General features: G+C 36.5%; 1 protein-coding gene across 1 annotated transcript; it reads left to right on the top strand.

Annotated features, from left to right (window-relative positions):
* The first annotated feature begins 66,451 nt into the window (after positions 1–66,451).
* Positions 66,452–139,884, top strand: TMPRSS2 (transmembrane serine protease 2). The gene is made up of 13 exons (XM_036744151.1): positions 66,452–66,466; positions 75,334–75,553; positions 79,518–79,604; positions 95,888–96,007; positions 98,186–98,315; positions 105,474–105,584; positions 108,092–108,135; positions 110,946–111,117; positions 116,537–116,712; positions 117,980–118,075; positions 122,070–122,212; positions 128,721–128,873; positions 139,798–139,884. The coding sequence occupies exons 1-13, from the start codon at positions 66,452–66,454 to the stop codon at positions 139,882–139,884; spliced, it is 1,554 nt and encodes a 517-aa protein (XP_036600046.1).
* The last annotated feature ends 4,295 nt before the right edge of the window (positions 139,885–144,179 follow it).

Here is a 144,179-nt window from a genome sequence, read left to right as displayed (position 1 = left end):
GCCCTGGCTGGCCAGGAGATTTGGACCTTATAATTTCTCAGACAGTGCAGGTCTGAGACGAAAGTGAATTTTTAGCATTACCACAAAGTTGTCTTTATTTTGAGGGGGAGAAGAATGTGTGTGTTGGGATATGATTTTATGTTTTGGTATTGCTAATGCCCACTTAATGAGTCTTTTGTGTTTTAAATATTATTTACGGTGGAGGTATAGATCATTGTCTTTTAACTGAAAAAAAAAAGTTCCTTTTGATTTGTCACTTGTATTTACTTTTTAATTTTTCTCCTGAGTCCCATATTTTCATTTCAAATTTCATTTATCTCTAGTTTGGTTTTTTTAAGTTAGGGATGTTTAAAAGTCCTCTATTTCTGTGAAGGTTGATTTTTTTCCTTTTGGATTATATTGGATTTTGGTTGGTAAGATACCCTTTGTTGTAGAATTTTATCTTTTGCCATTTTGAATATCTCATTCCATTTTCTTTGCTTCTTTGTAGTGATTACTGCTAAATCTTGTGTGAGTCCTGGATTTAGACAATGACATTCCTGTGGGTTTTCATTTTGAGATTTCTTTCAGGAGGCCATCAATGGATTCTGTTTTCATATGACCTCTTGTTCTAATATTTCTCAGTAACTTTCTTTCATCATATCTTGAAAAATTCTATCAAGGTTCTTTTTTTTTTTTTGGTTAAAGATTTCAGGTAACCGAATGATTCTTCTTTCCTTTATATATTTTCCAGGTCAATTTAAAAAAATATGCAATGTCTTTTAAAAAAAATCTTTTAACTTTAAAAAAAAACTGCTGCTGCTTCCTGGGGTCATTAATTTCTATTTGGTCTATTATGATTTTTAGAGAGTTTGTTATTAGAGTGAGGTAATCTTTTTTTCCCAAGCCTCTCCTCCATGGCTGTAATTTCTTTGCTAATATTTTTCTAAGTCTTGTATCATTTATTTGAGGAATTCTTATTGTTCTTAAGGGCAAGCTGTTGTTTTTTTATTGTTGTTGTTGTTCGAAGTTTTGAATAGAGGTTTCTTTGATTTATTCTTTTCTGGGTTATGTGTGTTGGTCATCCCTGAAATAACAAAAGGCCTTTATTTGTTATTGTAGTTATTGCTTACTAATTTTTGTTGCTGAGACCTCAGGAGCTGAATTGTAAGTTTTTCCTACTTGAAGATTATGATAAGTTTAGGATATTTCCTTTGCCCCAAGAGTTTTTCTCTAAACTAGACTCCCCCTTTCCTTTGGTATCAGATTTCAGTTAGAGAAACTTCTTTTAACCTGTGCCTTTTCTTTCATCATGGGCACTATGATTCCCTCCTTCTTCTCTGATAAGTCTTAGTCAAAACCCTTTCCTTGGAAACAGAACAGAAAGGAGGGAAAGGCTTTCTTGTTTAATTCTCAGTTAAGTTCTGGGTTGCCTCTCTGATGGAACAGACCCATTTGAGACCTTTTCCTTGAGAAAGGAGGATAAGGAGTAATGACTTTTTACATCCATCACTATGTTGAGGTCCTTTTATGCTACAATCACTTATAGCCTACCCTTTTTACTATCTCCCTCCTTCTTTTCTTAATCTAAAAACAACCTGTGCTGACTTTTTTTTTTACATTGAGGTGGCTTCCCACCCTCCCCAGATGAACATGGAAGTTTTTCACTTTATCTTTTGTTCAAAGTGAGATTTCTTCACACTTAGGCTTTTTTTCTTACAACTCAGGGGTGTTTTTTTTAACCTTAAGTCTTTCACCTTTTCTTTCATCCTTCAGGGCATTTTTAAATTTGTCTTGAGATTTATTTCTTTAGGAAGCCTTTCACTTGCACAGTCTTGCTTTAAACATCTAGGTTGTATTTATTGCTTATCTGGGGTGGGGGAGGGTGAGTTGTGGGCTAACTGTGTTGTTTAGTAGTGGGAGGAGAGAGCTGAACTCTACTATTTCCTTCTACTTATACATCTTGGACCTTCACTTTAATATAGTAAATAATATCTATCTAAATCCAAGAGCATATAATATGTATAACAGAGAAAATTAGTTAGCATTCTCATAAGATCAAGGTTAAAGCAAAAATACCCACCACATCACCCATTATTTCTAGCACCCTAATAATGCTAGAAATGTTAGCTACAGAATAATAAAAGAAATTCAACAGTGACCACTGGATTAGAAAAGATCACTTTATATCCAAATCCTAAAGATAGATAATGCCAAAAGATGTTCAAATTGCTGAACAACTGTGATCATTTCATATGCCATTAAGGTTATGCTTAAGATTCTGCAAGTTAGGCTTCCAGTGTGTGAACTGAGAATCACCAGAAGAGTAGCCTGTTTTTCAAAGAGGGAGAGGAACTACAGACAAAATTGCCAATGTTTGCGAGATTGTGGAGAAAGCAAAGGAATTTCAGAAAAACACCGACTTTTGCTTCATTGACTACACTAAAGCCTTTGACTGTGTGGAGCACAACAAAATATGACAAGTCCTCAAAGAGATGGGAGTACCAGATCATCTTACTTGTCTCCTAAGGAACCTATTTGCAGGTCAAGAAGCAAGTTAGAATCAAACATGGAACAACTAATTGATTTGATTGGAAAAGAAGCACAACAAGGCTGTATATTGTCACCTTGTTTATTTAACTTAGAGTACATCATATCAAATGCCAGACTAGATGAATCAAAAGCCAGTATTAAGGCTACCAGGAGAAATATCAACAATGTCAGATATGCAGATGATACCACTGTAATGGAAGAAAGTAAAGAGGAATGAAGAAGCCTCTTGATGGGGGTGAAATAGGACAGTGTAAAAGCTGTCTTGAAGCTTAAAACAAAAAAAAATATACAACAAACTAAGATCAGGCAATTGATCCCATCACCTCCTGGCAAATAGAGGGAGAAGAAATGGAAGCAGTGTCTGATTTTATATTCTTGGGCTTAAAGATCACTGTAGATAGGTACTGCGGCCATGAAATTAAAAGATGCTTGCTCCTTGGAAGGAAAGCTATTGCAAAGCTGGACAGTATGCTAAAAAGCAGAGATGTCTCCTTGCCAATAAAGGTCCATATAGTCAAAGCCATGGTTTTTCCAGTAGTATTACATGACTATGAGAGGTGGACTATAAGGAAATCTGAGTGCTGCAAAGTCAATGTTTCCTAGCTGTGAGGCTAGAGAAGACTTTTGAGAGTTCTTTGGACAGCAAAGAGATCAAATAAGTCAATACTTAAATTAATTCAGACTATTTACTGGCAGGTCAAACATTGAAGCTGAAGCTTAAATACTTTGGCCACATAATGAGAAGATGGCTCTGGAAAGGACTCTAGTGTTGGTAAAGATTGAAGGCCAAAGGAGAAAGGGATGGCACAGGATGAGATGGATACATAATGTCTTGGAAACAACAAACATGAACTTGGGCAGACTTCAGGAGATAGTAAAGGATAAAAGGGCCTAGTGTGCTATAGTCGATGGGGTCATGAAAAGTTGACTGAACAACTGAATAACAACAAATAAAAGGAAAAGAAATTGAGGCAATAAGCACAGACACTTTTTGCAGATGATATGATGGTGTAATTAAAGAACCCTAGAGAGTCAACTCTTAATTGAAACAATAACTCTAGCAAATTTTCAAGATATAAAACAGATCCACATAAATCATCAGCATTCCTATGTATTACCGACAAAATGCAGCAAGAAGAGTTGGGAAAAAAATTCCATTCAAATTAACTGCAAAAGCTCCAAAATATTTGGGAGTGTATGTCTATCAAGATTCACCCAGAAAATATGAGAATCCAAATATAAAACACATTTTTTGGGCCAAAATAAAGATAATCTTAATTTTAGAAATATTAATTGCACTGATTCATAGGACAAGTCAATATAATAAAAGTGACAATATTATCTAATTTACTTATTTAGTATGATAGCAATCAAACTTCAAAAGGAATATTTCAGAGAATTAAAAATAACAAAATATATGTAGAACAGAAGTTTAATTATCTCAAGGGATTACCCTTGGAGAAAACAAAAAAAAGAAGAGGGAATTCTAACAGTAACAGATCCCAAAATCGTTATTTCAAAGTAGTAATCATTAAAACAATTTCATAGTGGTTAAAAAAGGAAGTCAGATAATTGAATATATTAGGAATACAGCATACACAAACACACAAACTTTGTAGAGTATTCCAAAAAATCCAAAGACTCTAAAGTGAGCGAGGAAGAACTCACTATTTGAAAAAAGGTACATAGCAGTTTGTCAGAAATTAGGTTTAAACCAACAATACCTTACACCATATTCCAAAATAAGTTCCAAATGGATACATGACTTTAAGAGCCACATCATAACCAAATTATGGAAACAAGGGAGGTATTATCTATCAGATCTATGGAGAGGAGCAGAGTTCATGACTCAACAAGTGATAGAGAGGATCACACAGGATTAAATGGACAATTTTGTTTATATAAAATTTAAAAGTTTTTTGCAAAGGCAAAACTAATATAGTTAAAATTAGAGAAACAGGTAATGGGAGGGGCCCTTTACAGAAAGTTTCTCTGATAAAGGTCTCAATCGAAGATATACAAGGAACTGATTCAAATTTATTATACTAAGTGCTATTCCCCAATAGACAAATAATCAAAGGATATGTAGAGCCAGTTTTCAAAAGAAGAAATCCAAGTGATCAGAAGCTTCATGAAAAATAATTTAAATAAATAGTAATTAAAGAGATGTAAATTAAAGCAACTTTGAGGTTCCAACTTATATCCATCAGACTGATAACAATGCCAAAACAGAAAAATGGTGAATGTTGGAAGGCTAGTAAGAAAGGATACACATGGGTTAGGCTCTGAATTGGTCCAGCCACTCTGGAAAATAATTGGGAATTATGTCCAAAAAGTTGCAAAACTGTTTTTCCTCTTTTCCCCCTCACTATACCACCATTACCGTATTTCCCCATGTATAAGACAAACCTTAATTTTGCGGCCTGAAATGTTTTTAAAAAATGTATTACATGAAGTTATTGACCTCAAGTTTTATTTGTCTGCTCATAGCTTTCAGGCATCTTTTGGGCAAGTCTGGTGCTTGTACGCATGCTTAGTCCATTCCGTTTCATGAACCTGAAGCACCAATTGTGTCCTCCTTTGAAATCAGTAACTTCTTTTTCATCAGCAATTCTTCTCGCTGCATGCTGAACCATCTTTGTGGACACAGGAATTCCAATTGCCCTTTGCTCTTCAATCCATATCTTCAATTTGCTCTTTAAATCAGGCCATTTTGCTGACTTGTCCCTCATGGCCTTCTTCTGCCTTGGCATTTTCAGTAGGGTTTCTTCTTCCCATAGCCAGTCTTGGATTGTTTTCTCAGTTGGAGGAGGACCAAACTTACATTCAGCATCATGATTTCCATTCACTCTTGCAAGCTGGATCACTTTTAATTTGAATTCAGCTCTGTACGAAAATCTTTTCTGAGCCATTTCTGGGCAGAATGTGGCAAAACGTAACTTAATGTACCAGTAACAAATGTGAAACAATGAGCACAAAGACAACAAGTGCAAAAAAGCGGGAAATGCAAGTAAAAAAAATCTACAACCACTGCATAAGATGCACCCAGGTGCGTCTTATACATGGGAAAATGTGGTAAGTCTATACCCTCCAAAGAAATCAAAGATAGAGGAAAAGGGGGCAGCTAGGTGGTGCAGTGCACTGGCCCTGAAGTCCGGAGGACCTGAGTTCAACTATGACTTCAGACACTTGACATACTTACTAGCTGTATGACTTTGGGCAAGTCACTTAATCCCAGTTGCCCTGCCTTCCCCCTTCCAAAAAAAAAAGATCACAACTCCAGGTCATCTCAGCAGGGGCTTTCCAAAGGTCATAAGACCCTTTCAGCAACATCTCAGGATCCTAGTGTTTGACCAACAGTATTCTAGGGTCCGAGGAAGTTGTGAGCTTGAAGCAAATGTCACAAGGGAGTGGATGGTAGTGATTCATGGGAATGAGGGGGTATTACACCAGCAAATGAACCTTATTACTGCATGTTTCAGAGTGACAGGAGAGAGTAGTGCAGCAGTTACATTCTTATTACATTTCTAACTAAGAATATCAATCTAGCTGATAAATATAAATAATATAATCATCAATGGCAGCTTAATCATTCCTAACTCGTATCCTAACAGCATTAACATATTAATTTAAACTTAATCCTATTCTGCTTAATTCATTAATACAAGTACTGATACCCATCAAATCACAATGAAGTGAGTAAATTCTGATTCATTTAAGTAGGGATATCAAAATTATCATTACGAAAGAAAATAAAAGATAAATGTTAAAAAAAGAATTACGATTGGCTAACATGAAAAAACAGGAAAATGATAAATGTTGGAGAAAATGTGGGAAAATTGGAACACTAACACATTGTTAATGGAGTTGTGAATTGATCCAACCATTCTGGAGAATGCCCACAAAGCTATAAAACTGTGGCAAAGAATTGGAAATTGAAGGGATGTCTATCAATTGGGGAATGGCTGAACAAGTTGTGGTATATGAATGTAATGGAATACTATTGTTCCCTAAGAAAAGAGGAGCACTCAGATTTCAGTAAAACCTGAAAAGACTTACGTGAACATCTGATGCTAAGTGAAGCGAGCAAAACCAGGAGAACATGGTACACGGTGACAGCAACCCTATGCGATGACCACCTTTGTTAGACTTAGCTCTTCTGTGCAATGCAATGATCTAAGTCAATTACCAAAGGCTCATGATGGAAAATGTTATCCACATCCAGAGAAAGAATTACGGAGTCTGAATGCAGGTCAAAGTATACTATTTTCTCTTTTCTTGTTTTTTTTTTGTTTCTCGTGATTTTTCCCTTTTGTTCTGACGCTTCTTTCACATGACTAATGTGCAAATATGTTTAAGAAGATCATACATATAAAACCTATATTGTATTGCATGCTGTCTTAGGGAGGGGGGAATGGAGGGAGAGGGAAATCTAGAACTCAAAATTTTATAAAAGTGACTGTTGAAAACTAAAAAGAAATTAATTAAAAAAAAGAATTATGAGTAGTAGCGTCATCAAGGTCACCACAGTCTGAGGTACTTGTACTAGATGACTAAACCTATCCAATATATTACTATTACTACTATGCTTATTTTATAACCATAAATAACTTTTAGACTATTTTTACCACATGTTTAAGAATGCCTTGTATATTAATAAACTCGTAATGAAAACTTACTTCAATAAGTTTAAAGTCAGAAAAGTAACTCATTTCTGTTTTTTAAATTGATAAATTAAAACATTTTATATTAAAAAAGGAATTTATTGAAAGTAGATATTAACAAGAGCAAAAAAACCAATTAACATAAATAATAGAAACTCAATATCAGGCAACAAATAGATTACAAATGTACCTAGAGCCATATAAAGTACAAACCATAATGAGACAACAATTGCACCAAAACTATAGGGAAAAAGTCAAAAGCTTAGTCCATTAAACCTTTTCCCTCTTCCATTATGTACATGGGTTTATTTTACACTATGCAATTTTGAATCTTTTAAACTAACACATCATACTAAATGCTAAATTATGAGTGTTCAGTATGACAATTAGATTAAAAGCCCCCCCCCAGAAGATTTATAATAAGAGATAATGAATTCCCCATTTGCCTTTATGTACAATTAAATGTAAACTATTTTTGCTATTGTAAATATTTTTTAAATAGGGAGGAATTATTTCCATGTTAACTCTTTGCATTTTTTGTACCACTCCCAGAGAAGTGAATTTTCTTTGGAGAAATATTCTCTGTTTCTCTATCTGGTGTAGTTTCATAGGCCTCTAAGGGATGAGGAGTTTTAAAATCTCTGTCTTTATCAAAATCACTTTTCCAGCTCATGTGACAAATTTACTTGAGGATGTCTAAGTGCTTTCTGGCAAGAAGACTTCTTGGTAAGGGACAGAACATAAATGGAGGGGAGTAGGGAGCTTCTTGAGAACACTGGTATTGCATTTAAGCAATTTATGAAGCAAAGTGTCTAAATACAATTTAAAAGGCTTACAGAACAAGTTACCATCTAAGTATAAAGCATAGTATTTCAGAAATACAAACAAATGCTCATATTAACTTCAGGAAAAAATGGGGCCCAGTTCTACAGAAATCTCTGAGGAAAGAACCTCCACTCAAAGGATGACATTTCCTTCCTCTTATCTCACCTATGTGTTTTTCATGTATATGACTGTATTCTTATATATGTAAAAATATTATCATATACTTTTATACAGATTATCAATCTACAAGTGCAGAAACTGCACTTAAATATTTATCTCTCCCAGCATTTATCAAAACTGCTCTTCTCCCTGTTGCATTTAATAAATATTTTTGGAATTAGATTTATAGTACAGTGCTTGGAATATAGTAGGCACTTAATAAAAAATGTTATTATCAATATAGAGGACTTGCTGTCTTCAAGCATTAGAAAAGTTTTTGGTGGGAGATAGGATCATTTTGATCTGTTTTGTCCCAAAGGGTAGAAGAAGCAGAATATTAGATTTTAAAATACTTTTAAAAATTGTACATGATGGTCATAGTTTCACATATAACCTTTTTTGTGTTCTTTATATAAGGAAATATTTATATTTGTTGATGCATGTCAAGTTCATAAAAATAAACAAGGATTTTTTTTAAAGAAGTTATACCTAGAATGGGACTAAGAGGCTCTATTCATATTGCTAATTACCTTACCCTGTTATATTCTTTTTCTGGTAAATAAATTGTATAAAGAACAACAAAGAAAAGGCCTATTGATTACCTGATTGGGGGTTATCTAACTTGCTCCATTGAGATTCAGTGTAAGCTCCCTTCATTCATACTTTGCCCCTTATTTCTCTTAAGATCTTTGACATTTTGTTTATCCAGTTTAATTTTTAAAATTATTTTTCTAGTCCTATTACATAATAAGGCCATTTGATTGGTATTGGAATAAATCTAAAAACTGATTTATACAATATTTTTAAAACAATTTGGAACAGTCCAGCCATGAGTAATTAATATCTCTCTGATGATTTAAATATCTCTTTTTCCACTTTCCAAACCCCAGATGGCAGGCTAGATCCCTAGAGCTATATCTCCACTCAAGATTTTAGTGGTTCTCCATGGGCTGTGGAGTTCATTGAATACTTTTCTCTCCCCTTCCCTCTTGTAATACATTCCCCCCATATCAATTGCCAGTGATTACCGCTCCAATAACATTTGCCGGTGCCAGTCAATTTTTCATGATCATTTAACCAGTTAATATCTTCTTGACATAGCCGATAAGCAATTAACATCAATTAGTTTTTACAAAAGGATGTTTACTAAAATGTATAGGAAGAACCATAATACAAAAATATTACCCCTAGGAGGCATACTCTTACTTCTACCACCTTTGTCCCTGGAGAGAGTGCACTCAAACTTAAAGTGATGGCTACAAATATTACGTCTGTGAAGTTCAATTCTGAATGTGGCATAGCACCCTTGCTTCCAGGACACAGAGTCTTGGCTTCCAATTTTATTTAGTGCTGGCTAGGTCATGCATATTGCTTCTTGATTGGTTCCTTGCCTGACTCAGCTATAGCAATTATCGTGGTATCTACCATGGACTCCCACCATTGGATCTTTGTTTCTTCCAACCTTTCAAAGCTTACAAGGTTTCTGTCTTCATTACTCTCCCCAAGACCAGGAAAAAATAAACACAATGGAAATAAGAAATAGCAGGTCCACGTGGCCCCCAGGGTGGGGAGTTAATCTAAGCAACTGCCCCTCTCCTTATCCAGATACTTCGAACAGCTCTTTCTCACTTGGAAACTGCCAGGGAGAGAAAGTTCTTCCATTGGAGTTTTTTGTATGCATTGTGGACAAATAAAAGAATTTCTCTTCCCCTACCACATAGTAAGCAGGAAATAGTGAACGAATACCTGGGCATGCTCTGACATCGAAGGAAGGGCCCTCCATTCTACTTTCCTAGTAACAGGCTCATGAAGTATTCTACTATCCCCCAAACCCACTCCATTTATAACTTGGGAACAGACAGAAGACACTGAATCCTTGGTCAAAGCCCCCATTGCCTAGTCCCTCATAACACTTTATTTCTATAAAGAGAACTTTGCAGTTGTGTTTATGTCATTTCTTTGTGAATAAAAAGATTCCTAGATGTTTTATCGATTCTATAGTAAATTTTCTTTCTGCTGGGTTTTCATGATGATATAGGAAGAGTGATCTTTTTGGGGGTATATTTTATATTCTGCTACTTTACTGAACTTATTAATTTGTTCAATGACTTTTTAATTGAATCCCTAGGATTCTGTAAGTAAACAATCATATCAGCTGCAAAAAAGCAAATGCTTTTTGTTTCTACTTTGCTTTTGCTTACTTCCTTCACTTTCTTTCTAGAGGCAGATAGTTGGCATGGATGATAGAGCACTGGCCCAGAGTCAGGTAGACTTGAGTTCAAATCAGGCCTCAGGTACTTAATAACTATGTGACTCTGGGCAAGTCATATAACTTCTATCTCCTTCAGTGCCCTCATTTGTAAGATGGGGAAATGATAGTGCCTGTCTCCCAGGATTGTTGTGAGGATAAGATGACATGATATTCTTAAATTGTTTTACAAACCTTAAAATAGCATTATTTTTCTTATTGCTATAGCATTTCTAGCATTATATAAAATATAATATAAATTATATATAATATAAAAATAATGATATTCTTGCTTTAACTCTGATCTTATTGGATAAGCCTATAACATTTATCCTTTAGAGATAATATTAGCTCTTGGTTTTAGATAGGAACTATTTTTTATGTTAAGGGAATGTACATTTACTCCCATTAAAATTTTTTTAACATAAATGAGTATTCATAGGATCATGGAATCATATAAAGAGAGTGGAAAGGGACCTCAGAGTTCATCTACTTTAACACCTTCACTTTTCAGATGAGGAAACTTTGGCCAGGGAAGCTACACAATTTAACCAAGGTTATAGAGACAATAAGCATAGGAAGACTTTACCCTATAAGCAATCCTTTAAAAATGTAAATAGTATTTTTTCCAACTACATGCGAAGATAGTTTTCAATATTCATTTTTATAAGATTTTGAGTTCCAAATTTTTCTTCTTCGCTCCTCCCTCTTCCCCTTCCTCAAGAAAGCAAGCAATCAGACATAGAGTATATATTGCAATCATATTAAATATAGTTCCACATTGGTCATGTTGTAAAAGAAGAAAGAGATCAAAAGGAAAAAAAACATGAAAAAAACAAAGAAAGCAAAAATAGTATGCTTCAATCAGCATTCTGACTACATCATTTATTTCTCTGGATTTGGATAGCATTTTCCTTAATGAGTCTTTTTTCTTTTTTGAATTTTATTTATTTTTAAAATTTTTATTCATTTATTTGTTTTTAATTTTCAACATTCACTTCTATAAGATTTTGAGTTATAAATTTTCTCCCCCTCCCTTCGCACCCCGTTCTCCAAGAGGGCATGCAATCTGATATAGGCTATACATGTATTATCATATTAAACATATTTCCACATTAGTTATGTTGTAAAGAAGAGTTAGAACCAAAGGAAAAAATCATGAGAAAGAAGAAACAAAAAAAGAGAGAAAATAGTATGCTTCGACCTGCATTCAGACTCCATAACTCTTTCTCTTGATGTGGATAGCATTTTCCGTCATTTTGGAATTGTCTTGGATCATTGCTGTGCAGAGCTAAGTCTATCATAGTTGATTATTACACAATGTTGCTGTTACTGTGTACAATGTTCTCCTGCTTCTTTTCACTTTACTCAGCATCATTTCTCTAATCAATAATGATTTAGAGCATTTTCTTATGACTATAGATAGCTTTAATTTCTTCCTATTCATATCTGTTCATATATGTTTCTGGAAACTGCCTGCATATCCTTTGACCATTTATCAGTTGGGGAATGACTTTTATTCTTGTAAATTTGACTCGGTTCACTATGATTTTGAGAAAATTATCAGAAAGACTGGCTGTAAAAATTATTTCCCATATACCTATCTCTATTCAACCTCTCTTTGTTCCTGATCACAGGAGCCAGAGAGACTTGGAGGAGAAGACTAGTCTATAATTATCCAAATTCTCAAGTTTTAAGGTCTCCTCTGACCTTGAAAGGGCTTGTGGAAAAAGAAGTGGTCAAAGATATCCATAGAGGAATCAGCGATGGTTGTTGGGAGGAGCTCTTACAAGCTGCCAGGGGCCAAGCCAGCACAAGCAGAATAATGATACTGACTCAAGCAACAGGGATGCTCTAGAGAGTGCTCTGGGAGAGATCTATATTGCTGAATCATGCTTGAACTGGGGGACAGGTGGGTGGGAAGAGATACTGTTACCCTATACTCATCGCTTTCCCCCGCCCTCTCTGTAGAGGGAGTGTTGAATGTCCCTAGGGTTATTGACTCATATTAACTTCCTACCAGGATGTTTGAAAGGCAGTAGGTTGGAGAGGAGTTGAAAACTCAGTCTTTTCCTAAATATTCACTTTCACTAAATATGACAAAATTTTTTGGCTAGCAAAACCTTAAGCTCTATGTTGTATTTTACTTAATATGGAAGTTGTCTTTTAGAGATGAGAGATATTTTGTCCATCAGAGCTGCACTTGGGACTGGAGCTGATATAAGCAAAGTGGAGAGATTGGTATGGGACTCTCATAAGTCTCATAGAAATATCTAGGACCAATGATAGCAGACATCCCTATGCCTGTTCTGTCCCTTTTGTGAAAGAAATGATAAACTCTGAAAGTCACCAAGCTAGGATTAAATAGCAGTTTTTAATCTGAGAGGCTGAGATGGCTTGTCATAGAGTTTTCATGCAACTTCAAAAGAAACTAATTTCCAAAGGAGAAGTGGGTGGACACTATGTATGACTAGTGGCTTAGCAGAGAGATCTTCAGTTGAACACATGTAGTTAGCAAAGGCAAACTATCCTAGTAACCTAGCAATGCTACCATGATCTCCCTTTTGTGGTTAGATTGATTAAATATTCACAGCTGCCCTATTTACAAAAGCTAAACATTAGAAACAATCTCATGTCCCACAGGTAGAAAATAGGGAAATGAATTATTATATAAAAGCCATCAGTACTGGAGCCAGATATGAGGAACAGGGAGTAGGAAAGTATGGCATGTAGTAGGTACATAATAAATGCTTTTTGAGGGATTGACTGTGAACCAAGGTAGTAAAATATCAGGCAGCTATGGAAAAAGACACTCAATAAAAGTATTTTTTATTTATTTGTTGTTTGTTAATTCACTTGATCCCACCCTGTTACATGATAAATAGAAGATTTTAATTTTTATTGTGTATGTTTGATTGTTTATGTTTGTTGCTGATTACTAAGTTCATAATAAATTCTTTTTAAAAGATCATTGTTAGTAGTCCAGCATATCCACTAGCTCTTCCTGTTCTTTAGGTTGTGGTAGCTTAAAAACATACAGGTATTCTCTTTTTACCTTTTTTAATAATCATATTATATAATATCATCATAATAATAATCATATTAGGTATTCTCTTTTTACCTTTTTACTTATTTTGGATTGCAACACCCTAGTAATCATTTTGTTCTGTTCCTGCTGATCCAAAGATAACTCTCCATGGCAAAGTAAACAGAAATATGAGTTGAATAATTCTGCCATCTTTATGTTTTCCATTTTCATCTTCCCATCTACCCCAAGCAGAATCACAGAATCACAGAAATTGAGATAGATATATAGATAATAGATAAATAAAGCATTTTAAAAGCTTTTATTATGTTTCAGACTCTGCTGAGTGCTGAGCATACAAATACAAGCAACTAAGACAGTACCTGCCCTCAAGGAACTTACATTCTAATGAAAGACAACATATAAATGGGAACCGGAAAGGGATGGGAGTAATGTGCCAGGTGGCTTGATAGCATGGCATGGAAAACACAGAAAGCAATATGGAGACCCGAGCCCCAGAAAAATAAGGCTAAATCTGGTCTTCAGATCCAAGGGATTTAGGAGGAAAGTCTGGATTACTTGTGGAAAGGAAATAGAGGTAGGAGTCCAAGTAGAGACCATCAACTCAATCTCTGGAAAGGGCCAAGAGCTTGAAGGAATCACAGCGGCCATCTAGTCTAATACATATAACAAAAGAATCCCCAATACAAGACATCTAGCACATAATTGTCCAGCCTCTACTTGAAAATTTCTACCACCTCTCTAGGCAGCACATTCAACTTTTGAATTGCTCTAATTATTAGGAAGTTTTTCCTGACATTGAAAATAAATTTGTCTATGTGTAACCACCACCCATTGCTCTTGGTCCATCAAAACCAGTCACTCATCCACATGATAGTTCTCCAAATACTTGGAAAGAAACCTTCCTGCCTTTCCAAGTCTTTAGGCTAAAATTTCTAAGTCCCTTCAATTGATAGAGACTTGAGGACCTTCACTGCCCTGGTTGGTGTGCTCTAGATTTTGTCCAATTTATTAATGTCCTTCTTAAATCGTGGTACTCAGAATTTCAGTACACTGGGGAAATCTAAAGTGGGAAGAACATAAGACTATTGCCTCCCTATTGGAAGTTATACCCCTCTTAATGTAGTCCCAGATTTGAGCCCTAACCTTTCTATTGACACTTAGTCTCACATTTCTACCTGCCTATTGGACATCTTGAACTGAATGTTCAGTAGATACATTAAATTCAACATGCCCAGAGCTGAGCTCTTTATCTTTCTCTCCAAACCTTCTCCTCTTGCAAATTTCCCCATTACTGTTTGTATCTACAAGGCAAGATTCATGATTTCGATGGTGACCATGAATATGCTTGTAGAGTTTGGAATCACAAAATATGAGACTCTCTATATAGAAGTCAGAAGAAGTAAAATATTTATTCAGACACCGGGGGATCAAATCCCAAAACCAATAATTCCAATTTGACATAGCAACAATTGTATCCCAAAACCAGTAAGTCCACTTCAATGTAACAGCAGGGAAATTAAAAGACAATATTGCAGCAAGGAGCCAAGCCATCCTGTAACCTTCTTCTCTGCTAGGGCCTTCCCATAAGCACTCACTCATGAATCCTAACTGTCTGCTTGCCTGCATCCTCTCCTCCTGCAGTTCTGGGAACTTGAAGTTCTGAAAGCTCTTGCAGTTCTCAGAGCCCTCGAAGTTCTCTCTCTCTCCATCTCTGCACCTCTCCCTCTCTTCCAGTTCTCTGTCTGATTCTCTGCAGTCCTCTCCCTCAACCCATCTAGTTCTCTTTCAGCTTAATGGCTACTCTCAGGAATATATACATATATATATGCATGCATATATATGTATATACATATATGTATATATACATATACATGTACATACATATATATGTATATACATATATAGATACACACATATATACACATATACACATATATACACACACACATATACATACACATACACACACACACACACATATATATATATATATGTACACCTTTCTTAGGGCTGGAAGGCTTCACACTTAATCAGCAAAAGGGTGTGGGCCTGCCTACAAAGAAGCCTCCCCTGATCAAGCTTCCTTTAACTAGCTCCACCTGAGGCCTATTAAATGGGCAGGGAAGATCTTTAATCACATTAACACCACACTGTTAAGAACATCATCATTTTTCTATTCATCCAGGCTCTCAAATAGGTGTCATCCTTGATTTCCTCTCATCCAATAATATTCAATCTTTGCCAAGGTCCGTCATTTCTACCTTTACAACATCTCAGAATATTCTTCCTTCTTTCCTCTGACGCTGCCACCAGAGGTGCAGGCCCTCATCATCTCATACCTCGACTACTGAAATAGCCTGCTTGTTGCTCTACCTATTTCAAGTCTGTCTCCAGACTAGTCCATTCTCCACTCAGGTGTCAAAGTGATCTTCCTAAGGTGAAGGCTTGATCATGTCACCTCCACCCCTATTCAATAAACTCTGGTAGCTCCCTATTACTTCCAGGATCAAATATAAAATCCTTTGTTGTTCAAAGCCCTTCATAACCTACTTACTTCCCCATATTATTAGCCTTCCACCTCATACCCCATGATATATTTTATGATCCAGTGACACCTTCCACCTACTCCCATTAAGGGGAAAAAGAAATTCAAAACCATTGTAATATATAAACAAAAAAGCAAAAAAAAAATCCTATATAGGCCACATCCCAAAACATCCGTCACCTCTTTGTCACGAGGGGAGTAGCATTCATCATGTACCTTAAATCAAGAGGAAAAAAGTTGCATATGTGAAAAAAAATTATAGCAGCACTTTTTGAGGTGGCAAAAAACTGTAAATTAAGGGGTATATGCATAGATAGGAGAATAGCTAAAAAATTATGGTATATAAATATAATGGAATAATTTTGACTGTAAGAAATAAAGTAAAAAGATAAATTTAGATAAACATGGGAAAGTTTATGTGAACCGATACAGAGTGAGATGAGGGGAACCAGGAGAACAATTTATACTATAATGTTAATACTGTAAAAAAAAAAAACTATTCTAAAAGACATAAGAACTCTGATCAACACAATGTAAATTTCTTTCAAAAATCTAAATTGGTTGGTGGTTGGTTGGCTTATAAATTGGTCTTTTCGTACAAATCCTTTTTTCTTCCTCATTGGAACTACTTCCCTTTGTTTCTTCAGAATTTCATTATTGAGGATCATCTATCTGATCTTTCTTTCCTCTGAACTCTGCTTCCTCAAAATCTAGGTTGAATGTTAGACCATGCTCGCATTTCCTCTTCTTTCTTCCCCATCTTCCACAAATTCTATGATGGAATGTTGCTAACCTCTGATTTTCCCATCATTTCTACCTCAATAACCCATTTACTCCTGTTAGTGGGAATTAGGTACAGAAAAGAATTTCTCCTTATTATTCCCTTCATCTTATGACCCATGAAATTATGAAGGCAATGTGATAAATTATGATAATATGATAAATGTGATAAAATGTGACAAAAATGTGATAAAAATTAAGGAAGTGTGGTAAGATAGCAACATGTTAGGAATTAGAGGAGTCCAGATTCCATACAAACACCCCAATAAAACTCTAACGATGCATCAAAAAGAACAATGATAAAAGAAACAAAAGAGAAACAGCTATGAGCTCCTCCAACCAATCCAGGATTACATAAAAAGACTGCCACTTTTCTGTAGAAACTCTGAATGCAACAAACCAGGATAGGCAGCTGTAAACAATGTGGGATCTATGCAGGAGTCAGGGCCCATCCATAGACAGGGTTAGAGCATCACTCAGGCAGCCCAGCATTAGCCACAGCAAAAGATAGGGACAGAGTAGTTTCCAGGCAGCACATTTCCCAGAAGCACTCCTTCCTGAGGCACTACAGGGAGACAGGGTCATACCATTGCCCTGATGTCTTAATACCAAGGCCCAGGCAGCATCCCCCAGACCCAGGCAAGACAGGACCCAGGCAGCCTGGTGCCCAGACAACACATGCCCATGACATAACCAGAGCCACAGCAGGAGAAAGGGCTAGGAAAACGCCTGGAAATCAAAGTGTTTGGATTCTTGTGGGAGGCCTGCATAAACAGCAGTATCTGCTGGGGGTCTGTCCGGATTACAGAAAGCAGAGTAGCTATCTCTGGATTAAAAATTGTGCAAGAAGAAACAGAGGAATAGTCAAAGCTAAAGTCTAATTTAAGCCATTGGTATATGAAGCCAAAAAACTCAAGGATTATATTAGGAGAGGCCTCATCTCACACATCATTCAAGAGTTTAAGGAGCAGACTCTAACCCAAGTACAGACTGTTATCCAGAAAGTATGACTGGAGATATCAGTAAGTCAAAGAAAATGACATGAAGAAATGAAAGAAAATGAAGAAATACCAGGGTCTGAGAAAAGTCCAAGAGGTAAACTCAGAAGAATATAGTAATTCCGTAAGAAATCTAAATAGAGCTTCAGAGAAAAGAATCTACTGGCCACAGGGATTAGAATAGAACTTGGAAAAAACCAAGTAAGATATAATAGCTGGCACTTATATGGTACTTTAAGATTTGCAAAACACTTTATTCATGTAAGAAATGTAATGTTAAAGGAAATGACAACCAAGGAGGAAAGAATGGTGAGGAAAATTATAGACAATGATAAACCTTATCCTAGAATTGAACTTCCTAAAAATAAAGGGCCAAAGGCAATTACTCTCCAACACAAGAAATGTGAAAATGAAATCCAAAGATTGAAAAAATAGAAGCCTATACTATATTAAAAAACCTATTTACTTGGAAAATAGGACAAAAAGAGAGGAAATATAAAAATCATGAAAAACATGACAAAACCCCCCATATACCATATTTCAATAAATCATGAAAGAAAGCCACCCAAACCTATTAGAATCAGAAGGCAAGGTGAAAATTGAAAGAATCCAATTGTCATCTCCTGAAAGAATTCCTAAAATAAATACTCTTAGGAATATCATAGCCAAAATCCAGAGCTTTTAGATAAAAGAAAAAAATTGCTGAAAGCAGACCAAAAAAGGGGGGGGCAAAATACCAAGGAACCCCAGTTTGGATCACACAAGACTTGGCAGCTGGCACTGTAATGAAGCGGAAATCTTGAAATATAGTATTCTAAAAGGTAAATATTAAAGGCTCATAACCAAGAATAACTTACATGTTAAAACCTAGCATAATTCTACAGGGCAGTAAATGCACTATTAATGACATAGAGGATTCCTGAACATTCTTACTTGAAAAGTAAGAACTGAGTAGAGACTTTGAAATGCAAATGCAGAAGTCAAAAGAAATATAGAAATGCAAACACATTCTATCAATATAAAGAGACTATACAGTGCTGAATTTCAGGGGGAGAAGAAACAATTGTTATCTCAGAATTCTAATGTGTTTATCAGCCATGGAGAAAATTAAATAAGATCTGGAGAGCATGCATTGGTGATTTTGTCCTGTTTGAATGGTCTTATGAAAATAAAAAGTCAAAGAAAGGGTAATATGTTAGTGAGGTAAGGAGGAAGTTGGAGAGGGATTTCATTATCTCATAAATAGAAGTGTATGTAACGAAGATTATATAAACGTGAAAGAAAGATTGCAAAATGACCTTCATCATTAATGATACTGATCATGGACATGAGTGGGGGAATTCACCCATAAAATGGAAGGGGATAGAAGAGTCAAAATAAGGGACTAGAACAAAAATTTTTAAAATGCTTCAGGTGGACTAAAAAGAAGCAGAGATAATGTCAGATAAAGCTACAGTAAAAATAGACATATTAAAAAGAAATATGCAGGGAAACTAAGCTTAAAAGCATCATAGACAACAAACCAACATAACTACTGAAAATGTATGCATATACATGCATACATATACATATATACATATATATGCACAAATGGCACATCATCTAAATAGTTAAAGGAAATTTTAACAGTATTGCATGGAGAAATAGACAGTAAAACAATCATAATAGGATATTTTGCTGTAGTCCTTTCAGATCTAGACAAATGTAACAAAAAGATAAACAAGAAAGAAGTAGAGGATCTTATATAAAACTTTAGACAAACTAAGAGATGATAACTTTGTGGCAATTAGTGAATAGGAGTAGAAAGGAGTATACATATTTGTCAGCCTTGAATGGCAACTTTAGAAAAATTTAGCATATCTTCATCCAGAGAAAGAACTGTGAAGTTTGAATACAGATCGAGGCGCACTACATGATCGCCTTTTTTTTGCTTCTCTTTTGTTTTTTTGGGTTGGTTTTTTTTTTTTTGGTTCTGTTTCTTCTTTCTCATGATTCATTCCGTTGGTCAAAATTCTTCTCCACGACTTGACTAGTGCATAAATTAATTCAATGCGAAGTTATACATGACAGTTATATGAGATTCCATGCCGTCTTGGGGAGGGAGGGGGGAGGGAGGGGAGAAAATCTGGAACTCAAAACTATGTAGAACCGTGTGTGGTAAACTAAAAATAAATAAAGAAATTTAATAAAAAAAAAGAAAAATTTAGCATGTTTTAGGGAATAAAAATTTCACAAACAAATGTTGAAAATCATGTTTGTTACTAACGTAATAAAATTATATTTAATAAAGGACCTTTGTGAAAAAGGCTAAAAATTAATTAGAGAATAAATAATTTAATCCTAAATAATTACAGGGTCAAGAACATTTTTTAATCAAAGAAATGATGAAAGCATCACAGATTGAGACAACATACCCAAACTTATGGGGTAATGCTAAAGAAGACCTTAGAGGGAAAACTACATCTCTAGGGACTGTAATCAGCAAAAGAGAGCAATAAAAATTAAGCATGCAATTAAAAAAAGACTAGAAAAGCAGCAAATTAAAAAAATTCAACCAAATATCACAGCATAAATTCTGTGAGTTAAAGAAGAGATTAACAAAATTAGAAGTTAAAAAAGCCAAACACATTGAATTGATGAATAAAAGTGTAACTGGTTTTTAAATAACAAAATTAAGTAGCTAATCTGATGTTAAAAAGGAGGGCAACTAAATTGCATCAAATATTAAAGAGTAAGTTTCACAGAATATAAAGGATTACCTAAATAAGCCCACAAGAAGGCATGATGAAGTTCTTTAATTAAACTGTTAGAATTGTACTGGCTGTTGGATGAAAGTAACTGATAAGCATAGAGAACTTCCAGTGATTGACTAAGATCATTATCTATTCCCCTTAGTGGTCTAGAAAAAAACCAACCTGGACTCACTTTAAATCTTTCATCTCCAGAGGAAGGACCCGGCCGTTAACTTTATTCTTCACATTTTGTCTTGGGCCTCTTTGAGAGTACATCAAAAGAAATGGGTGGAGTCAAGGTGGCAGAGTACCAGGAAGTAGTACAGAAAAGGGTTTCCCCTACCCTCACAAGATGAAATCCTGACAAGCAAATCCAAGGAAAGTCACAGTGCATCATTTTTTCCAGCCCAGGTTAGCATAAGGACATTGAAAAGTCTTGAGATATTATGGACAGGACCTGGTGTGTAGTATATCAGCACCTAGGGAGAGGTTGTAAACTGGGACTAGAAGGGATCCCAGATTCATATCAGGGCACCCCTAGACCAACATGAGGACACTAAAACAAGGACATATGTGTAGTGAAAGTTTTATTACCCACAACTCAGTTCCAGATCACAGATCTACACTATGAAAGGAATAACTAGCTGTCAGTGGCTGAGTCCAGCAGCAATTTACTGTTCAAATCCAGGTTCAGTACTTGCTCAGACCAAGGAGTCAACAATTACACTTTGTCCTAGATTGAACCATTCTGGAGGTCCTGGAAGTGTGCAAGTCCCAAGGCTAAGCTATTCTTGAGATCCTGGAACAACACAATACTCAATATTCCAAGAAAGCAGCAACAGAAAAAGTCCAGACCTTTCCTGCAGAAGTACACAGAGCCCATCCCTACAACATCAAGTGCTAAGCCAGAAAAGTGGGCTGGAAGAATGAGTAAGTTAAAAAAAACTATTATAGTGACAGGGATGCTCAAGACACAAACTCAGAAGAAGAAGAAGATTTGAAAACATCTATAAGCAAGGAATTTAACTAGAATTCTTGGACAAGATGAAGCAGGAATTTAATTAAAAAGAACTTTAAAAGTTTTCATCAATGAAATTGAAAGTCATAGAGGGAAAAAAAGTGGAAAAGAAATGAGTGATGTGAGAAAGAATTGGAAAGCTTGGCATGAGAGGCACAAAACCTTTCCCAAGCAATGAACTACCTGACTGAACCAAATAAGGGTCAATGACAGTGAAACAGCAAGAAATGTTAAAACAAAGTCAAAAGATTCAAAAAAGTAGAAAATATGTTACAGTAAAAACAACTGACATAGAAAATAGATCTAGGGGAAAAAATTAAAGAATCACTAGCCTACGTGCATGCCATGACTAAAACATGAGCCTAGATATCATAATTTAAGAAACTTTAAAAGGAAACTGTCCAGATCTCTTAGAACCAGAGGGCAAAGTAGAAACAGAAAGAACCCATTGATCAACTCCTTAAAGAAATCCCCAAATGATAGTCCCACGAAATATTATAGCCAAAATCCAGAACTTCTAGGTGAAAGGGTGTGTTTATAGTCCTTTAAATAGCCCTCTATTTAGTCTATATAGTTCTCCACAGTGTACACACATACCTACACATGTCCAAAACTGGCATTACTGCCAGCTTCTACTGGACTGGAGTATGAAACTGTGCTCCTCAGGACATTACTGGGCTGGCTGCAATAAGCTGAGATTCTTGCAATCAAATCCCCAGGCTTTGGTTACCAGTGCCAGATTAGATACTCTACTCCTTCAGATGCAAATGCAGTAAAGAACCATGATCACTGCTTAATTAGGGGCAGCTAGGTGGGCACAGTGGATAGAGCTCTAGCCCTGGAACTGGGAGGACCTGAGTTCAAATCCAGCCCTAGACACTTAGTAGCTGTGTGACCCTGGGCAAATCACTTAACCCTGTTTGCCTCAGTTCCTTATCTATAACATGAGTTGGAGAAAGAAATGGCAAACCACTCCAGTATTTTTCACAAGGAAACTCCAAATGGGTAAACAGAGTTGGACAGATGGAAATTACTCAACAACAAGCCTTTATTTGCCTCAGTCTCTTCAACTATAAAATGGGGATAATTATATCACCTCCCTTGCAGGGTTGTTGTGAGGACCAAATGAGATAAATTTATAAAGCCCTTAGCACAGTGCCTGGCAAACAGTTGGTCCTTAATAAATGCTTATTCCTTTTCCTCCCTCCTTGGCAACCTCATGGTAGTTCACAGAATGTCCAATCATGCTTCAAGTCCTCCAGTCTGTCTAAGGCAGTCCCCTAGAATCTTCCACATGGTGATTCCATCTTAGGTGGTCTATTCATCAGTTTGCTTCTTCTGTGGAAATGAGGCTAGTGTGATGCAGTTGAGTGAGCATTTGGTTAGGACTCTACAATTAAATCTTGGCTTAGCTATTTATTACTTGTGTGACCTTGGACAAGCCACCTCATTTCTCTGGGTCTCATTTTCCTCATCTGTAATATGAGGGGTTGGGCCAGATGACCTCAGGAGTTCCTTCTGGTTCTAAATCTAAGTCCCTCAAAAAGATGCTGCAACAGACAGTGACAAAACTGCTTTACTATGTAGGTACTCATTCCAAAAAAAAAAAGTTGAAAATGTTGTCTTTGATAATGATTGGAATGCTTTTTAAGACTTTGTCAAAACTTCATGATCCTAAATGTTTAGAAAAACATTTGGTTGCAAAATATACTGGAATTTCTTTTTAATGTTTAACTTCACCTGTAACAGGGGCAGAGAAATATTCTACAAAAGGTATGCACCATATAAGACTTTCTTGATGCTATCAAAGGGAAAATGCTATTGAGTTTACATCTCTATTTTTAGATAATATACAAAGGGTAATTTTTGTGTCTGTCTGTGTGACCATTTCTTTTTTGTCCAAATGGAGGTAGAAATATTCTAGGTGTTTAGGTGATCCTGAGTGAATCACTGGGCACTGAGTATGCCTTTTTTGGGGGAGAATCATGTGGTCATATGACCAACAAGGTAACGGACTAGATATTTTCTCTACAAACTCTCAAACCTCTTCAAAATAAGAATTATGCATAAGAAGTAAAGCAATTTCAGGTATCTCAATGATCTAAGATGCCAAGGACCTTAACAATACAACCTGATAAATAGAGAAAGTTAATCCCTGATTCTTAAAGTGTTCATCATCACCACTTCCATCCCCAACATTCCATCTCCTGGAACCAGTTCCCCTGACAGTGCTATACAATGGCCCCAAATCTGTGCTCTGGGATTCATTCAAAAATTCACTTACTATAACTGCAATCTCTGCAAGCTACCTCTTCCCACCTCTACACCCTCCCCAATACATCATTCTGAGACAACTTGCAACCTCAACTCTGCCAACTAACCCATCAAGCTTTTGTGTAGGAGGTGAAGATGCAGGAAAATGGAAGTTCGCCCAGCCTAGAATGGTGCTGTGAAGCAATTATCAAATACAGAATTACAGAGGAAACTGGGGCAGGGCATTGGCTTTTGTGGGGGGCTTCAGGAGGCCTGAAATAAAGGACTGGTACACAGTTGAGGCCAATTGTGCCACACTCTCCCAAAACTCACTTGAGCAGAAACCGAGGGCAATGAAAAGTGAATTCTCCAGCAGTAGATGAATTTGAGATGACTTTGTTGTCATCAAAGGAAGAGCCAGAAAATGACCAATAGAGGAATACAAGAAACATAAGTAAACAAGTTTCAATTTCCCATTGATCTCAGAGGGAAGGAAATTGAATTTAAAACATTGAGAACAAACAGATAAACCCATGAAAAACATACTAATAAGATCAAGTAAGATTTTCTCTTGAGTACAAACATCTCTGAAAAAATTTTGTAAGACAAAAGAAAATCAACTATGTGATAAGGTAGAGAACTCTGGATTCCCAAGAAAGTATGAAACCAATGACAGCAGAATGTTCCCAAATGTTTGAAGAGAGAAATAAGAATTGTAAAAGCAAATTGTATTGCTTGCACAGCAAGACAGAAAAAAAAAACTGGAATCCATAGTGACAAATCTCACTCAAGAAACAAAAGACAGAACAACGGACTGGGAATGAAAATACAAAGAAGTTAAGTACAATCTAGAAGAAGTAGGGAAAAAAGAACCCAATAACTTTAAAAGAAAACTTGATCTCTATAAAAGCCAAATATAATCTCAAAGATAGGGTGTGTAGAAACAACTCAAGGATCATAGGTCTTATAGAACAGCTCAAGAAGTCATAAAACGTGAACACCAAAATGTAAGAAATGATATTAGAAAACTGCCCAGAAAGTCTAAACATAGAAAAGAAAGTTTCAGTGGAGATTACCTCCAGAAAAAAAGACTAGTGTTGCAAACTACTCTGAGACACATACGGTTTAAATTGAATAATTCCAGTGATAAACAATAAATTCTGCAAGTGACCAAGACAGACATTCAAATATAAAGGAAAGAAAATGGGATTGCACAAATCTATTCTGCACCAACCAGAAACCATAGAAGGTAATAAAATAATAAATAAATAATATAAGGTACGTAATATCTAATATAATACATAAAAATGCTAAAAATTAAATAAATAATTAAAACAATGTTTCGAAGAACATAGGAGCTCACAATACAATCCAAGATGACATACATTGGAAAACTGAACTTCAACATCACTGGAAAAGATGAATATTCAATAAAAGAGAGGCATTTAGAGAGGCAAAAAGAGAGGCAAAGAAATCCAGGCACAAAAAGATCATTTGCCTTCCAAACACCCCAGACAACAGCAATACAACATCCAAGTAACAAAGTGACAAAATAAATTACCCTAGAAAAATATTTTTAAAAGTTAAAAAGAGAAAGACATCTATGGGATTGTCAATATCAATGATAACAACAATAGCAACATAGGTACAGTAAGATTTATTTCTAAAGGCACACAAAGAGACAAGGTTGAAAGCAGAACTTAAAATGAAGAAGAGATGGTAGAGGGGTAGGACTGAAATAACACGAAATAAACTTTACAACACTGCCTATAGATAAATTAATATTTATTGATGGGATTGAACAGCTAAAAGGAAAGCCATGACATTACTAGAGTTTTAGCAAAGGGAAATGGAGAGAAAGGAGGCAATTTGTAAGGCCCAAATAATCTTAAAGATGGACAAAACCTTAGAAATAACCCATTGTGAGAATGATAAAGGTGATATCTGGTACAGAGTGCTGGACCAATCATAGACTTATCCTCTTCAAGCTAAACATTCTCATTCAATAAAAACTGTGACCCCCAAGGCAAGATGACTACCAGAAGACTCAGCGTCAACAGATCAGAGCACTTCTCTGAACATGAACAGTTCATTGCTAATTTGTAGGGAAAGTTGAACCAACACATAGTTGGCAATAATAGAGCAGAAAAGGAGTAGACAGCTTTCAGAGATTTGGTGTACAGCATTGCATTTGTTTATCTGGGCCAGAACACTGAGAAACCAAGACTGATTTCATGAAAATGATGGGGGAAATTCAAAAGCTACTAAACAAAAAATGAGAACTCCACAGGGTTTATCAACAGGACAGCACACCTGTCTCTGAGATGGCAGTGTTTAAGTCCATTAAAAGTAAAGTGCAAGCAAAGCTTAGAGAGACGCCAGATTCTTGGCTCAGTAAGAAGTCAGATGACATTCAGTTATATACTCATATTAACAATCTATAGTGCTTTTATGATGCCCTGAAGGCTATTTATGGGGCAAAGACCTACGGTGCATCTCAACAGAGCTCTTGGAGCCACATTGATTAGTGATAAGGACATGATCCTGGAGAGATGGGCTGAATATTTCCATAGTGTTCTTAACAGACTGTCATTAATTAATGTGAAACCATTATTCATATACCTCAGGTTGAATTAAATCCCTCTCTAGCTGAATTTCCAACTGAAGAAGAGGTTTTTTAATGCCATTAAGGCTCTTCTCATATGGCAAAGTTGCTGGTGCTGATTCTATTACAGCTGAGACTTATATAGCAGAGGGTTCACTGCTCATACAAAAGCTGACTGAAATTTTCCAGCTTATATGGGAAAAGGAGGTTATTCCCCAGGAGCTCAAAGATGCCTTGCTTGTCCATCTCTATAAAATAAAAGGAAATAGATTGTCCTATGACAATTACAAGAGGTTTTCTCTCCTAGTCATTGTTGGCAAGATTCTTGCCAGGGTCCTCCTTAATTGGCTGATCCTTCACCTGGAAGATGGTCACTTACCCAAACGTCAGTGTGGCTTCAGAAAGGGCCAAGGAATGGGTTTTTGCTGCCCAACAACTCCAGAAGAAATGCCAGGAGCAGAACAGAGGTCTGTACACAATATTTATTGATCTGACCAAGGCCTCTGATATTGTCAGTTGTGAGGGCTTATGGAAAATCATGTCAAAATTTGGTTGCCTAGAGAAGTTCATCAGTATTGTATGTCAGTTTCATGATGGCATGCTTGCCTGGATTCTGGATAATGGATGATGCTCTTGCACTTTTCCAGTCACTGATGAAGTGAAGCAGAGCTGTGTGCTTGCTCCCATGCTTTTTAAAAGCATGACGTTTTCAACAAAGTTGTCAGATGCCTTCAATGAGGAAAAAAATGGCATCAAAGTCAGCTATTGCACTTATGGTGAATTATTTAACTTGAAAAGACAACAAGCCAAGACTAAGATGGAGGAAAAGTTAGTGCATGACTTTTTGTTTGTAGGCGATTGTGTGTTCAATGCAGCCTTTAAGGCTGACATGCAGTGAAATATGGATCAATGCTCTGCTGCTTTTTCTAGCTTTGATTTAACAATTAATACCAAGAAAACAAGTTCTTCACCAGCCAGCATCACACCATCCATATGTTGAACCATTGGTTGCAGCAAATGGAGAAATTTCGAATGCTGTGGATAAGTTCACTTACTTGGCAATATACTTTCCAGGGATGTACACATAGATGATGAGATTGATGCACACATTGCCAGAGCTCGCTCAGTGTTTTTGAGGCTCTGAAGGAAAATGTGGGAAAGAAAAGGTATTAGACTGCCTACCAAAGTGAAGGTGTACAGAGTTGTTGTGCTGATCTCATTGCTGTATGCCTGTGAAACCTGGACAGTCCACCAGTGCCCTGCCAGGAAAATGAATACCTTCCATTCGAATTGTCTTACCAAGATTCTGAAGACCATCTGGCAAGATAAATTACTAGACACTGAGGTTCTTTCTCAAGCTGAACTGCCAAGCATTCAAACTCCACTGCAGAGAACACAACTCTGATGGGCTGGCCACATTGTTTGATGTCAAATGTACATTTGCCTAAAAGACTGTTTTATGGAGTACTCACACAAGGTAGGTGCTCACATAGAGATCAGAAGAAGTGATACAAGGACACTCTCCAAATCTCTCTGAAGAATTATGGAATCAATGGTGAGACATGGGAGACATTGGTACAGGGCTGTCCATAGTGGCATGCCTGCATCAAGGAAGGCACCATGCTCTGTGGGTAAAGCAGAATTGTAGTAGCTCAAAATAAAAATGGGATAGATATACAAATTTAGAGCCATCTTCACCCCAAATGTTCATATGGACTATCTGTGCCAGGCCTGTGGTAGAGCCTTCTGACTTGCATCGATCTGATCAGCCATGGTCAGACACACTGTACCTTGACTACAACATAGTGATGTCATTTTGGTCCTCTTTTTGGTCCTCTTTGAGAATGAAGGACAACAACCAACCAAAACCAAGTCCAGGCCCTCATTGTAATTTTCCAGTCTTACTGTAAGAGCCTCCTAATTGGCCTCCCTGCATCTAATTCTTCACTTGTCCAATCCATCCTCCATACAGATGCTAAATTGATATACTCAAAGTGCAAGCTTGACTATGTCATTCCTTTCCTCAAGTAGCTTCAGTGGCTCTCCACTGACTATAAGATCAAATACAAAGTCATCTGTTTGGAATTTAAAGTCCTTTACATTTTCATAACAGCTTATTTTTCCTGGCTGATTACATATTATTGTTTTTTCTCCTCTTGCATTAAATGCTGCAGTAACACTTGCTGTTCTCTATTCATGACACCCATCTCCTTTTTCTATCCTTGCATAGGTTTTTGCCTCCTTTGCCTGGGACTCTCTCCTGACTTCCTTACTTGAATGTTTAGTATCCTTCAAGCCTCATCTCAAGTGCTGCTTCCTTCAAGAAGCCTTCCCTGATTTCCTTAGAAGTTAGCTCCACTTGAAGTCACTATGTATTCATTTTTTATATAATTTCAATTTACTCATCTAGGCTCCCCTAGTAAGATATAAGCTCCCTGATGTCAGGTTCTTCTCACTTTTGTTTTAGTATCTCCAGCACCCTTCATAGTACTTGACACATGTTGTTGTTCAGTTGTTCAGTCATGTCCAGCTCTTCATGACCCCATAGACCAGGCATGCCAGGCCTTTCTATCTTCCACTATCTCTTGAAGTCTGTCCAAGTTCATGTTTGTTGTTTCCATGACACCATCTGTCCATGTCATCCTCTGCCACATCTTTTTCCTTTTGCCTTCAGTCTTTCCCAACATCAGGGTCTTTTCCAGTGAGTTCCATCTTTTCATTATGTGACCAAAGTATTCAAGCTTCAGCTTCAGTATTTGACCTTCCAGGAAATAGCCTGAATTAATTTCTTTAAATATTGACTGATTTGACCTCCTTGGTGCCGAATGTATTTCTCCAGCACTAGAATTCAGAAGTGTCAGTTCTGCAGTGCACAGCTTTTCTTATAGTCCAACTCTCACAGCCATATATTGCTACTGGAAAACTACAGCTTCGACTATACAGACCTTTATTGCAAAGTGATGTCTCTGCTTTTCAGTATGCTGTCCAGAGTGGCCATAGCTTTCCTTCTGAGGAGCAAAAGTCTTTTAATTTCATGGCTGTAGTCACTGTCTGCAGTGATCTTTGAGCCCAAGAATGTAAAATCTGACACTGCTTCCATTTCTTCTCCCTCTATTTGCTAGGAGGTGATGGGACCAGTTGCCAAGATCTTCGTTTTTTTGATGTTAAGCTTCAAGTCGGCTTTTACACTCTCCTGTTTCACCCTCATCAAGAGGCTTCTCAATTTCTCCTCACTCTCTTCTGCATATCTGAAATTGTTGATAGTTCTCCTGGCAACCTTAATTCCAGCTTTCAATTCATCCAGCCTGGCATTTCTCATGGTATATTCTGCATATAAGTTAAATAAATAAGGTGACAATATACAGCCTTGTCAAACTCCTTTTCCAATCTTAAACCAATCAGTTGTTCCATGTTTGGTTCTAACTGTTGCTTCTTGACCCACAAAAGGGTCTTAATACATGTTTATTGATTAGACATTGACACTACAAAGATAAAGATATAATCTTTCCCCTCATAGAGCTCACACATTATAACACATAGACAAATAACTGTAATGCAGAGTAGGTTGTGATGAGTGCAAGGTTGGGATACCAAGAGCTCAAGAGTAACTTAGGTGGGAGATAAAGCTAGGATCAAGGAAGAGGTGGCCCCTGATCTGAATCTTAAGGAAAAATAGGTTTGAGACAAAGAGAAAGTGCATCCTAAGCTTGGAGGACAGACTACACAAATGCAGAGAGGCAGAACCAAAAAGATAAGAATTTGGAGAATAAGTCCTAGTCCTATCTGGCTGGAACATAATTGTATAAAATTAGTCATGCAAACAAAATGCAGTAGTAGCAATATACAATTTCAAGTAAAGTATGAGATGAAATAATTCTACAAAGATATCATTCAAAGACCAGTAAAAAATTATGAGAGGCACTGTGATATAACAAATGGAGAGCTGGCCTTGGAGCCTGGAAAACCTGGCTTCCAAGTCCTGCCTGTGATATATCCTGAGGCTAAGTGACCCTGAGCAAGTCAAAACTTCTCAGTGCTCTAGGTAACTTTGAATTCCATAAATTGCGGGGAAGATGCAAGTTTACATTGTTAACAAAGAATTTTCTTGCTATACTGCAAGGACATGCAATAAATATACAGGAACATTTAGCTTCTCTGGATGTGGCCCCCCCTTATCTCCAACTTATCTAGTTAGAAGGGTAAGGTTTTGTGACTCATGGAGTTTTTAGAAATCCACCAAATCAGAGGTATCTCCTCTGGGTGAAACTTTTTATGCCTTTAGCTGACCAGAACTAGTCAAGTTCCAATAGAGTCAAATTTTGTTGCCTTTTAGGGGAAACGAATGCTAGTTGTGGGGAATTGGGGATACTCTCAGTCTCATACTATTACTCTATCTCCCCTTTTTTTGAAGGGAGGAAGGCAGGGCAATTGGGGTTAAGTGACTTGCCCAAGGTCACACAGCTAGTAAATGTGTCAAGTGTCTGAGGCGGAATTTGAACTCAGGTCCTCCTGACTCCAGGGCTGGTGCTCTTCTCACTGTGCCACCTAGCTGCCTCTTTATCTCTTTTTTAATGATTTTTTCTTTGTTTTTACTTTCTGTGCAGATTTAATTATATTTTCTGCTGTTAGGTTTACAGTCATTTATTACAGGAAAGTTCTGATTGTTTCCAATTTAATTTTCTGTTTTGATGGGGGTTATCTCTGAGCCTTACGAGAATATAAGCCTTTTTCCTATAATCTTTCTGCTGCTAACATGAAAATACCAAATACAAAATATCATACTGATTATTAACTGATGAGGCATTAGGCTTATCTGGCAATTAACTGGTTTTTATTCAGTGATTTTTTTGCATTATTATCTGTTATATATGTGTTTGAAAACAATTATTCATACTACTTTTCATAATCTTTAGTTAATTTCTATTACATTGCTGTCACTTTGCATATTTTCTTATTGTCCATGTTCTGCATAAAAATTGCATACAATCTAACTTGCTGTGCAATTATGGTACAATCCTGAATGCTTATTACTTATTTTAATATTACTAATTTTGTTGCATATCATGGAGCAATGTCCTAAGAAGATAGGTGCTGAATTGGTTGAAGAGTATTATAGTGTTATAAATATAGAAGTCTGTGGAAGGAAATGGTAAACCACTTTAGTATTTTTGCCAAGAAAATCCTAAATGGTGTCACAAAGAGTTGGACATGACTGAAATGACTGAACAACTGCAAGGTAGAGAAATACATAGGAATTTCCTGATATTAGGAATAAATGCAGATTATAAGTCTGATGACATCATAAACCATTGAAAAGAAGTGCAAAAAGCTTAGAGTTGCCAAGTAATGCTTATTAAAGTCTTGGAGGGTGACAACTCAATGTTCTGTGAATTATTAGACCCATTTGATGATTCAGAGGACCACAGATTTATAGCTGGAGGGGACCTCAGAGGCCATGTAGTCCAACCACTCCATTTTATAGATGAGAAAGCTGAGGCTCTGAGAGGTTAAGTGACTTGAGCAGGGGCATGCAGCTAATAAATATTGGAAGTGAGATTTGAACCCAGATCTTCCTAACTCTAAGTCCACTGTACAACATGCACTCTTTATTACAAATTTTTAGAGCTGAAAAGGTTCTTAGAAGTCACCAAATACAGCCCCTCATTTTATAGATAAGAAAACTGAGACCCAGAGAAGTTATGTTATTTGTCCAGGGTCACACAGCTAGTAAGTATCTGAGGCAGAATTTGAACCTAGGTCTTTTCTCTTTCTATATCCAGTGCCCTATCCACTACACCATATCACCTCAAACATTCTTGCTGTCTTGACAGTAGGAAATACTACCTTGGAATTAGTTTGCAAGCTGTCCTCTAGAGAGAAGAAGGTGCTTTAAAAAATAGAAACTTTCATGAGAAAAGATGGTTTGCCGATAGAGACATTTGGAACCATACTTAAATTAAAACTTTCCCTTTATATAAAGTTGAGGCAAGTCCTCTCATGTCAGAGAAATTTTATGAACTCAAGTTAGAATCATCTCAGAACTACGTCTCCAAGGAGAACAACAATGGATTAACCATGTGCCAAATATGCTATGCATTTGTACACACCACTCTTAGAAAAGAAGGTTAGATTTGGCTCTGATCACAGAACCAAAAGATATACATATAGACAGACAGAAGGACAGATACAGTGTACTTTTATTAAGAGCTTATTTTGTGCTAGGCACTGTGCTTGGCTTTGTGAGTCCTAAAGGTCACAAAGCATGGAATGACATGACAAGCATATCTGTAAAATCTAGATATGCAATATGGTGGTGCTGAGATTCCATAGGAAGCATTACATTAATCACTTCTACAATACACACTGGGGCTGCTAGATGGCTCATTGAACAGAATGCTGGACTTGGAGTCAGGAAGACCAGAGTTAAAATCCAGCCTCAGACACTCACTAGCTGTGTGATCCTGGGCAAGTCACTTAGTCTCTGTTTGCCTTAATCCACTGGAGAAGGAAATAATAAACCACTCCATTCTTTGCCAAGAAAACTCCATGGCCAATATTGACTTGATATGGTCCCCTCGGTCACGAAGAGTCAGATGTGATTGAATAACAATACACATCAATCAGTTCTAGTGTTGGCAGCAAAGGAGAATAAAGCCAACTGACTGTTTAGTTAAAGCAGATATTTGATTACAGAGACACCTAGAGGTGAATTAGCAATTGAGAAAGCAGGTAAGGTTAGAATGGAAAAAAAAAAACAACCTTGAGAGGTCTAATATACACCCTCAAGCTGCACCTGCCCATCATTAATCTTGAGTCCAAATATCTGTCACCAGTTAGCCAAGGTAAGGCAAATACTGAAGAGATGGCATTTAAAAGTATGTCTGCAAAGAAGGGCTCAACCCCCACTGGCCCAAAAATATCTTTTCAAGTATGGACACTGAGAGCAAAACAAGGAGCCACACTGAAGACACAAATTCAAAGGCAGAGATCCAAGAGGATCAAATGAGGAATAGAACAACGTACAAAACCATTTACTCTCAGAAAGGTAAGAGACCAAGGGAATGGAAGTCACAGATTTCTTATATAGCTGCCATTGGGACATAACCAGAGGAACAGATCCATCTTCTATTAAAGTTGTATATTAGATGACTGTATGGATGCTGGAATATATTAATATAAAAAAATTCAGCCTTAGTCCTGTAAAACCTAAGGTCTCTTAAACCATCATTAGGTAAAAAATAAGGGGTTTGGGAAATAGTTTTTTTCAAATTCAGGAATGGATCCTGATGTATTTGACTTTGGTGACTTCTCAGTACTAGAAGAGTAGAAATATTGCTTGAGGTAGAAGCTCAAAAAGAATACACACATGTTCTTGCTGTATGAAAATAGGAGGTACTTGAGGAGCAAGCCACAAAATCCAACTCAGTGATTCATGATTGTTCTAAGATATGGGGAAACCATCTAAAAGAGTTTTTTCTTTAAGGGAAATAGATCCCCTGATCGCTACAAATGGGCACCAACCTTTCTGGCTATTTCTTATGTACTAAATTTAACTCCTGCTAGGGCCAAGAAGTGCTAAGCTCTTTTCCTCTCCTCTAAGAGACCTCTTTCACTCCTCTGAGAGACTCTTTCACTTTCATGCTGGAGCATAGTGACTGGGTTCAGTCCTAGAGGAGCCTAGCCGCTACTGAAAGGTGTTAGGTCCTTTTAAAAAATACTTTTTACATTTTTCATGCTCTCATTTCTTCGGCTCTTTACATCTGTGGTGTCTTGGGAGAAAATTACTTCATTTAGGTTTGTTTCGTGTCTGGGGTCTTTCCAAAAGGGGAGAGTAGAAAGGCACCCAATGTACAATATAAATCTGGCACGGCATACCTATTTATTTCCTTTACAAGAGCTTGCAAAAGGACAAATTGACAAGCCTTAAGTAATCACTAATTTATAACTTAAACATCAGAACATGAAGCTGTGGGACTCCTGAATAGGTATTTTATATTTCACCTTGCTCTGTACTCTCCCCCTTAAGGTAAATGTTTTCTGGCAAGCCAGGTCAGGGCTTGGGTCTTGTAGGTCTTTTCTGATTCATAAATTCCCTTTAGTACCAGTCAGTTCCAACTCTTGGACTTAAGATCTCCATCCTTTGGAACTCAGCAATTTGCCTCCAAGACTAGACAAATCCATTTTAAGATTTCTGTTTGCGTACCAGTGATTTGGCAAAGAAACACAAAGCAGTAAAAGCAGTCAGAGGCTTAGGCTCACCCAACTTAGTTGAGTCCCCCTGCTCTCACTGCCACATGGAAGCCATAGGCACATGGCTGGGATAGCTTGAAGTGTGTCAGCCGAGATAGAACCCAATAGAATTGACAGTATCTGCTTCTGGAATATGAGATAGTTAATGTCAGGTAACTCACTCCCTTTTAAATATCCACTGAATGGGGGTTCTTTTTGAGATCAGCTGCCAAAAAGGAGGTTGTTTCATTATCCTCAAAGTGCCAGAATCCTTCAGAGCTTAGTCATACATGGCCAGAGGGAAGCATCCAAGGACTTTTTCATCCTGGAAACATGCAAGCTATCTCTGATTGCAGATGTAGTTATCCACAAGAAAGGGCAGCTCTGCTTGTGCCCAATTGTAGTTATACAAGACAATGTTATATGACTCACTAAATTACTGGATCTGTTTTCTCATTTGTAAAATAAGGGGGCTCAATTAGATGATCATGCTCAAATTGAGACTCACATTAACCTAAGGCTTACAAGTCTGGAACCTAAACTAACTTGAAGGCACTAGGTCCTAGATTGGCTATTTAACCCTAGCAATTTTCCTTCAAATGGTTAAGGTGAAATTACCAGGCTGCTCATCAGCACTTCCAAAAGTACATTTAGGAGAACTGAGGTAGAAGGTGGTGAGCGGTGTCCTTTGGCCACAGACAGGTAGCCCTAATACAGGAGTAGTGTTTGTCCTCAGGTAAGGAAAGCCTACAAAGTCACAAGACTTTCATTCGGGAAAGAGCTCCACCATCTCCTTTCTTGGTGTTCCCCTTTGCAACTTACTGGCCTGTCCCAAGACTAGTGAAACAGCTGTCCCGGGCTCCAGTGCCCAGGCTCTGGGATCTTCTCAGGTCATTCCAGGGTGTGTGAAGCTATGTGAGGCTGGGCGCCACCTATCAGGTAAAAGAACCAGTGGGCTGGGAGCCTAGGAAGGAGGAAGAAAGGCTGGGGAAGAGGCGGAGGAGGAAGTAGCCTGAGGGCTCCCGGAGCTCCGGTGGCTGTGCGAGTTCACCTGTGCTTTGTTGGGGAGGAGTCGGCATAGCGTTCTGTCCCCACAGCAGGTAAGCGATACCTGGTGAGGAAAGTAGAAAGAGAAATAAACCTATCTGTTCTGGCAGTGGGGATCGAGGGCACAATCTGAGAGCTGGTTTGTCTGTTTATTTGGGTGTCCTATGTCTAGGTTGGGCTGGGGGCTATTACTTCGAGGCAAGTGTGGTTGGATCGAGGGGTACTGTTTCCCATACAACAAACCCAATGCTCCTTCTCAAGCACGTACATACGGAATAGGAGTTACTTAAAAATCCAAAATAATTATGGATTTTAGACGAATAGGTGAGAAGGGGAAGGAGCGGGTGGATCGCTTCTGATCAAACGCAAGTAGTTACTAGTTAAACTTAACTAGCCTAGGACCCGGGGTGCTTAAGCTCTGGCGCTCCCGGTTTTTCGCACCTACGGGAAGCATTTCTACACAAATAGTTCTTCTGGGGAGGGAGTGGTTGAATTAACTTGGTTGAATTTAAATGCTAAATTGGTAGATGGAGGAACCCCGAATAAAAATATTTCTTGTAGTCGGTGTCTTTTGGCTGTGGAAAGACTTTGGCTCTGGCTGCTTAGTCAATTTGCAAGAGAAAGAGACTTTCTTCCTGATGGTTGTGTACTCTGGTGGGTATGTTTACTCTTTTTTTCCCCCCAGATACCTCTGGATTAACACCGAGTGTGAGAACTAGATTTTCTGGCTGAGCTGGTTATTTCTTTGTGGAAAATCACAGTAGGCAAAGATGCCATGGACGTTAGGTGAGTAACTTCTGCTTTTTAGTTAATACCAAGTTTATAGGTCATTTAGCAACCTGTTTGATGCTATCAGAGCTTTGGTTCTGTGAATGGGGGTGGGGAGGGGTCTCGTGAAATGTGTGGCCTCATGGTTTGGATGGACCACTTTTGGCTCTCTAATTCTATGACAAAATAGAAATAGTCTGTGTAACTGTCCTTTGTGGGATATCTTTTGAGACTAAGTATGAAGATGATTGTGGATAGTGGTGGAAATAACTCAAAGGATATGCTCTTGGCTTTACAGAACAGTTTGAGTCTCTTGGTTCATTTAAATTCTAAGGGAGTCTTTTAGAGGTGTTTAGTTACTTGATCAAATCAGAGAAAAGGATAGACTGCCAATAAACTAATCTCTGGGAAGAGGAATGCCATTTATTTCAAAATGTGTTTTGTCTGATTTTTTTTTTAACCTTTGAAACCTAGTCCCTTGAAAGGGGGTCAGGTTGTCTCTCTAAGGCAGGGGGAGAAGATTGTTGGTGTAGCAGCATTTTGTGGATTGTAAACCTCTCTCCTTTGGAGAGGAACCTTGATAGCTATACTTCTGCTCTAGTGTGACTGCAGACCCTTAAATTTGATTTTCCACAGGAACAATGTAGCCATACTGGAATTATCACTAAACATAAGACATGGACACCCTACTCAAAAAGTGCTCCTGAAGATTATTTTTCTAAACATCAAAGTTTTGAAACTATATAAATCTGTCAGGAACATTGCAAACTCTATTGGTAAAATGCTTCTGCTAGTGTTTGTTTCCATGGCTGACATCAGTTACTCTCTGCACTGGGACAGAGACAAAGCTTTAGGGAGGCCAGAGGATGCATGTCCATGTGTATTTGTCCCTCCCGCCCTCTACTCAAAACAATGAAACACACCACTGCCCCCTATTCTGGCCTTCCCTGGGACTATTTCTCATCCTTCTAGACCCCTGGGGTCTAGAAAACGAAATTCCTACAATGGTTTCACAGCCTCATTTGAAGAGGAATGAAAGGAGTAAGGAAATGAGTATTTAATCACCTACTTACTATATGCCAGGCTTTATTCCAAGGGCTTTACAAATACTATCTCATTTCATCCTGTGAGTTCAGCACTTTTACCCTCATTTTACAGTTGAGAAATTTGAGGCAGACTTGCCCAGGGTCACAACTGCTAAATGTCTGAGGCTAGATTTGAATTCCAGTCTTTCCTGCTTAGTGCAGTGGCACCACAGGCTACTTTTAAGCCTGACAGGAATCCAAGTGAATTGTTTTGAACAGAAATGATGAAATGGCCCTTGAGTGAAATGACAGACCTATGATTTCAGTGTCATTTGGACCTTTAGGTAAGGAACTTCTTGTACCTAGGCAGATCTATTACTTCTTTAACTTGTAATCTTAGAGTTGCCTAAGGGTACTGGGAAGTTAAGTGTATTACGCCAGGTCACATAGCTAGCCTGAGGTGGAATTTGAACCTTGTATACTTTACCATTTCTTTCTTGAAGGTTGTGGTGCTGGGGATAATCTTGAATTCTCCTTCAGCCTTTCATTTCCAAAGACACTATTCCTATTGCACTTCAGGAAGTATTTTTTTTAGTAGGTAAGATCATGTTAAAATGAACAGTTATGGCAGCCTGGGGCGGCAGTGGGGGGAAGGAGGGGTGGGGCATGGGGGGAGGGCAGGGAGGGACATTGACAAAAGACCTGGGCTATGTCTGTGTGGGGTTGGCAGAAGAAGGGACCCTCTAACAGATGTTCAAAAGCACTCTATGCTCGGTAAGTAACAATATATAAGATTAAGGCTCTGTGGTTGGAAGGCACCACAGAATCCATCTGGTCCAACCCTCTTCCTTTAACATATAAGGGAACTAAGGCCAAGGAGATTAAGGGACTTGTCTAAGATCATCAGGATGGTAAGCATTAGAGTAAGTGTATTAGAATCCAGAGCCTTCAACTTCACAGTAAGTGGTCTTTTCACAGTACCACAGGTTTGAGTTAAGTAGCATTTTAACTTATGGTATATGGGCCTAATTGTATTTGAACCTCAAGGATTTTCTTGATTCTCAGCTTCTGTGGAGCCTTTTCTGCTAAGAAAGAGATATGCAAAGTGGTTCTTTGTGGGGCACTATAATGTAAATCTGACTCCTAGTAATATAAGGTGCTTGGATACTTTTGGCCAGGTTAACCTCCATCAATCCTCCTGCCTTTGGCACATCCAATTTCATCTTATAGTGCTTTATCAGTGTGCAGAGTATCCTCAGTCACATCATGCTTTATTTGATAAATAGCTCTGTGTTCTATTTCTTATCAGTTTGTACTCTGTGTATTTTTGTTGTTGAAACATATCCAACTCTTCGTGACTCTGTTTAGGATTTTCTTGGCAAATATACTAGAGTGGTTTTCATTTCCTTCTCCAACTCATTTTCCAGATGAGGAAATGGAGGCAAACTGGGTTAAGTGACTTGCCCAGGGTTACGCAGCTAGCGTCTGAGGCCAGATTTGAACTCAGTGATGTCTTTCCGACTCCAGGCCTGGCACTCTATCCACTGTGCCACCTACCTACCCAGCTAAGATACTTTAAGGCATACTAAATGAAGGAGATTCTAGTTTTTGGCAGAAGGGAAAAAATAGTTGTTTGTAGCTGTTGCAGATTTGGGAGGAAGAGTAAATCTTTTTCCTTTCCCAGGGAAGATGTGGATGTGTTACCACTCCATGGCATTGCTGACACCCTAAGCATCCCTAGAATGTTATTTTAATAAAAAAGTTTAATAATATTTTATTTTTTCTAATTACATGTAAAGACAAATTTTAATATTTGTTTAAAAATTTTGACTTCCTAATTTTCTCCCTCCCTCCCATACCTCCTTCCTTCCTAAGAAAGTGAGCAATTTGATATTGAACGTATGTATGTAATCATATAAATTTTGAACATTATTTCCATGTTAGTTATGTTGTGAAAGAAGAAAAAAAACATGAAAAAAATGAAGCAAAAATGGTATGCTTTGATTTGCATTCAGATTCCATCAGTTCTTTATCAGGGTGTGAATAGCATTTTTCCTCACGAGTTCTCTGGAATTGTCTTAGATCACTGTATTTCAGGGAATAGCTAAGTCATTCATAGTTGATTATTACACAATGTTGCTGTTTCTGTATCCTGTTTGTTCTGCTCACTTCACTTTGTATCAGTTCATGTAAGTCCAAGTTTTTTTGAAATCATCCTGCTCATTATTTCTTTTTTCCTCCCCCTCCCACTTAATAGTATTTTATTTTTTTCCAATTACATGTTTTCAACATTCACTTTTATAAGATCTTGAGTTTCAAATTTTTTTCTCCCTACTTCCCCTTCCCCCTCCCCAAGATGGCAAGCAATCTGATATAGGCTATACATATATGATTATAGTAAACATTTCCACATAGGTCATGTTGTGAAAGAATAACCAGAACAGAAGAGAAAAACTACAAAAAGAAAAAAATAACAAAAAAAGAGAAAATAATATGCTTTGACCTGTATTCACACTTCATAGTTCTTTCTCTGAATGTGGATAGCATTTTCATTATTATTTATTTAATATGTTAGCTTTCAGCATTGATTTCCACAAGATTTTGAATTACAAATTTTCTCTCCATTTCTACCCTCCCCCCCACTCCAAGATGGCATATATTATGATTGCCCCGTTCCCCAGTCAGCCCTCCCTTCTGTCACCCCACTAACCCCCATCGCTTTTTCCCTTCTTGTAGGGCAAGATAGATTTCTATGCCCCATTGCCTGTATATCTTATTTCCCAGTTGCATGCGAAAACAACTTTTTTTTTGAACATCTGCTTTTAAAACTTTGAGTTCCAAATTCTTTCCCCTCTTCCCTCCCCACCCACTCTTCCTAAGAAAGCAAGCAATTCAACATAGGTCACACATGTATCATTATGTAAAACCCTTCCACAATACTCATGTTGTGAAAGACTAACTATATTTTGTTCCCTCCTATCCAGTTCCCCTTTATTCAGTTTTCTCCCTTGACCCTGTCCCTTTTAAAAAGTGTTTGCTTTTGATTACCTCCTCCCCCTATCTGCCCTCCCTTCTATCGTCCCCCCCTTTTTATCTCCTTCCTCCTTCTTTCCTGTAGGGTAAGATACCCACTTGAGTACACACTCATGTTATTCCTTCCTCAGGTCAAATCCAATGAGAGCAAGATTCAATCATTCCCCCTCACCTGCCCCCTCTTCCCTTCCAACAGAACTGCTTTTTCTTGCCACTTTTATGTGAGATAATTTACCCCATTCTATGTCTCCCTTTCTCCCTCTCTCAATATATTCCTCTCTCATCCCTTAATTTGATTTTTTTTTAGATATCATCCCTTCATATTCAACTTACCCTGTGTCTTCTGTATATATGTATGTATGTATATTCCCTTCAGCTACCCTAATACTGAGGTCTCATACACACATCATCTTTCCATGTAGGAATATAAACAAAACAGTTCAACTTTAGTTAGTGCCTTATGATTTCTCTTTCTTGTTTACCTTTTCATGCTTCTCTTGATTCTTGTGTTTGAAAGTCAAAATTTCTATTCAGTTCTGGTCTTTTCACTGAGAAAGCTTGAAAGTCCTCTATTTTCTTGAAAGTCCATATTTTGCCTTGGAGCATGGTACTCAGTTTTGCTGGATAGGTGATTCTTGGTTTTAATCCTAGCTCCACTGACCTCTGGAATATCATATTCCAAGACCTTCGATCCCTTAATGTAGAGGCTGCTAGATTTTGTGTTATCCTGATTTTGTTTCCACAATACTCAAATTGTTTCTTTCTGGCTGCTTGCAGTATTTTCTCCTTGATCTGGGAGCTCTGGAATTTGGCAACAATGTTCCTAGGAGTCTTCCTTTTGGGATCTTTTTCAGGAGGTGACTAGTGAATTCTTTCAATTTTGATATTACTCTCTGGTTCTAGAATATCAGGGCAGTTTTGCTTGATAATTTCTTGAAAGATGATGCCTAGGCTCTTTTTTTTGATCATGGCTTTCAGGTAGTCCAATAATTTCTAAGTTATCTCTCCTGGATCTATTCTCCAGGTCATTGGTTTTTTCCAATGAGATAGTTCACATTGCCTTCCATTTTTTCATTTTTTTGGTTCTGTTTTATAATATCTTGATTTTTCATAAAGTCACTAGCTTCTACTTGCTCTAATCTAATTTTTAAGATAGTGTTTTCTTCAGTGGTCTTTTGGACCTCATTTTCCATTTGGCTAATTCTGCCTTTCAAGGCAGTCTTCTCCTCATTGTCTTTTTGGAGCTCTTTTGACATTTGGGTTAGTCTGTTCTTTAAGGTGTTATTTTCTTCAGTATTTTTTTGGGTCTCCTTTACAAGTCATTGACTTGTTTTTCATGGTTTTCTTGCATCACTCTCATTTCTCTTCCCAATTTTTCCTCTACTTCTCTAACTTGCTTTTCCAAATCCTTTTTGAGCTCTTCCATGGCCTGAGAACAATTCATATTTTTCTTGGAGGCTTTTGATGTAGGCTCTTTGACTTTGTTGACTTCTTCTGACTGTATGTTTTGGTCTTCCTTGTCACCAAAAAAGATTCCAAAGTCTGAGTCTGAATCTGAGACCTTTTTTGCTGCCTGTTCATGTTCCCAGCCAAGTACTTCACCCTTGAGTTTTTCAGCAGGGTATGACTGCTTGTAGAGTAAAGAGAACTATGTTCCAAGCTTGGGGGGATGCGCCAGCTCTGCCATACCAGCATTCCTCCTTCCCCAAGAACCACCAACCTGGACCTGACTGGGATCTTAAGCAGGCTCTGCACTCTGCTTAATTCCTTCCAGCAGGTGGGCCTGGGGGCTGGAAGCAACTGCAGCTATAGCTCTGGAAGCAGCCTCAGAGCCTCACCACCTCCGCCGCCCCGGGGCAGTGGCTAACCGTGAACTCCTTTCACTCTGTCCCAGCAGCTTTTCCCACTAACCTCTGTTGTCTTTAGCATTTGTGGGTTGAGAAGTCTGGTAACTGGCACAGCTCACTGATTCAGGGTGCTACACCTGTTCTGCCTGGCTCCTGGTCTGGTTTGTCCTGGCATGGCCCATGCTGGGCTCTGCTCTGCTCCGCTCCCAGTTCTGTGTGATAGACCCTTCCCAGCAACCATCCAGGCTGTCCTGGGCTGGAGCCCTGCTTCCCTTTGTTATTTCATGGGTTCTGCAGCTCTAGAATTTTTTTCAGAGCCATTTTTATGGGTGTTTGGAGGGACCTGGAGGGAGCTTAAGTAAGTCCCTGCTTTCCAGCTGCCGTCTTGGCTCCACCTCCCCCCCCCCATAGCATTTTCAATCATGAATCTTTTGGAATTATCTTAGATCATTGTATTGCTGAGAAGAGCTAAGTCTATCAAAGTTGATCATTCTACAATGTTGTCGTTACTGTGTACAATGTTCTCCTGGTTCTGCTCCCTTCACCTGGAACCAGTTCATGTAAGTCTTTCCAGGTTTTTCTGAAATCTGTCTGCTCATTATTTCTTATAACAAAATAGTATTCCATTACGTTCATATACCACGACTTGTTCAGCCATTCCCCAATTGATGGGCATCCCTTGAATTTCCAATTCTTTGCCACCACAAAAAGAACTGCTATAAATATTTTTGTACAGGTAAATCCTTTTCCCTCTTTTGTGATGTCTTTGGGACACAGACCTCCGTAGTAGTGGTATTGCTGGATTAAAGGTATGGAGTTTGATTGCCTTTTGGGCATGGTTCCAAATTGCCCTCCTGAATGGTTGAATCAGTTCACAACTCCACCAACAATGAATTAGTGTTCCAATTTTCCCTCATCCTCTCCAGCATTCATAATTTTCCTTTTCTGTCGTTTTAGCCTATTTGATAGGTTTGAGGTGGCACCTCAGAGTTGTTTTAATTTGCATTTCTCTAACCAAAAGTGATTTAGGGCAATTTTTCATATGACTATACATAGCTTTGATTCTTCATCTGAAAACTCCTTGTTCATATCCCTTGACCATTTATCAACTGGGGAATGACTTGGATTCTTAGATATTTGACTTAGTTCTCTATATACTTGAAACATGAGGCCTTTGTCAGAAACATTTGCTGTAAAGATCTCAGCTTTCTGCTTTCCTTCTAATCTTGGTTTCATTGGTTTTGTTGGTGCAAAAATTTTTTTAATTTAGTATAATCAAAATAATTCATTTTGCATTTCATAATGCTCCTTATATCTTATTTGATCATAAATTCTTCCCTTCTTTATAGATGTGACTGGTAAACCATTCCTTGTTCTCCTAATTTGCTTTGGTATCACCCTTTATGTATAAATCATATACCCATTTTGACCTTATTTCACTAAATGGTATAAAATGTTGGCCTATACCTAGTTTCTGCCAAATTATTTTTTAATTTTCTCAGAAGTTTTTGTCAAATATTGAATTCTTATCCAAGAAGCTGGAGTCTTTGGGTTTATCAAACAATAGATTGCTATAGTTATTTACTTGTCTTGTGTACCTAATCTATTCCACTGATTCAGTCCTTTGTTTCTTATCAAGTACCAGATAATTTTGATGATTGCCACCTTTATACTATAACTTTTATAGTATAGCTATATATATGTATATGTACATATATATATGTATATGTATGTATACACATATATATATTATAGCTAGTCCACTTTCCTTTGCATTTGCCCCCTATTAATTCCCTTGATATTCTTGGCTTTTTGTTCTTCTAGAAGAATTTTGTTGTTATTTTTTCTAGCTCTCTAAAATAATTTTTTGGTAGTTTGGTAGGGCACTGAAAAAGTAAATTTAGGCAGAATTGTCAATTTTATTATATTAGCTTAGCCTACCCATGAGCAATGTATATTTTTCAAATTGTTTAGATCTGACTTTACTTGCATGAAAAGTGTTTTGTAATTGTGTTCATATAGTTCCTGGGTTTGTTTTGGCAGGGAGAATGCCAAGTATTTTATATTAGTTACAGTTATTTTAAGTAGAATTTCTCTTTCTCTTGCTGCTGTACTTTGTTGGTAATATATAGGAATGCCGATGATTTATGTGGATTTATTTTTTATCCTGCAACTTTACTGAAGTTGTTAATAATTTCAAGTAATTTTTTACTTGATTCTCTAGGATCCACTTAAGTATACCATTACATCATCTGCAAAGAAAACTAATTTTATTTCCTCATTGCTTATTCTGATTCCTTCCATTTCTTTTTCATCTCTTATTTCTAAAGCTAACATTTCTAGTACAATATCGAATGAAAGTTGTGATAATGGGCAACCTTGCTTTACCCTGATCTTACTGGGAAAACTCATCCCCATTACAGTTCATGCTTGCTTATGGTTTTAGATAGACACTGCTTATCCTTTTAAGAAAAGCTCCCTTTATTCCTATTCCCTCTAGTGTTTTTTAATAGGAATGGGTGCTGTATTTTGTCAAAAACTTTTCCCGTATCTATTAAGAAAATCACATATGATTTTTGTTGGTTTTGTTATTGATGTGGTCAATTATGTGGATAGCTTTCCTAATATTGAACCTGCATTTCTGGCATAAGTCTCATCCAATCATAGTGTGTTATCCTTGTGATAAATTGCTATAATCTTTTCACTAATATTTTATTTAAAATTTTTGCATCTATAATCATCAGGGAAACTGGCCTACAATTTTCTTTCTCTGTTTGGGTACTTCCTGGTTTAGATACCAGCACCATATTTGTGCCATAAAAGGAATTTTGTAGGACTCCTTCTTTGCCTATTTTTCCAAATAGTTTATATTGTATTTGGATTAATTGTTCTTTAAATGTTTGGTAGAATTCACTTGTGAATCCGTCTGGCCTTGGGGCTTTTTTCTTAGGGAGTTCATTGATGGCTTCTTCAATTTCTTTTACTAAAATGGGGTTATATAAGTATTCTATTTACTATTTTGTTAATCTGGGCATTTTTTGGTAAATATTCATCTGTTTCATTTAGATTGTCAGATTTATTGGCATACAGTTGTACAAAATAGCTCTTAATTATTGCTTTAATGTTTTCTTCATTGGTGGTGAATTCACCTTTTTCATTTTTGATACTGGTAATTTGGTTATCTTCTTTTTAATCAAGTTAACCATAAAACCAGGTCTTAATTTTATTTATTAATTCAATCATTTTCTTACTTTTAGTTTTATTAATATTTCTTTTTATTTCAGGATTTCTAATTTGGTGTTTAATTGGAGATTTTAAATTTGTTCTTTTTCTAGCTTTTTTAGTTGCATGCTCAGTTAATTGAACTTCTCTTTCTCTATTTTATTGATGTAAGAATTTAGAGAAATAAATTTTCCCCTAAGTACTGCTTTGGCTGTATCCTACAAATTTTGATCTATTGCCTAATTGTTGTCATTGTCTTTAATGTAATTATTGATTGTTTCTATGATTTGCTGTTTGACCTATTCATTCTTTAGGATTAGATTTAGTTTCCAATTAATTTTAAGCTGTCTTTCCATGACTGTTTATTACATGTAATTTTTATTGCATTTTGATCTGAAAAGGATACATTCAATATTTCTTCCTTTCTACATTTGATTGTGAGATTTTTTTATTCCCTAATACATGGCCAATTTTTGTGTAGGTGCTATGTACCACTGAGAAAAAAGTATATTCCTTTCTATTCACATTCAGTTTTTTCCAGAGGTCTATCATATCTAATTTTTCTAAAATTCTATTCACCTCCTTAACTTCTTTCTTGTTTATTTTTTGGTTAGATTTCATCTTTTTTCTGAGAGGGGAAAATTGATGTCCCCCACTAGTATATTTTTACTATTTCCTCCTCTAACTCATTTAACTTCTTCTTTAGAAAATTTGGATGCTATATCATTTGGCATATGTATATTTTGTGTTGATATTTCTTCTTTTTTTATGGTAGCTTTTAGCAAGATGTAGTTTTCTTCCTTGTCTCTTTTAATTAGATCTTTTTGCTATTCCTTTGTCTGAGATCATGATTACTACCCCTGCTTTTTTTTTTACTTTTGCTGAAGCATAATAGATTTAACCTTTTACCTTTATTCTGTGTGTGTCTCTCTGCTTCAAATGTGTTTTTTTGTAAATAATATATTGTAGGAATCTGGTTTTTTTCCATTCTATTTGCTTCCATTTTATGGGACAGTTCATCCCACTCACATTCACAGTCATGATTACTATGTATTTCTCTCCATCTAGTTTTTCCCCTTATTTATGCCCCCCCTCTCTCTTTTCACTCTACCCCTCCTCATTACTGACTTATGCTTTGGTACCACTGACTCCCTCAATCTACCCTCCCTTCTATCAGCCTCCCCTTTTTCTTTTCCCCTTTATACCCTACTTTTCTATAGGATAAAATAGATTTCTATACCCAACTGAGTGTGTATGTTATTTCCTCTTTGAGCCTATTCTGATGAGAGTAAGGTTCAAACAATGCTAACCCCCTTTTCCTTCTTTCCCTCTACTGTAATAGGTCTTTCATGCCTCTTCATGTAATATAATTTACCCCATTCTGCCTCCCCTTTCCCTCTTCTCTCAGTACAATCCTTTTTTTCACCCTTTAATTTTTTCATATCATCACATTAAAGTCAACTTGTACCCACACCTTCTATCTATGTATACTCCTTCTAATTGCCTAATAAGTTATATGTATGATCTTCCCATATAGGGATGTAAACAGTTCAATCTTATTGAATAATGTGTCTTTTTTCTTGTTTACCATTTTATGTTCCTCTTCAGTTGAATTTTTTTTCTGTTGGATTTCCTGTTCAGCTCTGGTGTTTTTCATCAGGAAAGTTTGAAAGTTTTCTATTTCATTGAATATCAATTTTTCTCCTTGTGAGATTATGCTCAATTTTTCTGGGTAGTTGATTCTTGTTGTAATTCCCCAAGCCCTCTGATCCTTTAATGTAGAAGCTGCTAAGCCATGACTGTGGCTCCTTGATATATGAATTTTTCTTTCTGGCTGCTTTGCAGTATTTTCTCCTTGATGTGAGAATTCTGGAATATTAACATTCCTTGAAGTTTTCATTTTAGGATCTCTTTCAGGAGATGTCGGGTGGATTCTTTCAGTCACTATTTTACCCTCTGGTCTTAAGATATCAGGGAAATTTTCCTTGATAATTTTTTGAAATGTTCCATCTAGGCTCTTTTTTTTGATCGTGGCTCTCATTTAGTCCAATAATTCTTAAATTATCTCTCCCAGATCTATTGCCCAGGTCAGTTTTTTTTCCCATTGAGATACTTCACATTTTCTTCTGTTTTTTTTTCATTCTTTTTATTTTGTTTGATTCTTGATTTCTCATAAAATCATTAGCTTCTACTTGCCCAATTCTAATTTTTAAGGAATTTTCTTTCAGTTAGCTTTTGTACCTCCTTTCCCATTTGTCCAATTTTCCTTATTATGGTGTTGTTTTCTTCAGTGAATTTTTGCACATTTCCCCCCATTTTTTGTGCTTCTTTTTGTGCTCCTTTATCAAACTGTTGACTCTTTTCATGATTCTCTTGCATTACTCTCATTTTCTTTCCCCATTTTTCTTCTACCTCTCTTATTTGATTGTTAAAATACCTTTTGAGCTCTTTGAGGGGACTTTTTGGGCTTGAGACCAAGTCACATTCCTCTTTGAGGCTTCGCATGTAGGAATTTGCCATCATTGTCCTCTTCCAAGTTCGTGCTTTGATCTTTCCTGTCACCAAAATAGGTGTCTTTGGTCAGGGCTTCTTTGTGTTTTTTTGCTCATTTTCCAGTTTATTTCATGACTTTTAAAGTTGGGCTCTCCTCCTTGGGTCTGGGGGCACTGTTCTAAGCTTCTTGTGCTAAAGTCCAGGGGCCTGGTCACTGTCTTTCTGAGCCTGAGCTTCTGGGACTTACATTTTTTTAATTTTATTTTTCTAAAACTTAAACACAGAATAAGAAAAACCACACATTATAAACTTAAATATAAAATAAGAAATGAAAAAAGTTCTGTGCACAGCAGAACATAAGAGTATTCAAAATATATAGCAATAGATTTCCATTTCAAGAAAACCTATGTAATAAATAATATGTGTTGTGTTGAGAGCTATCCATCTTTTCTTTGCTTCCTTGTAAGCTTTCTGTTGTTCTCTGTTGTGCACTTTTTTTTTTTGCGCTTTTTGGCAGGGCAATCGGGGTTAAGTGACTTGCCCAAGGTCACACAGCTAGTACATGTGTCAAGTGTGTGAGTCGGATTTGAACTCAGGTCCTCCTGACTCCAGGGCCGGTGCTCTACTCACTGCACCACCTAGCTGCCCCTGTTGTGCACTTTTTACTTTTTTCTTTTTTCCCCTCTTCCTCCCCACCTCCCCCAAAGGCTACAATTAAGCATGGATATCTGTCTATCTATCTATATCTACACACACACACACACACACACACACACACACACGTATACTTTCCCTAACAAATTCTACTATTGATCTTTGTTTTATGTTTGTCTGTATCTCTTATTTCCTGTCCTTCCTTACTCCTCTGTGTCTGGCCTCATTCAGATGAAACTCTTCTCTCCAGTCAATAACAGTCTCTCAATTGCCTAATCTAGTGGCTTTATTTCATTTTTTCTTGACCTCTTTATTCAGCCTTTAGCACTATCACCTTTATAATCTCTCTAGATTTTTTTTGACCCTACCCTTTCCTGGTTCTCCTCCAACCTATCTAAATGCTATTTCTCTTCTCCTTTACAGGTTCTTTATGCAGGTCGTGACTTGTAACCTTGGATGTCCCACTGTAATAGTAATCAGAGCAGGATTTTTTGCTGTTCTTCTATTTTGTGATGCTAAGGCTATCAAGTGCCTTTAATGAGTCTGGCCTTTGTTTGAATGGGGCAGGTAAAGTGGGATCTTTTTGTTTTGGAGTGTTTCTCAGCACTAAGGTAATTGGGAATCATTGATTTGAAACAATGTACATGACATGGTGCTAGTGATTGAAGAACTTTCCCACACCCTAAATGCTGAGTTGGCCCCAGCCTTCAGGGTCCTGAATAGCATATATGTACTGGAAGGTTAGCATTTGGCTTTTGGGGGTACGCTCATTAAAGGAGTGTTGGTGACAAGACTCTGGGCAAGCCGTTGAAACAGCCCCACACCCCAGCTTTGTTAACCCAGGTGTTGGTGCTTCTCTGTTAATTATGTATTGCTATGGATAAACTGGTTTGTGTTATTTGCTCGGTTTATATAAAGTATGCTTGTAATTTCTGTTTGTATTTGCTCTGAAGTTCAGAGGGCTGATCTTTCCCCGCTGAACTAAGTGAATGATATATGTATGTTTAATTAAACTGAGATTGTTAACCCCTTAAAGTTGCTTTCCTTAGAAAAGCAGATCAAAGAATCTGTATTGGCAGCCCTTCTGTGTGCTGGTGTTATTGGTCTTACGTAGCCAAGGTAGCCACATTGTTGTTACACCCACATGACTCTTGTACTGGGCCTTCTTCTCTTCTTCCTTGATGCCATTTTACTTGATGATCTCATCAACTCTATGTATTCAAATATCGTTTATATGCTGTGACTCTCAAATCTACTCTTATCTCTCTACCAACCTCCAATTTCCTTTTCACCAGCAGCTTATTGGGCATTTTAAATGGAATGGCCTGTAAAATCTTAAACTCAAGAGTCAAAAACTGAACTCATTATCTTCACCCCCTCCCTTACCCTCTTCCAGCTTCTACCTCCCTCCAATCTTCCCTGTTACCATCAGGGCACTACCAGTCATCCTAGTCACCCAGGCTTACAACCGAAGTGTCATCTTTGAATACCCAGTCTCATACCTTGAATATCCCAATTTCTTGCCTAGACCTATTGGTCTTGCCTTCATAAAATCTCTCAGATATGCCCCCCTGACATTTCTGTCCCCCTGATGTTGCCACCACCCTGGTGCAGATAATTCACTCCTCGTGCTTAGATTATTGCAATAACTTATTGGTTGGTCTAACTGCCAAAAGTCTCTCCTCGCTACAATCCATTTTGCATGCTTCTGCCAAAGTGATCTTCCTAAAATGCCACTTCCTTATTTAATTAACTCCCTATTTCCTCCAGGATCAAATATAAAATCTTCTGGCAATCAAAACTCTTCATAATTTAGTGACCCCCACCCCCTGTCTTCTTACAACAGTGACCACTTCCTCTCTACCCTTACCTCATGTTGTACAAACACTGGCTTCTTTTCTGTCCCCCATACAAGATATTTTTTCTCATGGCTCTGGGTGTCACTGGCTTTCCCCCGTACATGGAATGCTCTCCCTTTTCATTTCTATGTATACTGGCTTTTCTGGCTTACTTCAAGTCCCAGATAAAATACCATCTGCTACAGGAAACTTTTGCCAATCCCTCTTAATTATAGAGCATTCACTCTGTTGATTATTTCCAATTTATTCTTTATATAGCTTGTTTTTACATTGTTATTTGCATATTGTTTCTTTATTAAGAATATGAGCTCCTTGAGATCAGAGATTGTGTTTTACCTTTCTTTCTATGCCCATACTTTAGTACAGTGGCTTGTACATAGTAGGCATTTAATAAATGTTTATTGAATGACTGATTTACCAGCACACCCCTGTATTACTATGTAAACATTGCTTGAGCTCAGCCTCCTAGGTGGGACTCAGTCTCTACCAGCACCATGGTCAATCTCCATCCTTAAGACAATGCCATCCCATCTTTTGCTCTATATGCTTTTTTTCCTCCTACCATTCCAAGTTCTAGTTGTCCCTAGGAACTCTGTGGCCCGGTATGCTACTCATGGAGTTATAACCCTCTCTTAAAGTGGCCAGCAAAGGCCCAAACTCCCTTGCTTCTCCCCACCCAGGAAATAAGTTGCACCAGTATAAAGCCATGCCAATATTTATTAATCCTAAATATCTTTGAATTACTTATTTTTAAGTTCCCACATCTTAAGAAGGTGAGAACTAGGTGATTATATCTGCTTCAACTTCGTCTTTCTCCCACTGTTGTTCTACCTTCACTTTTTCTTATTCTTTAAGTTCCTTATATATTTTTATCCCCTTGTGTCTCTTTTTAATCTTTTGATGGTACTTCTTTGTTCTTGATTTTGGGGATCCTTCCCACTCTTCTGTCTCATTCCCCTTGTGTGACTGACTATTGGGTAGCTTTGGGAGATATGGAAGATATAGGATATGACAGGCCAGGTTACCTAGGGTTATCTTTACAAGGAGATTAATACTCCCCAGCTTGGTTTCCAGTTCCCTTTCCTTCAGGACTGAGGCTCTGTTTCCCATAGCCTTTGGCTCTGAGTGCCATGTTGGGCACATCTTCTGCCTTTCTCTAAGACCTCTGTTCATTTCTCCTATTCTTTTCCTTAGAATAGCTGGGAAGAATTAGTGTTAACTATTTCTTCCAACATTGGTAGGCTTCAGGCAGAAACACCAGCTTATGGGATCCTTTCAGCTGGACCGTGAGTTACAAACTTGTGAATGGGTTTGAGGTACCATGGGTATATGGAATCAGCTGGACATAGGGATGATGAATGAGAGATGAAAGCATTCAAATTCTACAGGGTTAATTCATAATACTTTTATCTCATGTAGTGGTTGTAATGAGAGAATTCTGTCTTATTATCTTGAGGATTCAGCTATAATTACATCTCATTGTATAATTCCTTTCTTTTGAAGAACTGGGTCCATTTTTCTGGTCATATTTTTTTTTTGAAATACACTTCTTCCAGCAGTATTATATGGATTTGAATTGTGGAGTCAGTTGGTGAAACATTTTATTAAGTGCCTAATATGTATTAGGCACTGGCTATGCTAAGCTATGGTAATATAAGGAAATGCAAAAGATAGTATAGTCCCTGCCCTCGAGGAACTCACAGTCTCATGGGGAAGACAATATACAAATTTTTACTACTGTTTTTGTTCAGTCACTTTCAGTCCTGTCTGACTCTTTGTGACCCCATTTGGGTTTTTTTTTTGGCAAAGATACTGGAGTGATTTAACATTTTGTTTTCCATCTCACTATACAGATGAGGAAACTGAGGCAAAGAGGGTTAAGGGACTTGCTCAGGGTCCCATAGCTAGTTAGCATTTGAGGCTATATTTGAATTCAGGATAAGTCTTCCTGACTCCAGGCCAGGTGCTCTATCTACTGTGCCATCTCCCTGCCCAATAACATATAAATAACTATGTACAAATATGAAATAATCACAGAGAGAAGGCGCTAGAATTAAGAAGGGTTGTAGAAAGCTGGATTGATCCTGGACCTGTCTTCTGGAGCCAAGAAAAGCAAATCTTAATCTTTCACAAAGCATGTGACCGTGTTTCAAATATCAGCTATCACATTCCATTCCATGCCCACCCTCCCTTCTAACTTCAAGTCTTTCTATAGAAACTGGATCCTCATCCTCATTGCATTCTCCAGTTTGTCATATTGTTTTTCATTAAATGTGCCCAGGATTGAAAAAAAATGTTCCAGGTACGGTCTCTAATGTGGCCGTCATTTCCCTAGGTTCTTTTCACATGAAATGCTGGTAAGCCAAATTCCTTTTTTGAGGTTGGTTTTTTTTAGTTTTTGGACCTGAGGAAAGGATTTTATCTTCCATTTGAATTTAATGGAACTTGGTAAACACTAATTATATGCCTACTGTATATATGGTACTATGCCTAATGTGGGAAAGAAAGACATGACTATCCCAAGGAACTTTAAATTTATTTAGGATTATATACTATTATAATCATGTATGTGGGATTATTCTGTGGTCTGGGGTACCTGGAAATTTACGGGGTGTTCTTCCTCAGATATTCTGGCTAAGGTCATTTATTCAAATTCAATTTGACAAACATTTGTTAAGTATCTGCTGTGTGACAGACACTGTGCTAGGCACTAGAAATTAAAACAAAAAATTGCAACAGACTGGGGATTAAGGAGCTTACATTACATTGGGTTAAAACCAGGCATATATAGGTAAACAAATACAATGTATATGCAAAATCAGTTCTGAATAATTTCAGAGATTAATTGGATTTCTGATTATTCAGAGTTCAACTTCCTCTTATCGCTTTAGTTATTCTGTAGATTTGGGGTATACTTAGATAAGTCTCCTATTTTCAGATATCAATTGAGCTTTGTCCCTCCCATTCTTATTCCAGAAAATTCCTGGTACCACTAATTTTGTCTTCCACGCCCAAAGATCATGATAGTTAATCTGGATTCACTTAATCATATTTATCCTGTCATGAGGGCATTTGAATTAGGCTCAATTATATTGGAAGTTGTTTTTTGAAACCTGTTTTCTCCTCCTTTGATTGTTTATGGTATTAGTTACCTGGTTTATTTGTTTTTGCCCCTCACAAATCTAGAACTAGAAGTGACATGTTATGGACAAAGAAACTGAGGCCCAGGCAAGGGAACAAATAGTAAGCATCAGAAGTGGAATCTGAACGAAGAACCTCTGATCTTTATGTCTATTGTAGCAGGCTTCACTTCTCTTAGTTACTTTTCCCTATTAGGAACCTTGACTAAGGAGCAAAAGTAGATTTTGAACGCGAATTTATTGCACCTTTTAAGAGGCCACCGAGCCTGGAAATCTGCCAAGGAGATCAAATTTTTATTTCCTGAAATCTCACCCAAACTTAGACCTAATGAGATGCCACAGGAAGTATATTTTCATTGAACAGAGAGTGTCAGTTCTGGTAACAAATGACCAAAGAGTCACAGAGGTTTGGCAACCATCGTTAACTCCAGAAATACCAAAGAGCTCACACAGTTAAAAGCAAAAAGCTTTCTTTATTCCATTGGGGGAGAGAAATTAGATGCATGTGTTGGAGCCTCCTCTAGTAGGAGACCTGAAGCAGTGGGGCTAAACTTTGATTTATATATTTGTGGCTAGATAAAGAATCAAACAATGTAGTGTAGCAACAGTGATGAGACATAACAGCAACAGTGAGGCAAGGTTGTCTAGTGACAAAAAGTCCGTTCATAGCAGGACTTCGTGTCTGGGCCTATTGGTGATTGCCCAAGCTCAAGAACCATCATTTCAGTGATTTAGTTGTAGCAGTGTCCATCCAGAGGGTGAGCGCAAAGGATTGTTGTTATGCTAAGCTCAGGGCGCAGCTTGCTTACTGGGCCTTAGCTCTGGAAAACAGGGTGTCTAAAAAGAGAGAGGTAGTCTTGGATTCTGACAAGATTAATTAGAGTAATGAGAATTTTTTCCTTGCTTCTTTGGCCTTGTTGTTGGCATGGTTTTAAAACTATCGCCCTCTTAGGTCAGGTTCCTGATTCGATGTTGGGCATGAGTCACTGAATATTTAACAAAGTTTTTACTTTGCTCTACCATACCAAGGATATGCCAGAAGAATATAGTGGTACTTAGTTTCTATGCACATAGCCCTTCTCATTTCTATCTGAAAACATGTCTGATTAGTCCTAGTCATCAGGCTATAGTGGTTTACCCACTAAGTCTGAGAAGCACAAAGCCCATGTGGCTTGTACTTTTTATTGGCCCTAGGCTAAGAAGCTGTATCAGGGTTCATAGGGGTGAGGGGTTGAGGTGGGGCAGGGGGAGCTTTACCAGAGAATCCACCAGGGAAACTGGGCCTAAGTTGTGTGGGGAGGAAGCTGTCAGGGTAAGGGGAGCTGAATTAGGAAACTGCTGTCCTATCATAGACCAATTCTTAGTGGCAAGGGGCTAATAACCTTCTATATGACTTTCTACCATTTCATAACTAGACAACCTTTTTGTTATGAGTAGGTTGGAAAAGAGAAGAAAAAGGGGAAAAAAATTAATGAAGGAATTAAAAAAACCAAAAGTCCTAAGCTTTTAGTTCCTCCTTTAGAAAGACCAAGTCTCAAAGTCCCATAGCCTGGTACAAGAGAATGAATGATGCCATATCTTTGAGGTCACAGTGGGTCTCCTAATGCAAAAGTGATGATGATGAACTAGAACAGCACCAAGGACATCATCTTCATCAGTGTCATCGGTAGTAAAGTAGCAAAGTACCAGGCCTTCCACTGTACCACCACCCACTCAGTATTTTCTGGCCCACGTGCCAAAACCTTCCTTTCCCTTCATCAGAGGAGTGAAACAAAATCTTTGTTCCCTTAGAGTCCTCTTTGGAAGCGCTGACCACTTCTTCCACAATGGCCAAGGGCTCTTCCTCACCCTCATCCAGTGACTGAGAATTACCACCAGGTCAACTAAGGATCTCATCACTTCCATGTAAATACATATCCACCGTAATTATATAGCAACAATTTCCTCTCACCTATGCTGTTAGAAAGCAAGATACCTTGCAACGATACTACCATTTGGTTCCCCAAGCTTTTCTGGGAAGGATTTCTTTGAACCATCCCACGGAAAAGGTGCTCTGCCAGGTGAGGGGTACCTATGATACTCTTCCAGGGTATGTGGAGCTATCTGAGAGAAGAACCTTGAGGCCGAGGAAGGGTCCAAGAGGCTCAGCCAGAACTATGTCCAAAAACAGTCCATTCTTGTTGGGTAAATCTTTCTGAAAACTGGATCCAAGCAAAGGAGCCCTTCCTCTTTCCAGGGTAGCACAAATTTGTCACAGACATAGCCTCTGGGAGGTTGGACACCTGACTTGCTTGGTCAGATGCACAATGTTACAACTGTTTATCAATAGGGGCAACCCTCTTACCTTGAGATGAGATGGGTTTTTTTGTTTTATTTTTGTTTTTTGCCATTTGGGGCCAGGGTGAGGGCTGCTTGGGTCAGGCTAAGTGGGAGGGATGATGTAGTCCTGTGACCAGTACAGCATAGTTTCACTACCCAAATGTCCAAAATGACACTGAAATCATTCTTTTTAAAAATTTTTTTAGATATTTTATTTTTAGTTTACAACACTCAGTTCCATGAGTTTAAGTTCAAAATTTTCTTCTCCTCCCTCCCCTTCTCCCTCACCCCCAAGACAGCATAGAATTCGATATATGTTCTACATATATCTTAAACTAATTTACACAATAGTCAAGTTGTAAAGATGAATTATGACCAATGGAATGAATCATGAGGAAGAAGAAACAAAACCAAAAAAAGAAGAGAAAAAAAAGACAGGGCAAATAGTTTCCCTCAATATGCATTCAGACTCCATAATTCATTTTCTGGATGTAGATAACTCTTTCCATCATGAGCCCTTTGGAGCTGTCTTTGAATCTTGTATTGCTGAGAAGAGCCAAGTCTATCAAAGTTAGTCATCACAGAAGCAATGTGCCTGTGGTTGTGTACAATAAACTTTTTTTTTATGGAGGGGAGAAGGGAAAGCAATTGGGGTTAAATGACATGCCCAAGGTCACACAGTTCATGTGTCAAGCATCTGAGACCGAATTTGAACTCAGATCCTCCTGACTCCAGGACCGGTGGTCTACTCACTGTGCCACCTAGCTGTCCCTTGAACTCATTCTCCAACCTCTATTACTTTTTGTCAACAGCTCCAACCTAGGTCTTTTTAGTATATGTTTCTGATGAGTGCTGACATGACCCATAAAGAATTATATGCAGTGGGAGGTATTCACATTAACATAATAGAGAACATTACAAAACGTGAAAAAGATAATTTTTATTATACTAAATTAAAAAGTGTTTTTTGCACAAACAAAACCAATGCAACCAAAATTAGAAGGGAAGCAGGAAACTGGAAAACAATTTTTAGTGCATTAGTGTCCCTATTTTCCCCACATCCTCTCCAGTATTTATCATTTTCCTTTTCTGTTATATTAGCCAATATGATATCTGTGAGGTATTACCTCAGAGTTGTTTTAGTTTGCATTTCTCTAATCAAAAGTGAGTTTGAACATTTCTTTATGACACCATATGCAAAGGAAAGGTCAAAATTGAGTACATGATTTAGACATAAAGGGTGATACTGTAAGAAAACTTTTTTTAATATCAAATTAGCCAATGTTTTATGTATCATTGGTTTTTCCCTGAAACTGGCTCCTAGTTTTATTTGATAGCTTAATAGTTTTCTTACTTTTGATTTTATCAATCTTACCTTTGGTTTTCAGAATTTCCAATTTGGTGCTCAATTGGGGATTTTTAATTTGTCCTTTTTCTAGTTTTTTTTTAATTGCGTGCCCAAGTCATTAATCTTTCTCTTATTTTATTAATGTAAGAATTTAGAGAAATAAATTTTCCCATAAGTACAGCTTGAGCTATATCCTATAAATTTTTGGCATGTTGCCTAATTGTTGCCATTGTCTTCAGTTGTAATTCTTGATTACTTTTATGATTTGTTCTTTGATCCACTTATTCCTTAGATTATATAGTTTCTAATTTTTAATTTATCTTTCCAATTCCTTTTGTTGAATAACATTTATTGCATCCTGGTCTGAATAGGATGCATTTAATATTTCTGCCTTTCTGCATTTGACTTTGAGGTTTTTATGCCCTAATACACGGTCAGTTTTTGTGTAGGTGTTATGTACTGCTGAGGAAAAAAGGTATATTCTTTTCGATTTACATTCACTTTTCTCCAAAGGTCTGTCATATTTAATTTTTCTGAAATTCTGTTACCTCCTTAGTTATTTAATTTTGATTGGATTTATCAAGTTCTTAGAAGGGAAAATTGAGGTCCTCCACTAGTATAGTTTTGTTGTAAATTTCCTCTAATGATTCATGTAACTTTTTTTTTTAAGAATTTGGATGCTATACCACTCCATGCATATGTGTTTAGTATTGATATTACTTCATTGTCAAAAGTACCTTTTAGCAAGATATAGTTTCCTTCCTTATCTCTTTTAATTAGATATATTTTTGTTTTGTTTTGCTTTGTCTGAGATCATGATTGCTACCCTTGTTTTGTTTTTCCACTTGGGCTGAAACATAATAGATTTTGCTCCAGACTTTTACCTTCAGTCTGCGTGTGTGTGTGTGTGTGTGTGTGTGTGTGTGTGTGTCTACAGTTCAAGTGTATGTCTTGTAAACAATATATTATAGGATTCTGGTTTTTGATCCACTCTGCTATCTACTTCCATCTTATGGGAGAGTTCATCCCATTCACATTCACAGTTATGATTACTAACTGTGTATTTCCTTCCATCTTATTTTTCTTTATTTTTTAAACTCAATAAATATTTATTACCCACCAACTGGGTACACAGAACTATGCCTGGTATTGGTGGAGGCATAGAGTTTACATTCAATGGGAAAACATATAAATAAAAAATAAAAGTAACCTGTGGGTTTCCCTTAAAAGAAAGGGATTAGAAGAGGTGGAGGTGAGGAAGATATGCATTCCAGGCATGCAGGAAAGTCAGTGTTAAAAATTTGCTTTCACCATCTTTCAAGAAATTATCAAGGAGAACTGCCCTGATATTCTAGAGCCACAGGGCAAAATAGAAATTGAAAGAATCCATCGATCGCCTCCTCAAATAGATCCCAAAAAGAAATCTCCTAGGAATATTGTCGCAGATGCCCCAAGTGATGGTGGAGTAGAAGTAGCTCTGAAAACAGCAGTGCTTGGACCGTTTTTGCTGCCTCTTCATGTTCCCAGCCAATTCCTTAACCCCTGAGTTTTTTGTGGGGGTATGACTGCTTGTAGAGTAGAGAGTACTTTGTGCTAAGATTTAGGGTCCAAGCACTGCTGTTTTCAGAGCTACTTCTACTCCACCATCACCTGGGGCTTCAGTGAAGCACGTGGTAGGTCTCGGTGCTAGCATCTGCCTGTTTACCTGGAATTGGCGTGAAGCACATGGGGGGTCTGATGCTGGAGGTCTTCCCTTGTGGTGAGGCATGTGGGGAGGGGTTGGGCCCTGGTGTCTGTCTTTCTCTGGTGCTATGCTGAGGCATGTTGGAGGTCCTGGCACTGGCATCTGCCTGTTTGCCTGTCTATTCTGAGGCATGTGGTCAATTCTGGTGTTGGTGTTTGCTTCCTGGCATTGCATTGAGGCTCAAAACATTTTGCTGGAGTGCTGAGGCAGGATCTTCTGCTGGCTTGCCAGGGTACCTCCTATCTTGGACTGTGCTTCTCCTTTACCTGAGTGAGACAGATCTTTCCTGTAGATCTTCCAAGTTTCTCAGGCAAGAAGATTGTTTCACATGATCCTTTTTTTGGTTTTGTTGTTCCAGAATTTGTTTTTTGGTATGCTATCTTATAGTTGTTTGGAGGCTAATATGGGAGAATTCTGGTGCTTTCTGACACTGTTGTTGAAGGCATTGCTGTACACCGCTACTTTGATGACACTGAGACCAAATGAGGACATTATGGCAAAGATAGATCAGATAATGTTCATATGAAGGACAGCTTTTAAGAAATCAAGAAAATCCAATGTCTAACTTAGCCAAGTTTTAAGAAATATAACTGAGAAAACTGATTATTTTTGGCAAATCTGAAATAAGCTACTGACAATAACTTCCTCATAAGTTAAGAAAGATGCCCAGAAACTTAATGGAGTTTTGAGGAAATTGCTTTCTTGACTTCAATATCCTGATGGCTTCGAGTTCCAGATCTACAAGGTCTAAAGCACGTCATCTAGCAGGTTTTCTCCTTAGAAATTTATGACTATAGGACTCACGTCTTGGGGGATTTCTGTCTATAAAGGTCAGGTTGAGTAGAGATTTTGGCAGGCACTAAAGGGTGGCCAGGATAAGCAATCCTTAGGCTTCTGGAGCTGGAAGTTCCCCAAAGCAGCTACTAACTATTACCCTTTTGAAAAGCGGCTGCTCAACTATTTTCTGGCCTCTACTTGCTTCTAATAATTTGTGTAGAGTTTCTAGTTACAAGATGGGTAATACAAGATTTTCCCTGTAATAGGATAGTAAGGCATAGGCAGCTTCTATTTCTAAATGGAAATGATGACTTCCTAGTCACCTAAAGGCAGAAAGAGTCCCACTTATATGGGATTTATGCCCTTTAGCCTCAGTGGATGTCTTGAGAATATAGAAGTCACTACAACCCTTCTCTGCTGACCAAATGCCTTTTCATATATAGACAATATTAACCAAAACTTAAGTATCCTTGCTATATTAGTCCAAGTAAACCTCTTTTTGCTTAACTGTCCAGCAACATATCTGTGTTTCATTTTAGCTCAATATTGTACCAATAGGGTGCAAATGAAAGAGCTGTCCTTAACATCCTTTCATCTCCAAAGCACCTGTTCTCACAGATAGTAGCATTTTCGTGCCACTTGATTCTTGATCTTTGACTTAATAGCCACATCCCAAAGCCATGCAAGTGGGACTATACCTAGAATGCAAAATATAATTTACCCCAAGGCAGGCTGTTCATAGCCTTTGGCAGTCTTGGGGGTTAGGGTGGGGTAAGCTAGGGGTTTGCATAGTTCCAATCCATCAAACTCATTTTCTGTAGAAACTTTACCCCTTAACTTGAAGATCCCCATTGAGGGATACAGTGGCTACAATGTAAATTCATCTAACTTCTTCAGAATAGTCAACAACAATGAGGGAACGCTGGACCTGGGCCTTTCTTGACCTTCTTCAACACTTACTGAGATACTGTGTATCAGTGAGAGCCTTCTCTGTGTTCTCTTAAGAAGGCTCTCCATGTACCTCTAGAAAAACCCTTTGCCATAGAGTATCATGGTCTCATTTGGCCATTCTCTCGCCCCCATCTTCTGTATTTGTATCACCTTTTCTCCACTTTGGCCATGATGTAAGTCAAAATACAGACTCATCCCATTAATTTAATATGCCATTTGTAATGGGTGAAACTAACTCAGGCCAGTGACCTCTTAATTTTAGGTTTGTTTGGTATTGGAATGAAATAATAAAATGTTCCAGAAAATGTTACTGAAACTCCATATTCTTTAGTTCAGCAATACCACTGCTAATTATATACCCAAAAGAGATAAAAGAATTAAAGAATCTATACATATTAAAATAATTATGACAACTCTTTGTGTGTAGAAATGAGCTGGAAACAAAGTGAGTGTCAATAAATTGAGGAATGGCTTAACCATGTTATACGGATGTAATGGAATATTACTGTCTAATGAAAAAAGATGTAAAAGATGAAACGGATAGAATCAGAGAAATGTTGGAAGACTTATATTAACTGATGTAGAATAAAGTGTTTAGAATTAGGAGAAATTTATGCAATGACTACATGGAAGTGGAAAAACCACTTCCAAAGACAACTCTTGATTAATAGTGACCAGTCACAAATCCAAAAGACTAACAATGAAGCAAGTTCTTGGTGGAGAATTGGTGGATGAGTATAGCAAAAAAAAGTATCTGACCTCTTCTTCAGTTGCATGTGTAAATATCTTTTAGGCATGTATTTTTATTTTTCATTATTAGTCTTTTGGAGTTGTCTTAGATCTTAGATCATTGTATTATCAGAGTAGCCAAGTCATTCAGAGTTGATCATCATTAAAACATCGCTGTTACTGTGTAGGGTCCATCTCCAGTCATCCTGTTCTGTATCTTACCACTGGGCCTAGATGGCTCTGGAGGAGAAAGTGAGGCTGGTGACTTTGCACAGACCTCTCTCACTTGTCTTCATTTTCATGTCATAGTATCACCTCCTTGATGTCATGGTCCTCTTTGAGAACAAAGAACAAACAACAACCCTGTGAGTAGTAGAAGTTGCCCCACTGGGGACTCAACTGAAGCTGGCCAGTTGGGCAGTACAGCTTTCCTTCCTTCCTTCTCTCCCTCTCTCCTTCCCTCCCTTGATATCTTATGGTTACTGGCTACATATCTTTCTTAAACCCAAATCACTCTGGCTCTTACGGAATTCCCAACAATGGGTCCCAAGCCAGATTGACTCAGAGCTACATTCACATTTACATTCAATAGGAATTATTTCTATTTTGCCCAGAAACTCTGAGGATCTTCCCCTCCCAGTTTGATTTTTTTTTTTTGACTAGGCTAAAGAGGTCATTCCTTGCCTCATTTTTTTTTTTTAACCTAGCCTTAATAACTGAATGGGCATTGCCTCAAACTGAGACCTGCAAAAGACCTTAGCTTTAAAAGGCCAAGGTCTTCCACTGTATCTGAGGTATCTCTAGTCATCCTGATGTGTATCTGGTCACTGGAACCAGATGGCTCCTGAGGAAAAAGTGAGGCTGCTGACTATGCATAGCCCTCCCTCACTTAAATCCAGTTCACTAGCCTGTCATGATCTTCTTCCAGAATGAAGGACAAACCACAAACAAGCTCACTTCACTCTGAATCAGTTCATAATGTCATTTCTTATAGCACAATAGTACTCCATTACAATCATATGCCACAACTTGTTCAGCCATTCCACAGATGATGAGTATCCCCTTAATTTCCGGTTCTTTGTCATCACAAAAAAGAGGTGCTATAAATATTTTTGTGCATATAGGTCCTTGTCCTTTTCTTTGAACTCTTGACAGACTTAGTATTGGTATTGCACAATGGATATGCAGTTTTATAGCCCTTTATTCTCCAGAATGGTTGGATCAGTTCACTATGCCACTAGCAGTTCATTAGCATATATTTCCCCTCATTCTCCCCTAGGGTTTGTCCTTTCTGATAGGGATGAAGTGGTTCCCTCAAGTTGTTTTAATTTGCATTTCTCTAATCAGTACTTAATCAGAGCATTGGTGGGAGGGTGAGGTTTAATGATTTGGTCACACAGCTAGTGTCTGAGGCTAGATTTGAACTGGGTCCTCTGGACTCCAGGGCAGGTGTTCTATCCACTGCACCACCTAACTGCCCCTAAAGCATTTTTTTTCCTTATGCTTATAGGTGGCTTTGATTTCTTCTTCTGAAAACTGCATATTTATATACTTTGACCATTTATCAATTGGAGAATTGCTCATTTTTATAAAATTGACTCAGCTCTATACTCAGTATATATTTGAGAAATGAAACCTTTATCAGAAAAACTTGTGGTAAAGATTTTTGATGCTACATAATTTTCTATGATACCTTTTAGCATAAGGGAGTTTCTCTGGTTATCTCTTTTAATTAGGTCTATTTTTGCTTTTGCTTTATTATGATTACTACCCCTGACTTTTTTACTTTAGCTAAATCCTAGCAGATTTGCTCCAGTTCTGTTTTAACTCTGTATTTGTCTTTTGTTTTAAGTGTGTCTCTTGTAAACGATATAGTGTTGGATTCTGGTTTTTGATACAGTCTTCTGTCTGTTTCTGTTTCAGGGTGACCTCATCCCATTCACATTCACAGTTATTTTTGTCCATCCCATTTTCTTCTTTTCTTTCTTTCTCTTTTTATTCTGTCTCTTTGCAAGAGTCTATTTTACATCTAACTACTGCTTTCCTTAATCTTCCTTCCCTTTTATTATCTTCCCTTTTCTCTTACCTCCTTCCCCTCCTACTTTCCTGTTAGATAAGTTACATTTCTATATACAATACAAAAGAGGGAAGAAATATATATATATATATATGTGTATATATATATATATATATATATATATATATATATATATATATATACGTATGTAATGTATATATATTTCTTCCCTCTTTGACCCAATTCTGATGAGAGTGAGGTTCAAGCATGGCCTGCCACTCCCAACATTTTTTTCCCTCCACTCTAAAACTTCTTCCTTGCTTACCTCTTGTATGTGAGAAAAATTTCCCCATTCTACCCATCCTTTTTTCCTTCTTTCAGTGCATCCCTTTCTTGCCCCTTTACCTTATTTTTGACATCGTTCCAATACAATCAATTTATCTCCGTGCCCTTTGTCTATGTAACTCCTTTTAACTGCCCTAATAAAGATAAAGTACTTAGGAGTTACATGTATCATCTTCCCATATAGGGATGTAAAGAGTTTAACTTTGAATCCCTTATGATTACTCTTCTATGTGTATCTTTTTATGCTTCTCTTGAATCTTCTGTTTGAATGTTAAATTTTCTATTCAGTTCTGGCCTTTGCAGCAGGAATGCTTGAAAGTCCTCTATTTCATTAAATATCCATTTTTTCCCTACGAAGGAATATACGCAGTTTTTTTAAGTAGGTGATTCTTGGTTGTAATCCTAACTCCTTTGCCCTCTGGAACATGATATTCCAAGCCTTTAAGGTGGAAGTTGCTAAATCTTTTGTAATCTTGACTGTGATTCCATGGTATTTGAATTGTTTCTTTCTGGCTATTTGAAATATTTTCTCTTTGATCTCCTTTGGAATTTGGTTGTAACATTCCTGGGAGTTTTCATTTTGGGATCTTTTTCAGGAAGAGATTGAATTCTTTCAATTTCTATTTTACTCTCTTGATTTAAAATATCAGGGCAGGTTTCCTTGGTAATTTCTTGAAATAAATTGTCTAGGTTCTTTTTTTTTATTAGATCATGGCTTGTAGGTAATCCAAAAATTCTTAAATTACCTCTCCTTGATATATTTTCCAGGTAATATGTTTTTCTAATAATATATTTTACATTTTTTCTATTTTTATTCTTTTGACATTGTTTTGTTTTTTAATGTCTCATGAAATCATTAGCTTCCCCCTGCCCAACTCTAATATTTAAGGCATTATTTTCTTCATTGAATTTTTGTATCACCTTTTCCATTTGGCTACTTCCGCTTTTTTAAGTGGATTTTTTCAGTGTATTTTTGGGTATCTTTTAATCATTTGACCTATTCTATTTTTTAGGTTTTATTTTTTGTGTATTTTTTGTGCTTGTTTTAATTCTCTTTTCATCATTTTCTTGCCTTGTTCTTATTTCTTTTCCCAGTTTTCCCTCTACCACTCATATCTCTTTTTTTCTTCTAACTCTTCCAGGACTTCTTGTTGAGTTTGGGTCCAATTAGCATTTTTCTTTGAGGCTTTTTTTGGTAGCTGTTTTCATATTGTTGTATTTTTCTGAGTTTATGTCTTGGTCTTCTCTGCCACCATAGTGGCTTTTTATGGCCATTTTTTTTTGTTTTCTCATTTTCCCAGGCTATTTCTTGACTTTGAACTTTATATATTCAAGTTGAGCTTTGTTCTCTTGTGGTTAGAGGGGCACTGCCTTAAGCTTCAGGCTTTTTTGTGCTGTTGTTTTTAGAACATTTCTGAGGATCCGCAAGTTTTAATGCTTCCTGGGAGAGATGTGGTCACTGCTATCCTGGTTTGAATTCTGGTCTTTTCCCAGGAATGGCCCCTGATCTACTGCAGCCACAAGCAGTAGCACTCCTCTTTGCTTTGGAATTCTGACCAGGGCCCCTGCTCCCTTGTAACTTACCACCAGCTCTCTTGTCTACCCCTAGAATTGTGACCCACAACTGTATATGTCCAATAGAGTTGCCAGTCAGCATCAGCACCCTGTGCCAGCAAGGGATCCCCTGTAATTTTTTTCTGACCGGTTTTCTGACCTCCTTACCATCTCTGGGCTGAGAGCTCCTGAAGCTATTGATTCTGTGGCTGCTAATGCCCCTGCTGTGGCTGTGGGCTTCAGACAGGCCTCCACCCTGGTGATACAGACTTTTCCTGCTGACCTCTTAAATTTTCTTAGGCCATAAAAATGTCTCACCCCAATTTTTTGTTGACTTTACATCTTTAAAATTTGATCGGAAATGTTATTTTAATGCTATTTGGAGGGGCATGTTGGCAGAATTCATCTGAGTGGCTGCCTCTAATCTGATTAATTTTAGTGTTTTTAGTAACATGGCTGGGTTGAATTCTCCAGAAATGGATAAACAAGATTGGTGAGGTGGAAAAAACCCTGCCCTTGGAATGAGGGGAGTTTGGTTCTAGTAACAAACTGTGCAATCAACTCAGTGTGTGACCTTGAGCAAGATGCTTAATATCTTTGGATCTCAATTTCCTCATGTAATAATTGATGAGACTGGACATTTAAGATCCCTTCTGGCTCTAAAATTCTGTGGGAAGAGATGAACTTCTGGTATTGGGGGGAACAGGAGGATGAAGAAGATTGATGTCAATAGCAATTGGTGTTTTTTCCTTCTTCCAAATTTAAGTAAGTTAATGAAGTGCTTACAGTTAGCTATCTTTGAGGACAGAGCTAGAAATAATCAGATAACTTTAGAAGAATAACTGTTACACAAATATTATATTCCTTTTATTTATTCTTCTAGGTCATTAAGAATTCTCCAAATACTTCAGATTGCCTGATGCTGTTGCTGTTAAAACCAGAATGGCTTTAAATTCAGTAAGTTGTTAATTATTACCTTTTAAGCTATTTGTGCTTTAACTGCTTCTTTCAATTCCATTGGTAACATGGGCAATGGTTTTAAAATCTTTTACTTGAACAATGAACAAATGTATATATGTTTTCTAGTTTCCTCAGTAATTTTCCATGTTACAGATGAGTCTAAGGAGTGAGTAGTGGCATAGAGACCAGCTTAAGAGTGACTTATTTTGTAAGAACTATGAAGTGATGATGCCAATGGGTATGGTCTATGATGTGATATCCTGGTATCCATTATGTATATTCTCATCATATTATGATTTCCTATTTTGTTTGGGGTATAGAGATTAGAAGAGGAAAGATGGTGGAAAAAGGGGGATGAAGTTTGAGAAGAATGGGCATGAGGGTGTGTGTGTGTGTGTGTGTGTGTGTGTGTGTGTGTGTGTGTGTTGACTTCCTTTATGTATAGGAGAAGAAAGAAAACTAAGAAAAATCTATTGCATAGCCACACATTTCTTTCTAAACTGGGGAAGGCACACCTTTTTCACTGAACTAGAAGATACTGTTTTTCATCTCTGAAAGTCTCTTCTTCCCAATGCATTGCAACTACATATAGAATGACTGACACCAATTCCCCAATCTCTTCTATTTATATATCTGGTAACAAGATTCATTTTATTTGTTTTTCTCTTTTAAATCTAAAAATACATCTTGCTTTTTAATAGGATACGTACCTCTGTATACTTGTGTCAGATTGATTTCTTTTTAATATCATGTTCTCAAATGGCTTTGATGTAGGTTAAAAATGTTTACAAGCTTTTCTTTTTCTTTTATACTGTCTTTATTCCCTTTTGCTCCTACCATTGTCACCATTAAGATTAAGGATTACATATAGCTTTCCTTGTTTTCCTGATAGTCTATTTGTAGTTAATCTCTTTGGTCTATGGAGATATTTATTGGTAAGTTACTGGCAGTGCAGTTAATGCTAGTAAGCCAATATGTGGTTATTACTTTAACAGGAATATTCCAGGAAGTAACAGTACAAATACTGTTTTAATTATTAAGCTGCCATGCCATGTGGACATGACCTGCCTTTTAGGGTACATGATAAAAGGTGCATAATTACAGAAGCTAAAATTTATATGCAACTTTAAAATGCAAGGCATTTTACTTATCTCATTTTATCTTCCCAACAACTGTGTGAAGAGGGTACTATTATTATCATGACCATTCTGTATATAACACCCCCATTTTGTATTTAACATCATGTATATGATATTTATTGAAAATTTATAAAAGTTGTATGAAAATTAATTTTACTAATGAACTGATCATATTTTATCAATGTTTGAATTTTAAAATGATAGGTATTATTAAAATGTAGAGGATTATGTAATGAAACAATTCATAATTCAATTTTTATGACAAATATATTAATTCATACAAATAATTAAAACTACTATATACAAAGCACTTTCCTCCTGTCACATCAATAAGTTTTCTGATTTTATTCAGCTCTCTCTCTCTTTGTCTCTGTCTCTGTGTGTATGTGTGTGTGTGTGTGTGTGTGCATGCATGTGTGTGTGTGTGTGTGTATGTATGAAGCTTTCCAGTTTTGATTGTTGGGTGAGAGATTTGAAGGGAGCCAGGCTTCTCACAAACCCTGCCAGAAACATTAATATGAATAGTAAAATGTAAGAAAATGGATTTTAAAAAGAAAATAGGAACCGGTAAATAGAAAATGAGCAAAAAGCAAAGTGCTGCTACAGGAGCATCTAAAAGAGGTAAAGTACCTAGTGGTAATGCAAATGGAAAAAAAGAAACAAATTTTCCTTTAGGATAATCTTATAAATTATGTATTTAAAGAAATTAAGCAAGAATTAATACTGGTAAAGGAAATATAATAAGAAAGACAATAAGGTCTTCAAATAAAGTCAACTTATTCTCTGATGCTTTGTGCATTCAGTGTAAAGGTGGGGAAAGGTGAAGATGCAGGGAAATATATGGGAAGGGATGGTTCAGGAGAAAGAAATGAGGGTGGTCAAAGATTCTATATTATATAGGAGTATTTTGAAGACCTTATTTAAAAAAAAGTTAGGCACTGGACCTCACAATAAAATTGACCATCTTTAAATACACAGGAAAAAATTTATGGATGTGGAAGTTGTCCCTGGATCAATTGTTTGAATAGTCATATCTTCAATTCATCAGAAAAAAGAAGAGAATTTATAATAAACAAGAAAACACAGCAACAATAAAAAAGAAATGATGTACAATTAATATTTAACATAGAATTATTAAAATATGCTATTGAAAATGGAAAACTGAGTATCAGACAAGAGAAGAAACATAACACTGACTGTAATGTTTTCATGGAGAAGTTAAACCAATGCAAAATAATTGCTATAGTAAGTTGAAAATGCCTTAGGAAATATTTGACTTTGTTGCCAAGTAGAAAGTGATGGCTTGCAAAGGCAACAACAGGTTAGAAATATATACTTGTCTATAAAGTCTTGCAATAAAGAATGATGGATTGATTGTCTTAAACAGAGAAAAGAATTCGGAAAAGTCTTTTCCCTACCTTCTCCCTCCCCCCCCAAAAAGCTTGGCAAGATATTTACCTAAGGAAAGTCATACCAAGGACATTCATGGATGAAAACATATAAAGGACTACAAAAAGAAGAAAAATGGAAAGCATCTGCAAAAATTGTTACAACAAATTATTCCTCTTCATCAAGAATAGTAGAACCCTCACACTTGAAGCCTACATATCACAGTCCCTGAATTGTTTACTTCTACAAAGTAAAAATAGCACAAAAGAGAACAAAAACTTGAACAGTAGCAGGATTGGACCAAGAATATATAGAGGTCATCTCTGCTGGTGTTGATATTATTGTTAGGGCATTGAGGGACTAACTATAAGGTACAAAGAATATTGAGGAAATGATTTAAAAGGAGGGAAAGTTACTAAAGGAGTGGGGAAAAAAATCTGAGACTTTATTGATTCAAAAAAATTTTTCTGAGAAAATAACCTCTGACCACTGTCACATCTATAAAAACAAAAGAATTGTGAGGACCAGAATCTATACACAAATTGAGAGCATCCTTGATGAAGCTATCAATAAGAAACAAGGAGGCCTTCATAGATATTCAACAATGGACCATATTTATATCAATCACAACTGACTGAAAAATGTAGAGAATATAAAATCCCATTGTACTTAGCATTTGTTGATTACAAAGCAGAATTCTACTTGGCAGAACCTGATGGGGTCTTTTACAAGGTTACTCCTATCTGTATATTAAGTTCATTCAAGACTCTTTGCAATATGTGATAGCAATAATAACCTTGTTTAATGGCCTGCTCATAATAACTACCAGATGTGAAATAAAACAGGGACATATATGCTCACGAAAAGTATTTTGCCACCATGAAGGAGGACATCCGGGTCAGAGTACAGATTGAGGAGAGATTTTCAATTGATGATAAGGCCATAGAGATTTACCTCATGGTAGCTTACATTGTGTTGACTGCATCAATCCCCAAGACATTACAGAGCCTCCTGGAAGAGATCTGTAATTATGCAAAAGAGTTTGGCCTGTCAATCCATATAGAAAAAAACCAAACGAATGAGGAATATTGTCCAGATTTCAACATGCATCAGAATGGGCACCCTATAGTGATTGTCCAACAATATGTAAATCTAGGACAGATGATTCACATATATCCATGCAAGCTGTATTCACAATTTAAAAAGGGTAGGAAAATGAGCTGGGTTGCTTTTTGGAAAATTACAGAGCACTTTTTGTTAGCTTATTTTATTTTTTGTTAACTTTTTTGGGGGAAACTATAACAGCTAAGGCTCATCTTTTTAATATGTACGTATTTTAGTTTTCAACATTCACTTCTATAGGATCTGGAGTTCTAAATTTTCTCTTCTTCCCTCATCTCCCCCATCCCCAAGATGGGAGCTCATCTTTTTAATATAATTATTTTACTAGTGTTGTAGCATGGAAGCAAGACCTGAAAGACCATTGCCGGTCAAGAAGTTAAATGAGCAGCTTGTAGAGGGCAAAGGAGAAGCACTTGGAGACAGCATGGCATAAAATGAGGAATTCCAAAGAACTAGAGAAAATAGATGCTCTACTAGTGTCCTCATGATTACAGGAGGAAGTGAGGAATGCCTCCAGTGTTTCATTCTTTGGTGAATTTGGGAGGATATGAATTGGAATTGCACAGGATAAATAGGCATAGATGGTTTGCTCTATGTGTTATTAGAGTAAATTCTCATGAGATCAGAGATTTAAGTGAGTAAAGTAATCAGAGAATCAGTTCGGAGTAGTGGACAGAGGACCAATGTTATAGCCAGGAAAACCTGGGTTTAAGTCACTGTGTTGACTCTTTAGGATGAGATCATGGGCAAGTCATTTAATTTCTCAGTGCCCCTAAGCAGTTGTCTAAGACTAAATTGCACATTTTCCATTAGATTAATGGACAGAACATATGAAAAGGTAGTTTCTTAAGCTATAAATAACTATGATTAGCTTAAAATTGCTAATAATTAGTGAAATTGAAAAAACTCTGAGTTTATATCTCGCTCCCAGAAGATTGACAAAGATGATTAAAAACATAAATGATCCCTATTGGAGTACTACAGAAAACAGGCATGTTAATGTAATGTTGTTAGTTGTATAGTGGGCCAAGAATCAGATGTGAGATAACCTCCTTCTACTCCCGTAATAGTCAATAGTTGATAAACATTTATTAAGTACCTAGCCAGGCATTGTGCAAATACCAATGTGATACTCACTGAGATGGCTGTAGGCAAGGATATTGTGGTACAGAAATGGTGCAGGTAGAGTTAACTTTGTTCCCAGGTGAATTGATTCAGGACCCAAATGTGGACCCTTTGGGCAAGAAGAATATAAAATCTGTCCCTTAGGCATTGGTCTAGATTCTAGAGAAGCCAGGGAATCTCTTTGCTGACTGCTTTTTAAAAAAAGAACAGCTTCTTTCTTGTGTTTCATTTGTTTTTGTCTTTTGGATTGCTTCTGAACCACCATGGGAATTACTTCTACCTGATATTAATGGCATATGATTTTAATTAAAGTCATATTTCCTTCAAACCTCTTGTTCTGAGTGTTTCATTGAAATGCTGGATAGTGACTTGGACAAGCTGATGTAGGTATTCCGGAAAGAAATCTGCAACCACACCCAGAAAGTCATTAAAAGGTGACTTTGACCCAGCAATACCACTTGCAAATCAAAGTGATGACCTTCCTGATGTTTGTCCTTCATTCTCAGAGAGGACTATGACAACAGCCATCACTAGAACCCCAAGGAGATCTAAGAAACAAAAAAGACTCATTTGTACAAAAAGTTTATGGCAACTTTTAAAAAAAATTTTCAGAGCAAAGACCAGAAACTAAGCAATTCCTGTCAATTAGGGTGGTATATGAATGTAATGGAATATTATTGTACCTTAAGAAATGATGAAACTAATGGTTTCAGAAAAAACCTCAGAAGACCTGTTTTAACTGATGCAGAATGAAATGAGCAAGCAGAAATGGAATAGATTGCATGATAACATTTTAAAGAAAACCACCTTGGAAAACTTTAACTTTTTAATGGAATGACCAATCACAGTGCTGGAGAACTGATGATGAACTATGCTATCTGCTTCTTGACAGAAAGATGATGGAACAAAGATGCTGACAAGAAACATGCTTTTGGACATAGCTAATGCAGGAATCTATTTTGTTTGACTATGCATATTTTTGTAAGGTCTCTTACTTCCTGACCCTTCCCTTCCCTGCCCCCATCCAATTTGGATGGGTGGTAGGGAAAGGAGGGATAGAAATAGGGTAGCAAAAAAAAAATAAAAGTGAATCATTGAAGCAATCTTTTTTTAATTCCCCCAAAATGACAGGAAGCCCAGAAAAAATCATAGACAACTAGAGTAACTTTGAAAATTATATTTTGAAATTATTATTTATGTTTAAGGTATCAAGATATATGTAATAAATATCTACAGTTTCACTAGTGTTGTCTTTTTCTGTTAAACTATGTATATGGAAATGCTCATTTTATTTTGAGCTTAAGTTCACAATTTTAAGGAAAAGATTAAATCATAGACACCTTGGTCTGCATTGGTGCGGGGTGTGTCCACACCTGTCCACATTCCTTTTAGCAATGAAATCACAAATGCAGACTCTTTTCCCCCAAACCCCTGAAAAAAAGAATAACAAATTTAAAGCCTAAATGGAAAAAAACACAGGAAGTAAAATTCCTGGAAGGAGCTTAAACAAGAACTAAAAACATTAAACCCTTTCCTCACCCAAATCAAGAAATAATAATGAAGAAAATTACTAGCATGGGGTTTATAATAAAAAAAAATTTAGAGAAATCATTAAAATCAACCAATAAAAGGCTTATCATGAAATGTAGGAAATACAGATTTACTAGAAATATAGGATTTGAAAAATCATTTAACTATTCAAAGAATTGGAAAACAGGGAGAGTCTTGAAAGATAGATCATAATACATCAACCTCAGGATTACTAGTATTCTAGAAAATTAAGGAAAATAAAGGGATGGGCTTTGAATACAAAATTTTCTACCCAGAAAAATTCAGTTTTCCTAAAGAATGAAATGTTCATATGTATAGAAAATGATCAGAATTGCTTAAATTTCCCTCACGTGACCAAAAGCAGCTACTGATTGCTGTAATAGCCTGCTGATGAATCTGCCTGCCTTAAGTCTTTCCTTACCCCAATTCATTCTCCCTTCAGCCACTAAAGTGATTTTCCTAAAACACAGGTCTGATCATGTCAAACCCTCCCATCTCCCCTCAATAAACTTCAATGTTTCTTATTACCTCCAGGAGCAAATATAAAATGCTCTGTTTGACATTCAAAGGCCTTTATAACCACCCCCTCCTATCTTTTCAGACTTCTTACACTTTACTCCCCAACTCCTACTCTTTGATCAGATGACACTGGCATCCTGTGTGTTCCACAAAGACACTCTATCTCTGTGCTCCAGGCATTTTCTCTGGCTGTCAACCATGCTTGGAGTACTGCTCTACCTCCCCCCTGACTACTGACCTCCCTGCCTTCCTTTAAGTGTCAACTAAAATTCTACCCTCTACAGGAAGACTTCCTTAACCCCTCTTAATTTTAATGCTTTCCCTCTTTTAATTATTTCCCATTCTATATATTGCTTGTTTTGTAAATATTTGTTTGCATGTTGATTATAATTATGTTTAGATTATAATTATTTATAGTCATTATAATTATAATTAGATTATAAGCTCCTTGAAGGCAAGGGACTGTCTTTTGCCTCTTTTTGTATTCCCATTGCTTAGCACAGTGCTGGGCGCATAGTAGGCACTTAATAAAAGTTTATTGAATTTAAATTGAAGTTATAAATCATCAGAATGTGAGAGCAATAAATAAGATCTAGTACTTCTGGGAAATGTGTATATTTGTAAATCTTTCTCTTAGGGAAAGAGAGGCAGAATGAGATAGAAGGAAGAAGCAAATAGTATGGTACATTAAAAGAATGCTGGATTTGAACTTGGAGATTTGAGTTTGAATCCTGGCTTTTCTTACCACCTAAACTGACCTTGGGCAAGTTACTGAAAAGCTATGATTCTATTTATTGGCATGTTGGCAAAGGATGATGCTATGAGGGGCTATACAATTAATATTCCTTATAAAATAGAAAAAGACAAAAGCCCAATTAGAGATCAATTGACAAGCATTTATTAAGCACTTATGCTTGTTGACTGACTGACTGACTGACTACCAAGCATTGTTCCAAGTGCTGAGGGTGCCAGAAAACAAAAAGAAAAGGCAAGAAAAGCAGTCCCTCCTCACAGGAACTTACATTTTAATGGGAGAGACATCTCCCATTTCCAGTTGGCTCCCTCTTGCCTCTAAGATAAAATGCAATCTCTTTAATTGAACAGTCCAAGGGTCTTCCGAAATCTGGCTAAAAGATATCTTCTTGTTCCTTTCCTCCTTCATTAAACACACATCATTGCAGCCAAACTGGGCTTGACAATTCATTTCCTAGCTCAGTATCTTTACAAAGATTGCAGTATAATCCTATTTCATCTCTGCCTCTAACAATCCTTATCTTCTTTCAAGATTTGGCTCAGACTCTGCTTCATCCTCTCTGTAGCTTTTCTTAGCCCCAGGCTGAATGTTCTCTCCCTCTTTTCTAGAGTACTTTTTCTAGATCTCTTTTAATCTTTTAATTTTGTTTCCTGCTTTTCTGTGTGCATCTTGTACGCAGATATTTAAGTGAAGTCAGAAACTGTCATTCTTGATCCTTTTATCACATTGTTCCTCTTCCTCCTCCTCTTCCTCCCCCTTTCCTCTTCCTCCTCCTCTGGAATTACCTCTACTAACATAGATTGAGATGTACTCTATAATTCAGTCTTCTAAGAATTACTTGGGACATGGAAAAGTTACTTACCCAGAGTCAAACCATCAGTGTAAGTCAAAGGTGGGACTTGTAGGTAGATCTTACTGCCTCCAAATCCAACTCTCTATCCACTATGCCAAGTGGCCTTTCTACTTAACACATGTTAGAATGAATATCACTTCTTAGCCCTAGGAGATAGGGTTGCTAAATGTCTTCCTGAAATTTGATGAAATTAAATCTTTATCAGCTCATTATCTGCTCATTTTTCTATTTCTTCTTAAAGTGGATTACATTTATCTAATATTTTAATTAATATTAAAGATTCTGGTTAGATCAATTTTACTATATAGAATAGACATTGCTTTTTTGTCTTGTTAGAATTGGATATGTTTTTTTTTAATTGTTTAGGACAATTAAGGAATTTGCATTTTTTTCTCCCTTCTCAATTATTTAGGGGCCACCAGCATTTGGACCATATTATGAAAACCATGGTTATCAAGTGGAAAACTATCCTCCAGGACACCTTGTGAATACTAATGCTTATGTACCTTACCCAGCTCCATATTGTCCTTCAGCAGTGCCACAGTACATTCCAAGAGTTCTTACTCATACTTCAACACCAGCAGGAGTCCATTTACAACCAAAATCTTCATCTGGGATCCTGTTTACTTCAAGTATGATCCATTTTAGATTTTTTCCCTAAATAAATGTGCCATTTAGGAAACTTTAGTTTATAGTCCTACCCTATCCATTGAACCTTGTCTTACTATTAATTCCCCAACATGAATCCTTTGTAGACTCTACCATGTCACGCTGTTTTCCCTACTCTAAACTTTGCTCGTGCTATTTCTGCTGTGTTCAAATACTATTCACTCTGTAAGACCCAGATTAAATCTGACTTTTTTTCATAGGCCTTCTTGAAATGATCAGCTCACAGTGACCTCCCTCAAAGTTAAACTCCGTAGCATTTATTTTCCAACACTGTCAAATGCTGCTTCACTCTTACCGTACTTTCTCAGATGTGTATGTCTTATCTCTCATAGCATCGTAAGCCTGGAAAGCAGGGCTGTGTCTTACTTTTCCTTGGCATCTTCCTTTTTCCCTAGCGCAGTGCTATGTACAGATTAGCTCTATTAATATGGTATTAATGAGTTGAATTTCCTTGTGAATACCAGCTGATGCTGAAACATTTCAGTGATACCTTTCCAGGTTTGAACTGTTTCCTTGGGGTCAGCATAGTAAACTTTCTCTGGGGTAGGTCGAGGGATGGGTCTTTAAGAAAATGTGATTTCTAGGGTTTGGACTGTGACTCTTTCATTCATTTTCTCTTATTTGTACTTTACCTTCATTTTTTTCTTCCATCTTCCTTTTTTTCCTGTTCGCTACAGAATTCTCTCTGATCTACAAATTCCCTTCTTTCTTCCTTCCACCTTAATTCTCTCTTACAGACTAAATATCCCTAGTTCTTTCAACCTATCTTATGGTATCAATTTGAGATCCTTCACCATCCTGGTTACCTTCCTTTGGGTGTGTTCCAGGTTATCACTCTTCTTATAATACGGTGACCAGAATTGAATACAAATCTCTAAGTACTGACCAGGGCAGAGACAACTTTTATCTCTTTGTTTGTGGAAGCTCTGCCTGTCCTAATATAGGCCAGAATTGCATTAACTTTTAGAGCTGCCATGTAAGAGTGCTGACACATTCAGCTTTCAATCCATGAAAATCACTGGCATTTTTTTCTGACAAACCAATATCCATCATACCTCCTGCATCTTGTATTTTGAAGATTCTTTTGAAGTTGACTTTCTTTATTCCTATTAAGTTGTTTCATATTTGATTCAGCCCAATTTTTAGTCTTTTGCCATTTGGATGTCCTATTGTGTTTCATTATCCCTAGTGGTTTTGCATCACCAACTAATTTGATAAATATACCTTATATGCCTTTATCCAAATTATTTATAAAAATGTTAAACGGCACAGGGCATAGGTCCCTAGAGGTACTCCATTGGAGGCATCTTTCTAAAAGGATCCATCCATCCATCCAAAGCGCATCTAACTACTTGGTTCTGGAAATTCAACCAGTTCCAAATCCACCTAACTGTGGATTTGAATTATTTTTAAACCACTTCTTCATCTTTTCTACAAATAAAGAATGAAAAACTTTCCCAAGTGCTGAGAATTACAATAACACTTGTAAAAGCATATGCCCTTCTATTGTTTGTCAACATCATCATCTCCATATGGGAAGGACAGAAAGCACACACTATGTAGGATCACCTAGGTTTGTATTTTGGAAAGCCCCCTTTTAAACATTTGCCAGGAATGTTACCTAGAGGATTAATTTTGCCTAAAGTTAACTTTTACCAGGAGGGATTGAGAGGCGATTAAGAAAAGGACTGATATCCCCTTCCCTTATATTCTATTCAAAGCCTAACCACTTCCTCTTTTATATTCTTCTGGAGAATAAGATTGAAGAAGGTTTTACTCATTCCTCCAAGTAAATGTTGGGCTGGTTTCTAGTTATATTCCATCTACTTAATGTCATGAGTAATAGCTGACAGATAATACTTTAAATTTTATAGAGTGCTTACATTTTCTGGTTTTAATATCATCAAGGTATCATTAGGTAGATACTGTATAGGCATTATTCCTATTTTACACATTGGGAAAGCTAAGGCTCTGAGAAATTAAATGGCTTGCCCATGGCATGTCACAGGTAGAATTTGAGCTGCAATCTCTCTTGACCTTAAGTCCAGAACTCTTTCTGCTATACTACTGCTTAGGTAAATGTGACCTTGGATAAGTCATTTTGCTTATCTCATTCTTAGTGTCCTCATTATAAAATCAGAAGCTTGCTTATCTTTATGCTTTTAGCTCCAATATTGTATTGCTTCTGGTGATATCTTGGTTTGTATTTCTACTTTCCTTTGAGTTTTGGGTGAAAATATGTTCTTTAGTTCCAAATAAAAGTCAGAGCTGCTTTCTTAGTATAATTTCTGAAGTCTCTGTTTTATCATTAAAACAGACATATACTTGTAGTATCTGATTTATAGGACTGTTTTAAGTATAGTGCCTTGTAAACTTAAGATACTCTAAGAGTGAGCTGTAGTTATTATAGTACTACAAGTAGGAGATTTTTTAATTTTCCAAGAGGAACGAACATAATTGCTCACATTTCTATTACTTTAGTTTCCTCATAACAACCCAATGAGATAATACTGTAATATTATTATCTTTTTTCATAATAGGAAATGTTATTCAGAGAAATTAAATGACTTGCCCAGGATGACATAAATAATAGGAATGGATCCCAGAATGCAACCCAAATCTTCAGAATCTAAAATCAGCCCCCCCTTTTTTTTCATATTTTGAGGCAAACACAGTTCAATGACTTGCCCAGATACAGAAGTATCTGAGGACACATTTGAACTTGGGTCTTCCTGACTCCATGCTGGAAGCTCTATCCACTGTGGTACCTAGGTGTTCTCTCTCTCTCTGTCTCTCTCTCTGTCTCTCTCTGTCTCTCTCTTTGTCTCTCTGTCTCTCTCTCCATCTTTCTTTCTCTCTGTCTCTCTCTCCCCTCCTCTCCCCCCTCTCTATACCACCCCCTTCCCTCTCTCTCCCTCTCTCTCCCTCCCTCTCCCTCCCTCCACCACCCTCTCTTCCCTGTTCTGTCTCCCTGCCTCCCCTTTGCATGGACCAAGCTCTAAAATCAGAATTATAGAGGCATGGAATATTAGAACTAGAACAGAAACTATATAGTCCCTTATTTTTGTTGAACATGAAACTAATATGCAGAGAGATGACATAATTTCCCTAAAATAAAAATGTTACCAGTATTTAACGCTCAGGGTTGAGAATACCACTTGAAATCCTAAGCAACTGTATATTTTAAGCTTTTTATTGTTATAGTATTTAGAACCCAGGTCAAAATTCCAGGTTCAGTGTTTTTTCTGTTTCATACTGTTGTTTCTACCAATCATTTCCTGAATAAATGTTGGTGAGTTGATTTTTTTTTTCTGCCTTGGGTTTGTTATCTCTGTATGGTCATTGTAATATTCACATAGTACTCAGATTTCCTAAAAATACATGTTTACTTATTAATGTTTGCTCTTGCTTAGTAATAGTTTACCATTCTAGTAGAGAATTTTCATTCTCATACATTTTACTTTTTTGGAGGGGGCTCTTTAAATGCAACATATCTAATTAATGCAACATATATAGTTACTTATTTCTAAGAGTTTAGTTCTGGTAACCTTAAGGAAAGCTTCTAGCTTAGGTATATCTGTGGGTGAAATCCATAGCATGAGAAGATTTGGATGGTTTAAGATCTGTAAGCATTTAGATTCTACCCACAGTGATGAGACCATGGATCCATTGAAGTACTTTTAATAATCTGTCTTTGCTTCTTGCTCTTCATACAAATAAAGCATGATTTTATTGCTGATGATGTGGATAGGCAGGTAAAGAGGTGTGTATCCAGTTTATTTTTTTTAATTCTTAAGAAACATTTTAACAAGAATAGGAAATTAAGCTTTTAAAAGTCACTGTATTTTTAACAAGTTATAATGTGAGGAATTGGGATTATGATAGTCTGGCTTTGTTTCATGCTTTCCTTTTCCCACCTTATTCTAGGGGCTAAGAAAATTGTATGTATTGCACTTGGCATTGGAGTAATATTAATTGGTGCTGTGATTGCAACTCTCTTTCTTTGGAAGTTTGGTAAGTCCATTTTCTCTAATTTTTATAATGAAAACCAGTGTTTCTAATGTATTGTGTGTATTCCAAGTTCATTGTTAAAATTTTCTGGATTCTTGGACTGTGTTACCATTTATTAGGGAATAGCTGTGGTAAATGTGCTAAATGAAGGTATTAGAACATTACTGTATCTGTAGGAATAATATATGAACAAGCAATAGTCTCAGTGACTGAGGCAACTTGCTAAGACTACATGTTGTAAAGCAGATGCAGATTTACATTGGTAGAGGAAGTTCATCATTATAAGATTCCTACACTGTTCTAATCATAGGTCTGGACTCCCCCCAAAGCTGTTGTAAAAGCGATTAATAGAAATATGGAATGTTGTAGAAACATAGAAATTGTGTGAAGTGGTATAGGATAAAGAAGACAACACCCAAAGAATTACTATAACTATGTAAGTTAGTACTACAATAAATATCAAACAGCAATAAAACTTAGGTTGTGCACAATGGACAACATTGGTACCATAGTGTAAGGAGGAAGAGATAAAGGGAAAAAAATTTCTACTTAATTTGGCATTATCTTTTTTTTTTAAATACAGGTTAAGAGGTATAGCAGCAAGTAGAGATAGCTTTTTTTTTTTTACTTCTAAATTGGATAACTTTGTAAAAGTTTAACACTACAAATAATAGAGATTTAAAAATAATATTCAGGAGGTAGTAATGGGACATTTTAAATAAGACTTTAAATACAGTTGGATGATTAAATACTGCATACAATTTTTTCTCTAACAATAGTAAACTGCAAAAGTGTAAAGTTTCACCAGTCAGCATCACTTTTATGCAATTTTACTCAGCTCTTTTTCATGAATGTTTTTGTATAGATTTTGTAGAAATATTATAGTTACTTTTCTGTGAACATGATTTAACCTAGGAGAATACAAGGATCTTGACCACAGTAACTGTCTCACTTTTGTGTTTTTCTCCTTTGTACCTAACATAGTACTTGGCACATGGTAGGCACTTAATAAATGTTTGTTGATTGATTGAATATATATATGTATATATATACACACACACACATACACACACACACACACACACACACATATATATATATATATATATAGAGAGAGAGAGAGAGAGAGAGAGAGAGCGAGCTTAGTTTATTTGCAAAGTTTTGGGGAGATGATTTATATGAAAACAAAATTTATAAATTAAGAAAATAATTAGATAAATAAAAATTGTATTTCTTTCTCCTCTTTGTACTTTTATGGCTCTTGAAAAACAACTGGCTGTACTGAATTTAGACATTTTTTCCTTATTATAAACTAGAAAATCATCAATAAACATGAACATTTCCATGTACAAAGGCTAGAAAAGACAAATTCTTCATTAAACTGCAAATCTATTACAAATAGTTTGTTCCTTTAAATTTATATTAAATTATATATGGCAATATTAATGTTGACTTATTGTCTCTCTCCCTTCCTCCTTACTCCCCTCCTTAAGTCTCTACTTGTCTGCTTTGTATATTTTTAAAAATTGTATATTGATGCTCTTTTCTTTCCTGTCTTCTCCTTAAAATTTTTTGTAGCCTTGTCACTACCTTTCAACTCTTTCCCCGAGCTCTTCACCCCCTTACAAAAAAAATTCCCTTGTAACAAAAGTATAGTAAAGCTAAACAAACTTGTGTTGTACTGGTTGTGTCTTAAAATTTATGTGTATATGTGTGTTTGTGTATGTAGATATACTTTCATTTTGCACTTCCAGTTTGTGAGCTTTCCAACAAGAAATAGGAGGTATGCTTCATCTGGAGTTGTGATTTGTTATTCATTGTATTGATTGGTGTTCTCTTAAGTCTTTAATGTTGTTTAACTTTACAGTGTTTTAGTCCTTGTATAAATAGTTCTCCTGGTTCTATTCATCTTACTTGCCATAATTTTGTACAAGTTTTCCTATGTTTCTTTCATTCTACTCCTTTGGTCATTTCTTACAGCTCAATAATGTTCCATTTGTTCAGTCATTCCCTAGTTGGTGAATGCTTACTTTATTTCTAATTCTTTGCTACAACAAAATGTGTTGCTGTAAATATGTTTGCACATATAGGTTCTTTTTGTCTTTTTTTTAAAACCTCTTAGGTGTTATGTAGGTGATGGTGATGTAAGTGGCACAAAGAATGGATGGTGTAGAGTTTTTTCAAAGTTATTTGTATTTTAAAAATTTAATTTTATTATTTCTTCCTTATTAAAAAGCATTTATTTCTCTCCTTTTCCACTCCTCCTTCAATGAACAATTAAAAAAAAGATATCCTCCTAACAAATAATGCAGAGTCAAAACAACTTCCCATGTTTGTCACGTCCCTATCTTGTTGATCAGAATTCTAAAGTCTTTCAAAGTTGTTCATAATGTTTCGATAGTATAAATTGTTCTTCTAATTATGCTTACTTTATTTCACATCAGTTCAAAAATTTCTTCCTAGTTTCTCCTGAAACTGTCCATTTTATCAGTTTATTCACAAAAATATTCTATTACCCTCCTTATTGGTAATTTGCTTAGCCATCCCTCAATAGGTAGGTAAATTCTTCTGTTTTTGGGAGGAGCCACTACAAAGCGAGCTGCTATAAATATTTTAATAGATATGGGTACTCTTCTTCTTTCTTTGGTTTCCTCATAGTATAGGCCCAGTAGTGGTCTGCTGAGTCATATGGTATGTATAGTTTTCCAAAATAGCTCGGCCAATTCAAAACTTAGCCAAAAATACACTTTCACAAAGTTCCTCCAAAAATTGTAATTTTCCCTTTTTATCATCTTTACCATTCTGATGGATGTGAGGTGGAACTTCAGAGTTATTTCCATTTAATTTCTCTAGTTTTTAGTGGTATGGAGAATTTTTTCATATGGTTGTCATGACAATATCTATCTGGGTGACAAGATCTATCCAGTTTACTCCCTCAACAGGCATGCAATAGGGATTAGCTTTCCCTAAAAGGAAGCAAAACTGTCACCGGATTCTGTTTGACACAGATTCCAGGTGATCTAAGAGCATAAAAAGTTCCATCCACTGATTGCCCCTCCGATCTGATGGACACCTGAAAACCATGAGTCACCATAACTAGATGAATTTCTATGTGGAGAATGATGTATCTCTAGAAACAAAGGGCCACTTTGTCCTTGTTGCATATCCTTACTATGTTAGGGGAAAGTAAACCTTTTGTCAACTGGTCATTAACTTATGAGTGTTACATTTCATGCTTACCCTTAACATGTGGCATAGCTGGTAACTGGGACAAGGTGAGGTGTTCCCACGCATCACATTGTGGTTGAGTTGTGGGAAGAGCATTGCAAATACAAAGGGTGGGATGAATGGTTCGTTAGATACTGCATGGTGGTATTAGTCATATGATCATGGATAGGGAGTCCTCTACATGGGACAGGAAGCAAGCTGCCACTCACTAAGCAATTTGCTCTGTGGATTCTGGAGGAAGCCACTTGAAACAGGGTAAAGAAAGTGCCAAGCCCTGCATTCTCTTGTTGTTGAGCCTCCAACAGAAGTTGGACAGCTAGTATAAGAGGCCTAAAAGTTAGCTAAATTAGTTTATTAAGCAACTAGAGACAGAGATCTCAGCTTGAAGTGAAAGCTGAGGAGCCACTAATGGAGCTGACTCTGTAAGTAAAGTGGCATTACCTGATAGAGCTAGAGACATATATATCTCTTGGTCTCAGACCAAGAGGTTCTGGTTGTAGAGGTTCCACTCCAACCGCATCTCAATGAGATTGAACCGTGAGACAGGAAATGAGAAAAAGACTTGGACACTCCCTGTGTGACTAAAAGCCCCAGAATAATTTTATTACTGCTCTAGGGAGGAGGGTGATTCCATGAGCTGAGGGAGCAGAAGGTAGGTAGGCCATCAGTAAGGAATTGGCAGGTTGCATGAGAAGTTCAAATAGAAACCTGATGAATCATTGAAACAGTGACTCCTGACTATGTGGTGTTTACTGAGCCCATGCTGAGATTCTCTCTCAGGAGGATTTCCACAGGCTGGCAGGAAAGCTATCTGAGGATTTATTGTTACAGTCAACTGCATTTATTAGAATCGCTAGACAGGGCCTACCTTTTCTTGCTTTTTTAGGTGGCTGAGAGAGGGCCCCATAAAGATGAATGACCGTCACAGCTAGCTCCCATGGGGATCTATATGGGAGGGAGCAAAGTACCTAAAGGAAGTGGGTTTGATCATAGAATGCTACACCCTATGACCAGCCTGCCTCAGGGGCAATTCAGCCTACTTTCTCAGTGGAACGATGACAGAATAGCTTCAGACTTTGGCTCTGGGTCCACCATGCCATACCACTGCAAAGATGAGAGCTGATGGCTTGGTGAAATTTGACCAGGAGTTGAGGACAACTGTTTTCTGGGCGAGTACTGTTGTCACTGCAAATAGACTCTGGCAAATGTGGGTAGGAGTCACAGAGTCTGCTGCCCTGATAGGTGGTAATACCTCCCTTTCCTGGAGGAGCTTTGTGTATGGGTCCTGAAACATGGGCTTAGTAAGGAAGCAATTGATGTCAAGCTCATGAGGATGCTTGTAAAACTGTAAAGGGGAATTTAGCAACAAGGCTGTAAGGATCCTTCAGCCCTACTTTAGCCTAAAGCGTCTTCTCAAGACCCTGCCTTTTTCAGATTATTTGGAGGAGCATAGAGAGGTGTACTAGCAATTTAGATTTGAAGATCTTTCCCACCCATTAATAGGCCATGTGACCTGCTTACATCACAGGAAATCTAAGTTACATGTGGTAGGAGGAGCTTTCCTAACAGGAAAAGGAAAGTGTGTCACAGAAAATGCTGAGAGAGAGAGAGAGCGCTAATGAGCAGTTACAGCTGCTAATGGCTGCTAATGGCCGCCGTCGTGATAGTTAGAGCCTAACAGGCTGACTTAGCTGTACTGTGAATGTGTTTTGGGGAAGACCCCAGCAGGGGGTTGGAGAGATTTAGGGATGGTGAGGCTCCATGTTGTGATATTATGTACTGAATGTTTTACTGCTCTGATAAATTGGATAAATGGCTTGTGGGATCTGGTTCTCTGGTGTCTGAATAGATGGTTTACTTCTTCTACCTTCTATGTGGAGAGTCTCGAATACTTTGTGATATCGAACCACATAGGCATTTTGACAATTATCATCTGCGTTGTTATTATTGCCTTACTGATACAAGAGAGCAGACCATGGAAGAAAGATGTGCTCTTGGGGGTCAGGATCTTGGGGGCCCTCTCAGCATCATTTATGCAGGTTACTGTGGGTGAAGCCAAATGAAAACCCTTGGAGTTACCCAGAACCACTCCATGTAGTTCACACCAAACAATATCAGATCCAGCGATGGAGATGGTGGAAACTGGAATATTTTTCTTATCCTACGTCCCCTTACAATAATCCTGTGTCACCTGTTAGGAAAGCAGATGACCCTTGACAGCTTACGTGGGAAAAAAAGAAGCTGAATAAAGTTCATCACTACAGCTGTTCCTGACCTTGTGAATGTTATACAACAAGTAACCCTGGCCCAAGGGCAGTGATATGCAGTTATTGACCTCACTAATGCTGCCCCCTCTCCATTCCTGTGGCTGAGATTAGTCAGGAGCAGCTTGCTTTCACCCGGGAAGCAGTCTGATATACAGTCCTTTCCAAGGGCCACTTGGAGCCTTTCTCACACTGACCCTAAAGAAACCTTCCTTCCTGAAGGCATTGCTGTGAATGATTACACTGATGACATGATGTTGACTAGGCCAGATAAGGCCATGGTGGCAGAAGCCTTAAATCAGATGATGATTCATATGAGGAAAGAAATCAACCCTAAGAAAATCCAGGGTCCAGTCCAGTACAGGTTGGGTAGAGAAAGCCCAGAGGATTCTAGAAATGGTCCAGAAAACAAAACACAGGAAAAAAAAAAAACTCCACCATCAAGGTATTTGGAGACACCCTGTTTCTGAGAGCTAAGGCCCAGCAATCAGGCTGTGACCTGAGCTTGGCATAACAATAATCCTTTGCATTCTATGTGATCTCACCCTCTGGCAAAGTGTATTGCTTTGACCAGCACCAGGTGTTTGCTGAGAGATTTATGTTTGGAGCTCCCCTTGTTTCCCAGAGGCCTGAGAACCATCCATCACACCTCTTAACATTCTCACAATCCCTGTTTCTTATGACAGCTAAATGAACTGAAGCAGGTACTGTACTCCTGTTCCCTCCACACTAACTCTGGTTCTGTTTGTATCTGTGAGACAATCAACTTGAAGACTGTTCCCGCAGGACCCAGGAATGCCTGCATTGTCTACGCATGAGCCTGTTGTAGGAATGGCTGAGAATTTATGTCAAGGTCCAGCCCACTTGTGGTTTTTTATGTATATAAGAAAGACCTGCCTTTGCCCCAGCAAGCCCTCGGGAGGACTTCTTTGCAAGCGTTTCCTCACTTTGAAATTAAACTCCTGTTTGTGGCCTGACTCTCCTGCCTCTGGCTTGCTTTGTTTGACTCTGGCCACCCCCAGATTAGAGCAGTTCTGGTCTGGTTAACACAAGCAACTGCTAGCATTCCCCACTGCTACTCCCCTTTCTTTCTTCTTTTCCTCTTCCTTGTTCTTTTTCTTCTTCCTCCTCCTCCCCCATTTGGGGTTAAGTGACTTGCCCCAGCTCACGTAGCTAGTAAGTATCTGATGCCAAATTTGAACTCGGGTTCTCTTGATTCCAGGTCTAGGTGCTTTATCCACTGTACCACCTAGCTGCCCCACTGACATTTTTTATTAACAGTCTAAGAAGGAGGTCTATTTTTTGACTGATTTAACTATTAAGGTTTTAGAGAACCCACATTCTCTACTTCAGTATCCCTATAGTGCCCATTTACCAAATCTGTCTCTTTCAAGTGGGACGCAGAGCAGGCTACAGCTCTAGAATATCTAGAGCTGGCTGTGCTTCAGTCTTTCCCTTTGGGCTCATATGATCCTGCAAGGTCCATGTTTCTGGAGGTCAGTGTCCAGAAAGACTATGCTCAATGAAGCCTTTGGCACCAAGAGGTAGATGGAATAAGCAATAGGCTTCTGGAGCTCAAGTTTCCCCAAACAACCACTTTTGAAAAGCTGTCATTTGCATATTGCTGGTCCCTAGTTGCTACTAAACAGATGATACTGGGTCACGAGTCACCCTTTGTCTAGAGTCAATTTCTGTAATGAGATTGGTAGAGTATAGGAGGCTTCTCTTGGAATACAAATGGAAATGCTAGATTCAAAGTCACACCTGGCTCCCTCTGATGTTCATGCCCTTCATAAACTTAGTCTCTATGCCAGTAACTAAGGACAGACCCTTGAACCCCACCTCATCTTAGCTGAATTCCCTCCCACCCTGACTCTTTAAAGAACTGGCTATTGAGGTAACTCATTTTTTTCCTGGGCAATTGATGGCTACATCTGCTAGGAGACAGGTGTAGCCAGGTGGACTAAGGGAGTTACTATTCTGATAATTAGATGCCCTAGGAAGTGGGGTTCTTGGCAAGTTCTAGTGGGCTGAGCTTCAGGTTTCATGGTTGGCATGTGAGAGACCTCTATTTCCAAATTCCTAAGCAGTGATAGTAGGTCTAGCTAAGTGGTCTCTGGCCTGGAGAAAACAGTACTGGGTAATCAAAGGCTCTCATTCTGGGAACAAGACCAATAAGAGGAATCTTTTGATGCCTTCCATTGCTTACAGTTGTTTGTGGGTCATGACACCAACTGTTAGAGACATCATGTGCTAAATAACTAGGTTAGAGCCCTTACAAGAATACTACAGTTTGGGGAGTGGGTCCATTTCTAATCCGGACATTGGGGTGGTTGATGTTATGTTTTGCTGAGCATAGAACCACGTGATCCTCTTAACTGTAAGGCACGTATTTGTATATAATGTGGGGTCAAAAATTGTCCAATCTGCAAGAAAAGCCACTGAGGCAGAGTTCCAAGCAAATATCATTTATTAAAGGGTCCATGGAACCCTCTAATGAAGTGCATCTCAGATCTTCATCATGATCCGAGATGCCCCTGGTCCCCAGGACTTTGTTTTCATAGAGTTCGATACCCAAATATACAAAAGAGGCATGGTAAAATAGAAAATCTTATTGGTTGTTAGACCTTGCTCTTGAGGGCCAAAAATGACAAGGGACTCACAGGTTGGATGAAGAATTAGACATCGCTGCTGACTAAGTGGTCATGGTTCAGAGGTCCTTTGGAGGACTTTCCAAAGAATCAAGTATCCCACCCACACTGGGTTTGGATGTGGAATTTGAGCAAAACAGGAGGGAAATATCTTGTCAGTATTCTTATGGTTGTACAAGTGAGTTTTGTAACTGGTAAATAAGTAGCGAACATTACATTAAAGTTTGAGGCCTGCTATAAAGGCCTACTATAAGAACCTATCTTATCCAATTATCCTTATATGATATATGTAAAATATAAAATTGATTAATGCAGATTGAAATAGAGTAAGTGTTCTAATGAATTATTTCTCACACTAACTGGGTTTTTGATTCCAGTTAGAACACCCACCTAACTAGAGTGACCCCCCCAACCTGTCTTCAAATGGCTAAATGACACACCGATATTAGCAAAAAAATGTTTGTTGCTGCTAATCAATCAGCAGTTGCATAATTATTTTCCTGACTCCTCAAGTCGGGTTTCCAATCTTTCTGAAGCCAAATTTCTGGCCAATCAACACCATCCTAGGAAGGGGAAAGACTTTCTGGTTCAGTGGTTTCTGGGATCTAACCTCTAAGAAGACTTACTTGATAATAATGGGCTGATTTTTGGACATAGCTCTACTGACCCTCTCCAACCTGTATTCCATTTCCAGAGTTGCTTTGGTCTTAGGGTCCTTGCCCCATTCAGAGAGCTCTGTATACCCTGGAGAACAAATTCAAGTCACCTTCTCTGACAGGATTCCTTTCCTGTGGGATGCTTTTTAAAACTTTCCCAGAAAGGGCTTGGGGACCAAGCAGTGGCCTTGTTGGAAGGTGCCTTGCCTTCTTGATAGTATGTGGTGAGGTGAAACTATCACGGTGTAACTGTGATGGATGTGTATTTGGGAATAAGAGAGATCCTCTAGCTGACTTGGTGATAATTCTGTGTTCCTGGTTGTGGATGAAGGAATAATTATTTTAGCCTCTGTGGAATAAGGGTCCAGTCCATCTGTAGAGGCCTCTAACGAGGCTAAGATTTTGTATCAGCCCCCTGATATGACTCTCAGAGAGGGGAAGTTTTTTTTGTCTTTTTATTAATTCAGCATTCATTTCTACAAGATTTTGAGTTCTAAATTTTCTCCCCATCTCTCCCCTCCCCCTACCTCAAGACAGCATGCATTCTGATTACCCCTTTCCCCAATCTGCCCTCCCTTCTATCACCCCACCCCCATCCCCTTCTCTTCTATTTTACTGTAGGGCAAGATAGATTTCTATACCCCATTGCCTGTATATCATATTTCGAGGGGAAGTTTTTTAATGGGTGTTTGAGTGAATACTGAGTGGATGGTGATACTGGGAGAGCCTCAGAATCAACTTGGATCCTGGCAGAGATTGCAAATAAGAGGCTTACAATCTTAGTCACTTTACTGCATTGATATATTATGAAGAATTGTTCTGTGTCATCATCTGTTATGTGGCCCTGATGCTCTTGGTTATTTTCAGTCTTGCATTAATAGAAGATTCTTTGACTGTGCTGGAGGTGTTATCCTTTGTGCTGTGTCCGTGATATTTCTGGTCTACTCTGCTTCGTTGGCTAATCACAATCACCTCGCATTAGGAGACTTTCTGTGAACTGCAGAGATGTAACACAACCTTCCACATGAACCAGGTTGTTGAGATCTGAGACATGATTTCTTCTGAAAGGAGGAAAAACAGCATAAAAATTCTGATTTCTGTCTTTCTTGCCCCTTCCCCCTTTCCTTTCCTTTTGCTGATACTTTAGGGGTAGGACCTATAATTTTCATTTCTTTTTCTTTTCCGTTAGCATTGCTTTTGCCAAGAAGATTGTTCAGTAACAGCCCTGAGAGCATTTAAATGATAGGTTTAATCAAGAATTTAAATAAACCCTTGGGTTAGATTCTTGGGCCTCTTATAACTTTTGCAAACAGCTTATGCAATATTGGAATAATAATAATCATAAAAACAATAGCTAGCATTTATATAGTGCTTTAAGTCTTATAAAGTACTTTACAAATAGCATATCATTTTATCCTCACAACAACCCTGGGAAGTAGGTAATATTATCATCCCCATTTTACAAATATGGAAACTAAGGCAAAGAGAAATTAAGTGACTTGTCCAGGGTCACACATCTGGTAAGTGACTGAGGTCAAATTCAAAATTAAGTCTTCCTGACTTCAGTTGTAACATTGTATTCTAACCCCTTAGAAATGAATTGTTGTTCTGTGACTACTTATTAGAATTCGCTTGTAAATCCACGTGATGCTGGATTTTTTTTTCTTTGGAAGCTCATTGATAAGTTCAATTTTTTCCTGATATTAAGTTATTTAAACAATTAGGTTTTTTGTTAATCTTGATATTTTAATATTTTAAAGTGTTGCTCCATTTCCTTTTTTTGTTTGGATATAATTGGGTAAAATAGCTTTTGTTAATTTCCTTTATTTCCATTTTAATTATTGAAAATATTCCTTTTAAATTTTTGATAAGAACCATTTCATTTTTCTCACTTTTTAAGATTTGCCATTTATCTATTTTGTTATTTAAAAATAAATGTAAAAATAGAGCTTCCTCCTTATCAGTTCAGAAGGGTGGTTTTTTTCCATGTACAGTTTTATTATTTTTTTTTTAATTTTCAGAATTTCTACTTTGGTGTTTATTTGCTTTTTTTTTTGTTACTGTCCTAATTTTTTTTAGTCTAGTCAAATACCCAATTGGCTGATGTTTTTTTTCCTTAGTTGATGAAAACAGATTTTTTTTTCTTCTAAGAACTGCTTTAGCTACATCTCATGAGTTTTGGTATATTGTCTAATTATTGTAGTTTTCTTAGATGAAATTTTCTATAATTTTTCTTTTACCCATAGTCCTTTAAAATTATATTCCTCTAATTGCCTTTCAATTCATTCTCTTTATTGAATATTTTCTTGCATTGTGATAAGGAAATTTTGATGAGATCTTTATGCCTTCTCCCTCTTACATGGTTAGTTTTTTTTAAAGGTGCCATGAATGGCTGAGAAGTATTGAAATTCCTTGCTTTTGCTATTTGGTAATCTCCAGAGATTTGTTGTTTCTAATATTTTAAAAGTTCTATTCTGAGCCTTAATTGCTTTCTTGTTTATCTTTTGATTGGGTTCATCTACATCTGAAAGGGATACAATCAAGTCCTCCATTGTGACAGTTTTACTTTATATTTCTCCCAGTAATTTGATTGTTTTTCTTTAAAAATTTAAGTACAAAGCAACTTAGTGCATATATATTCAGTTGATATTGACTTATTACCTTTAGTGCCTTTAAACATAATATACTTTCCTTGATTATCTCTTTTTTTAATCATGTCTATATTTCCTATAACCTTACCTTTAATTGTGATTGCTACCCCTTCTTTTTTGAATTCATATTAACCATAATAGATTTTTTCCCCCAGTCCCTTATTTTATTTGTATTTCTGTATATCTGTATTTCAAGTGTGTTTCTGATAAGTGGCATAGTTTTGGTTTGGCTCTTTAATCTGTTTTGCTATGTTTTTCCATTTTATGGGTGTGCTAATCTCATTTGCACTTATACTTATGACTATTAATTGTCTATTTCTCTAAATCCTGCATTCTTGTCTATTTTCCTCCCTTTGTTCTCAACTTCTCACCTACAAATAAGAAGAAAGTGTTAAAGAGAGGGACTTTGCCTGTCACCTGTGATCTATTAGTGAAGTGGTCTGTTTTTGCTATATTGCTTCTGTATTCTTCCCCTTACCCTGCCTCTGATGACATTTTAATATTTCCTTCTTTTTCTTTTAATCTCCCCTTCACACCCTTTGCATCCATTTTGGAATTTGTTTCACTTATCATTATTCCTTTGCCTATCATGCCTTCTCTCTTAAATCCCCTGCCTTCCTCCCTTTTCCTCTCCCATTTCCTTTTTGAGTTTAATGATTTCTATACCTTAGTCTCTATCTGTCTGTCTGTCTTATTGTGCTTAATATTCCTTTGTTTGGTTCAGGTGATAGTGAGATTCACGGGATGCCCACTATTTGAATACTCTTTATCTTATGTAGCTCTGTTCTATGATAGTAATCCCTCTCCTCTTTCTCTTTCTTTCCCGTCAATATGATTGCTTATCTCTCCTATTTGCATCTTCCAATACCATCAAAACAGACAAAATCACCTCTAGTTTCTTAGTCTGTATTATTTATCTTTCTTTGTGTCCCTTTGAGATATTAGGATTCTGAGGAGACATTTCTTTTTTCCTCTTATTTGGCATATAAACAAATTATTCCCATATTGCCTTCCAATTGAACAAATGAATAAACCTCTCTCTTTCTCCTGCATTTTCATTTCAAAATATCTACTCATTTCTGATCCTATCATAAAAGTCCATTCCCCTTCCACTATAGGATTATACTTAAGTTTTTTTTCAGACAAATTTTTCATGATTGAAAGCCTTTATCTTTTGACTTTTGGAATTTCATTTTCTAAGCTTTCTGAGCTTTTATAGTGGCTCTCAATTCTTGTGTGATTGTGATTATGGTTCCTTTGTTTTTAACTGGTTCTTTGCCCTGGAAGCTCTGGATTTTGGCTATAATAATTTGAGGATTTTCTGTTCTGAGGTTTTTTTCTGAACTTAACTTGGATTCCTTTTGTTTTCACTTTGTGTTCTTGTTCATTTATATTTCCTGGTTGCCATTATCCAGGCATTTTTTTCAAGTACTTTCAGGTACTTCAAATATTTTTATATTATCTCTCCTTTGCATATTTTCCAAGTTATCTGTTTTTCATAATATATCTCTTGTATTTCCTTTTTTCAATTTTGTAATTTTATTTTAATATTTCTTGTCTCACTGAGTCATTGTTTTCCATTTAGTTCATTCTGATTTTCAAGTAATCAGTTCTTGCATGAGATTTCCCACCATCTCTTTTAAGGTACCATTCTCCTTGCCATTTTGTCCCCTCTAGCCCTTACATTTTGTTTTATTTATTCCAGGTACTCTTAAAATCCTTATGACAAGGACACTTTTTTTCTGAGGCTTTACTTGGACTTATGAGGTTATTCTTTGCTTCCAAGTTTACCCCTTTGTCATCTATCAGTCCAAGGTATTTCTTCATATTGCTTGACTTTGCTTTGGTTTGTTCACATCAGCACCCTCAGTGTCTAGGTAGAGGTCTTGTGCCTTTGGTCAAATTCTGCTCCTGTTCTTCTGGATGGTGTTATGTGGCATGATATGGCCCTTCATCAGAGTTATGACAATGTCTGAGAACAGGAGGAAGCATATATGAGAAATGTTATAAAGGTAGTATTGATAGAATTGGTTAGATAGAATAGACAGATTGGCTTGGTTTTGGTCCTGACTACCTATGTATTAAGTGTCTATTAATTTTTATTTGAATATTTTGCATTCACTAAGTAAAGTACAATATCAGTTTAAAAATATGATAATTAGGCATGATATTTTGAATTGTTGGGACTTTGTCATGACTTTCCTTCATTTCTGGGACTTTGAAGTGATCTCATAAAATCTGATTTAAAATTGATATTAAAAAGCCATGTACTTTACGCTGCATCCCAATAAGAATCCACTATATAACATAATTGACAAGGGGTCATCTATTCTGTTTGAAATAAATGGTGGGTTTAGTATTTCTTCTTTTCCTCATTTTGGCAAGAGGTCACTATGTCCTAAAATAGGATCAATTTTTGTAAAGATACCATGATAAGCTAAGAGTTATGTAAGTTTACTTCTATTTTCATTCATTAACCAACAGAAAAATATTATATATAAAATATTATTTCTAATTGTTTTAAAATTCTTGTCAGGTTCTTAACTTACTAATTTTTGGTTAGGATTTGTCTAGGTCTGAAAGAATACAGTAAGTTCCCTCACGATTATAATTTTTCTATTTAATTCTTTATTTTGTTTAACTTTTACATTAAGTTTTTAGATGATGTGCTATTGGGTATATTGATGTGTTCTTTATGGTACCTTTAGCAACATAATTTCTTTGCTGATTTCTCTTTATCATTTTTATATTTACCATAGACTTATTGGAAATTATAATTGCTACCTCTAAGTTTTTGAGTTCAGCTGACACACAATAGATTTTGCTCCATCCATTAATTTTAACTCTTTGTGAATCTTTGTGTCTTAGGTGTGTTTCTTATAAACAACACATTCAGGTGTCCTCAAACTTTTGACTTTGTTTTGCTTACTACTCTTTGCTTACCTATCCTGTCCTTCCTCTTAGATCTCTCTCTACCTCCTTTTGTTCCTGTTCCTTCCTATTTCCCTTTGGATATCAATGTTTTTCTATAACAAATCTCAATGTCTGTGACTAAGTCGGTGTGTGTAATTGTATTCAAACGAAATGTGGTTCATTGGTTGCTTGTTCTCTCCACCCTTTTTTCCATGACTATATACTTTTTTTCTTATGTATCTCTATAATACAATAGTGATTTCCTTCCCATTCCTCCTCTTCTCTTCCCCAGTATAGTACTCTGTCCCTACATTTTTTACTTCTCCAAGAATATTAAAGCATAATAAAACTATCTTCAGACCTTATGTTATCTTTGCCTTTCTCTGTGACCCATGAGGAAATTAGGAATCTGAGAAGATATTTTTTTAAAATCTCTTTATTAACATGTAAGCATTTCATCCTTACACATTCCTTTTTAGTTTAAACAAGTGTGTTTTCCTTTCTGATTTTCTCTTAGTGCTTACATTTTCATTGGAAAGTATCTACTTAGTTCTAGCTTTTTCATCAAGAATGTTTGGAAATCCATCATTCCTAGTAAAGGCCCATTCTCTTCCACCCCTAGAGTATTATACTTTGTTTTGTCAATAGGTTATCTTTTTTTTTTGGTAAGTCTTTATGTCTTGACTTTTGGAATGTTGTATTCTAAGCTCCCTTCTCCTTTATAGTTGCCATTGTTAAATCTTATAGATTCTTGATTAAGGATCCTTGGCACTTGAATTCCTTTTTAGCTTCTTGTAGATTTTTTTTCCATAATATGGAAGCTCTGGTTTTTGGCTATGACATTATTGGAGCTTTCATTTTGAGGTTTCCTTTAGAGGTCAACTGTTGGTTTCTTTTTATTCTCACTTTTCTCTCTGGTTCTAAGAATTCTGGGTAGCTTTAATTTAAAAAATATGGTATATAAAGTTTTTTTTGGTTATGGTTTTCATATTTGTCAAAGGAGAGAAGAAAGCATATTTGAGCAATATTTTGAAGTTGGAATAGTCATTGGCAACAGATTTATATGACAGAGTAAGAAGAGCTGAGAAGAAAATTTAGGTTCTCAATGTAGGTGAATTCCCATTCTCTGATGGTAATAGAGGAATTTGGGAGGGGGAAGATGTTGAGGGAAAGATAATGAATTCAGCTTTAGACATGTTGAGTTTAAGATGTCTAATAGATAACTGGAGATATGATTCTGGAGGGCAGAAATGTTAGGGCTAGATAAGTGGCTGTGAGATTCCTCAGCACAAAGATGATAATTGAAACCATGAAAAATGATAAAAATTACCAAGTGAAATACTGTAGAGGGAGAAGAGAAAAGGTCACAGGAAAAGAGCCATGTGGGACAACCATAGACAGAGTGACCTGGGTGATGATTCCATTTTTGTCCTGTCTATTCTAATTCAAAGATTATTCTTTTTGACTAGGAAAATATAAACAGAACTAAAGTAATTTACCAAGATTATTTTTGTATTCTTGGAATTGCACAATGTGTATATCATATACATATAGCCATTTATATATACACATAGGTATGTATATAATTGTGTGCATATGTGTATATAGAATTTTTACTAGCAAATGTGAATAAAATTTATTGGTAAATATGAACAGTTAGCTAGTAATGAAAAATACTCTTTCAGATTATTGAAAGTGACGCTTTATCTGGGGATTTGTTTTCCCGCTAGTATTGACAGTATTATTTCTATTAATGGAGGACCTGTTCATTCATAAATTTTTATTATACTTGTAAATTTGCTAAAATTACATATAGCATTGAGAGAGAAGAGCTAAAAACCTAGTAGAATTTGTGATTTATTACTCTTTTCCTTCTTAGTGAGTTTCATGTTTATATTTCATTTGCTTTTTTTCCCCCGTAAGTGAAAAATAGCTGTCCAAATTCTGGAATAGAATGTGGAACCTCAGGAACTTGTATCAGTCCAACTTACTGGTGTGATGGAATATCACATTGTCCTAGTGGTGAAGATGAGAACCATTGTGGTAAGTATATCTAGAAATTAATGAGAAGATACTGTTTCGTGTTTTCCTTATTGCTTAGAAATTTTCCTATTCACCAAGTGACTTTTTTTAATGACAAATTCACAAAGATGATCTTACTAACATGTGGCAGGCCTGTGATTTGCATTGGTGGAGAGAAGCCCCACCATTGCTTCAAGGATTTGGGATTTTATTCGATTATAAGTAGAACAAATTAGGAGAGTATTCTAATCATTAGTAGTCTTAAAAAACTATTTAAACTTTTGTTAAGTGGACAATTGAAAGCAGATTATAGTGCTAAAAGACAGAATTATCTTCAAAAGTAGGTGTCCTTAAATTTATTTTGGACATTTGTTTTTCAAGATACCAAATTTTATGTTGTAGAAAAAAGATTAGAAAAGAGCAAGGAATAATGTTTATTAATAGTTACTAATATAATAATGTTATATAGTGAGAATGTTAATAATTATGTAGTGGTCATTTAAAATATTTTCTGTAAATCTGTGAATTCAATATAACTTTATGACAGTTGAATGAAATTTTAAAAAATATTTATAAATTTTGTTATGTATTCTTTCAGTAACTCTACAGGTAAGTATATTTGCAATGAGATTTAAATTTTGTACTCTTTTACATTGCTGTCTGGATGGTATTTCAAAATCATTAGCAGGTTATGTTTATAAGTCTACATAGACATAGACTCCCCTCACCCCCCACTTTGTTTTCTTCTGGAACTTAAAAACAAGCCACATAGTGCTATTCCAAGAGTATGAAAACAATCTTAGCAAGGTTATGCTTTCCTTCAGATCCTACTTGACCAGAAGAGACCAAAGGAAGTCATGTAGCTTGTCATACTGCTGCCTTGTGAACCCTCTTTTTCTTCTTTCTTACCACTACCACTTCTCTCCTCTGAATTAACCTAATCTTTGTGAGAAGATAGAAGCTTTTCCCTTCTTCTTTGCTCTATTTTCTGAAAACAGTCTGGGCAACTCTATTTTTAAGTACTTTTAAATTTAAGAGTTCCACTATTAAGCACTATAGTTAAAGACAAGAACTAAATGGAACAAATAAAAAGAAAATTACAATTTTTTAAGAGATCTTCTCTGTCAGTCCTGTTCCTAAATGCAGATGTAAGACTGTCTTTTCTTTGGGTTTTTTTCTTTTCATCTTATCACCCCCTTTCTTTAGCATTTAATCTTATCTAGGGTCAGCCAGGCTAGATGTTAGATTAAATTCTAGGAGCTGATGTAGATTTCTTTTGTCAAGACCTTTAGGTACCTTAATTCTTCTAAAATCTATTTCCCTTATCATTTGTTTATACTAAATTTGTGTCAGGTTCGCACCCACAGATGCACTCAAATATGAGTCCCCTATGAGTTTTTGGCCTCCTAATCTAGGACTATAATGACGCTCCTTTTCTCCAGACTAGGCAGTGGATCCTGTCCTTGCTCCCTGGATAACAATGAACATTCTCTGGCTGGCAATGAGAGCTTGTTCAGACCCTGACTTCCCTCCCTAACTTTTCTTGAGATCACAATATTCACACTCCTAGATTTTCTTTCTCTTTCTCGATATTGGCTCTTTGACTTGGGTTTATTGGCCTGAAGCAAATATCTTAGTAAGGTTATAATGACTAGCTCTGCTTGTGAAAATGAAATGATTTCTTTCATGTATCTGGAAGGGTTTTGACTTCCAGCTCTTTGTCTTTGTTGAGATACACTGTCCTGAAGCATAGTAATAACACTCACCTCCCAGAGTTGTTGTGAGAATCAAATGAGATGATATTTGTAAAGCACTTAGCACAGTGCCTGGCACAAAGCTTAATGATGCTTGTTTCCTTTCTTATTTTCCATATGAGGAAACTAAGGGCCATAGGGGTTAAGTGAAATAAACACAGTGATATGACAGAGACTCTATCCTAGGTCTAGTAACTCCAACTACAATGACAAGACACTGTGCTGACTTGGGCAAGCTGATTATGCTCTCTGGTTCTTAGTTTCTCATGTAAAATGAAAGATTTTGACATTTTGGTCTCTAAGAGAACTTCTAACTCTAGGATTCTACAGATCTCTATAAAATAAGTATTTTAAGTTATTTGTATATATCTAAATGAGAGAATTTAAGCCTTAGGTATTTTTTAAAATAAAACTCATTGAAACAAATCCCTATTTTTAAATGCAGTTCGCCTCTATGGACCAAAATTTATCCTTCAGGTTTACTCATCTCACAACAAATCCTGGTATCCTGTGTGCCAAGATGACTGGAATGATTATTACGGAAAGATAGCATGTAAAGATATGGGGTATAACACGTGAGTATGACATACGTCTAATATGGAAGGAAAAGGATCACATGTAATATGTCTTTGATCTCCTACCTTGTCATGAATGGAGAGATGTTTGGTTTAGTTATGAGTGAGCAAGAAATCATTACCAACATAAATTGATGTCCCTAATAGGTTGGTGTCAGGGAGGACAACCAACCTGCACTCTGCCTCCCTTTTAAATACTTGAAGATGGCTACCATGTGGAAGAGGGATTAAACTGGTTTTTGCTTGGTCCAAAATGGTAGTACAAGGAATAATGGCTAAAAGTTGAAGATGTACAGAAAAGCTTTCTAATTATTGGAGTTATCCAAAAGTAGAATGGCTTGCCTTTGGAGGTAGTGGGTTTCTTATAATTAAAGATTTAAAAATGTTTTAATATTAAAGTCATTCCTCTCCCATCCTAGCTTTCTTCTTCATTTAATTGTTTTGAAAGACAAAGCAAAAATGCAGTGAATATATTTAACAATATATGCAATATTCAGTCTTTGTAGCCCCTATCCTTTCTGCTGTGAAGGAGGAGATAGTTCATTATCTTTTCTCCAGGATCTTCATTTGTTTTTCTGTTACTCAGAATTCAACATTGTTGTATTATTCTCTTAGTTTTGCTTGTTTTTCTCTTCTACTTTGCTTTTTGGAGGAGTAAAAACTAGATTTTTATCAGGATGATGTAGAGAGGATTGCTGTTCATGTAGGGGCTGGACTTGGGTCATGGGATTATAAATACAGAGCTGGAAGGCACCTGAAAGGCTGTTCAGTTCAACCCCCTTATTTGAAAGGTGAGATCTAGGGAGGTTAAGTGACTTGCCCAGTGTCACACAGGCAGTAAGCATAGAGGTAGAACTGACTGGGTCCTACCACAGGACCTACCAGGTTCTATGACTGCAGAGCCAGTATTTCTCTGTACTACACTGCCTCATTTGAGGCTCCTTTCCAGACCTGAGATTCTCTGAAGTATTCATTAAATTGCCTGTTTATGTATGTACAACTGAGATGAATTAAAAGCCTGAGGAGGTTCTGAGTAATTAATAATCAGTTTATCAATCAGGCTAGCTGATAATCAATAAATTGATGGTCAGTGGTTTTTCTTAGTAACCAAAGAGAAAACCATGGAGATCCCTGAATGCTTAAATACGTTTGGAAAAGAAGGTGCCCCTGAAAGGTGAAAACCAACCCTGACTGGTTAACAGTTAATGAGGGAGTGGACGTATTAATGATGAGGTGGCCTAAAAGTCTTTGGCTCCTCCCACTGAGAACATGATTTGATCATGAGACTCTGCCACCTCCAGCAATCTGGACAAAAGAATCCATCTCTACCCAGACCACTTTGGTTGATTTTCTCCTTAATGTGATGAGCTCCCTTAGACTGCAATGGAGGGGTGCAAGGACATGGCCTCTATGGTTTAGGGCTGGAATGCACCTAGATTAGATTCTGTAGATCACTCTAAGTAGAAGTAAGGTCCCCTATTTGGGTGGAGTCCACCCAAGATTGTGGAGCATGTACCCTTAATATTAGGCCAATCTCGTCTGTCAGCCTTGTCCTTTAGAGGCAGGCTGAATGACTTGCAAGAGTTAGTCCCTGTATGAAGAAATAGAAAGAAAAAAACCTAAGTCCTAATTTAATAATTGGTTATTAATATTATAGAAAAATAATCATTTCTCTCACTACTGACATTTAACAATATCTTTTTTATGGTCTCAACCCTCAATAACTTTTGTTTTAAATAGAGAAATTGGACATGTACCCAACAGTAAAAATCAGTCATATTCTCAGCCATATTTCATTTTCTAATGATTGATTCAGAGTCCAGGGGTAGGGAACTTGTGGCCTTGAAGCCACATGTTGCCTTCTAGGTCCTTGGGTGTGGGCTTTTGACTGAGTCCAAGTTTTACAGAATAAATCCTTTTATTAAGGGGATTTGTTCTGTGAAGTTTGGATTTAGTCAAAGGGCTTCACTTGAGGACCTAGAGGGCCACATGTGACTTGAGGTTCCCCACCTTTGGTTCAGACAAATGCTACATTCAGGTAAAATAGAGATCATTTGTCTGGTTTAGAATATTCAGGGAAGGTTTCATGGAATTAATAGGATTTGAACTGGATCTTGATGGGCAAGCATTAATTTGGGGATAATGGTATAAGCCCTTACACAGATCCAGGAATACAAAAGGCTTGTTCGGGTGAGTTAGATCAGTCTGGCTACAATGGAGAGTTTCTATATGGAAATAATGAGAGAAAATTCTTGAAAAGTAGGAATCCTGAGGCCAGAAATGAAGTTGAGTTGGCATTTTATCATGTTGTCCGTGGGAAGTCAATGCTTACAAGTTCCAGTGAACCTTAGAAGCCAAGATTAGTAGAAAAGGCCATATAGCAACCCCCCCCCCCCACCAAAATATGATGCAGTAACTATAATTGCTACATGAAGAGAACAAAACATTGTTTTTATGATGTGTGATATATATATATATATATATATATATATACACACATGTGTGTATGTATAGAGACACACACATACACACATATAATGACATCCCCTGAGCAAAGATGAGAAAATTTGGCACTCTCCCTTTCATTGAAAAGATGACTGTGAGTATGGAACATTGTAGGTATTGTCATACACAGTCAGCGTGTTGATTTTGCTGATTTAAAAAATAAATCTGAGACATTTTTCTATAGTGAGAGCTTTATATATCCACACTTATCTCATAGCTTTGTCCAGTCTATACAGAGCACTGAGTTCTCAATTAAGGGGGACATAGTATGTATTTTGGCCACAATGTGGCCAGCTGTGGGCCACCTGTCTAGTGTCTTGGAGGCTTTCCTGAAGCCTACACTCTTCCTTATGGTAGATGACTGAATTTCTTTGTATCCCCAACACTTAGGATAGTTCCTGGCACATAATAAGTACTTAATAAATGCTAGGTGATTAAGTCACAGGATTTCATTTTCTCACCCTTCTTACTCCAGTCTTGAATTCCATGTCTCTGCCTCTAAATGATTTCCAAACAAAAAAACCAGGAAAAGCTTTGATCCCTGCTCTCTACCCTCAGCCTTGCTTGTGGTGTGTGGGGGTTGGGAGCAGGGAGGAGTGTTGAGGGCCTTTTTGTATTTATGACTGACTGACCCCATTCATCAGCAATTAGATAGTTTGCTTTTTAATGACCATGTGCTTTTAAAAATACCAGGTAGCTATAAAAAGGTAGCATAATAAAACCAATGAAGATTTTGAAAAGCAAACTGCAGCAAAATTTCTGTAAATGACTGATTTCTTCTTTCCCCTATAACTTACACATATGGAGAAAAAATAAAGAGAAAGAATAGCTGATTTTGGAACTTATCAAAGCTGCTTTGGAAATTCTATGATGAAAGGCAGGGGAACATATGCTGGGGGCTAACTAAATCTAATACAATTGGAAATTTCGTGACACGGACAGTTCTGTCATTGCTCCTTCAAATAGTTCTTTGGAGCGGTCTCGGTTATCACTTTGCTCTCTCTTAACTTTTTCCTTCCATTGGGGCTTTGGATCAGGTGTCTTGTAGCTTTACATTGACTCAATCAACCACCTAGCATTTATTAAGTATTTACTATGTACTGGGAACTATGCTAAGTGTTGGGGATACAAAGCAAAGCAAAAAAAAAGTTTCTGCTCTTAAGGAGTTCACAATCTAATTGCAAACAACTATGTACAAACAAGATATATATGGAATAAATAACAGATAGTTATAGAGGAAAGGCAGTAAAAATAACATAGGTTTCTTGGAGAAGGTGGAACTTTAGCTTTGATTTGAAGAAAGCCAGGGGAGATAAGAGATAGATATGAAGAGGGAGTGTTCCAGGTATGTGGGACAGCCATGAAAATGCTCAGTCAGAAGAGGGAGTATAATGTGTAAAGAATAGCAAGGAGAACAGTGTTACTGGATCCAATAGTATGTGGAGGGAATAAGATACAAGAAGAGTGAAGAATAGGAAGAGGCCAGGTTATGAAGGGCTTTAAAAGCTAAACAAAGGAGTTTAAATTTGATCCAGGCTGGGAGTCTGGGTGAGTGGGAGGGTGGTAGTACCCTTGGTAATAATAGGGAAATTAAGAAGGGAGGATTTGGTCAGAAAGATGAGTTCACTTTTGTACATGTTGAATATAAAATAATGTTTGCACAACATCCAACTTCAGAGGCAGTGGAGATACAGACTAGACATTAGGAGAGAGGTCAGACAAGTAGATCTGATTGTCATCTGTATACAGATGGTAATTGAATCCATGGGAGCTGATGAGATCACTAAGCAAAATGTTATAGAAAGAAAAGAGAAAAAGGACTCAGGACAGAGCCTTTGGGGACACGTGTAATTAGTGGATGTAATCTGTATGAAGATCCAGCAAAGAAGGCTGGAGGAATGGTCAGCCAGGTAGGAGGAGAACTAAGAAAACTAAGAGTAATGTCATGACAGTATCAACAAGAAGTTGATGATTGACAGTGTCAGTGGCTGCAGAGGTCAGGAAGGCTAAGGATTCAGAAAAGGCTATTAGATTTGGCAGTTAAGATGTCATTGCAAACTTTGGAGAGAGCAGTTTCCGAGGTTTGTTGAGGTCAGAAAAAGGAATGTAGGAGGTTAAGAAGAAAATGAGAGGAGAGAAAGTGGATGCACTAGTTATAGAAAGCATTCTCAAGGATCTTGGCCAAAAAAGCAAAGATGATAGCTGGTGGGCGTGAAAGAAGATCAAGTGAGAGTTTTTGGAGGATGAGTGAGAAAGGGCACTTTTGTATGCAGAAGGAAAGCAGCCAGAAGACAGGAAGAGATTGAAGATAAATGAAAGAATGGTAATGATAAAGAGGTCAATTGACTGAAGAAAATAGGATGGAATGGGCGCATTTGTGCACCTCACATGAAGGGCCGCCTCTTCATGTGAGACAAGAGCACAAGAGGAAATAATGGCAGAAGGCATTTTAATGATATTAGATGAGGAATGGGGGAAAAGAGAGAGCTCTCAGTGAATGGCCTCAGTTTTTTTCTGTGAAATATGAGGCAAGGTTCTCAGCTGAGAGGGTACAGAAGAGGAGCTATGGGAAGTTTGTGGAGAGATGAAAGGTTTTGGAAGAGCCACTGTGGTGAGTGGGATAGTAGATTAATTAAGGAAGTAAAAGAATTGCTTTGCAGAAGTGAGGGCCTGGTTGAGATTTTGTATCATAAGTTTGCAGTGAACCTTTGTGGGGATTATAATTGCCTAACCTACAAGAAAAATCACTAGGCACAGTTCTGAGCCAGTGTCACTTTATTAGATGTGCCCTTCTAATGAATTGGACCTCAGATTTTCCTCACTATTTGAGGTGCTCCCTTCTTCCAGGGCCTTATTTTTATAAGGCTTGATACCAGATTTGATACTTGAACATTCTAGAGGGCCTGTACAGAGTACAGCATCCCATTGATTGATAGACCTTGCTTAGTGTGCCAAAAATGATCCATCAGGTGGAAATGGTATGTCAGCGGGTTGTCTAGGGTTGGGTGAAGCATGGGGCATCTCAACTAAGTGGTCATAAGATGGTTACCTCCTCACGTTGGGCAAGAGAGAATGATGCGGAGGTACAAAAATAAGTTGGAGGATTTTCCAGGTAATTGAGTCACCTCTGCTACACTGAACTTGATCATTACAACAGGGAAAAGCAAGGGTGGAGGTCCTCTAGTTGGCTTCTTATGATTAGGCAAGTGAACTTACAGTCTGCAGTTTATAGCTCTGGGGTCTAATGTACAGAACTTATAATCACTACCCCTATGGAATCATATCAAATTGGTTAATATTGATTGGAATAGAGTGTGGGTCTAAATGAATTATTTCTCACACCTTGTCAATACAATGATCACAACATGTGATTTTCTCCAGCTTTGTTCAGTATCACATGAAGCTATTGGATAGGGGTGGGGGGAGTAGTAATCCAAGGCTGGAGTTAGACAGGGCAAGATTTTTGATAGAGGCAAGGGACTTGAAAAAAGGACAGTATAGAGTTCAGTGAGTTCACCAAAGGTTCAAGATGGAGAAGGGAACAGAATGTAGTCAGTGCAGGGGTGATGGTCTGGAAAAGATCAGAGGATTTAGAAGGAGGGTTTAGAAGTTGTGGTGAAGACAAAGAACAGGATTTGAAGTTACAAAGCTAAGGGAAAGGTGGAATGACAACAGATTATAATCAAATAAAAGGAATTTTAAAATTCACAAACATGGATGTGGAGCATCAGTGAGTGACAAGATCAAGGATATGATTTTGTCATCTTTGTGTGTGACAGAGGTAGGTTGAGAATGAGGTCATAGGAGATGAATAAATTGAAAAATTGGGAGGTTAGATGTTTGAGGTAGTAACAATATGATGTTGAAGTCCCCTAGTATGATAGCTAGAGTTGGGGAGAAGATAAAGACTATAAACTATAAACCAGACACTGAATTCATTGAGGAAGGAAGGATATTGTTCTGGAGGTCTGCAGACCATAGCCACCAAAATCTTGATTGGGTAATAATTATGGATTGCTGTTTTGAATCAGTGATGGTGGTGGTGGGAGGGTGTATATTCAGAAAGCAAAAGGCACCAATAAAACTTAAAAAACAAAAATGAAAACAAAAACATGCTGTTATATTTGTTACATTCCTTCCAGGTTGTTTTCCCATGGTCTTTTGGGATACTGCAAAGTCTTTTCCATGTGGAAATCTTCAAAACCAAATCTTTATACTGTGCAAAACCAGCTATCTATTACCTGGTGAAATATTTTTAAATGAACAAAAATATGCAGACTTTAAACAGACTTAATTGAGTTTTAAGACTGACTATTGTTAAGTTTCTATGGGATTTTGATCAGAAAAGTATATTTTGTTACATATACAATTCACAGTTTGGACTTTCCAATGTATCTATTTTCCCAACACATTATTCATTTTTCTCTTTTCTTGACTGGAACACTACAGTTTGACCTCTTATTTACCATTTGGGGCTGATGAAATTAGGTTATGATTTAATGTTTGAAGGTGACCATATGACTAGGTGTTAAGATTTTGGATAAGGAGGTTGTTGTTTTAACTCGGTGTATCCGTATAATAGGCCTTACGAGATAAAAGAAGGTGTGATTACTTATGATGAAGACTGATGTTGAATTTGATTTTTTTTTCCAGGAATAGTTTTTACTCTAGTCGAGGAATAACAGATGAAAGTGGTGCCACAAGCTATATGAAGTTGAACCTGAGTGCTAGAAATGTAGACTTATACGAAAGACTCTACAACAGGTAGACGGGTCCTCTATACCAGTGTTTGTTTATTTTCTTTTCTTCCTTGAAAAATGCCATGTTGGGAACAGCTAGGAAATACAAAGAATAATAAGGAGAAATTGTATGAAGCAATTTCCTTTATGGATAGACCCATTATTAGGAGAATATTGGAGTTTAACTAGGTCTGATCTGAGAAGCTATCAATTTAATTGTTTTAACTTATCTTACATTTACACTTACTCCCTCTCATGCCTCTTCTTCAAATTTACTAATGACCAAATAACTCACATTTATAAAGGGACTTCACAGTTACTATTCTTTAGTACTTACAATTTTCACTTAGTCCATAAATAGCCTTATGAGGTCAGCAGTACATAATAGTGGTTTTATCATTTTATAAATGAGGAAAATGAAGCTTTGCGACCTGCCAAAGGGCTGATTGCTACTAAGTGGCCCTTGCTCACACCTTAATTTAGATCATTTGAACCAAATTCATGTGCCCTTTCTTCTTCGGTATTCTTCCTTGCCTAAGGAAAAATTCTTACCATAACTGCTAAAAAAAGGTAACATTTATATACCACTTACTATGTGCCAGACACTATGCTAAGAGCTTTAGAGATATCTCATTTGGTCCTCACAGCTCTGCAAGGTATGGGCTATCATCTCCAGTTTATAGAAAAAAGAAACTGAGGTAAACTGATTAAGTGACTTGTTCAGGGTCACACAACACAAGTAATAATAATAATAACACTTAGCATTTTTATAACACTTACTATGTGCCAGGCACTGTGCTAAGAGTTTTATAATTATCTCTTCTGATCCTCACAACAACCCTACTAAGTATGTGCAATTATTCTCATTTCACAGAAGAGGAAACTGAGGCAGACAGGTTAAGTAACTTGCCTAGAGTCACACAGCTAGAAAGTGTCTGAGGCTAGATTTGAACTCAGGTGTTACTGACTTCAGGGTCACATAGCTATGAAATATCTGAGGCTACATTTGAACTCGAGTCTTCCTGACTCTAGGTTCAGCGCTCTAAAATTGTCAGTCCCATAATAAGTTGTCAATTTAAGTGAGCTGTTGGTTGTTGCAGCAAAGAAACTAGAACTCCAAAAGGAAAATGTACTAAGGACAGTTTGGTAGAGTAGAAAGTTGCTGAATTTAGAATCAAAGGATCTGGGTTCATTTCCAGAATTGGCAGCAAAATCAGTTCGCCTCTCTGGACCTTGCTTTCCTCATTTGTAAAATGTGGTGATTGGGCTAGGTGACAGAAGATCTCTTCTAGCTCTAAATCTATGTTGCTATAGTTGTAGGTTAATTTTTAGCCAGGATGATGGACTGAGTTCCCTTAAGCCCTAGCATGCTTTGAAATAGATATTGCCCTACTTACCTGGGAGAAGTAATTTTATATTGCCAAAAGTTGTATGTCCTTCTAAGGAGAAGGGTAATATTTTTTCCAAACAAAAAGGGCATTCTCTCCTGCATGTAGCTTTAAAAAATAAAACAAAACCTTTTCTGCTTTCTATGAACCTTATTTACTCCCCAGTTCATTTTATTTCTATAAGAGTTACTACCTATGTTAGCTAGCCAGGTGCTGGCTTTTGGTGGTAAGTACCCTAATTCTCCTTTATGATGAGTGGAAAGCCTGGGAGTGGGGCCGTATATCAATCTGTCTCTTAATTCCCTGGATTCCTAGTTCTATTTTTACAGAAAATAAATAAGACTAGCATAGCCTTGAAGAAAGTAATATGCACATGTCCTAGTACATCCATTTATAAAAGCCTGATTTATTAGGTTACACACCTAATAAACAAAGCACAATTGGTGGATGGGTTATAAGCTTTGAGTGTCTTCCTGCCTTGGTTAAATATTCAGTTCTGCAGGCAAGAAAAATCAGTGGGGGGAGAGGAGGGGAGGAGAAGGGGAAGGGAGACACACACACACACACACACACACACACACACACACAATATTTTTACACAAATCCATTGATACACAACTTTTATTCCTCATTGATACATCTAGAGTCTATCTGCTGTTACTTTAACAACAATATCTGTTGAACTAATCTCATTATTTTGAGAGCTTTTCTTTTTAATTTGTGTTTCTTCTTTTATTCTTTCTTTACTTCTCCTTATTCCCCAGTATGGCAGAATTGCCATTTTCTCATCTGACAGCGTACGTGTTGGCGTCCCAAATGTAGAATTTTGATTTTATTTTACTTTTCTCCAAGAAAAATCATTGGTTTTACTGTTTACATCTAGGAATGGCATCAAAGTTATGAGCACAATTGTTTGAAAATAAATGTCTTCCTTAAGGAATAGTACAAGAGGATCCTAGAACCCAATACTCTCATTTGAGTAATTTTTACTTTTTATCAATGAGAAATATATATATATTTTTACTTCATCTTGTTAATTCTTGGGAGTAAAGAAAAGAGAATATTTGAAAGCATGAGAGTTTCTTAAATATTCTGGAAATGATGTTCATAATTTATGACAATTATTTTTGTTCTTCTTTCCTAGTAACGTCTGTTTCTCAAAAACGGTGGTATCTCTCCGATGCATAGGTTAGTATTTTTAATTTTTTTTTTCCTAGGATAGAATGTCATACTAATTATATCTAATACTGCTTAGAAACCCTCCCACCAAAATAATGTATTTGAAAATAGCCTAATTGAAAATACAGCTCCTAGAAAGTAAGGCATCAATAGCAACTCAAGAAACCCTCTTGAATCAGAATTTCAGTCTATATGTTAACGATGATCAAAGGGAAATAGACATCTTGTACACCCAAGATCTCTTGGGGCAGTTTGCCACTGTAGTTTCTTGAGTTAGGAGAGTGAGGTGGTCAAACTTCTACTTTAGGAAAATTACTTTTGTGGTTGTCTGGAGGATAGATGGGAGAAGGGAGAGATGGTCAGAACAGAGATACCAATTAGGAGGCTGTTACCATAGTCCAGGCAAAAGATAGCAATGTCTTCAACTAGAGTGATCTCTGTGTGAGTGCAAATAATGTACATAAGAGATGTTGGCAAGGTAGATTTGGCAACTGTTTGGATAGGGGTGGTGGTGAAGAGGAGGGAAGATTGAAGGATGACTGAGGTTGTGAATCTACATGACTGGAAGGATGGTGGTATCCTAAACACAAATTGAAAAGCTAAGAGGATGGAGTATTTAGCAACTGTAATGTAATACAAAGAACACTGAATTTAGGAGGCAAAGGCAAGGAGACTTGCCCTAGTAAGAGCAAGTCACCTCATTTGAAATAATAAATGATACCTCACATTTTAGGGCACCTAGGTGGCACAGTGAATAAAGAGCCAGGCCTGAAACCAGCCCGGAATCAGGAAGACTTCAGTTCAAATCTAGCCTCAGACGCTTACTAGCTATGTGACCCTGGGCAAGTTATTTAACCTTCTCTTCCTTAGTTTCTTCATCTGTAAAATGAGCTGGAGAAGAAAATGGCAACCCACTCTAGTACCTTTGCCAAGAAAACCTGAAATGGGGTCACAAAGAGTTAGACTTGACTGAACAACAGCCACCTCATGTTTTATTATGTTCCGAGGTTTGTGAAATGCTGACATTTGTTCTGTCAGGTTGATAATATAACTACTAATATTCCTATTTTATAAATGAGGAAGCTCTGGCTTTGTGGTTAATGGCTACCAGTGTGGATGCTTGTGTGATAGTGTCCTAGAGAATCACAGTCATTGTTCATATTAGTATTTTTCATATAGGGTTCACAAGGCACTATTGAGATACTGTGATGGAGATCCTTATAGATTCCATTCTCATTCTCCAGTACAAGTAGAGAATGGTCGCCACTAAGATGACTGAGGAGGTGCTGGATTATGAGCTGATAGAGAGTAGAAGGAAAACTTTGACACAACAAAGTATAGCCTCGTGTTCTATGATGTAGTTGAAGCATTTTAGTGCAGTAGCTGGGGTACTTGAATCAGAGATGGAGTGAATAATTGAGAAAAGATAATAAGTAGAGATATGCACAGCTTTATTCCATCTACTTGTTTACCCAACAGCTAGCTCTAAGAGGACAATGAACAGAGCATTGAACACACAAGTTTGGGCTTTCTACCTGCTTTGAAATGTCCAGGAGTCGCATTTAACAACAATGCTCTGGGGTAAATAAGTTCATCAAAGCCATCCTGGAAGATGGGAGCCTATCTTTTCGTTGGATTTCTATAGAAAGCAAAAATGGCTTTGTTTCAGACCAAGAAATAGATTGGTTCAGGTCAGAGGAAAGTCAGAGATGGATTGAATGCACAGTTCATATTCCAGGCAAAGTGAAAAGTCACTTTTTCACAAAAGTTTCACCAGTTCCCAATTACTTATAGGATAAAATACAGACCCCTTAGTCTGGAATTTAAGGTCTTCCCACAATCCAACTCCAACTTACTTTGTATCCTTATTTCAAACTACTTCCTTTCATGTCTGGTTCATTCTAGAAAATTGGACTATAAGCTGTTTTCTGATCTCATCCTGATCTCTCACCTCCTTGTTCATGTAGATCAGAGGTTTCCATACTTATTTGGCCTACCACCCCTTTAAAAAAATTATTCAGCACCTCCCTGGAAACCTACTTTCTTTAAACCTTTAAGAGTTTTTGGAAATTTACATAATTTCAAAAAGACATAAAATATATATATTTTTAAAAAATGATGCATCTTAAATTTAATTATTTATTGTAAATTTGTGGGGTTTTTCCTGCATTGAAATTTTGATGATGTAATATTGCATCATGTAAATGTACAGTATTGTATTATAAATAAGTCATTACACACACATATACCTGCCACTGCATGCTAGACTTCCCAAAAATGTACAACACCCTTGCCTGCCAACACTTGCTTGTTAAGACCTGTCAGCAGACTGGACCACTGATCAGTTATTTCTTGCATTTTATGTGTTTATTTGGAAAATAATGTAATCACTACAACTTTTACTCTGTTACACAACAGATGAAACATGTACGAATGGTTTTTCAAATTTTTCTTCTATTCTCTTCTTTCCTTATGTTTTCACCACCCCCTTATTTTTATTCAACACCCCCCAATTGCACCTGAGGCTACTGCCCTGCTTTGCACCATGGAGGGATAGGGGTGGCAGCCATCATTCCAATGCCTCCCAGGGGATGTTGTAGATGTAGATCAATACCTGTAAAACATTCTCTCCTTAACTTTTCAGATGTTTGAAAGAAGGGAACAGGTTATATAAATCTGTCTATCCACCCAACTCTTTACCAAAATAAAGATTCTACTATGAAAAATCACACTCAGTTCTGTGGAACTGGAACTGTTTTTGTTGGTGCTTAAACTTCATAAGTGTACTGGGGGGTTTATATTTTAATTTTTGCCTTTAGAATGTGGTACAGTGATGAAGGCGAATCGAATGAACAGGATTGTAGGTGGGACAAATGCTGCTCCAGGGGAATGGCCATGGCAAGTCAGCCTTCATGTCCAAGGTGTCCATGTCTGTGGTGGCTCTATCATTACTCCTGAATGGATTGTAACAGCAGCTCATTGTGTGGAAGAGTAAGTATTTAATCAGTCATTCCACAGAGCTCTTGTATTCCCATCACTTTTTCTCCCTGTTCCAGCTGTGTGTTCACTCAGAGTTGTCAAAGGAGGATCAGAACTGGAAGTTTTGAATTGGTAAAAGTCAAGCTCATATTTAAGGGATTTAAGGAAGAGAAATTTGCTTTGTACTTGATCTGGAAGAAACAACTTGTGCATTCAACTATTTTATTTATTTTTTTCCTCAAGAATTTGTTCAACTTGTTATAGCTTTACAATGATCTTCCTTCATGCAGAGTGATTGATATAAAATTATGGAGCTGGAAAGGACTTAGAAATTGAACAACCATTCATTGAGCATGTAAGGCTCACAAATGAAGAAAAAACTTAGACCCCCCCCCCCAAAAAAAAACTTACCATTTTATTGGAGGTAAGAAAATGTAGCATATAAGTAGAGGAGTAAGTATAAGGTAATTTGAGAGGGAAAGAGCACAAACACCTGAAACCTCTCATTTTCCTTTTTTGTCAACTTTGCCAGTTTTACAGATTTGAAGTGAAACCAGAGTCTGAGTTGTTATAATTTACATTTCTCTAATTATTAGTGATTTGGAGCATTTGCATTTTTTAAAATGACTCTTACCAACTTGAATTTCTTCGAAAACTGCCTGTTCAAAATCATTTTTTTTTATTAATCAAGGAATGGATTTTTTTTCTTATAATTTTGAATTACTTTTTTATCATCAAAACAAGACTTCTCTCAGAGAAATTTTGCTGCTGTTTTTTCCCAGTTTATTTCCTTTCTCTTTATTTATATTTTTTTTATGTGCAGAACTCTTTTAACTTTATGCAATCAAAATATAAAAGAAAAATATAAAGATTTCCTTAGGAAGCCTGCCCCAGTCCCCTCTAATTCTAGTGCCTTCCTTCCATTGATTATCCAGTTTATTCTATATATAGTTTGTACATAGTCATTTGCATGTTGTCTCTCTTGTTAGACTGTGAGCTCCTTGAGGGCAGGGACAGTCTTTTTCATTTCTTTGTATTCTCAGCGCTTAGCACAGTGCTTGGCAAATTATTGTCATAGTTGAGTTATTTCAGTTGTCTCACTCTTTGGGACCTCATTTGGGATTTTCTTGGCAAAGACACTGGAGTGGTTTTCCATTTCCTTCTCCAGCTTATATTACAGGTGAGGAACTGAGGCAAAGACGGTTTAGTGACTTGCTCGGGGCAGCTAATAAGTGTCTGAAGCCAGATTTGAACTCTGGTCCTCTTGACTCCAAGGCTAGGGTTCTATGCACTGCACTGCACCACCTAGCTGCCCCTTGCTTGGCACAGAGTAAGTAATAAATGTTTATTGACTGACTGACCACTGATTTATTAATCTGTTTTTAAAATCAGCACCAAATTGTTTTAATGATACTGTTATGTAGTATAATTTGTGTTCTGGCACTGTGATGCTCTCCCTTCATTTCTCTATCTTTTCATTAATTTATTTTGAGATTCTTGACCCTTTTTTCTTCCATATGAAGTACTTCTTTGGTAATTGTTATCAATTGATTGGTATGGCATTAAATAAGCAAAGTATTGTTCGCTATATTGTCATTTTCATTATGTTGTCTCATCCTATCCAATAGTACTTAATATTTTACCAATTATTTAGGCCTTTATTTTTGTAAGAAGTTGCTTATAGTTGTATTGTGTATATCTTGTTTATGTATTGGAAAATATGCTGTGAAATATTTTATACATTTCTTAATAATTTTAAATGGATTATCTTAAATCTATTTTAATTGCATCATTATTAAATAACTGCCCTGATAGAGTTAGTTGTCTCTAGTCTCATACTACCCTCAAAAGATTCTCCTATTTAATCTCTTCCCCAGATGGTACAAAAATCCTCATCTGCCCTTTTAAAACATTGTTTTACTTAACACTTTAATAAAACCAATGAATTTTACAAGTTGTGCCTTTTTTACATGTTGTCTCCCCCATTAGAATGTGAGCTTCTTGAGGGCAGGCAGGGACTGTTTTTGCCTTTATTTCAATCCCAAATGCTTACTTTATTGCTTACCACTAATACATGATAAATACAAAGGCCCTACTTTATGAGTTAAAGAGTTACTATTTGACAAAATTTTAGAGGAAATTGGACAGCAGTATGGAAGAAATTAGATTTATTTTAATACTTCACACATATACAAAGGTGTCTCCAATATTAAATGTCATATCATAAACAAATGAGAAAAAAGAAAAAAATTGCCTGTCAGATCAATGAATAGGATAAAAATTCTTGATCATGAGAAGAAAAAAATGGATAATTTTGATTGTATAACATTTTTAAAGTTTTTGCACAAACTTTTAAAGGGAAAATTAATTAGGAAAAATCTTTTCATTAAATTTCTCTGATAAAGGTCTTATTTCTTTTTTTAAAAAAATTAATTTATTTTTAGTTTTCAACATTCAGATTTTACAAGATTTTGAGTTCTAAATTTTTCCACCTCCGTCCTCTCCCTAGCCCCCAAGACAGCATGCAATCTGATAATAGGCTATACATGTAAAATTATATTAAACGTATTTCCACATAATCACGTTGTAAAGAAGGATCTGAACCAAAGGGAAAAACCATGAGAAAGAAAAAAACAAAAGAAAAAAAGAGAAAATAGTATGTGTCAATTTGCATTCAGATTCCATAGTTCTTTTTGTGGATGTGGATAGCATTTTCCATCATGAGTCTTTTGGAATTGTCTTAGATCGTTGCATGGCTGAGAAGACCTAAGTCTATCACAGTTAGTCATTGCACAATGTTGCTGTTACTGTGTATGATATTCTCCCAATTCTGCTTACTTCACTCAGCATCAGTTCATGTAAGTCTTTCCAGGTTTTTCTGAAGTTTGCCTGCTCTTCATTTTTTATAGCACAATAGTATTCCATTACATTCATATACTACAATTTGTTCAGCCATTCCCTAATTGATGGGCATCACCTCAACTTCCAATTCTTGGCCTCCACAAAAAGAGCTGCTATAAATATTTTTGTACATGTGAGTCCTTTTCCTATTTTTATGATCTCTTTGGGATACAAACCTAGTAGTGGTATTGCTGGATCAAAGGGTATACACAGTTTTATAGCCCTTTGGACTAATGGTTTTATTTTCAAGAGTGATGAAGAACTGATTCAAATTTATAATAAAAAATAGCCCATCCCCAATTGATAAATAGTCTTTATATGTGAACAAACAGGTCACAAGGGAAGAAACCTGGTCTATATATATAGAAATATTTTTTTTAAAAAAAGTTCCAAATAGCACTTAATTGGAAGAAGTCAAATTTATGTGACTAATATTTCAAAGCAATCCATTAGACTGAAACATGCTACCCATTACAGAGAAATAATGGATGTATAATGCAAAATGAGATTTTTTTTGGTAAATAGCCTTTGAGGGAATATTTAGGTTGACTATACATATTTGCTACCAGATATTTATTTTTCTTTTCTTTTTTTTCCTTTTGGGGTGGGGTTGGGAGGAGAGAAAATAGATACCTATTAACTAAAAAATAGAGAGGTAGGAAGGGGTGCTACAGATGGGAAATGTTGCATGCATTTTCAAATGAAGTATTATGAGTTTTATATAACTGACTATTTTACCTTGTTATAAGAGATCTCTCATGAAGTAGATGTAATCTGTAAATATAAAACCCCAAATACATCCATAAAACTTAAAAATTTGCAAAGACAACACTGATAAAAGACATTGCACAATTTCCCCTGTTTCCTGTACTAGGTGTGGTTCTTGCAAGGTTTGTTAGTTTTATACTACTTGTAAGTGTTTAAATGTCTTCCCTACAGACCGGGCTAACACTTTTATAGCTAGGTATCCTCTTTAAATAATTTGACCACCCCAGTTAACTTTCTTAGTCTCTTACACCAACCCATCACCTTCACTTTCATCTTACCCCACCCACCAATCCACTCTGCAGCTTTACCATCTGCTCTTATCTTGTTTTTGCTTACTGTGCTTTTTCTTGCCAAGTTCTCTTTTTCTTCCATAACTTCCTCTTTAGTTCCTACTTCTCAGTCATCTTTGATCCATTTTCTCCCTTTTATACCCTCCTGTCACCCTTCATCCCGTTCCTCTTTCATCCAGAAAATGGAATTAGGATCTAGAGATCATTCTTCACATATTCCTCAATTTCTGCCAGATTTCTCCTCCTTGAATTTTCCTTCTCATTCAGGTAAAAAGTCATTTTGTCTTCTACTCTTCTTTTTCCTGTAACTCATGAAGCTGTAAGTAGACTTGATCTCTTGGGTCCTCAGTTTTCTCATCTATAAAATAATGGGGTTCGGACATTGATGTCTAATGCTCCTTCAAGTTTTATCATTCTCTATATTTATTCTATTGGACTACTCTAGGAGAAGGAAAAATATGCTGATGGATATTTTTAGTTGAGCAAATGAAATCATGGATGTAGACAGGGAAAAGATTGTACCTGCGATTTCATTGGTATAAGGTACTCCTCTACCAAAGCAGGCCAGCACCTTCTCTGCCCTGTGTGATCTTAGATAGATACCTAGAACAGGATGAGATTAAATGACTTGCCCAGTGTCATAGAACTGGTATGCATCAGAAGCAGGACTTGAATGAAGATCTTCCTAGCTTTGAGGTAGGTCTCTATCCATTACAACAAATGTAATCTATTAATATCCCAAGGTCCTAGAATCTGGTATTGGAAGGGATCATAGGTGTTGAGTCAAGTACTTTGCAAACCTTTGAGTGTCTGAAAAATTTTCCTAGTTGTCATCATCATCATCATCATTATCATAACAACCTTGACAAGTAGTCATCTACTCTTTTCTTAAAGAGCTACAGGTATAGGGAAATTACTTTTCCATTTAATTTTTTATATAGTTCCTTATACTGATCTGAAATCTACAAGCCTAAAACCTCTATCCATTGGTCTTAATTCCTAAGGTCAAGTAGAATAACGTTTATGTTTGAAATTCCACTGATAGAGATCATACTAAGACTTTTTGGTCTCCATTTTAAAAATAAACCAAACAAGGAATAATAAAAAACACATACACAACAAAACTAAGAGAGGAGAATAACACCTAGGCAGGATATTGATAAGATTGATAAGACCAAAATGTTCTAAATTTCTGAAATTTTATAGTAAGATGTAAGTAATATAGTAGTCAATTTTTTTCTGTTCTTGTATTTTTGACATTTTAGCTCTCATTGCCCACCTCATACATTCTCCTTGGCTATATGTAGCCCTCTCTGTTGTGATGTAGGCAACAGCATTCTGTAGTAACATACACTGGTTTGTTATGGTTAGAACTCATTCAATTCTTGTATATGTGGTTCTTTAAAAGAAAAGATATCCAGATTAGTGTTTAGATTTACTATACTTGAGATTCCTTGGTTTGTTTTTTTCAGACCTCTTTCCAATCCCCGATATTGGACAGCATTTGCTGGAATTTTGAGGCAATCTGTGATGTTCTATGGAAGTGGATATAAAGTGCAAAAAATAATTTCTCATCCAAGTTATGATTCTAAAACTAAGAACAATGATGTTGCTCTTATGAAGTTGCAAACACCATTTGTATTTAATGGTATGTATTTACTCTTCACTTTATGGTGTACAGTAATTTAGTGGAAAAATATTTTTAATAAATTCTCCCCCTCCAAAAAAAATTGAAAAAAGTTCTCTGTTAGTAGGAGAGAATTAAAGATGGATTTTGCAAGGAGTAAACCGTCCCTCTTAAACCACCCCTTTCTCCCCTGGCCCAAATAGCAGTTGACAATTTCAGTTGTTTGTCTGACATCACCTGAAAAAATACCCTTAATATTGCTATGGTTATGGGATTTTCCTCCCCAATTCATTAAGTTAGCACTATGTGCCAGGCACATATGCCAAGGATACAAAGGAAAAAGCAAATACATTCCCTGCTCTTAAGAAGCTTACATTTGATTGGAGGAAACAGCATGCACATAAATTGGTACACATACAGTACATACAGAGTAGATGGAAGATAACCTTAGAGAGGAAGTCACTAGCATCTAGGGAGACCCAGAAAGACTAAGCTAAGCCTTAATGGAAGCTAGAGATTAAGGTATAGTTTATAAGAGAGAATATTCCAGGCACATGGGATGTGGATATTGTGTTTCATCACACTCTTATCTATTTTCACAAAGATGCAAAGGCAGCGGGATCATAGGATGACTGATTTTGGCTGTCTACTCCAACCCCCTCATTTTACAGATGATGAAACTGAAGCCCAGGGAGGTTAAATCACAGGTTAAATGGCAAAGTGGGAATTTTAAACCAGGTCCTCTAACTCCATATAAAGCATACTTTCAACTGAAATCATAAAGCCTCAATATAGGAAATAGTATTTTGAAGCTAATTTGAAGCTATTTGGACTTTTTATTTTGCACTTTTAGAAACAGTCCTAATATATAATATCATTTGTAACTAGAACAGGGAAAAGTATAACCAGTCCTCTTATGTACTTTGTATTATTGTCATCCATGTGATTCTGTTGTTCCCCACTAGAAGTAGGGCTGTGACAGTGGAGGCATGATCTTGAAATTTTGTTTCATTATTCATTCAACAGACGTCAGATGCTTACTATGTGCAGAGTTTATATTAGGTACTGAGGAAAATAAAAAGTTTAGATAGGACACAATCCCTTTCCTTATGGGGTCTATTGCCTTGTATATTCTAGTAAAATATCATCAGCTTGGGGTATGGTGACAGTCTTGTGGTGCCCAGTTGTATTTCTTGGAGAAAAAGAAGTGAAAGAAATGGTCTTTTTTCAGAGTATTTCACAAATGTGAGAATGGACTATCTTGTTTTATGTTCTTATTTCAAAACAGAAAAGATAAGACCAGTGTGTTTGCCTAACCCAGGAATGATGTTTGAACCCACACAATTATGTTGGATATCAGGATGGGGTGCAACCTATGAAAAAGGTGAGATGGTCATTTCTAAGAAGTAATGATTTGGAGTTCAAATTTTAGTTAATTGGTTGTTTAGCAAGGAATATAGTCAAAATATTGTAGCATATAGTAACTACTTCATAATCATACAATTAGTATGGATTATTGCTAAACCTACAATTATAGGTTACACTAAAGCAGAAAAGACACAAAGATAGGGAAAGTTAAGCTAACATAAAATCGAAGTTCTAAAGGGCTAGCCTTTACCATGGTGGCAGGGTTGGGGTGGAGTTTGCTAGGAGGATTTTTGAGATGGGGAGTAGAGACTATGATTGACTGTTTCTGACATAAACAACTTGGAATGGCTTCTAATCAGTAAAAATAAATGCTAGCATTATTTCTGTATAATTGATGTTTTAAGGCCAGGTTCCTTATGCCTCAAATATCTGAGATAGGTATAGAACTGTGGGCCAAAGTTGGGTCTGCCTGAATCTAATTGTGTGACTTTTTGAGGAAAGGCAATGCAGTTTCTTCAACAATTGTGATTCATTTTATTATTAGGGACAAAGTCCCAAGTTCTGTGTTTTTTCCCCTGCCCCATATGAAATACACCTCTTCTGTATCAGTGTTGCTCTTTTTCTCCTAAGATTTGTTTTCCATTCCTGCTTCACTCTTCTTCTCACTGACAGAAATTATTTACAGAGAATCATGGTAATGGAGTAGGGACACAGAAATAAGTTCCTAGGGAATATCTTCAGCGTGTAAATGGTATATCTGTCACCTAGTGGTGGGTAGCAGATGTTGATCTTCTGCATTCCTAAGTATTTCAAAGCTATTTATCTTCATAATGTTGTTTTTATTGTTTAAATTGTTATTCTGATCCTGCTCACTTCACCATGCATCATTCTATACAAGTATATTTGCTCCATAAAAGTATTTCTTTAAAATCATCATTTCTTCGTGTGTATATGTATATATGTATACACACATATGAATATATATGGCCTATACATGTATGTATGTATATATTTAAACCCACATATAAACATGGCCAGCATGTGTAATTTTTTTCTATTTATGTTTGTAACAAGGGTATTGTTTTTCTTTCTTTTACAATGGTAGGAGGAGAAGGGCAAAAGTGAGAGGCAGAGAAAGCAGAATTCCAACTTATTGAAAAAATAAAATTTAATTAAAAACATTCTATGGAGAGAAAGACGTTTACACTGGCAAGTATAATATAAAGGAATAATATCAAGAAGTACAAAGGAAGGGTCCAAAGTGTTACAGGAAATTTCAGAAGGAAGAGATTACTTTCACTAGGAGAGGAGAGTGGTTAGCAAAGTGATACCTTATGTTGGCCTGGAAGGAAAGGATGGACTTTGAAATGCAAAAACAAGGAAGGATACACTTAAGGAATAGAAAATAACATAAGGAAAGGCATAAGCAGTGATGTGCTGTGGCCAGCTCAAACCAGCTTGCTATATTTTGATTAAGTAATTGATAAATTTTCGGTGCCAGCATTTATACCCTAGAAATCATCAAATGATTTATTTTTTAAGAAAGTGTTAGAAAATTATTAATAATGCAGATTAAATTTATATATATATATTTTCCCTAGAGAACTGGTTGTTAAACACTTACCAGCATGCCAATGAACATAACAAGTGGAATGCTGGAAAGAACAAAAATAGAGAACACGGGGAAGGAAAAAGTGTGGGTGAAATGCATAGTATGTGAAGATTATGAGTCATAGAAAAGAGAATTTGGAGCCAAATTGTGGAGGAAGTTTACCTCCCATCAAAAGTATAATGGGGAACTACTTAGATTTATTGAGTAGAAGCCTGATAATGAAATGGTGTATAAGGAAAATTATTTAGTCAGGTGTGAAGGATGAATTATGGAGGGTATAGACTAGAGCCCTTAAAGAACAGTTGTGGGTATCATAGTAGTATGTGTAAGAAAAGATAAGGGCCTGGCCTGTGGTTGATGCAATAGGAATGGAGAGGAGGCATATGTAAGGATTTTGTTGAGGTAAAATCAGCTGGACTTGGCAACTGATTGAATATATGAAGTGTGAGAACAATTGCTGTAAGAGTATGAAATTTCATGTCTGGAAGGATGAGTATGCCATTAACAGAAAGAGAAGTTAATGTGAAGGGAAAGAGGTGAAAATTTTAGTTTTGAACATATATTGACTTTGAGGGTCTAATAGGATATCCAGGTAGAACTATCCAGCTCACAATTGAAAACAAAAAGGTAAGTAAGAGAAACAGATTTAGGAGTCATCTCCATAGAAGTTGTAATTGAAGGTATCAGAGCATAAAAGAGTACCCTAAAGGACAATTTTAGGGGAAGTCTGTATTAGGGTAGAAGAGGATGATGAAAATCAACCATGGGGATGGAGGAGGAATAGTAAGGAGAGATACTAAAGGAAGAGAACTTGAGAATGTAGTTTACAGAAGGCGAGAGACAGGGCATGAGGAAAGAAGAAGATAGTCTTATGTCATATGCCACCAAGAGGTCAAGGAAAATGAGGAGAGAAAGAAAAGCCATTGGGTTTTTTCATTAGTGAATTTGGAGAGAACTGTTTTAGTAGAATGTGGGGAACGAAAGCCAATTTGCAAGAGGTTGAGGAGTGAGTAGGTAGTAAAAGGAGACATAGCCAGTATAAATAGCTTTCTAGAAATTTTCAGTGAAGGATGATATTTTGGGTGGGTAGCAGCATCAAAAGAAGGAGCTCTTTTTTCTTTTTTTAAAGACAGAAGATGCCTATGCATAATTTTAGACTGAAGGAAAGAAAACGTTCAAAGAGGAAGATAATGAAAATACCATAGAGAGAGCCTGTCTTCAGAGAGAAGCACTGATTGATGGAAGCCAAAGAATAATGGGGAGGAGGGAATGAGATTGAAGGAAGTGGTACCATTAGCAAGGGGAAATGGGTACTTCTTGTTAAGTTATTGTTGGAAAGGCAAAGAAAGATGTGGATATTGAAGGGTTTAGATGGATTGAGTGAGTTTACATAGAATGGCTTTAATATTTGTAACATAGAATGTGAGGTCAAATTTGGCTTTAAAGAAAGGAAATTTGGAACAGCTGTTGTTAGGAATATAACAAAGATTCAATAAGAAGTGATCTTTAAAAATTACCTACCAGAAGGGAGGGCTCACTTGAAGCTAGATAACATAAGTTTGTAATAGATGGAATAATTTTGTAATTTCCTTCAGTAGCATTTGGTAGACTAGGAGTGGATATCTAAGTTTGAAGGTTGGTAAGGGTTGAAACAGCAGAAGGTCTAAGAGATTGGAATGTGAAAGAGAGGGCATTGTTGAAGTGGCTGACCATGTGGCTAGGTAAAGTGGAAAGTGAAACAATACCAGAGATGATATATTGAGAAACTAAAAAGTGACACATAGATGTTTATGATGGGGCTAAACAGATAAGGGAGTTAGAGAGGTGGAAAGACAGAAAATTGCTTTCAAAGGAAATTTTAGAATTCCAGGATTTTGAAAGTGTAACGTTTGTGCTGCTTGAATTGTACTGCATAAGAATTGAATAGACACCTATTACCCTCTGGAAATAAAGACCTTTATGATTCTTTCTGAAGAAAAAAAGGTGATCCAACCTTTTTTAGGTCCTTTCTGTAGGTTTCTTGGATTTAATTAAAATAGAGTTTGTAAGTCTGGAGGTCTGAAAGAAAAGTGCTCATCCAGAATAATCTTTAACAAATGAAGTAATGCCCCCTGCTGTTGTTTGGCACTTACTGAGTGCTGAAAGTGCTTGGTACTTTGTAACACTTGACATCAGATATGGTCTGTTCCAGTTGGAATGATAATTCAGGCTTCTTAGACAGATGATTGATTCTGTAGTGAAAATTGAAGAGTAAGGAAAGTAGGGAAAAGGGTGATATAAAAGAATGAAACATGAATATAATTGCTTTGACAGCAGTTTAGGAGAGTACCTATTAACCTTTTGAGTTGAAATGATCCATCCTTGTCTTCAATTTTATGGTCATATATTTGATTCTCAGGTAAGACTTCAGACTTCTTGAATGCTGTTATGGTACCCATAATAGAACCTGGGAAATGTAATAGCCGATATGTCTACAATAACATGATCACTCCTTCCATGATTTGTGCTGGATATCTCAGAGGGAAAATTGATTCCTGTCAGGTAATTACTGTTTGATGTTCAACTATGGGAAATGTTATTTTGGCCATGTGTGTTTCTTCTCTTTTTGTTTTTTCATTTCAGCCATTTCCCAATTGATGGGCATCCCCTTGATTTCCAATTCTTTACTACTACAAAAAGAGCTGCTATAAATATCCTTGTACATATGGGTCCTTTTCCCACTTGTGAGATCTCTTTGGGATACAGCCCTAGAAGTGGTATTCCTGGGTCAAAGGGTATGGACATTTTTCTGGCCCTTTGGGCATAGTTCCAAATTGCTCTCCAGAATGCCTGGATCAGTTCACAACTCCACCAGTAATGTAACAGTGTTCCAATTTTCCCACATCCTCTCCAGCATTTATCATTTTCCTGTTTTGTCATTTTAGCCAATATGAAAGGAGAGATGTGGTGCCTAAGAGTTGTTTTGATTTGCATTTGTCTAATCAGTAGTGATTTAGGACATTTTTTCGTATGCCTATAGATATCTTTAATTTCTGCCTCTGTAAACTGCCTGTTTATACCCTTTGACCATTTCTCAATTGGGGAATGACTTGTATTCCAATAAATTTAGCTCAATTCCCTGTATATTTTAGACATGAGGACTTTATCAGAGACACTAGTTGTAAAGATTTTCTCACAATTTTCTTCTTCCCTCCTAATCTTTGTTGCATTGGCTTTTTTTATACAAAAACTTTTCAATTTAACATAATCAAAATTATCCATTTTGTATTTTGTAACGCTCTCTATCTCTTGTTGTGTCGTGGATTCTTTGTTTTCCCATAAATCTAATAGGTAAACTATTCCTTGCTCTCCCAAATTGCTTAAAGTATCAGCCTTTATTCCTAAATTGTGAACGCATTTTGACTTTATTTTGGTGTATGGTGTAAGATACCGGTCTATGGCCAGTTTTTGCCCCACCATTTTCCAATTTTCCCAGCAGTTTTTGTGAAATAGTGAATTCTTAGAATCCAGAAGCTGGATTCTTTGGTTTTATCAAAAAGTAGATTGCTATAATCATTGACTCCTGCGTCTTGCGTACCTAACCTATTCCACTGATCCATGCCTCTGTTTCTTAGCCAGTACCAAGTAGTTTTGATGACTGCTGCTTTATAGTACAGTTTAATATATGGTATGGCTAGGCCACCTTCCCTAGCATTTCTTTTCATTAATTCCCTAGATATTCTAGACCTCTTGTTCTTCCAGATGAATTTTCTTATTATTTTATCGAGCTCTGTAAAATAATGTTTTGGTAGTTCAATTGGGATGGTGCTGAATAAATAAATTAATTTAGGTAAAATTGTCATTTTTATTATATTAGTTCAGCCTAACCATGAGCATCTGATGTTTTTCCATTTAGTTAGATCTGACTTTACTTGTGTGAAAAGTGTTTCATAATTGTGTTCATATAGGCCCTGGGTTTGTTTTGGCAGGTAGACTCCCAAATATTTGATAGTGTCTACAGTAACTTTGAATGGAATTTCTCTTTCTATCTCTTGCTGTTGGGCTTTGTTAGTAATGTACAGGAATGCCCAGGGATTTATGTGGGTTTATTTTATATCCTGCAACTTTGCTAAAGTTGTTTATTATTTCAAGTAGTTTTTTACTTGATTCTCTGGGATTCTCTAAATAAATCATCATATCATCTGCAAAAAGTGATTATTTAGTTTCTTCTTTGCCTATTCTAATTCCTTCAATTTCTTTTTCTTCTCTTATTGCTATAGCTAATATTTCTAGTACCAAATTGAATAACAGGGGTGATAATAGACATCCTTGTCTCACCCCTGATCTTATTGGTAATCATGTCTCATTTTTATGAGATAATTACTCCATTTTACCTCTCCTTACCCAGTTTTATTTTTTAGAATTATCTTGCCATGTCAATCCCAATCCTTCTATTTCTATATGCTCTTTCAAACTACCCAAGTAATGTTAACATTTTCTCATGTAAGAAGTTAAAAATTTGGCTTTATTGAGTCCCTTATAATTGGCCTTTAGTGATTACCTTATGTTTCTCCTTGATCTTATATGTCAAACTTTCTATTGATTTCTGGTCTTTTTGTAACAAATACCTAAAAGTCTTTCAATTCATTAAATATTCATTTTTTCATTCAGAATTGTACTCAGTTTTGCTGGGTAAGTTATTTTTGGTTGTGAACCTAGATCCTTTGCTCTTTGAAATGTAGTTTTCCAATCTCTTCAGCCTTTTAATGTAGAAGCTGCTAGATCTTGTGTTACCTTGACTGTAGCTCCACACTACTTAAATTATTTTTTTGTAGTTTGTAATATTTTCTCCTTAACCTGGGAGCTTTGCAACTTGACTGTGATGAGATTTCATTTTGGGATCTCTTTCAGGTGGTGATTGGATTTTTTTCTACTTCTATTTCCCCTTCTCATTCTAGAATTTAAGGGCAATTTTCCTCAGTTTTTTATAATATCATATGTAGACTATTTTTTAAAAAATCATAATTTTCAGGTAGTCCATCCAATAATTTTTATAGTCTCAATCTCTTCTCCAGATTAGTTCTTTTTTTCTTTAAATTAATCTATTTTAGTTTTCAACATTCACTTTCAGAAGATTTTTAGTTCCAAATTTTTTCTGCCTTCCTCTCCTCCCCCTGCCCCAAGATGGTGTGCAATCTGATAAAGGTTCTACATATACATTCTTATTAAACATATTTTCACACTAGTCATGTTGTAAAGAAGAATTAGAATGAATGGGAGAAACCCCAGGAAAGAAAGAAAAAACAAAAGTGGGTAGCAGGAGAGGATAAGATTTTAAAGGGGTGTGTAGATTAAAGATTCTGAGTGCAGGGTAGTAGCTAGAAGTAAATTAGATGCATGAAGAGGGATAAGGTAAATAGGGTGAGAAGGATAAATAGTGAGAAAAAGTAAAATGGAAGGAGATACATGACTAGTAACTGTAACTTTAAAAGCAAATGGGATGAACTTACCCATAAAAGGAAAATATAGATATGGATGAAAAATCAGTATACCACAATATGTTTACAAGAAGCGCAAAAGTAATAAGTACACACAGAATTAAAAGTGCTGGAGTAGAATTTATTATGATATGGCCAATGTAAAAAAAAAAAGCCTAGGTAGCAATCATGATCTCAGACACAGTTAAAGCCAAAATAAGGAAATTACACTGTCTTACCTCCATTATTTAATATTGTTTTAGAAATGCTAGCAATAGCAGTAAAAAAAGAAAAAAATTGAAGGAATCAAAAAGGGAAATAAAGTAATAAACTCTTTTTGTGGATGATATGATTTATATTTATAATAGAGATAGAACAATTTGTGAATAAACAAGAGATAAAGGCATTGTGAGAAGTAAAATTAATAATATGATTAAATTTAAAAATGTGTATACAAATAAAACCAATGTTGCCAAGATTAGAAGAGTAGTTGAAAAGTGGGGGAAAATTTTTAGAGATTCTCTCAGATAACGTCTTATTTATCAAATGTATAAAGATCTTTGTTAAATTTATAAGAAATGAGTCATTCTCCAAGTGGTCAAAAGATATGAACAGGCAGTTTTTCAGTGATGAAATCAAAACTATATATAGTCATATGAAAATCATTAGAAACCTGCAAATGAAGAGAACTTTGAGATATCACCTTACACTATCAGACTGGCTAAACTGACAAATACTCTTCAATTAGGGAATGGTTTGAAGGAGTTGTGGTATGTAATTGTGATTGAATACTATTGTGCTATAAGAAATAAGCTGGTTGATTTTTAGAGAAGTATGGAAAGACTTGCATGAAATGAGGAAAAGCGAAATGAGCAATACCAAGAGAGTTATTGTATATAGTAACAGAAATATCATCCTAAGAACAATATTAGATGACTAATTCATCTTGAGCATTATAAATACTCAAATTATCTACAAAGGACCTATGAAGGAAGATGTTATTCACCTCCAGAGAAAGAACTCTATATTATGGTTTTAGGTGTCTGTGTGTGTGTGTGTGTGTGTGTGTGTTTGTGTTTATGTGTGTGTATTTAATTGTAGCCCTCTTTAGGCTTTAGCCTTCTTTAGGATGGGTTGGGGCGGGGGGGTTGCAGAGTGGGAGGCAGGGAGAAAAAAAGAGCACAGCAGAGAATAAAAGACAACTTAGAAAGAAGCACAGAAAAGCTGGGAATTTTTAAAAACAATGTGTGGTATTTATTACATAGTTTTTAAAAAAGTAAACACTCTGAAGTGGAAATTCATGATTTTATATTAAATCCTCTCTTTTTGTTGTACTATGTGTATGGAAATGCTCTTTTTTTTGGTGAAGCAATTGGGGTTTAAGTGACATGTCCAGGGTCACATAGCTAGTAAGTGTGAAGTATCTGAGGCTGGATTTCAACTTGGGTCCTCCTGACTTCAGGGCCAGTGCTCTATCCACTGTGCCACCTAGCTGCCCCAATGGAAATGCTCTTTTTTTTGGTCTTTTTGTATTTAACTTAAAAATGAATTAAAAAATTAAAAATGTAATTGAAGAATTTTTAAGAAAATAAATGAAAACACAGTAGTACACACACACACAGAGACACATGCACAAACAAAGAATACCAATTTTGCAGCTATGTAGAGGTAAGAGATTTGATGTAGGTAGAGTCAAGGAGTGGAGAACCTGTGGCCCTCTAAGTCCTCAAGTGCAGCCCTTTGACTGAATCCAAGCTTCACAAAATGGAATTTCACAAGTTTATTTGTTCTGTGAAGTTTGAATTCAGTCAAAGGGCTACACTTGAGGACCTAGAGGGCCACATGTGGCCTCAAGGTGCAGGTTCCCCACCCTGGAAGTAGACCAATTAGGGGTTTTTTCCGGTAATCTAAGTTGATAGGGGTGAGGGCCTGACCGAGAGTCATTTACATGCAGTAAAGAGAAGGGGACTGATACAAGAGACATTAACATGGTAGAATCCTTGAATCTTGGCAGCTGATTGGATGGGGGTGGTGGTGGTGCTGATTGAGAATGAAGAGTTAAGAATGATCCCTATCTTGTAAAACTATGTGACTGGATGGGTAGTGATGGTAGCATGGTTAGAAAAAGGGAAGTTAGAAAATGGCTAATGGTTTTAGGAGGAAGGTTAGTGAATTTTGTTTTTAGAAATGTTCAGTTTTAAGAGGTCTCTAAGGCATCTGGGTAAAGATTTAGTTCAGTTCCTAACCAAAAGGAATCTCCACAGTCATATACATAATAATTTGTCATCCAGTCTCTGCTTAAAACCTGTGAATGTGTGTGTGCGTGTGTGTGTGTGTGTGTGTGTGTGTGTGAGGAGGGGTGGGTGTTAGTGGTGGGGGGCAGGAGCAGACCTGTCACTTCTCAAAGAAGCCCATTTCAGTTTTGGAAGGATCTAATTAAAATTTTTCCTGATATCAATCCTAAATTTGCCTCTTTGCAACTTTTACCCCTTCCTTCTGAGTCCAAAAAGAACAAACCTGCATTACAGTTATTTATATACCTCCTAAGTTTTCTCTTCTCTGATATAAACCTTGTTACTTCATTCAACTAACCCTCCTTCTCCTCTCCCTTGAAGCATTGCTTGTTTTCTTTAGGAGCACTTCATTTTCCCTAACATCTGGAAAGGCAGAAGTGGAATTCTGGAGAGAGATTAAGAGTAAATTTATTGTCAGTTTCAGAGCCATGTGCATATAGATGGTAAATGAACTCATTCAAACTTTTGACATCATCAACAAACTGTGTAGAAAGAGAAGGATCAGTACAGAATCTTGGGGTACATCCACACATGGTAGTTAGGACATGGGTGATGATCCAACAATGGAAATCAAAAATGATTCACCCAACAGGAACAAAGAAAGGTATAACAGAACAATGCCAATGAAAACCCCAGGAGGAGGGAAAATCCAGAAGGAGCAAGTGGGCAGCTGTGTCAAATACTATAGAGATTATGAAGGAGGATGAGGACTGAGAAAAGACCATTGGATTTAGTAATGAAGAGGTCATTGCTAACAGTGAAAACAGTTTAAATCTGTTGAGATGGAAGGCAGGTTACAAAGGGTTGAAAAGTTTAGTGGAAGGTGAGAAACAGTTTTTCTAGTAGTTTGTAAAAGGAAGAGAGCTGTAAGAGAATAGTTTGAAAATATTGTGTCAAATTTCTTCTTTTTTTCCATATGGATTTGGGGGTATGTGTGGAAAGCTGAACATGTTTGCGAGCAGCAGGAAAGAGCCATGGACGAGATATTTAATATTAGGTAGAGGGAGATTGAGATGACAAATTCCTAGATAAGAGGATGGGAAGGAAGGAAGGGAAGGAGGGAGGGAAGAAGGAAGGAAGGAAGGAAGGAAGGGAAAGAAGTAAGTAGGAAGTTTTCCAAAGGAAGGCTTTAAACTTGGGTTCTTTAAGTCAACATTCTTTGCACTGCATCCTCCCCCACCAAAAAAACTTTTCCTCCCCCCTCCTACCTAATTGTCCCTCATGCATTCATTCATATCAAAGATCCTTGTCTTCTCTTTGGATTCTGTCCTTTTCTGTAACTTTCTTTGTCATTCCTAGGGTGACAGTGGGGGCCCTTTAGTCACTGAGAAAAATTCAATATGGTGGTTGGTTGGTGATACAAGTTGGGGATCTGGATGTGCCAAGCCAAACAGACCTGGAGTTTATGGAAACCTGACAGTATTTACAGACTGGATTTACCAACAAATGCAGGTAAAGTTTCAGTTTTGTCTTCAATTCGTTAAATATATCATTCTTTCCTCCCAATTTTTAAAGCTCACACACAGATCCTATACTGTCCTTTGTGCATTAACACAGACCCAACTGGCCAATTATTAGCAGTAGGAAATGTATTTGGTATTTTTTTCCCTCCTGGTAGTAGTGATGTTTGTTGGGAGACATTTCTCTGGTCTCTACATAGATTTTGGAAATTGAAGAAAAATCAGACTGATTATGCCATCTCTAATATACTCGAAAAGCCTTTTCTCTAAGACCAATGGGAGAGGAAAACTACTGCCTCTTGAAAGAACTTATTTTGGGTGGCTCAAATTATTGAGTAGTTTTTCCTTAAATCAAGTTTAAATATGTTTCTTTGAAACTTAAACTGCTTGATCCTACTTGTGTCATTTCATCTTAAGCAGAAAAATGATAACCCTTCAAATACTTGAAGACAGTTCCAGATATGAACTAACCTGGGTGAAGTACATCAGGACTACCACCTCCTTTTTGTACACTGTTCCCATCAGTGCCACCTGGGATTGCAGAAGTGTTTTTGGTTGCCATTGACTCATACTGAGCTTGAAGTCCACTAAAAATCCCAAGAGCACTTTTTAAAAAAAAAAGATTTTTTTTATGCACCTTTCATTTTTACATCAGTCATTTCAGGATTCCTTCTCAGATGAACCCTCTCTTTTAATAAAGAAAAACAGTCTATCAAGTAGGATCAACACAGTGATCACATCTAACATAACATTATTCCCCTTTCTCTACCATGAAGAGGGAGATATACTTCTTTACCAATTCTTTGGGACCAAGATTATAGGTACTCAGAGTCTGGTTTCCTTTTGTTAGTTTTTTTCACTGTCTTCATTATTTTGGTCATCGTGTGTTGTGAGAAGGAACACAACTTGTCCTCTTAAAATACAGAAACTCTAGTATACATAGTTACTGGTGGATTCTTTGAGAAAGAAATCTCTGAACAGAGCTTGAAGAGGTCTCATACTTGCAGAAAAGCAGCTTATTTCTGTCCATATTAGCCTTCCTAGCAGTTATCTGCATTTTAGGATTGATATAGAACTTTATCTTTGTTTAGTAAACTATAAGACTATGTCTTGAATTAGGAAGATCTAAATTCAAATACAGGCCTCAGACACTTACTAGCTGCATGACTTTAGGCAAGTCACTTAACCTCTGACTCAATTTTCTCATCTGTAAAATGGGGATAATCATAGCACTTACCTCTCATGGTTGTTAGAGGATCAAATAAGCTAATTTACAAGGGCTTAGCACAGTGACTCCTACATAGTAAGAGCTATATAAATGCTAGCAATCATTTTTATTATCATTATCTTTATTATTATCATTATTATTATAGTCTCTCATGTCAAAAGAGATAGATAGCTGTTGTCTTTTTGCCTCCATACATGTATTCAGTTCTTCTGTTCTACTTACTTCATTCTGTATTAGTTCATGTTCACCCTATCCCATTTTCTAAAATCTTTCAGTTTTCCACTGCAGAGTAGGGTTCCATTACATTATCTTACTATACCTTGTTTAGCTATTCCCAATTTTTGCTGTTACAAAGAATGTTTCTATGAATGTGTTGGTACCTTGTAGAACTTTCTATCTTTGACCTCTTTTCCTCAGATGATTTTCACTTTACTTTTTGTCTAGCTCTTCCTGTATATGTCTCATTCTAATGAATTAGAGTTTTTCATCCAATTTACCAAATCCTATATCCAAAAAATAAAAACATGTAAAAGAGCATTTATTTTATGGTGACTTAGAAAATGTTTTAAATCCAGGAAATTTAGAATCATAGAATAATTAGCCTCAATAATAACTATGCAAATATTTGTAATAAGAACTGTCATTTCTTTCACACTTTAAGGTTTATAGTCTGCAAAACAATCCTGTGAGGTATTTCAGGTATTATCTCATTTTTCAGATATAGAAACCAAGGCTTATAGAAGCTATTTGTCCTTGGTCATACTGAATAGAACCCAGTTCTCCTATCTCAAGTACTTTCCAAGTCACCATATTTTAAATTTATTCAGACTAATTGTGAAATTTAACCTAGTTGATAAATTATTGTTGGCATACCCTTTCTGAGAGAAAACTAAAAGTGGGAGTTGACTTTTGGGTAAACATGACAAATATCTAGCAGTGACATTCAATTGCTTTCAAATCTAAGTCAAATTTATAATTTGGTTAGGATTCCATATTTTGAATCTAAATAAAAGGGGCAGTAAACATTAAAGTAAGCTTCTCCCAGCTCTTTTCCCAACTGAAAAACATTTCTGTTAAAGAGATAGTTATATGAAAGTAGTTGTCACCATCCCTGCTATTTTTATACATCCTAAAAGTTGTCTGAAATTTTAGAGTAAGATCTCAGGATGGAAGGATAAGATATCTGGTACTTTTAAAATAGAGTACCATAACATTTTTCAGGCTAATTTTTGAGCTTAATTCAGCCTAGATTATGCAGTATTATTAAAATTTAGTACCAGTTCTGAAATAGTGGAAACTAGCTAGGAGTGTTTCATTTGAGTGAAAAGATGAAACAATTTATTTTGCTCACATTCATATAATTCAAGTAAAGGAAGAAGACTGAGGATGGAAATGGAATAGTATTAAACAGCAACTTTCTAATTCCTATTTCAATGGCCTTTTCTCAGCCCTCATTTCACTTGACTTATCTACAACTTCTGACATTTTCAACTATCTCTTTCCAGGCATTCTTCCCTTCCTTGGTTAGTATTGTTTTTTCTTGGGTCTCCTTTTTCTCTAGCTATTGGTCTCATGGTCTCCTTTGCTGGATCATCATCTCTTCCCTTCCCACAAAATGTGGATGTTACCTAGAGATCTGTCCTAGCCTTTTCCTGGACAATTTTATCAGTTCCCATGGGTTCAGTTAACATTTTGATGTAGTATATTGCTAAATATACAGCCTTTTCATGAATTTTGGTGCTATATAGTATTGGAGAAAGATGAGAGAAGAGAGATTGGAAGCAACTAGAGTCTTGTCCAATCAGGAAGCTATTCTATTAGGCCAGAGAAAAGGTAATAAAGGCTCAAACTAAGGAAGATGCTATATGAATGAAAGGAAGGGTAGATCCATGATAGATGTAGTTTATGGACATCCCTACTTGAAAGTACCATAAGCAGAGGTGTCCTAGAGCCACTTATAACTGGCACTTGTTCAATTTTCAGTGTGACCATTTACTTCACAAAAATTGGCAAACACTACAAAATCAGGAATTTTAAATTATCTAGACTTAGGAAAGTGATGGAGAGAATGTTAATGATACAGATTAAACTTAAAGTCATATTTTTTTTCAGAGAGCCAGCAGTTAAAAATTTACCAGGATATCCCTGCATATAGGCATCTAAAATTTAATACTTTCAAAACCAAACCTCTCCAAAATCTGTCTCTTTTGTAAACTGCCTGATTTATGTTAAGGACACTACTATTCTTTTTATAAAATGCATTTTATTTTTTCTCCAATTACATTCTAAAATAATTTAACATTTTTTTAAAATTTTGAGTTCCAAATTCTATTTGTCTCCTTCCCTCCATCTCCTCTCCCCCTCCCTGAGAATGTAAGACATCAGATACAAGTTATACATGTGCAAGCATTTAAAACATTTCCATATTAATCATTATGTACAGGAAGACTCAATTAAAAGAAAAGAAATGGGAGAAAGAAAGTGAAAAACAGCATGCTTCAGTCTATATTCAAACAATATCAGTTCTTTCTTTGGAGCAGATAGTATGCTTCATCATTAGTCCTTTGGGATTGTCTTGCTTCATTGTATTATTGATAATAGCTAAGTCATTCACAATTCATCATACAACATCATACAACATTGTTGTTACTGTTCTCCTGGTTTTTACAATGCAGCAGTGTTCCATTTTAATCATATGTCATACTTAGTTTAACCATTCCCTAATTGATGGACCTCTCCTTCTCCTGCCCCACCCCTTTGATACTATAAAAAGTAATGTTATAAATATTTTTATGTATATGGAACCTTTCTGTCCTTGACCTCCTTTGGATATGTATCTAACACTGGGATCTCTTGAAGTCTGTTTTCTAACCATACCATTTGATCGAACGCATCTCCAAATTATCTTATGCAGAAAATCACTTCATTCATTTTATCAGTTTTGCTATTGTATACTGATTACATTCAAGAGCAATATAGAGTAATTTTGATCCAATTATATCTTTAACAAAACTTACTTTTGTAGTTTCTAAACATATTGCCTGAATTGCAAATATTGTGTCTTTTCTATTAAGGTCTGACTTATTCATAGGAGGTTATACATCACAATTATCCTGATAGAAGAACACATTTCAGTTAAAATGAGGCAGAATATCATTTTCCCAAGGACTATTTACTGATAGCACTTGAAATGATAAAGCGCACTACTTTGTTAGTGCACTGACAAATATTTAAAGTAGCAATCTACTTTGTTAGGTCCGTGAGAATTTTGTATTCCTCATATAATGACTAAACTATACCCCTGATTATCCTTCAAGGATAGAGTTTTGATAGGTTATCCTTAAATAATTCAATGCTACAATTATATTTCTGTATTTTCCATATCATAACAGATAACCAAATAAAGTTTTTCATTTACTTATCTGAATGAAATTAAAACCCTTCCTCAAATTTTCCTTTCCAAAACCCTTTATGTTCAAATCCACTAGTCATACTGTCAGTGCAAATAAACTAAAACTCCCTTAATTGGGCTTTTCTTGTTCTTTTCATGTTGTGATCCAACACTTCTCTTACTTTTCACTGATTTAAACAAACCTCTCTTTCCTCTTTAAGAGAAGAGTTAATAATAGATAGTTCTTAAGTACCAGATAGATATAAACTGCAAACTGAACCCATGTTTCCCCCTCATTTTGGAACTTCACTGATACTACTTTCAAACTAGCTTCAGTTCCTTTTTTCTTTTGTTAGTGAAATAACCTTCCCTTGCAGTAAAACAATCAATCTGTCATTCTTCAGGGAAAAGAATGAAAAAAAGATCTAAGTACTGTTTGTATGTAACTTTCACAAAGTTTTATTCTTATTCTGTAGAACAGATTGTACAGAATAGTACCTCAAGCCTCTCTAAGATTCTTCAATATTTATATAAACATTCAAATCACAATTTGGAAATGAATTGTAGACAACTTAAATTTAAGTCACAAATTTAGTCTTTAATTACTTTACAATGCCATACATTTCTGCAGTATGGGAACAAAGACTACCTTTTTCCTTATGTGTTTTCTTTTTTGAATCCCCAACTTGGCTTTGAAGGCTTTGAATGTTCTTCACTCTTTTTTCGCCCTTGTTTTTCCTTGGCTAATTAGACTACAGGAAAAGTCAGTTTGAATTTACCAAGACATAAAACAAGGACAATTCTAACAATATACTAGACATCACACAAATACACTTTATTTATTTATTCATTCATTCATTCATTCATTCATTCATTCATTTATTTATTTATTTATCTGTTTATCTATCTATCTATCTATCTATTTATTTATTTATTTATTTATGTATTTATGTATTTTTAGTTTACAACATTCAGTTCCACAAGCTTTTAAGTTTTAAATTGTCTCCCCCTTCCTCGCCTCCCCCACCTCCTCAAGATGGCATGCAATCTAATATGGGCTCTACATATACATTCGTATTAAACATCTATTTTTACATTAGTCATGTTCTAAAGAATAATTATAACCAATGGAATGAATCATGAGAAAGAAGAAACAAAACAAAACGAAGAGAGAGAGAGAGAGACAGAGACAGAGACAGAGACAGAGAGAGAGCAAATAGTATGTTTTGATCTTCATTCAGATTCCATAATTCTTTCTCTGGATGTGCATAGTATTTTCATTTTCCATCATGAGCCTTTTGGAGTTGTCTTAGAACCTTGCATTGCTGAGAAGAGCCAAGTATATCAAAGTTAGTCATGGCACAATGTGGCTGTAACTATGTACAATGTTCTCCTGGTTCTGCTCCCCTCACTTAGCATCAGTTTATATAAGTCTTTCCAGGATTTTCTGAAGTCAGCCTGCTCATCATTTCTTATAGCACAACAGTATTACATTTATATACCACAACTTGTTCAGCCATTGCCCAATTGATTGGGCGTCCCCTCAATTTCCAATCTTTGCCACCACAAAAAGAGCTTCTATAAATATTTTTGTACAAAAAGCAAACACTTAAACAGAAACAAAAACAAGACAGATACATAGTCCCATGTGACTGGGGGTTGGGGTTGGCAGTCTCTTCTCATCTTTAATTTACAATATTCAAAGGTACTGATCTGGGGCCAAAATAAATTATCATCTGAATCTCTTGGAGTTTTAGACCAAACTTCACCTTACCTAATCGAGTGCTTCTTTGACATTCCTAGATCCCCCAGGAGCTTCCCCTGGTCCCATTTTATAAGAAATTTTTCCAGGTTGGAGATTCTTTTGGTATACTACTACTGAAATTCAAGGATGAATCCCCACCAGCAAGGTGGAGGGATACCTTGGCTTAGCCCATTGGTATGCTAATACTGGAATCCCATCTTGGGGAGGGGTGTTATCTTAACTTGGAAGAGCTGAGATTGAAGGGGAGTCAGACCTCAGGGGCATTCTTCTGTGGAGAAATTTTTCAGTGAGAAAGTCAGCTGACATGCTCTAAGGAGTTGCTTGGAGAAGTCACCCTGCAGGCTAGGATTTCCTTTAGATCCCTTTGTGGTTGCTGTCATTTTTGAACTGAGGTAAACTGAAGAAACAAACTCTAAGCTATGCAATTTATTAGCAAGGCATGAAATTGCAGATAGATAAGGTACATGACCCCTCAGCAGGCACAAGGATCCAGAAGAGAGAATTACAAGGTTTTTTTAAATAGTAAAACATAGTTACTATTTTTAGATTTAGGTACATTCCAATGCTTGGGGGATGCTCATTGGTTGCATCCACCTGCATCCTTCAAGCCAGTTAGAGATACAATAATACTGATTTTCTTGAAATGACGATTTACAGAAATAACGAAACTTAGCTTAGGGACACAGAACTTAACTCCAGAGACTATATAAAATGTCCATAATGATACAAAATGGAATCAATTGGATTCTCTCTATCCATTCTACCATGCTGCTATACTTATATTAGTAAATATTAAATGCATACACTAAATACAAATGATTTTACTGGGAAGGTAGGAAAGGGCAAACAACTTGGGGAAGGAATAATAAAGATCTTGTGGAAGAGATGGCGCTGGAATGGAATTAGGGATTTCAAGGAATAGAGGTGGGAAAACCGCATTCCAGGCACAAGGGATAGCATGAAAGGAGTAATGAACAATGGACAAAGATTAGAAAGTAGGCAATTTTAGCTGGATTGTAGAGTGTATGAGGATTAATATCAAATGTCTCTAAAGGTAGGTTGTAGTCAGATAGTAAGTGTTAAATATCAGAGTATTTTCTCTTACAGTCAGTAAGAAGTCCCCTGAATCTTCTTGAGCAGAGGTCAGTCTGGTGCTTTAGAAATAATGATCTGGCTAAGGTGGGGAATGGAAGGGAGATGAAAGAGAATGGGAGCAGGGAAATCAATCACAAGTCTATTGCAACAGTGTAGGCAAGATGAATAAATACCTGAACTGTGTAAATGGAGAGGAGTTAGATCCAAGAGGTTTTAGGAACAAAGAATTGACAAGCTAGAGAAACTGGATTGAGATGGGAAGTGAAGGAAAGGGGAAATTTGAAGAAGACTCTGAAGTTGCAAACCTGAATGACTAGAAGGGTGATGATGCCCTCAACAGAAATAGCTTTTTTGTTTTCTTTTATTAGAATATCACTTTGCTTTGTTACCTATGTCATATATATTTATGTATAAATATCTTCAAGCTCTGTTTTATCACTGGTTCCTTTTTTGTACTTTTTTGTCCTATGAATGGCCAGGCATTTCTATCACTCTTCTTCCTATTATATAACTATTTTCCTTTATGGCATTTTTCAACACTCAAATTTCATTTTTCAAAAAAGTGAGATAGTAATTAGTAACAGACAATGAAATGGAAAGAGGGAATTGTTTGGATTAGATTATATCCCAGATCCGTCCTAGTTCTAGACAGTATAATTTTAAAGTTTTGAATTAATTTGAGAAAGGCAGGAAATAGGTCTTGTTACAAGTTACAAAGTAATGCCATGAGAAGATGAGAAGATGGGTTCATTATGTGGCATAGGTGAAGTGCTCAATTGGTGCTCATGACATGTCAAGTGAAATTGAAGGCCTCCCATAAGTTAGGTAAACTTATTGTGAACTAATTCATGAAGTAACTCATGAAGTAATTCATGAAGTAACTCATAGAAAATTAAATCACTTGATAATCCTTTTGTAAAAGCTTCCCTGGTTACTAGGCTATCATTGAAATTTTTTAAGTCAAAATCCATAACTGCTATCCAGGCTAATATGTCTATGACATCATCTTTCATTTATTCCCAAGAGTTGCAGTGAATATGACTGTAGGGAATAATGGTCCTGATGGTAGCGATGATGTAGAATATGATGCTAATCATTATGTTAGTGAATGAGGTTGTCCCATAACATCACAGTAGAATGAAACAAGACAGTAACAGTCAGTTAGCTATGTTTCTGCTGCCAGTTGGGATCCTTCCATAGGTTTTGTTATGACTTTACATACCTAATTATCTTGGTATGTCCTGGCATACTTAATACCTTGCCTTCCTCACCACTAGGTCAGTTTGATATCAACTCACGTTAGTCATAGTCCCAGGGTATACTACTCAGCTACTTCCTGATTGTAAGGGTAGGAGAAAGTTTTGGTCAAGGGCTTATAATCCCTGCTTATCAGTGGCTAATTATACCATATTGCTGGATTCCTTGAACCTTGGAGATTATCCCAAGTAGATGTCATATTTTTGGGACCCCAGTATCCATCCTTTCAACAAATGGATCCCTAAGATTGTTAATGAAAAGAATACCTTTTCCCACTTCCAACTATGGAAATTTTGATTTAACAGAAAGCCAAGATGTTTTTCCAGATTTGGTTTGGTATTGAAAGTGAATTAAACTACTCCCAACTTCATTTTGATGACTGTTGTGATCCTCTCAAGTTTCCTTAGATGGTTTCATTTTAGTTTTCATGAAAAAAGTGGTATTATAGCTAAAGAGTCATCCTCAAAGTAATAAAAACTTAGGATCAAATCCTGCTTCTGACACATATAACTGGGTGAATCTCCTTCTCTTTTCCCTCTGTACTATTTCACCTGATGATTTCATCAGCTCAATTCATCATTTTTGTGAAGATATTTCCACATAGATACGTGGTACAGTGGATAGAATGCTGGGCCTAGAGTCAAGGAACCTGAGTTCAAATCTGGCCTCAGACATTTACTAGCTGTGGGGCCCTGGGCAAGTCACTTAACCTCTATTTAACTCAGTTTCCTTATCTGTAAAATGGGGATAATCAGTACCTACCTCCTAGGATTGTTGTGAGAATCAAATGAGATAATAATTGTAAAGTGCTTAGTACAGTGTCTGGCACATAGTTAAGGATCATGATGATGGTGGTGATGATGATGATGATTCTCAGATCTATTTGTCCAGCCCTAACCTCCCCCAGGACCTCTAATCTCACATCTTCAACCGCTTTTATTTTAAACTCAAGAAGTCTAAAACTGAATTCATTGCATTTTCCTGCAAAGCCCTTCTCTCTTTGTAACTTTTGAGAAGTCAGTCCACCTTACGCAAAGTGGAATCATCCTCAATTCTCCATACTCTCTCACTCCCCACATACTCAGTTTGCTGCCAAAGCCTATTGATTCTACCTTCATAAAAATCTCTTTTTTTGTGCTGCCTTTTCTCCTAACACTGCTATCATCCTGGTGGTGCCAGCCCTGAAATATTGCAGTTGGCTTCTGCAGTTCGCTGCTGGTTGGCTTCTTGTTCTTTCTGCCTTAAAGTCTCTTCCTCTTCCTATACATCCTCAACTTAGCTGTCCAATTGATTTTCCTAAAACACAGGTCACCCTTTCTGTCCCCATACAATAAACTTCAGTGGCTTCCAGGATGAAATATAAAGTCCTTTGGTGGTTAAGGGGCTTCATAACCTGTCTTCTTCCAGTCTTCTCACAACTTACTTTCTCCCTGCCTCCACTCATATACTGTATGATCCAGGACACTATCCCCTTTACTATTATTCACACAGAATATGATGTCCCTTGACACTGGACATGGCTGTCAACCATGCGTAGAATTCTCTTCCTTCTCATCTCTACTTCCTGACTTCCCTGGCTTAAATCTTGTCTTCTACAAGAAGCCTTTCCTAATTACCCTTAATGATAATGCCTTCCCTCTCTTGGTTATTGCCAATTTAACCTTTGTACATCTTGTTTGTTGTAATGTTTTCCATGTTGTCTCTTTCATTAGACTCTGAGCTCCTTGAGAGATAGGATTTTGTTTTGCCTTTCTTTGTGTCTTCAGCACTTAGTACAATGCTTTGAATAGTATTTGCTCAATAAATGCTTTTTGTCTGGATTTGAGATATCTATATTGGTAGAAGGAGGTTCTTCATTGGAAATTCACTGAATCAATTGAAATCACAGTTCTGGACCACTAAGTTTCAATAGTCAAAACCAAGCAGAAGATACCTTGAATTTTTTAATTTGGACTTATGGCTTCTCTTTTATTGTTTCTTACAGGCAAACAGGTGATCTGTATATCTTCCATCTTTGAAAATGATCAGCAAGTTAACCAAGGAGTGGATTTTCTCTACATTATGTACCATTAGAATAATTCACAAGTTCTTTAATTTTTATTAAATAATAAATTCAGCTATCTTTTTTACACTTCACAGTTCTGTGCAGACTACATTAATTTTTTTCCCTGGTTTTTCAGTGTAAACACAACATACCTGAACTTTCAAGTGTTGTTGATTTGTCTGAAATGAATGCCAAATCTTTCTTGGAGTGTGGAGACTTGTGAATCAAACCAGAATGTTTCATTAGCATATGGTTTATGTTCATAATTGAGAAAGCCATTGATTGTTGCACAGTAATGTTTTCTAATAATCTAGGTTTCATAAAACACACAACAGTGTGTATTTAACTAAAGATATTGATTAGAACCACTCAGCTGCTAATTGACTTGAAATAAAATATGATTCAGGGGAGGACAGGTAAGCCTCTCTGGGTGAGAATAATGTGATAGTACCCCAGCAGTACATTCACATGAAGACTGATAGCTTTCTTAGAGCTATTTGTTAATTTGTATTTTTTTTAATAGCATATTGCCTTGGCTAGAAGTGAATGATTAACTTAACTAAGACGCCTGGGGGAAAATCAGGGATGTGCTATTTTGATTATAGTGTTTTCATGTAGTTTTCTATATATACCTCTGTGTTAATATGATTTGAGTTTTGAAGCCTTAAAATATCATATCAATATTTGGCTGTTTGGAGATACTATGTTCATGAAATCTGAGAACAGAATATCAAAAATACTCTCGGTTTGACAGATTTATTTTTATAGAATGTGTGACATCACTGTCTTCTAGAGTTTTCCAAATAAATGGTGCTGCTATAGATTGGCAAAGATGATAATAAAAATGATGATTATTGGAGAGACACAGGAGAGCAGTCATACTGAAACAATATTGATGGAGCTGTGAACCTTTACATCTATTCTGGAAGGTAATTTAGAATTATGTCACCAAAATCTCTAAAGTATACTTATTGTTGACCCAGCCATACTACTACTAGCTAGGCTGATACACCAAAGAGGAAAAGGATCTATATGTACAAAGGAGTTTATAGCAGTACTTTTTTTAATAACAAAGAACTGAAAACTGGAGGTAACCATTAGATGGGTAATGATTAAACAAACTATGTTAATAAAATTATGTAATGGAATATTATTGTGATATAATAAGGGATAAAACTGATTCAGGAAAAAATAATGAGGAAACTCACTTTTATGAACTGATGCAGAGTGAGATGAGCAGAACCAGGAGAATGGTTTATACAGACTAAAAATTGAGAAGAAAAACTACTGTGAAAGACTGGCTAATGCAATGATCAGTCATGACCCCAGAAGATTGATGATGAAACTTGCTTCCATAATATTGATGAGCTAGAGGTGAAGAATGACACATACATTTTTGGAAATGGCTAGTATGCGTGTTTTTCTTAACCATGCTCATTAGTTGAAAGGAATTGTTTTCAAAAAGAATTGGGATGTGGGATGATAATGATATGAAAGAAAATTAATGATAGGGAAGTTGAAGTTCCCAGAGAAATGCAAGCAAGCAGGACTGCTTTGGTACTAACATGCATAATATATTGTATATGTAAAAAACAAGCTGTTTTTAATGGAGATTCATAGTTACATGTACAATGCACTTTTTCTGTTCTTCTTTATATATGGAAATCCTCATTTGCCAAGTTCAGAATAAAAAAAATTATATTATAAATGGTGCTGAATTTGTGAAAGAGGAGAGTTAATTGTTTTAAACCAAATTCATATAATTAAATCTAAATGAAGTGTTTCTTGTATATAAACTTTCTCTTCCTTTGTCCAATTCCTTCCTCGATACCCTGCTTCCAAGGACTTTGATTGAGTCTGACATTATTGTACAACATGGAATTAAAAAATCAAAAGTCATGAATATTATGTTCATCTCACGTTAAAATTTTCCTCTGCCTTTGGTATTACTCTCAACAGACATTCCTTGGGAATTTACAAACAGCATCTAGTATCACAAGATATCAGCCAGTTGAGCCCAATTTCTAAAAAATATCTATCTGTAATGCACAATTTTTTCTGATGCTTAGTTTTATTTATATGTAACCAACAGTTGTATCTTACATTTTGTATCATTTTAAAAAACTGTAAAATTAAATTGTACATTATCTTGCAAATAAATACTACTTTTTCATCCTAAATATCTATGTATTACTTAACAGTTACATAAAAATCACTATTACAAATTTACAAATTGAGATCAATTTACAGTTTACAGATTGAGGCAAACAGGGTTAAGTGACTTGGCTGAGGTCACACAGCCAGTAAGTATCTGAGGCCAAATTTGAACTCATAAAGATAAGTCTTTTTGACTCCAGGCCCACCCACCACTGTAGTCAACCTCCAAATCATTCCTCCTCCTTTCTCAAGGAGTTCACCTAGCTCACCATCATTCTCTCATCCTCAACTCCAGCTTTAATATTGATGTAGATGTTCCCTTAACTTAAGATTCTGACATTCCCTTATCTAAAAGTAATCACCTATCATTCAACTTCCCCCTTTACCTACCAACTCCTAAACCTATATTTCACTCTCATTAAGACCTCCAATTTCTACATCCCTTAGTACTTTCTCAGGCTATTACTCTTCCTCTGATTTGACTTTTCCCCTCTTTGATTTTTTGTCTTATAGCCACTTACTTCTTGCCAAGTCCCTGGCCTGTATTAGTCTCATAATCTTCCTCCTTTGAGCCTACTCAGGAACTGCTAAACATAGCTAGAGACAGTCTTATAACTAGGTTGACTGGGTACATTGCAAATTCATGTTATCTAACCTCAACTGAGCTCTTTTTGCTGCAAGGCGTTGCTTTTATTATTTCATAACTGATTCCCTCTTTCTTCTCTCAAATTACTCAAAATCTCTTTCCTCCTCAAGTCTCCCACACCTCCCCCTAATAAATGTCCCCAGTCCCAGAGCTGAGGATTTTCCCCTTTACAAATGTGACTTACTTCTTACGTTCTCTACATCTCACACAACTTTCACATCTTCTCCCCCTCTCTTCTTCTTGCCTGCCTGATAAAAAATATGGCTTCTTGCCAAGAGCAACCCTTCTACATGAACATTTGATTCCATCCCACAAAAGAATAAGTGGGTCAAAGAACAAATAATAGAAACAATTTCCTTAAAGATAATGACTGATGAGATGATGTACCAAAATTTTGGGGATGTAGCCAAATAAGTACTTATGTGAAAATTCATATCTCTGAACACTTTCATAAATAAAGGAAAAAGAGGTGATCAATGAATTGAACATACACCTAAAAAACCCTAGAAAACCAACAAATTCAAAACCTCTAAACATGAAAATAGAAATCCTGAAAATAAAGGAAGGAGAGAACGCAATCGAAAACAAAAAATTAAGTAAATAAATACAACTAGAAGATGGTTTAAAAATAGGTAATCTATTAGTGAACTTGATTTTTTTCAAACAGAAAAAACCCAGTTTTCAGCATCAAAAATGAAAAAGGTGAATTAACCAACAAAGAAGAAAGATGATGAATTATTGAAGCCATTTTGCCCAACAGTATACCAGTTTAATTGACAATCTAAATGGAATGCATGCATATTTGCAAAAACATTAGCTGCCCAGATTAACAGATTAAGAAGTAGAGAAATTAACTATCATAGCAAAAGAAAGTATACAGTAAGTAAACGAACTCTCAAAGGAAAAATACCCAGGACCACATTAATTTATGAGCAAATTCTATCAAACATTTAAAGAACAATTCAATTCCAATATAAACTACATAAACGGTTTGAAAAAAATAGGAAAAGATGATGTCCTACAAAATTCCTTTTATGATACAAATATGGCCTTCTTACTTAAACTAGGAGCAATCAAAATAGAGAAAGAAAATAGTTCAATTTCTCTAATGAATATTGGTGCAAAAATTTCAAAACAAAATATTAGAAAGGAGACTATAGCAACATATTACAAAGATTTTATATTATTACTAGTCTGCTTTTACACCATGAATATAAACAATTGACTACAATAAAAACAAAAATATATAATTGTGTCAATAGTTGTACAAAAACTTTTGACAAGTTATAACACCCATGCATAGAATCCACTGGAAAGCATAGAAATAAATGGAACTTTCCTTAAATTGGTAAAAACTGGTCTATTTAAAACCAAGAGCCAACAAAATGGAGATGAGTTACAGGTCTTTCCAGTAAGATCCAGAGTCATCCAATGTCATCACCATTACCATTCAATATATTAAATGTAATGGTCAAAATGCTAGATACAAGACAAAAAAAAATTGAAAGAATAAGCATAGATAAGGAGGACATGAAATTGTGACTCTTTTCAGATAATATAATGGTTTTCTTAGAGAACCCTAGAGAGTCAACTAAAAAGCTAATTTCAATGATTTACAATTTCAGCAGTTTCAGCATATAAAATAAGCCCATACCAATCATCATTTCTGTATATTACCAGCAGAAAGAGATAGAGAAATGCCATTTGAAATAACT

The sequence above is a fragment of the Trichosurus vulpecula genome, chromosome 2 (assembly GCF_011100635.1).
Source record: "Trichosurus vulpecula isolate mTriVul1 chromosome 2, mTriVul1.pri, whole genome shotgun sequence".
In the NCBI taxonomy this organism is placed as follows: domain Eukaryota; kingdom Metazoa; phylum Chordata; class Mammalia; order Diprotodontia; family Phalangeridae; genus Trichosurus; species Trichosurus vulpecula.
This window is presented reverse-complemented; position numbering and strand designations above follow the sequence as displayed.

Bases quoted from the DNA above. Each gene is read 5' to 3' on its own strand.
- TMPRSS2 (XM_036744151.1), top strand. The intron at 96,008-98,185 runs GTAAGTATATCT...TTTTAAATGCAG, and splicing joins TGAAGATGAGAACCATTGTG to TTCGCCTCTATGGACCAAAA. The intron at 105,585-108,091 runs GTAGACGGGTCC...CTTCTTTCCTAG, and splicing joins TACGAAAGACTCTACAACAG to TAACGTCTGTTTCTCAAAAA.